This window comes from Amblyomma maculatum, chromosome 1 (assembly GCF_055883805.1).
Source record: "Amblyomma maculatum isolate TAMU_Amacu chromosome 1, ASM5588380v1, whole genome shotgun sequence".
NCBI classification, from domain to species: Eukaryota; Metazoa; Arthropoda; class Arachnida; order Ixodida; family Ixodidae; genus Amblyomma; species Amblyomma maculatum.
The window spans coordinates 271,888,715-272,032,893 of NC_139344.1; the positions used below are offsets into that span (position 1 = coordinate 271,888,715).

Consider the following 144,179-nt stretch of genomic DNA (forward strand, 5'->3'; position numbering starts at 1 on the left):
CCCACCCACCCCCCAGCTAGCCTGCGGCGGGTTAGCGAGCGTCCCCTTTGTTTGTAAACACGGAGTTGTTCTATACCAAACAAGCGGAAGACATCAAAATCCTTGGGTTTATAATTCGGCTTGACGCTTAGGTTTTAAGCGATATCTGATACAGTTCGTTCGGTCAAAAAGCCGCCGGTTTATTAGTGTCGTAGTCGGCACCCTATGTCGGAATTAATCCGGGGCTACGTAAAGAAATCGTATGATGGAAATTTTTCTTTCTGGTGATTGATGATTGATTGATGTGTAATAGGCGATGATGAGTTAAATAAACTATTGCAATCAGTTGATTTTTGATTAAATAATAAAATAAAAAATAAAATAAAGAGGCGTTCAAACATGCAAAACGCTAAGAATGAAGAGCCAATGCTTGATGATGCTAATCAAGGAAGTTTAGTGCGTATAATTGATCAATTAATTCAAATATTTCAAACAGAAAACATGGAAAAAAAAAGATGCGTTCAAAGGTGTCAAAATGCTCGCAATGAAAAGCTAATATCTGCTGATGCAAAATATGAGTGTATAAAAATAATGAAAATTTAATATGATAAAAGGTAAAAAGCAAAAACAAAACAGTATTCGTGTATGTGTGTGAAGCGCTCTCGCGTCATTCTCTTAACGGCGCAGATTATGTGTCTCCTTAATTTTTATGCAGCTAACAAGAAAACCTAACAACGGAATGCTTTTCGTTGCGGATGAATTCTGTGTGGCAATCACTGCAGACTTGCATTATAGCCTAATATATGGCACGCATGGCAAAAGTTAAGAACGAGGGTCACCAACTACTTTTCTACGAATCACATATATGTGATGAAATGGCAACCGCAACAGGCAACTAAAAGAACTAGCGCTCCAAAATTGCTTTCCAAAATTGCAAGAATTGCTTTTCCAAAAACGAAATGCAGATGCTCCCTATTTCCAATTAATTTGATGTGAACAAAGACGAATACTAAAGGCACGGCACAAGCATTCTAGGGTTCTAAATATTATTGCTACAGGTGAAAAGAAGGTTAAAAGTGTCTAGTAAAATTTTATTCCATTTTGCTACCACAAAGCAAAGTTCAAAACGGTACTGACAAAAGCAATAACTTTTTTTACGACAAGAGAGAGTTCCGCTGCAGTTACAGGGCAGACACTGACACATATATCGAACCTATAATAATCGAATTATCTTTATACTGAACGATGAGAGCAAAGCGGCGTGCAATATGTGATGATTAGTAAAGGAAACACAACACAAAGATTTCTAGTGTTCTATATCCTTGCGAAAAATTATTGGTTACTGTCTACTACCCCTCCCAATTATTGACTACTGGTATGTCAGGCTTAGTGAAGCAAAAATAAGCTTCCAGTAGGCAGCCATATTTCAGGTATTTCATATTCCTTGCTGTCATTTGCAGTTCTAATATATTCTCCAACAGGTTTAGTTTCTATTCTGTTAACTTACTCCGTTATGGGCATCCTGCGTGGGCACATGCTCTCACCTGATGCTATAATTTTGGCGCAATATTCTGCTTGCCTTCTGGCATTGATATATTTAAAATCTGTTTAATGCTTCCATCGTCTATGTATTGTAGGTAGGTTTCAATATGGTCAGTAGTGATATGAGAAGAGATAAAAACATTTATTGATTGGTCATGGTCCGGGTCGTCGCCTCGAGCCGATGAGTTGGGACGACAGAACATTGATTCGCTCTGTGCGTATAATTCTGCGTCAAAGTAATATGTTTGAAGCAGTATATTTGTATTTCACATTGACATTCATGATCTTCCTTTCAAACTGCCAAGCCGCAGGTTTTTCTTTTCCCGCGGAAGCACGGAAACAGGGCCTATGCATCATGCACGCGGAAGGCCCTATGCTGTTCTGCACACAAGGCTCCACACCACCGCAAGATAATTGACCGTAAGAACTCCATAAAAGTAGGCAAATACTCCATACAATTACTTCATTAACTACAAGTATGACTTAAATATTCCCCATGCTGCTCGTAAAACTTTCTAGAGTAATATGTAAAAGCTCTGAACACGCCTAAAAAACACCAATGGGAGATGCGACTAGATATTTTACTCATTTACCCTCAATTACCTCCCTTTAAATTGGGAGTAAATAAAATACTCTATTATATGAAATAAAAATAACCTCCTTTGGCTGATCACTAGAGGACAAGCAATTTAGACTATTTAGGGAGTTTTCTTGCCAGCACAGTTTAACTCACTGCGTTCGATCGTGAAAGGTTCGCACGTTGTCAGAGGGGCATCAATTGCGAAGGGTGTGCACTGATTACAAGATGACGCGGCAAAACAAAATCGATGAGTGCAGAGAGCGCGAGATAACATTCGGGGGCACCGCAAAACGTTTGATGAATAACTTGTGACGTCCACGAAATATACACGTCAACGAGACAGCGCTGTCAGCACACTGGCTTTCCGCATTTCAAACATATCACAAATCAAGCAGCAGCCGAGAATTAAAAGGCTAAAGAATTCTTTGAATAGAATATTTTTCATGGTAATTGCAGCACGCAGCAGCATTGCAGGGTGCATACGCCCAAATGTAAATGAAGGCAGCCATAGCTGCTAGCCATTGACACTTCTCATATCTATCTCTAGTTCTGTTCTGCAAATGGCCTATAAAACAGAGCTCTGCAAATAGCCTATAAAACGGAGCTCTCAATCACTACGTTTAGTCTCCTTTCTAAACAATGCGTCTGGCTTAACCTTTCACTACCATCTAAGCCGTGTGATTTCGTGCAGTACAATTTTTCTATATAACAGAAGGCCCCTACCGGACCGCTGCTAGCTTCGTTTCGATGGAGGCGAAACGGAGTGGCATCCGTGTTCTGTGCGATGTCAGAGCACGTTAAAGAACCCCTAGGTTCGAAATTCCCGGAAGCTTTCACTACGGTGCCTCTCGTTGCCTGAGTCGCTTTTGGACGTTAAACGCTACAAATCAAACCAGAACACCTCTACCGCCGCTACTCCGTCGCATATTGGCCGTGTCGATGACGGTCCAAAGTTAAGGTACGATGTCGAAAAGAAATATGAGCAACTCACCTTCAGCAGTATGGTCGTACCGCTGCTTCTTTCTTGTCACAGTGGCACGCAGCGCGTGCCCTGCATGGTCACTTCGTAGTCTTCGGTCGGCGGCACAATTGGCCGCCCAGCTAGTACTCGTGCGACACGGCGAAGACTTTAACACTAATTGTGCCGCCGAATGAAGTCTATATATCTAGGAACAGAGACTCCCGTATACTCTCTTCACACAAGCAAGAGAGCCGCGTAAGAAAAGCGGTGATATGCTGCTGTTGGTTATAATCATCGGATGTAATCTTATATCAAATGGCGTCCGTATGGAGGGTGTCGTGTTTGCCGCGATAGCGTTAGAGGCCCATTCTTCAAAAAATCTGGCACTGTCGACGTTAGCGTTGCCGTCGCATTGCGCGAAAAATCACATGGATCATTAGCTGCTGCTAGTGGGCAGGTGAGATGGTAGGCCACTGATTCAGATGGCTCCGTGCTCTAAATCAGGCACTCCCGACCGATTAGAGATCTGGCAATGGAATTGTCGAGGTTTCCGGAGGAAACAAGGCCTCCTAAAACCACTCATCCAAGTAACCCCCATTAGACCCGATATCATCTGCCTGCAAGAAATAGGAGCTGACACGGCCCCGACTCTTGCAGGATATTACACCATCCACATTACTACTACTCTGAAGGTTGCCACTTTCGTATCTGAAGACATTACGGTAGTGGAACACTGCCTGGAAAAAGTAAACATTGACTATAATTTCGTAGAAATCATTCCGAACAAGAGGGCCCAGAAAAGCACTTTCGTTTTAAACGTGTATCATCAGCCGCGCAAGTCTACAGCACTTTTTCAAGAATCTCCAAGACACAGACACTTTCGCCCATCCACACCAAATGGTCATCTTAGGAGATTTCAACGCTCCACACCGGGACTGGGGCTACATCAGAAGCTCGCCACGGGGAGCTTCAGTGGCTCATGCAAAATACACTTTAGGCTTAGAAATCATTACAGACCCGCTGTATCCAACAAGAGAGGGCCACAGTGTAAGTCGGGACTCCTGCCCACCATTAACAAGAACATTCACACTGCCACATGGACAAATCTCGGCGAAATTCTGGGCAGTGATCACTCAATACAGAGCACATCTATTTCAACCGCCAAAGTCAGACGCAAACTCGGAACAGCCCGTATCATGGACTGGCCCAAATACCGACAGAAAACCAAATCAGAAGCGCCCATTTACTCCATCAGTGACTGGTGTGACGCCGTACGGCAAGCCCACAAGACAGCCAAAGCGGTAGTACAATGCACCCCAGAGGTGCCAGCCTTGGACAGACACCTCCTCAAACTCTGGGAAACCAGGCGAATGTTAGTCCGCAGATGGAAAAGACAGCGCCTAAACCGCGTTTTGAGACTGCGCATCGCCGCAGCGTACGCCGACAAGCTATCCCAATAGAATTGGCAGGATTTCTGTGAATCCTTAAGGGGCACATTGGGGGGGGGGGGGGGGGGGGGGGGGACCTCCTGCATTTGGGCGATTCTCTGCAGCCTAGTTGATCCCACAACCTCCGAATCCGTCTCAAATCGAATACTCACAAAGATAGCACATTGTTTCCCCGGAGATGATGAAGCCCTGCAAGACGCCCTCAAAGCCAAATACATCGGCTCTTATGTCCCGCCGAACACGCTACAGCACACAGGCGCACCAAATGAAAAACTAGACGCACCCATCTACCACAGCCGAAGTCTACGCCTCTGCAATATCAGCACACGCAATACAGCAGCTGGAGCAGACAAAATCACCAATGGAATAATTCGCAACCTGAGAAAGGCCCAGATTCGAGCAGTCAGGGCATACATAAATGACACCCTGTGGGATAAGGGTGAAATACCAGCAGAGTGGAAACACTCTGAGATAATAACCATTCCCAAACCAGGCAAACCACCTAGCCTGGAGGCCTTGAGACCCATCTCTCTCACCTCCTGTCTGGAAAAACTGTGCGAACGCGTCATACAAACGCGCCTCCAAAATTTCATACAAGATAACGACATCTTCCCCCCCACAATGATAAGTTTCCGGAAGGGCCTCTCCACGCAAGACGCCTTTCTTCTCCTCAAAGAAGAAGTCTTCCAGAACATTCCACGAGGCGAGAAACACTGCGTCACGGCTCTGTATTTAAAAGGCGCCTTCGACAATGTCTCCCATGACGCCATCCTTAGGGAGCTAAGCGCTATGGATAAAGGCCTTTCTTACTGGCCGTACAGCAACAATTGGTATAAGCGAGGTGCGCTCTGGGACAGAACAGATGCCAAACAAAGGCACCCCCCAGGGCTCAATTATTTCCCCACTACTTTTCAACATCGCCATGATCGGTATGGCCAGAGTTCTCGAGGAAATCCCAAATATTGGATACACGATCTACGCAGACGATATCACCATTTGGACTACTCGAGGCTCCCTTGCCGCTAAAGAGGCAACCCTGCAAGCAGAGGCCACGTGCGTAGAATTTCAAGCTGCCAAATGCGGTCTCCGCTGCGCACCGGAGAAGTCACAAATAATACGCATACAGGGATATGCCTACAAGTCCCCGGGAACCATCGAGGTCCTACTCGAGGGCACCAAAATCAGTGAGGTTCCGCTTATACGTATATTAGGACTATTGATCCAAAGTGACAGGAAGGCAATCCAAACTCTGCAAAGCCTTCAAACCACATCTCATCAGGTTGATCACATGATCAGGCGGGTTACTCGAAGCCGCAAAGGCATGCGCGAGGAGGACACCACCCGCCTGGTACAGGCCCTGGTGATGAGCCGCCTCTCGTACGGACTACCATATCTCACCCTGCTCAAAGCAGATATGAGCAAAGCAAATGCAATCATCCGCATGGCTTATAAACACGCATTGAGCCTACCCAAATACACATCAAACGACAGCCTTGAAGACTTCGGGCTGACCAACACCTTTGCCGAAGTACAAGAAGCGGTTCTTACCTCACAGAAGGAAAGACTTTTTACCACCAGGGCCGGAAGGACTATCTTGGAAAGGTTTGGCACACCAATGGATCTCCAGAAAGTCCAGGACACACGAGACATCGATCCCACTCTTAGATCTCGCATTTATGTGTCCCCACTGCCAAAGAACACGCAGAAAGAAAAGCAGATGGCCCAAGTAAGGCTCGAGTCGACTACTTGCGCCGAACTCACGGACAGACAAGAAACTCAGTCTACGTTGACGCTGCCACATACCCAAACTCAGCTCACACCGTGGTGGTAGTGCTAGACACCAACTTCAAGGAAATCACCAGCGCCTCTATTCCAACAAGTAGCCCAACTGCAGCCGAAACAGCCGCAATAGCACTGGCCGTACAGCATGGAGACATCTCGGAACAAAACCTCAATATAGTAAGAGACTCAAAGTCGGCCTGTCGGCTCTTTCTCTCAGGTAGAATCCCGAAACCCATCGCACCTATACTCAACACTGAATATACCCAAAAATCCACCAGCAAGCATCAAATCACTTGGACTCCCGGTCACGAGGGGCTTGAGGGTAACGAGACTGCGGATGGCCTAGCTCGAGGATACACAAACCGAGCAGGCAACCTTCCCAACCTTATCCCCCTACCCCCTCCTATGGCGAAAGATTAATTTCTCATCCGAATACAGAGACAAGTCTTTCCCCCTCCGCACCGCCAACTCACCGCGGGAGAGGCTAGAGATTGGCGCAAACTATAAACAAACACTTTCCCAAACCTACATAATCTTAACATCATTTTTCCTAATCAATATAACAACGTCTGCCCTTGATGTGGCGAGACTCCAACCACACACCAGGTCACTTAGGGATGTTTCGGTGATAAGGATGTGCGCCTGAGTGGCGGGTTATCCGTTGTTGCAATTTGGACATGCAGGGTCGTATTCCCCGTTAGTAATTAGTGATAGCCTGGAGTGACTAAGAATTGAGTGTGTCTGTAATCAGCGGAGCAGGGTGGTTTGTGCTTGGCCGAGGTCGGGGTGGGGAGGCGGGAAAAGGCGTCGCGTCTCTTTGTGAAAATTGGTAATTTCGCCGAAAGTCTGGGGGGCTTCAGCGAGTGCGTCTGGATGCGTGAGACCGACCGCCCGGATTGTAAATCATCGGGCAGGTTGGTCGGCCTCATCGTTTACAGAGTTGCCCTCGTGGGCGGGCGGGTACCCAGATGAGGTTAATTTTGTGGTCGGGAGTGCAGCCGCGCAGGATGCGTGCGACAGGAAGGCAGATGCAGCCTGCTGAGAAATTTTGAATAGCTCTTTTAAAATCACGAGAACTGTATGCGTACGTGGGTCAGCGATGGCCAGTGCTATCTCTGTTTCTTCCGCTGCGGTGGGGGAGGAGGCGCTCACCGTGGCGGCGGAGATAAGGGTATATTGCGGCGTGGTAGCACAGGCCACATAGGTGGTCGCATCTTGCCTTGCCGCGTCCACGTATGCTGCTCGTTCGTCGGTACGGTAGATCATCATCGAGTGCTCGGGCTTTGTGCTCACGGCGCGCGTCGTGTCGGCCAGGGAGCATGTTTTTTGGTAGCGGTTTGAGAACGAGACGGCTGTGTACACCTGTCAAGAGGGTGGCTGTGGGATGGGGATCGCCTATTGGGTTGACGTTTAACCGGTCAAGGATATATGAGACGGCCGTGACTTGTCCTGGAGGGGCGATGAATTTGGACTGTCGGAAAGAGTGTTGTAAATTCCCAGTTGGAGGAACTTGAAGTTCCTCCAACTTGAAGCTCGCAAAAGAGAACCGCGCGCGTGAATGCAACAGCGAACGACGGGCATCCGCAGCTAATTTATACCTTAGGCTCAATTAAGTAGGGATGAATTTAATAATAACCGGCCCCATCTCCTATCCTTGCATACTCACAGGTTAATTAGAGTTTTGCTTAAATTTATCTCAATGTTCTTACCCAGTGAAGGCCTTTGTCTTTATCTAAAATCTACTAGGAGAGCCATTGACATCGTTTGTGTTCGAAATGGAAAGAAATTGGAAAGATGACATGATCAAAAGCTTCAAAATCCAATGGGCATACTGCTGATGACGTTACGCAGCGCTGCTGTGCGACTTGGCGACTTGAAGCACAGAAAAAAAGAAGAAATAAACACTTTCGCGGACATGGCGCAGTGCATGGCGGTGACCGAGGAAGAAAAGGAGGCCACGAAGCGCGCGCAGAGCCTCTCGTGCACCGTTCTCCGACGCACGGGGCCATGGCCGGACTTCCCTAACAAGGCTGCGCCGCGCCCAGGGACTCCGAGCAGCGAAAACGTCACTAGAAGGAGGGCATGTACTGCGAGTCGAGCGATACGGACGGCGGGGCCGCCCCAAGCCCTTGGGACGACAGTATGGCCGCCATGACGCCTAGCCCTACAGACACTCTTTGCGCCACCGCGGCGCGCCGACGTAACCTCAGCCGCAGCGGAGCCAAGGTGCGCAAACTCACACCTTCACCGAAGACACCTAGCCAGTACCGGCCGGTGCGCGTCATCGAACGCGAGATCATGGTCAGCGTGACCGAAGAGGACGAGGAAGAATCAGCCGAGCAGCCGACCCGGACGCGATGGTCACCGACTTCACGCCGGCGCCAGCAGCCTCGGTACTACCTCGAGAGCCCGTCCCCAACGGCGGCCTCGCGCAAGGTGCAGTACTGTCGTAGCCCCGAGGTGCACGAGTACACGAAGGAGAGCAGCGGCTCGTACCGGGCTCAGCGACGTGAGTGGCAGATAAAACCTGATGGCACAATCGTGGATTTGGGCGCAGACCAAGCTGCAGGCGTGATGACCTCCAGGGCCGGCGATCAGAGTCCCGAAACCACTTTACGGCTGCCAGAGTCTGTGGTGACGGCGGCCTTCAATACAGTCGTCTGCTCACCACCCCCTCGCGAGAGCAACGTCATTACCGTCATGGAACAACAGACCAAAGCAGGCCAACAGCAGCAGATCATCGAGGTAGTGGAAGACTGTAGCTGCTTTGACACAGAACCGAGGCCTCAGGAGCCGCTGCAAACAAAGATCCAAACCTCGCCCTGCAATGACTGCTTGGATGAAATGTATTTCTACGGGAAGGCTGAACCAGCTCGGCCAGTGAGCGGTGGTACAAAGTCACCACCAGCACAAGTACGAATTTTGCAAGAGGCAACTTATCAAGAAACCAACGATGACCGTTTGAAGTCACTGCAGCTGAAACAAGAGCATGTACATGACATTGTGCAGGAAGTCCGCTGCGAGTCGCCTCCAGCTCGCACAATGCCACGAAGCCATGAGTCGAATGTTGGAGCCGTTGCTGAGCCGGCGATACGCATCATACATGAAGAGCGTTTGATTGACCCTAACTCGCCAGTGGCAATGAAAGAACCACTGCTCGTTCATTCGCCGAAAGAAGTGACCTCAGCGACAGCTGCTGCATCGGCAGTGAAAGAAGAACTTAAGTCGGACTTTGTCATGGACCCTTCTATCATTCCCGTCAAGTCTCTCAGTGAAGTGCGTATCATTCAAGACTTTCCGAAGTTTGATGTTCCAGCTTCAGTGCGCATCATACCCAGTTCGGCGAACGAGGGAGGCGCGCAGCCTTCGCAAGTCGGTCAAGGGGGATCACCTGAGGCTATTCCAGTTCCTTATGAGCCCTTGCATATCCTGAAAGAAGAGCGGCGATTTGAAGCCGTAAATCTGATTCGGGACAGCCAACAAGGTGATTCGCAGCACCGACTTGCAAGAAAAGAGCGTAGTTTGGAATCGTCTCCGGAGGGACGTCGACGAAACGCCAGTCGCGAGCTCGGAAAAAAGCTGTCGCATACTCACGTGCATCACACGCTGTCCAATCACTCTCAAGAAAGTGATGACGAGCGGCGTTCGAAGCGCCTCGCCCTCGTACCGTATGAGCAAAAGGGCCTCGCAAGTCGCAGGAATTCAGACGAGGCTTACCGCGCTCGCAGTTATGAGCGACCCCGGGACGCGGCTTCACCCCCGAGCATCCACATCCAGTCACGCCGGCGCCCAGCTGGTCTGCACATCGCTCTGGAACGACCAGAGCCACCACGTTCGCCTTCTCCAGATAGGGCTCGACGTGACAAATCCCCACAGGACAAATCGAGAGATCCCAAGGTAGCCGATCGCCGAATGTTTGAACGCATTCTTTCACGGAGCCCTTCACCGTTTGATTCGCAACTAAGGCCACCGGAAGTACCACCGATAGATACCCGCTCGGCACCCATGGAAGAAGTGGCTCGTCATGCTTGGAAGCAATACTCTCTGGAATACCAGCGCTACCTGAGCAATCTTGCCGAGTGGAATCAACAGCAGGAGCTATTACGAAACCAGCTTGGAAACTTCGGAAGCGGCTCATCAGGAGGCGACAGCGATGGGGCTCGGTCTGTGGCCAGCCAGAGAGCCGACCAGGAGGACGGGCCTGTGCGCATCCGTATCGCTCTTTCCAAAAACAGCCTCCGCCGCGGCCGCTCAGGCACGCCTAGCCCGTCCGACATGTCGCCGCTGGGTTCGCCGAGACCAGGCAGCAAGCACACAGTGTGCACCGAGAGCATCAGCCTTATAGACACTGTCAAGGGACCGGAGACGCCACGCTGCAGCAGCCACATAGAGGCCAACCGCCAGCGCAGGGCACGCGCTGCAGAGGAAGCAGAACTCGAGGCCAGCTTCGAAGAAAGGCCAGACAGGCGCGTCCACATGACACCCCTATGCAGCGAGCACATGTCGTACCGTGCCTTTAGCAGCAACTCGCCACAAACAAGACCACCCCCGCGCTCCGCTACCAAGAAGGGCACGCCGCTGTCCCGCCTGCTGCCGGTGATGCCCGTCACTAAGCATTACATGGAACGCATCGACTTCCCCGACAGTCCGGAACGCCGACAGGTTCCGCCGCGCAAGAATCGCCGGCAGTTCGTCTATCCAGTGCTCCAGCAGATGGGGATACCGAAGGACTTTCTCGTCTACTTCCTAGTGTCCATGGCAACCCTGGCAAGTATTTTCGCAATCATTGGTGTCTTCAGCAAGCACGAGCGCAGTCTCAGCGAGCACGCTACCCAAAACGCGCCTGTTGCCGTGCCGTTGAGTAATGGAAGCAGCTCTCTCTTCGCTGGCTACAGGCGCCATGATAAGACACCAAAAAGGTTCAACATTTGCAAAAGTGCCGACTGCCAGCGAGAAGGGAGCTATCTGGCAAGTCATCTGAGCTGGGACATTGAACCGTGCGTCGACTTCCGCGCATTCGTCTGCAACAAGCCAGGCCCAGCACCTCTGATGGCACTTGAAACAAGTGTGGCCAAGGAAGTGCGACAAAAATCCCCCCGGCCAGAAATAATGCCGCTCAAACATCTTCATGACCGCTGCATGAAAGTTGAAAACCGCAAATGGAGCCAGCTACGCACTGCGTTCGCTCGCCTCTCATTGGCTGGTTGGCCTTTTCAAGAGTCACATAATCTCTCCCACGACCTGGTTTGGGAAGTTGCTGCGGCATTAGAGCGACGCCTCGGAGTGAGCAGTCTCTTGAGTGTGTCTGTTGAACCGCAGTCCAGGGTAGTAGTGATTGCTAAGATGAAAGCCTGGCCGCAATCTAGAGACAAGATCATGCAGTCTCTATTCGTAAAATATGCCGAGGCGCTTCGCCCATCGACCAAAGACTTGGAGAAACGCGCCGCCGATGTGCTGGTTTTCAGCAGGAAGCTAGACGCTCTACCGAACCAGCGCCCAAGCGATCGCTCCAGCTCCAGTCCTTACAGCCGCTTTGTCTCTCTTCTGGGGCTTGGAGCTGAAAGGGAGGTTCTCTTCTCAAAGGAAATGGCTTCGAAGTTGACTCGGCTAGTGAACGACACGGCGCCTAGCGTGGTGCTCAACTACCAGGGCCTATTAGCGGCCGAGAAAATATCGCTTCTCCTTCCCGGAGCGAAGGTCAGCGAGGAAGCATGCTGGCGACTGGTACGCGACGTGCTACCAGAATTGTACCTGTACGCCGCCTACCTAGAAAAGGGATCAGCCCTGAAGGACGCTGCCAACGTCACCGAAAGTATCAGGAACAACGTGATACTCTACGTGAACGCGGCATCATGGATGGAGGCCAGCGTGCGCAAGCAGGCCGTTGAGCGGCTCCGCGACCTGCGCGTGCTCGCTTTCGCGCCTGCCTGGTTCTCGGACGCCAAGCGGGTGCACGTCAAGTTCGGGAGCCTGCCGCACCCCAGCATGGACAACGGGCCGCTGGCGTATGTAGCGCTCAAGGAGCACACGCACGGCCGAAAGCTGCGGGGAGAAGCTTGGCCTATTCCACCGGACAGCTCAGAGTGCGCCTTCGACGGCTCCCTGCGAACCATGTACATGCCACTCCTTGCGACCAGTCTGACCAAGGTCCAGTCGTCACCGCTGGTGCTGGCCAGGCTGCCGACGCTGGGCGTGCATGTGGCCGCATGCATGATGCACGTGGTGACCGCGCAAGCTGACCACTGGTGGGGCGGACGCAGCTTGCGAACGCTCAAACCACTGCGCAAGTGCGTCGGCTCACGCGACGGCGACGCTCTCCTCAACCGGATGGCGGCGTTAGCTCCCGCTCACAGCATCTACTCAAGCCGCATGCGGGCGGCCAGTGCAAATGTTCACGAATACCGCCTTCAGCACGCCGAGAACGTCACGGCTGAGCAGATGTTCTTTATCCAGTTCGCCAGGGCGCTGTGCCACGGTCCGGCTCATCTGGTCAACGTCCCGCTGAAAAACTACGAGCCCTTCCGCAGAGCCTTCGGCTGCCACCCGGGGACCCGCATGAGCCCGGCCAAAACCTGCCATTTCTGGGCCAGCTGACAAGTCCGATGTGCTGTTCAGGTCTGGCGGCTCCAGCTCCAGTCTGATACCGCCAGCAAGCTGGAGCATTGCTGCTCGGCTATTACATCAGAAAAAAAAAAAAAAAGTGTTTTTTTTTTTCGTTATTTTTGTACCACTGTCACAAAGTATCGCTTTCTTTTGTTCTTTTTCATGAATGCAAAATAAACTGAGCAAGAAAAACTGGCCCGTATGGTATCTGACAGCCGTAAGCAAAGAAATTGTGTTCAAATTTTGACGGACAGAACAGGCGCTCACTATTTACTTTACGCGATAGCTAACGGTTCCTCCCATATCTCGGAAAAGCGGCGCTGTCGCCGTCGGCGCTGTTGGTCATGAATGAATAATCCTCAATAGTCGCCAGAAAAATTACGTCACAGATTCATTACCTCCTTGCACGGATTCTAATCCATGCCCTCGTAGTGCGAGCCAGACAAGCTACCGACGACGCCACGCAAGACACGCTTATACAGATTCATGTGTATGTCGTGTGGTACTTTAGGACTGTATGCTAACGAGTGCATGTGTAATTAACAGATAAAAATTATGACGAAGCTTAAGCTCCATTTAAAAGTAGAACACCTTTTTTCATTCCGCGGATTTTCGGCATTGAGAGACGGGCAAAGGCTGGCAAAAAAACTATAGTTAGCTCGATTTTTGAGAAAAGGAAGGCGAATTATCTGCTGCACTCTTACAATGAAAGGCATGCTTTTGGATGTATACATATATCGGCGGCAAGGATTCCTATCACAAAGTAACCTCTAACTTGACCAGCAAATGGATGCTAAGTGGGAAATGAAATGGTGTGACACCACTCTGAGCGCTGCACAACGAATAGTTGCGTCACAATTTCGATCAGAAATCACGTGCGTATATTTTTCGATGCATAATTATTAAGCGAAGCTCGATATACGAATGTAAAAATTAAGCGAGTAAACTGCATGCTGCCATCTCTAACCTGTCATTTCTAGAGGCATAGGGGCGCCGGAATCACATGATTCCATTCTCTCAATGGTAAGGTCCTCTCGGCAGAGATACCTGGCGTCAAATAGCAGAAATATTTTTTTTTTAAACGAAGAAGACTTCATGTCGGAGTCTGGCACCCTCAACCTCACCTAACTCACCCCCTTCCCCTCTAGGCCTCAGGTGATCCTCATGAATAAAGGTTTTTGAATGAATGAATGAATGAATGAATGAATGAATGAATGAATGAATGAATGAATGAATGAATGAATGAATGAATGAATGAATGAATGAATGAATGAATGAATGAATGAAGAGCGCAGTTAACGCCCGCTGTTCTTGTTGCTGCTGTTGGGAGAAAAACGAAGACTGCGTGCCAGCCCAAAGCTTGCCACTTGAACCCTTCCAAAAAAATGGAATTGATGTAATTCCCGTGGCGCTTGTCCCAATCGGTGATGGTATGATCAAAATGAAAACACCGAAAACAATTCAACAGGAACTAAGATCTCTCACGGCCCATTACTTGCAGATATCTGAAGTGCGGCCTTTCGGTCGTAGAGGCATTGTTTGCAAGTCGGTAGACATTGCTCGTGTCGCATACTTGCTTGAATGCAAAAAAATTCAGTTCAGTGCCGGTTAAAGCATTTATTCCTGAACAACTAGCATGTATCAAAAGTATTGAGCGTGGTGTCGACCCAGCATCTTCCCCACAGGAAATATCAAAATTTCAGAATGCGGGAGTTGGAGTACTCTCTATTTATCCATGCAGTCGAGAGGTGAACGGCTCGCGATTTCCAAAGGAGTCGGTAATAACTTTTCCGCGTTCCTACTGTCCCGATGAATTAAACATTTGGCCTATTGTATATCGTGTAAGACCCTCTGCATTCCCGCCATTTGCAATACACCAACTGCTGGCGGTTTGGCGTGGAAGTCTGCTACCCGCGTGTGTGTGCACAGAACCGTTCACTTGACAACTGCCCCTCAGATCAGCCTCATTGTTGCATATGCAATAGCAACCAAACAGCTGATGATGCAGACTGTCCAAAACGTAGTTAAGAACAAAACTTATTGGAGATAATCATAGAGAGGCGCTGCTCAAGAGCAGATGCATACGCATGTTTGGACAAAAAAAAAACAAAAAAAAAAAACAAGAGTCGTACGCCAGTCGTGTGCGCTGCTCTATTAGAGGCATTGAGTCCAGTTTGGCAACATCAATTGTATCTACTGTGGAAAAACCCCTCAATACTGCGGTTGAGCGCATGATGACCACGTTTTCTGAGGCGTTGGCTCAGATTGTAGCAGCACAGTCAGTGTCATCATCACCATTGGATCAGACATCAACATCTGCATCTCTGCCAGATTGTACAAACAGTGCTACCCGTTCAACGGCCCCTCCTGATCATTCTCAGGCGCAAGCATACATCAATGTTTCTAGTAATACCCATCGCACTGACATCTGCGCCACAGACGTTGACATGACGTGCCCGTCCCAGAAGAGCCGTGCTTCGTCACCATCAAAATCTAGTCTACCTCAGGTAAAAGCAAAAAAGTATCACTAAAGGTCCTCCCTCAGACTGACGCCCTCAAAGAGGCTATTACAGCCTCTTTAATGAATCAGTAATCATGCTGGTCTTAAAATTTTACAATGGACTTATTGCCGCTCCGTTCTGTCTTCCTTTCCTGATTTAGAATTACCTCTTAAACGCAACCCTGATATCGAACTTCTACAAGAAACGTGGCTATCTCCTAGTAAACCATTTTCTATGAAAATTTTCATAGCCTTCAGAGCCGACCGCAATATCGGCAGAGGAAGCGGATTGGCAATGATCTCAAACAATATATGTCATCTAATCTAATAAAGTTATACGTCCTTACTGTGAGCTTTTAGCGATCAGTATTTTGCTTCCGGATTGTGCCTTAATAAAAATAGTTAATGCCTACTTTCCTTTAGGGGTTTGGTTTGGTTTTGGGGTTTACGCCCCCAAGCGACTCAGGCCATAAGAGACGCCGTAGTGGAGGACTCAGGAAATTTCGACCACCTGGGGTTCTTTAACGTGCACTGACATCGCACAGCACACGGGCGCCTTGCTTTTCGCCTCCATCGAAAAGCGGCCGCCGAGGCCAGGATTCGACCCCGCGTCTTTGGGCACAGTAGTCGAGCGCCCTATTCCACTCCGCCACCCGGGCGGGGCACTTTCCTTTAGGCGTGCTCAGGGCAGACTGTTTGGATGGGTTATTGACCGGCGCATACTACAGAGGAGTGCGTAGTGTCGTACGCGGATAAACTCCGCAGTAGTAGCCATTGTTGTGGATGACACTCTGCAAGAGCATTTAATGGATGCAGCGGAGGTTTTGGATGCTGCAGGTGGCATGGTAGTAGTTAAGTCTACCGAATCAGCGACTAGCGGCCCAATGACACATGAGGAATTTACTGCTGTGCAGTGAGAGCCTACCGAGCCTTCACACCTTCACACTCGAATCAGCGGTTAGCTGATGTGTGCCAGAGCCTAGCGGACCAGAAGCCTGTAATTCGCTGCGTCACTGATGGCACTTTTGGTGTGCGTGCATGTGCTGTGCGCGAGCCAGAAGAAGACAAATGTGCTCTTGTGGCTGCGGTGCCGAGTGTCTGCGCTGCTGAAATTCTTAAGGCCACTGTCGGATTCACCCTCGAGAAAGCTAATTGCCAGCCTGGTAGTGACGGCAACTGCGGTTTGGATCTGTCATGTCCAAGTGTGGCCTCGAAGCGTGGCGTGTCAGTGAGTTCTGCCTCCTCTGAAGGAGACGCTGTTCCTGCAAAACACAAGTCCCGCCATCGGAAGTCGAAGGGCAAGAAATCTCGTCGCCGCTCCAAATCGAGGGGAAAGGGTGCCAGTTATCATGCACCTTCCAGATTAGCGCCAGACATCTCGGATGCTTGACCTAATTGCACTTTGGTCACCGTGGCCAGCGCCCAGCAGCTGATTGTTGCAACCCTCAACGTGTGTGGTCTCCGGTAGGCAGAAATATGTATTGCTGCGCGGCTGTTTTCGGGCAGCGACTAGACATCATCGCTGTTCAGGAGAAGATAGAAAGTGAACTGGACACGGAGATACCCCTGCGAGCCTTTTTATCAGATTAAAATGTCTGTGTGTCTCACTCAGTAGGCCTTTCGGCGGGTTGCTTCATGTTCTCTAAGAATAGAATCTGTTTCTAACTTTATGCACCAGGTTGACCAGGTATGTTGTGACTTTCGGCGGAATGTCGAATCGTTTGGAGGTTTATCAATGTGCATGCTTCAAATAATCGGGTGCAGCGAGCAGCTTTTTCCAGTAATATTGCACATCTCTAGAATACGATCGGTGTTTGATACTGATGGGTGACTTCAACTGCGTATGCGACTCACATGATCGTACGGGGCCTAGTCAAAATGCCGATGAAAGCCCTGGTATTTTATCATGTATCACTGAAAGCCCAGGTTTAACTGATACTGGACTATCATCCACATTCACATATATTAGAGGGGCTTCACATTCACGTCTTGATTACATTTACGTCTCCGCAGAATTTCTTAAACTTCGCATTTCATGCGATGTTAGGCCTATTTCTTTCTCTGACCATTGCGTGGTCAGGGCGGATTGGGGAAAGTTCCCGTCCAAATGTTCAGCCGCAGCGGGCCCTGTGAAAGCTTAATCCTTCGCTGTTAAACGAGGAAGAATTTGCACAGCGCGTGACGGCAGCTTCGGATTCTTGTTTCGCCTTGAGTCTACCATTATTTGCAGCTTGGGAGTTGTTTAAGCAACAAGTTCGGGACATTGCTATAGAGATTGGTTCAGTCAGGTCTTACTTCAAATACGGTGAAGAAAAGCGGCTGCTGCAGCACCTTCGTAATTTGCACGAGTTTGAATGTGAGGCTCCTGGCGATGCAGAGCGCTTTCGGGAGGGCCCATGTGCAGTCCCGTAGCAATCGGGCTTTGCAGTCTGAGGAGCCAACTAAAAAGACATTGCTTCATGAGCGTCGCCATGCGGCTGCCGAACGAGTCTCTGAATTTTATTGCAATGGTGCCTTGCTGACTAATTCCGATACAATAGTAGCCGAGTTTGCAAATCACTACACCTGTCTTTTTTCTGCCTCTACAAGTAATGCTGGTGACGTTCATGTAGATTAAGCCACTTTCTGAGGATGAATGTATAAGTTCTCCATTAAACTTAACTGAAGTGGAAGACGCAATTGACCGTTTGCACATTCAAATCTGCTCTCTCCACTGTCCTACTCCAAATTTTTTAGACTAGCATTGATGTCGGGTTTCTGCCGCAGTCTTTTAATAAAGGTCATATTGTGTTAATACCAAAAACTGATGATAAAGAAAAACTCCGATTTGTGAACGGCTACAGGCCTCGCATTCACATACCGATTATAAGATTTTCGCTAAAATCCTCTCAAATCGGCTACAGATTGCAATGTCTTCTTTGATTGGACCTCATCAAACATGTGGCTTGAGAGGCCGGTCAATACAGTCTAATCTACATGTGGCGCGTACGGTTTGCAATATTGCAGTGACGCTCAGGAACAGTTGGCGCTGCTGAAAATTGACCTGGCAAAGGCGTTTGGTCGTGTGTCATTCATTCCTTTTTTCTCTTAGATTGTGCAATCTTGGTTCAATTTTTTCTACTGGGATACGCCTTTGGTACGAAGAATGTTCCGCACGATTTATTGTAAATGGCTATCACAACCTGTCCCCATCGAGTCCTCTGTTAAACAAGGATGCATCCCACTGTCCCCGCTCTTGTCCGCTCTATACTTGGAGGCGCTTTTCATAAGTGTAATAAACAGCAGAGCAATTAGTGGGTTTTATATTATAGGTCACGAACTGAAGGTTTTAGCTTATTCAGATGACCTCGCAATTTTCTGCGCTGACAGACCAAGCACTGATGAGGTTCAATCGATCTAAGAGTTGCGGTCTCTAGTTTGGAATGTGGGGATCGATGCCTGCTGAATATGCTGGTGTGGCATGGACATCAAGGCCACCCAAGTACCTTGGAGTCCCTTTGAGTGCCTATGCGCCTTACTGGGAAGACTGTGTGCAGACTCTTCAGCGCTACGCTCAGACTTTTATCCCTCATGCATAGTCTCTCTATTTATGGCAGGGCGACCGCCTGTAATCTGTTTCTAGTCACTAAAATTTATTATATACTCCAAATAATTCACTGCGCAAGACTTTATATCCAGCGTTTCCACAGTGTTCGCTACTTTTGTGTGGGATTCATCTTTTGAAATAATGAGGCGTGATAACCTTTTCCGGCCTGCAAGTACTGTCGGCCTTGGTCTAGTCCACCTGTATGTCCGGCAGATAGTTTCGCGTTTGATGTTTTTCCGTGACGCTTCCCATGATAGCACGTGCATTTTTGCAAGTTAATCTAGTTCATGTTTTACCGAATCTTATCGTGTCCCCTAACGTTTCTCATCGTCCGTGGTTATGGGGTGTAATGCATGAGGTGTATTTATCTCTTCGATTCCTACATTTTTGCTTCTCCCCAGAGTTCCTGTTTTCTGAATCGCGGAAGCGTCTGTACAAAGATTTAATTTCTATGCTCTTTCCTCCACCCATGTATCGTTCTGTGTATTTCTGTTTACCGGGACATGATGTACTCAAAAGAGTACGGAAAATACCGCTCTCGCCATGTACGAAGACTTTCTCTTATAAGATGAACATTGAGACCCTGCCTGCTAAAACGTGGTTAGGGAAAAAGGGCATTTTGTTTCTACAGTAAATTGCCATCTTTGTGATTCTCCGAAAACCATTGAGCACTGTTTCATTGATTGTAAAGATGCAGTATTGTTCTGGGATATTTTGCAATGGACATTGAAAAAAAGACTTGATTTGACACCGCATTTTCTACAATATATCACTGCATTGCCATCTGTTGATAAGCCTTTAGACATGCTCTTTCTAATTGAGTTACACAGCCTCTGGAAAACGCGCATGATAGAAATTGAGAATATGTTGTTTCTACAAAATATCACTTCTGCGTTTGTTTGTTTGTTTGTTTGTTTGTTTGTTTGTTTGTTTGTTTGTTTGTTTGTTTGTTTTGTTTTTTTGTTTGTTTGTTTGTTTGTTTTAATAGAATTTAAGGGAATTGTATGCACAGGCTGGGGAGGGGGGGGGGGGGGGGGGACTGAACCGGAGTGGCACTCACTCTTAGTGATGTGCTATACATTGCCTCTTGTTTAGAGTTTTGTTGACTTGGTGTATCCTATTATGCATCGTGTTGATTTGATGCTTTTATCTTAATAATTTGTACATAGTCCATGTACACAGGACATTGTTTCAGTGTAATAAATACCATGCTGAAAAAAAAAGGGGGGCAAGCTTCTGTGGCGCAATGAATGAACGCCGCTTTTTAAACGCCGAAACAGCGTTTCTAATCCGCTTCAACATTCTTTTCTTTCTCTTTTCCTTTTTTTTAAATTGAAAGCAATAAAATGAATTACTAACCTATTCCATGGGGTGCATTCCTTTTAGGTTGCATTATGTAACATTTTTGGTTATTCGTAGCTGTAAAACCAGCTGTAAACCAGCTGAGAGGAGATATGAAATGCTTGAGTATGGCAACGCACGCAATATTTAATTACGTAAACATTTCCTTAATTATGTCCCGCCTTCAGTGGGTCTGTGTTACCTTTACGTTGCGTTCAGGGACATTTCTACACCAGAATCTCCGTTTACCTCGCTGACATACAGCCAGTGAGAAAAAACAAGTCGCGAGACCCTACCGTTGAAAGATGGGAATTACGCGTCGGCATCAGGCGGCGATCGGAATCATGCGCGATTTGGTGTACGCCACAGCCCAAACAGGTGGCGCGCGCGAGCAATATAAATTGACAGCACCACCTTGCCTCAGGCGCTGAGCTTCACCCCTCCCCTGCCCAGCGAGGATGCCCAAGTCGGTCTACCAGAACCAGGGGCCGTTACCACCACCAAAGACAGCTGACACAATGGGGGGCTTGGTGCGTGGCGGACGTCCCAGATTCAAAAGTATAGCGCCCCTGTCACCGACACATCTGAAACAGAAAGCGAGCGTGCCCCTCGATGCAGAACGTAGAGGGCACTAACTGTTCAAGTGTGTGTGCACTAGTGTGCTGGGTATTGTTGTTGTCCAAACCAAGGTCCAAACAACATATGAAACATACTCACAGAGGGGGATCGGCCAATAATTGGGTAGCAAAGAAAGCTTTTGAAGTATGCTTACATGTAAAAAAAAAAATGATTGCAGGCGTAGAGGAAAAGGAAAGAAAAGATGAAATATTTGAAATAAAAAATTAAAAGTCATAAACGCACACGGGAGGTTGACATTAAGATTTGTAGAACAAGTGATGTTGAAAAATTTAGCATGGCAAGCGATTTGATTCCAGTAAAATTGTTTTTTTGGCTGGGACTCCACCAAGGTATCCACCCGTTTCATCATCATCATCATCATCATCATCATCATCATCATCAATTGCGCCGCCTAATTTGCATTCTGAGCACAGTTCACAGGCCGCAAAGAAAAAGAAGAAACCCAAGGGAAGCGGACAGCGACATGTAAGGCTCTCTCGTACATGTGCGCTAAGGAACGCGCTTCCACGCTTCAGCAGCCTGACTCCCTCACAGTACGTGTACGTGAATAATTTGTGTTGTGGCTGGCTTCGACGGAGGATTAGCTTCGACGTGAGGCCGCGTGGCGAAGCTTGCAGTTCGACCATGACAACGCAAACAGGACAGGACACAAACAAAAACCCAGGACAACAAATCGTCGACATCCAGCGAAATGACGTGAGCGCAAATTCTGTCACTGTGGCGAGCACGTACTCAGACAAGCAGGTGATTGTGGCAGAGTGGAGCGAGAAGGGGGAGACCGGGGACAAGGAGGTCGAGTCTAGCAGAGGTTTTGCTCTGAGCCCAGGGCTCGAAGGCGTCACTCGGAATACTGTCAAGAATCTTTCCGAGCACATGCAGGTGCCTCTAACTTCTACCAAGTCGGGGACCATCCAGGACCTTACTCAACCAGCGCTGCCCCATGCCATGTGTCCCCCGCCAGCAAAACTCCCCACCACCAAGTCCAGCCACGCACTTTCCTCCATGGCCGACGAAGACTTGTACCTTTGCACAGTTGAGCCCCGGCAGCAGCCGCAGCTAATTATGTTGGCTCCCAGTGGCACTGCATCAGACTTGAGTGCCAGCCGGCGGTGCACAAGCGTTGTCGAGGAGGTGGACCGTATAAAGAAGCAGCGAGAAGAGAGACGTTCCCGACAGCTCAGGGAGCTTGAAGAGAAACGCGAGCGCATGAACGCGCATTACGGCAACCCCAATTGGGAGTTCATCGCCATGATTACGGAGTACAGGTCAAGCCTGTACGTTCAGCCCTTGTCAGTGAGCGGTCGATCAGTGATGCACCAGATTTGTGTGGCTGTTCGCAAAAGACCCATGAGTGCAAAAGAGGTGAATCGCAACGAGGTGGACGTCATCACGGTGCCCCACAGGGATCTTATTGTGGTCCACGAGCCAAAGTTCAAGGTAGATCAAACAAAGTTTTTGGAGAACTCAACGTTCCGTTTTGATTACGCTTTCGATGAGACGGCTGACAACGAGCTTATATACGAGTATACTGCTCGACCACTTGTACAGACAATATTTGATCAAGGAACGGCAACGTGTTTTGCTTACGGGCAATCGGGAAGTGGAAAGACGCATACTATGGGCGGCGAGTTCATTGGAAAACAGCAGGACTGCTCTAAGGGCATTTACGCGCTGGCAGCAAAGGATGTCTTCAGTTTTTTAAATTGTATACATAAAAATGAAGAACTGGTAGTTTATGTGAGCTTTATGGAAATATACAATGGAATTGTATTCGATCTACTGAATGGAAAGGCAAAGTTGCGAGTGCTGGAAGATTATAAGCAGCAGGTTCAGGTTGTTGGCCTTGTTGAGAAAGAGGTTGGCTCTCTAGAGGAAGTCCTCAAACTTATACATCAATGCAACGGGGTCAGGACATCGGGAAGGACAATGACCAACCAGAGCTCCTCCCGTTCCCATGCGGTATTCCAAATAATCTTGAGGACCAGGAACTCAGGGAATCTACATGGAAAGTTATCTCTCGTTGACCTGGCCGGAAACGAGAGGGGCGCCGACACATCAAGTACCAACTTGAAGACTCGAACGGAGGGCGCTGAGATCAACAAGAGCTTGCTAGCCCTCAAAGAATGCATTCGAGCACTGGGTCATCGTGGTGCCCACATCCCATTCAGGGCAAGCAAGCTGACCCAGGTCCTCAGGGATTCCTTTACTGGCGAAAACTCCAGGACCTGCATGATTGCAATGGTGTCTCCAGGCTTAAGCTCTTGTGACAACTCACTGAACACATTGCGATACGCAAACAGAGTGAAAGAGCTTGGGGTTAAGGAGAGCCCAAAGCTCAAGTCCACCTCCAGTGAAGGTCAGAAAGCTGACAACCTACCTCTGCTTCTGGTCTCTGATGTGGAAACGTCAAGTGACAAGTGCACAGTCCGGGAAGCAATCTCCCCCTCACAAACGATGAAAGAAGAAGTCCTAGAACTCCATAATACTGTTGCCGAGGTTAGCCAAGCATGGGTGCATCAAGATAAGAACTTACTGGCCATGACAAAAGAAGCGAACTACGACCTTGACCTGTACGTACAGAAACTCAAGGACTTAGTAGCCGAGAAGATAGAAGTTCTCTCCAAATTCAATGAAAAAGTAACTAAATTCCAGCAACATCTACGCAAGGAAAAAATGAGCATGAGCATCATGCGTCCCGCGAAGTGAAAAGAACCTCACACAATATCTGATCAATACCTGGTCCCTCCTCTTGTTTCTCATTGCAGCAACAGTCAGCTTGCCTTCGGACAGATTTCTTACAATTGGAGACCTGCGTTGTGTGCTCAACCTTATGCATATTTTTATCGCAGTGGACAGTATGTTTCGGTTCAGTAGCGTACTATTTGCCCGTCGTCATCGCCATCTCCGCATCATCGACCAAGCCACTCGTCTGGTCGTAGGCTAAAAACTCCGCGCCTGCAACTCCAACCAATCTCTCTGTTCCTCAATGAAATTTTGCTGCTCCTCGTTTTCGTGGCAGACAGCGTCAAAATCGCCAGGCGTAAGCCAGAATTGATTTCGATTTGAAAGGGCACAATATTGGAGGATTGCCAGTGCGCAGCAAGACTAAATTCACTAGAGTTCTGAAAGTGCCGCAGCTGTTTTTTCTTCGCCGCCGCGTCGCTTATTGGCCACTTACGATTACGTGTTCCGGTGCTGGCAAGGATGGTCCACTTGAGCTTGGGTAGATGACCCGGCGCGGGGCTTCTGCGGTGACTGTCTGGTGTGCTTCACGAATTTTATTAATGCGAAAGCAGTAGCAGACTATGCTGGCACCGGAAGTGTCCGAAAAAATGAGTCGCTGGAAGTTGGTCCCGTTGTGATGTCATCAGTCAGTGACCGGATGAGACTTGTTAGTCGTGGTTTAAGGAAGTGTTATATCATCACAGTCATTAGTCATGTGACATGAAGTGTCATGTAATTCATGAGTCATATGTCATGTGAGTCGTTGGTCATGAGACAAAGTGCTGATTCATGTCATTTGTCAAATGACGCAAGAGGTTGGTGGCGTCATAGCCACTGTGTCTACATAACTGTCTTTACGAAAGTGTAGTCTGTACACAGACAACCAATCAAAAGGCTACGTCACGTGGTATCTGGCTGATATGAAGGCGTCTTCCGATTTGGGGCCAGTCGTTCTCCAGCATTCGACGAGAGCGGAAGTCTGTCTCCGCGTTGCCGAACGTGTACAGTCACCGCCCTGTTGTGCGGCCGTTGTGGCGCGACTTGCGGAATGGACAGAGGCTCGGTGTCGTTAGACGGATCGTTGTCTGATGTCTCCAGTGCCGGTGAAATGACTTTGTAACGTTATAGAGGAATGATGCAGCGAGGCGTGAAAAGCGCAAGGCCCATGTAGAACTGGCCACCACTCCGGGATCTGCGCGATGTCTCTCTGTATTCTGAAATTATCGTTAGTAGATGTAGAAAGACGTCGAGGAGCCCCAAACGTCGCGCCAAATATATTCTGCTCCTGTGGATTGCTTCCTTTGAATTGATATGTCCTCATAGTATAAATCTAGGAAATGCATTTTAAATACCAGTGCATTTCAGCGTAATATATACTACATTCGTAGGAATTTTCTGCGCATGTGCAAACGCGCGACACATATTTGCAAACTTCTAAGGAAGTGTGGTGCAGCCCCTGGCAAAGTTCTTACACACAGGACCACTTCGCTACCGCCTATTTGGTCAAGTTATCACGCTAATCAAAAAGATGGCTGTAGCGGAATGTAGTCCCTGCAGCAATTCCTCTTACGCATCGCTTAAGAACGAGCGGAAGCCGTAATTTTCTGGCGGAGCCTTCACACACTTACATGCCGTTACTCCAGCTGCTGTACAGCGCACGTTCACCTCAGTAAGCCGATTATTGGTCGCTTTAAATAATTTTATGTAAACGACCGTGATCCGTGTGATAAGAACGCATGGAAATATCGAACGCATGGTATAGTATCGACGGCTTCCTAATAACAGGACATCAAAGCCCCTCGGTATCAGCTCTTCCTCGTGGGTATCTGCAGAGTTAACTACTAAGCACGGCAATGAACACAAATGAGCCGAAAACACCAATGTATTCCCTGGAAATTGCGTGGTTTGCGCGTTTCGCTGTCTCTGCTCCTTTTATTCCACATTAATTCCTCACGGCGTGGTTTGGCCATCCTTAAATGCTTCTTTGTTCACTTTTCGCTCTGAGGTCGAGGACGCGAGGTCAAACGCCGGCCACGTAAGCCACATTTCGATGGACCGAAAATTATGCCGTATTCAAATCCACAAAGACAACGCAGGCGAGACGGCCCTCGAAGGCAATGGTCCTTCCGGGGCAGCTTGCCGTTTAGGGGTTGCCATACGGCGGCGCTTTGGTGTACTCCTGGTCGGGAGTACGCGGTGGTGGCTTTCTCCCCGAAGAGCGGACTGCAGGTTACGTCTTTTTTTGGCTCCTTTTTAAGCCGTAGGGGCTAGCGGACACCAGCAGACGCTCACTTGCGCAGAGTCTGCGTAAAAAACAAAAAAAAAAAGCACTCACTAAAAGTCTACCACATAGTTCACACATAAACGCAGGAACACGTACTCACACCGCACTCCTATGTTACATAGACGCCACGCCACGTTGAGGTTGGAAAAGGCAAAACTTTAGCCAGCAAAGGAAACCCACACGCCACAACTGCGGTCGTCCTGAAAAATGTTAAAGAATTAAAAAAAATGTAAGAAAGAAGACTCGAGACCTCGGTGTTGGCCGCACGAGGATTGATTTTAGTAGGAAAAAAAGTTAGCAAAAGAGAAAACAAGCAGCACGCATATAGCTCCGCTCAAGCACTGGGAGGGGGTGAGCTGAGAATCTACCCGTGCAGAAACAACGTGCAAGTACTCGTGATATTTACAACACCGAACATGGATACAAAGCAGGCTTAGAGAAAAGAGAATGCACAGTTTTATATGAAGTGCGCGCCTTCAGCAGTTGTCTCGATGGGGAGACTGCGCACCGGCCACGAAGAAATGTCTCCCGATACCCGCGTTCATGCACATTGCCACCGAAGTGTTAAGACCTCTAAAATTGGTTCCCGACCACGGCGGCCACGTTTCGATGGAGGCGGTCGAATTTACTCGACGTTCTCTACGCCCTATAGCATCCCTCATAATTATCTTGAGTATTTATGAAGTTAAAACACCTAAAGCTCCAAAGTTTGCCGCTTGTCTATTTTGCTATTGCTTCTGGAATAGGAGGAACTCTCATCTCTCTCAAAAGAACTATACAGTGGTGCTTTAGTGGTGCACCTGTAATGTGCTCGTCTGCTTCCCGCCCTCACCTGAGCCTTCTATGAGTCTTTTTACCCTCAAATCTACGCAGAGTATTTACACTGCGAATAAGTCCTCAATGGGAACTCAACAAATTTCCTTCGTGCAAGCGTGCCTGCTCCGATTGCGCGCTCTGTTCCAAACTCTGAAATTAGCAGCTGCCCAGTATGTTGTCATGGGCATTAGGTTTTCACTGATATTGATTCTTTTAGCGCTTTCCAATTCTTGAGTGAAAAATTTAGTGTTATGTCCGGCGAGCTAGAAACGTCTTAGAATAATTTCAATCAAATCTATTACCTGTGCCCGCTTGCACGTGTTGCGTCATACAAATGCTGATTTTCTCGGCAAGCCGGCGCCGTAATATCCTTGACACTGCATCGTTTAAGTGCAAGCAATAACGGTATAATTCTGGGCCGTAAGTGGTAAGTAAAACGAAACTAAACAATTTGTGGGCAATTCTTGACATATATGACCGGTGAAGACCGCCATCATCAATTTATAACATGCGGGGGTACCGCCTCTTGCCAGCATATATTCTGTCAAGATTACTCCGACGAACATTAAGGTTGCGCGTTCTTCCCAAGAAATACCGGCCAAGACAGTTGCACCAGGTTGTGAAAGGGACTTTGCAGCACTCCGACGCTTTTGCCGCCACAGCTGTGGAAGGAGCATCAATTCCTAGTGTGACCGGTGAGGGATTTAAAGTATGGCTGTCAAATTGTCTGAGAGTGGAAGCTGTATGTCCGGGACATTGCCACTGATGCCGTCATGCTGCGGCGTGGGCAAGCATCGCCCAGTGTTCTCCGCAAAGGTACTGTAGTGAGATCACCCCTTGATCGTCCAGTAACTCCAGTAGGAAGGAAGTTTTTGCACAATTCAAAGCATAGTGCAAGAGACAAAGAGCAAGCATGGAAATTAAGCCGCGCATGATCCAAAAAGAAGATTCTGCGTGCGTAGCAAGAGTTTTTATTTGGGGGCAAATCCTGTCAAACAAACGTAAAGCTGCCAAAATATCTAAAGTCGTTTTTCTCAACAACTGGGGACGAAACAGCAGATATAGTAAGCCAAGAGGTTTTTATACTGATCAGCCATAATGTAATTTTAGGGTGCTTTTTTAACCTACATTTTGTAAGGAAGATTACGAAGTGCGTATAATGCTTACTTCACTTCTGTAGTGAATGACTCAAGTTTTATAATAAAGATGTGAGAGCAGAAACTGTGTTATATTAAGCAGCTTAACTTTAAACGAAACTGTGAATAAAAATAAATGGTCAACCACTTCGTAGAGAGTAGATGTAATGCTTTGCAGCACAGGCGCGGATAGTGGCAACCACACTGGAGCGTTTGGTTGTTGTTGCGAAGGAAAAGGAAATGCCGCATTAATTAGATGAACAGCGTTTGCCTTCTTTCGCCACGCCCAAAATGCTGGAATCTTCATCGGCCTCGATCGAGCGCCGATGTGCTGGTGCTATCTCCTGCTTTTCAGCACGTGTTCTTCCGTGCCTAGCAAAATAATTTAACGCTTGTACGTCCAACAGAATATGTCATCTGATTTCGCATAAAATTGTGACACAACATTTCTTTCTGCAGCGTTCGTATCATACAATTTCACTTCCTATTTAGCATCCCTGTGCTAGTCAAGTTTGAAGAAGCATGTCCCTCCATACATGCCGCTAATGTGAGTTTCCACTGATAAGTGAGATACGCATATACTACGCTTTCCCTTTCCCCAAAAAGCAAACCAACAAAAATGTTTAATACTTTGCCATACTCTGCGCCAGTCTTTCAATACTATAGGCCAAGCAGAACCATGTCAGACTATGATTTCGTGTGTCTTAATCGATCGCAGGGGTCAAGTGGATGCAGCTAGCACAGAACCGGGTTAATTGGAGAAATATGGGAGAGTCCTTCGCCCTGCAGTGGGTATAGTCAGGCTGCTGCTGATGATGATGATGATAATGAATCGATCTAAGTGTAGTTAAACCCCGGCTAATTTTAAGGCGAAAGCCTTAAATGTATGTTTCAAGGTCGCGTCATGAGGTACAAAAAACAGAGCCTGAGCTGTCCACCATGAAACAAAATAGATCTACGCCTCTCAAAATTTGTCTTACTCTCCGGGCAAGGTTTACGCAACTATGTACGCGAAGTATGTTAAAACGGTCTGCGATAAAACTAATTAAAAATGGTGGGTATTAAGCATGAGTACTGAGAGCTAAAGCTGTGTTAAGCATGGGTGTTGATGGTTTAGCAAAGTTGTACGTAGTTTGACGGTTTGAATTAGGGGAACGCTCAAGCTAGCTTCCCCTTGAGAGGAGACGTGATAGACCCTGTAACACTACCTTTTCATTTTGCGATTTTTTTTTTCATATTATAAGTTAGTTTTTCGGGGGAAAGAAAGCACAGTATATTCCTCGCCTTTGAGTCGACACTTACACTTATTAGGTCGGGGTCACACTACATTTTTTTCCTCAACCTTTGTTCATATGGCCAGATATTAAGTGGCGCACAAGTCTGCCAGGCGTCTTCGATTTACAGCCCAACGACTACGACCTGCAGTTCTTCCGTAGCTCCGCGAAGCACACCTCAGCATCGTCCGTAGGCAGGCGCACCTGCTGAGGGAACTCGTCATTCGGTTAGGAGCGTGCGTTCAAGGTCACCGGTGCGGAACGGTATGACCTTGAGCTTTGCGTGAGAGAAGTGGTTTGGTTTGATTTGCGGGGTTTTACGTCTCAAAGCGCCTAGGGCTATGAGAGACGCCATAGAGGAGAGCTCCGAAAATTTAGACCACCTGGGGTTTTTTAACATGCACTGACATGCGAGAAGTGGAGCTTCCACTCCAAAACAGGGGCTGCAAAGACTAATAAAAGATGTATGCGACGCGGAGCTCGATTCATGGCAAGTTTTCCTGCGTGATGTTTTACTCGGTATGAAACAACCAAATTAGCGCAGATTTCACATGCTTTAGTACACTTTCGACTGTTAGGCGAAATGACTCCTGCAGTAGTACAAATCATAACTGGCTTTGAATGCAATCTGCTGTACGCTCGAAATTATTCATAACAGTGCTTATCCTGGGTGAAACCAAATAGTTTTCGCTCTTGACATAGCGTCGCCGAGACGCTTGGCATCCATATAAAAAAAAAAAGAAAAATAAAGACGGAGGGTTCAGCTGAGCTGTTCTAAAAAGAAAGAAAAAAAAATGAGGAAGGAAAGAAGGGAGGGAGAGGGAGAGGCGAATGAAAGGAATGGAGAGAAAGATGGAAAGGAAGAGATCGAGGGAGAAAAGGAAGGAAGGAAGGAAGGAAGGAAGGAAGGAAGGAAGGAAGGAAGGAAGGAAGGAAGGAAGGAAGGAAGGAAGGAAGGAAGGAAGGAAGGAAGGAAGGAAGGAAGGAAGGAAGGAAGGAAGGAAGGAAGGAAGGAAGGAAGGAAGGAAGGAAGGAAGGAAGGAAGGAAGGAAGGAAGGAAGGAAGGAAGGCGGTTCAGCTACTATGTTGTCCGTTCATGTAGCGGTGTTTGTAATTCTCGAACATGCTTATGTTAAGCAAAGCGTGCCTCATTCCTGATCTCTTAGTTCATCGCTCGCAGATCTCGCCTCTCACCTGCTGAGATGTGGCACGCGGTAGCGTTTTCGGTGTCTCCATGAGTACCTACTAGTTTAGTTTCATGACGGTCGTACACTCGGGATGCAACTTCGGATTTCGTCTCGCTGTGTCTGAATGGCCTTGAACTGGATCCGCATGACCTTGAGTGAAGACAGGTACTGCGCCTTTCTTTCCCTAAAAACCAGTTTAAGCAAAAAATATTTTTTTTTTGAAATTGCACTATGAAAAGGCAATGTGACGACCTAATTAAGTGTAGGCGTTCACCGAAACGTGAGACAGACCCTGCGCCTTCCTTTCCCCAAAACCAACTTAAACAAAAAATATAAAAAGATCGCCGAATTAAACAGCGGTTTTAAAGGCGCTAGAGGATCGAAGCCTGAGCGTACCCCTAATTCAAACAGCGTACAGCCTCGTCAATCCATGCAAATCCATGCTTAGCAGAGCTTTCGCTTATCTTCAAGTCACGCTTAACCCCCGCCCCCTCCCCCTCCTCCCCCCCCCCCCCCCCCTTTTATTATACATTTTCCGCAAAACTCATACCTATAAAAACCCTAGACAACCTCATTTCTCAACGAAAACTTTTTATGAACGCAATTTTTCGCATACCATAAATTTTCCCTATAAAAATCGGTATGTCCGCAGATATTGCGTCTGGGCACTTCTATTTTGGTATAACGTTTCTACTTCTTCAAAAACGTTACCCCCTTGATTTTCTATGGCAGACTACTCAATCCGAGAGGACAAATATTAATGGAAAGCGTTTTGCTTCGCATCGAAATATTGGGCCATTTTGCCTTCATTGTTTCTATAACAGTATTTTACAATATTCGCAAGATTCTTCTCAAATTCTAGGATCCAAGAAAGTTAAACTTGTCAAGACGAGGTATAAGCACAGACAAATTATTAACTTAATCTACTTGAAAGAACGCACAAATTGTCAAGTGGGAAGTTTGGTTTGTGGTTTGGTTTGTGGGGTTCAACGTCCCAAAGCGACTCAGGCTATGAGAGACGCCGTAGTGCAGGACTCCGGAAATTTCGACCACCTGGGGTTCTTTAACGTGCACTGACATCACACAGCACACGGGCACCTTGATATTCGCCTCCATCGAAAGGCGGCCACCGAGGCCGGGATTCGATCCCGCGCCCTTGGGAACAGTAGTCGAGCGCCGTAACCACTGCGCCACCCCGGCGGGCCTCAAGTGGGGAGTGCCCCGGGAAAAACATCACTGCCTCCCCGTAATCGAGAGCAGATCTAAGCATGAAATGGGTTCTTTAACGGCGCTATTCAGTCGTCTGGCTCCGTCGTTCGGCTTAAGCAGCTCTGATGGCGACGTCATTCGTTACGCTCGGCGCTCAGCGGCTTCTTTGAACCACTCTCGCTGCAATGACACGTCTGCGCATGATAGCGGGGAGGGCATCTAGGCGGACGGCGATGAACGCGGGCTTATTCTCATGAACCGCTGTGTACCGATATCAGAAGACGCCGTTGGAGATGCGGTTTTCAGGCATAAAGCCCTGCTGGCTTGGTTGTGTATTCGTGCGTTGGCGACATTGCGAACAGCGTGCACGTTCGATTTTCCGTCCCTGATAGTGATGACTAGGTGTCCGGCGTTCGATTTTCCTCGGGCAGTCCAGGACCTCCGCCCACCAGTGCAGCTATAGTGCTCTAGTACAGCTTCTGGGCCACCGGCCATTTTGTGTTAGACTCCGAGTCCACCCTGGGTACTTTTCGTGTTCCATGCATACGACATCGCGCGCTAAACAATGGCACGAGCTAAGAAGCTGTAAGACGTTTGAACCTTGTGTCTTCGCTTTCTTGTCTTGAATTTCACTACACATGGAGGTGACCATGAGCCCCGAGAATGGGTTGTTTGTGCGTGCTGTCCAGAAGTTCTTCATCTGTCACACTATCTTTTCAGCCCGCAGATCTGAAAGCGTCGCAAGCGAACCGCTTTCTTTTGCCAACTGCTATCGAGCGCAGTGAGGTGGGAACTCGGAAGAAATTCGTGAGCAGCAACCGCAAGAAAACCCTGCAAAACTCAGTTCCGTAAGACGCTTCGCATTCAGGCATGCCACGCTCCGTTCGCGAAAAGCACCGATCGGTTCGCGCCTCTGTTATTTGCCCTTAGTATTACACGTAGTATTACACATGGAAAAGTCCTAACGGAGAGACTAAAAATGAAATCGACTTCATAATGTGTTCAACCCCCGCCATTGTGCAAGATGTAGAGGTAATCGGGAAAGTGCGATGCAGTGACCACAGGATGGTTGAGGTCCCGAATTAGCCTAAATCTGAAGAAGGAACGCAACAGATTAGTAAGAAAGAAACCCATCAACGAATTAGCGGTGAGGGGGAGGGCAGAAGAGTTCAGGATCTCGCTACAGAATAGGTTTTCAGCTCTAACTGAGGATGGCGACATTACCCTAGAGGCAAGGAACAATAATTTCAGAGATATCATTACTGAGTCCGCTGTAGAAGTAGGCGGTAGGATAGTTAGAGAGGATACCGGTAAGCTGTCTAAGGAGACGAAAGATTTGATTAAGAAACGCCAGAGTATGAAAGCTTCCAGTCCAACAGACCAGATCGAATTGGCCGAGATATCAAAGCTAATCAATAAGCGCAAAGTGGCCGATATAAGGAAGTATAACATGGAGAAAATTGAGCATGCTGTAAAGAACGGGGGAAGCCTTAAAGCGGTAAAGAAGAAATTGGGCATAGGTAAAAACCAGATGTATGCGATAAGGGACAAGGCGGGCAACGTCATCACTAATATGGACAAGATAGTCAAAGTAGCCGAGGAGTTCTATACAGATCTCTACAGTAGCCAAAGTAGTCAGGACCGTAATGATATTGGCGGTAAGGAAAAACAGTCAGACGTTCCACCAGTGACGAAGGACGAGGTCAAGAAAGCACTAGAAACTATGAAAAGGGGGAAATCAGCTGGAGACGATCAGATAACTACAGATTTGCTGAAGGACGGGGGGGATATCGTGCTAGAAAAACTGGCCACCCTGTATACGCAGTGCCTGGTGTCATCGACGGTACCGGAACCATGGAAGAATTCAAACATTATCCTCATTCACAAGAAAGGGGACTCTAAGGACCTTAAAAATTACAGACCAATCAGCTTACTGTCTGTTACGTATAAGGTATTTACTAAGGTAATCGCTAATAGAATCAGTACAACCTTAGACTGCAATCAAGCAAAAGATCAAGCAGGGTTTCGAAAACGGTACTCTACTATCGATCATATCCATACCATCAATCAGGTGATAGAAAAATGCTCGGAATATAACCAGCCCTTATACATAGCATTCATTGATTACGAAAAAGCATTTGACTCAGTTGAAACCTCGGCGGTGATGCAGGCATTGCGAAATCAGGGGGTAGACGAGCCGTACGTGAAAGTGCTGGAAGATATATATAGTGGCTGCACAGCAACCATAGTTCTGCATAAAGTAACAAAATTCCCATAAAGAAAGGTGTTAGGCAAGGAGACACGATCTCCCCAGTACTATTCACAGCTTGTTTAGAGGAAGTATTCAGAGACTTGGAATGGGAGCAGTTAGGGATAAGGGTAGATGGAGAATACCTCAGTAATCTGCGATTTGCTGATGACATTGCTTTGCTAAGCAACTCGGGGGATGAACTGCAAATAATGATTGATGACCTAGACCGAAAAAGTAGAAAGGTAGGCTTGAAAATCAATATGCAGAAGACTAAGGTAATGTTCAACAGCCTCGGGAAGGAACAGCAGTTTACATTAGGTAGCGAAATACTGGAAGTAGTAGGCGAATATGTCTACTTAGGACAGGTAGTAACCGCAGATCCGGACCATGAAAAGGAAATAACAAGAAGAATAAGATTGGGATGGAGCGCATTTGGCAAGCACTCGCAGATTATGACTAGCAGCTTACCGGTATCGCTCAAGAGGAAAGTATACAACAGTTGCGTCTTGCCTGTACTCACCTATGGGGCTGAAACGTGGAGGCTAACCAAGAGAGTTCTACTTAAGTTGAGGACAACCCAGAGGGCTATGGAACGAAAAATGGTAGGGGTAACATTAAGAGATAGGAAGCGTGCAGATTGGGTCAGAGAAATAACTCAAGTTACCGACATTCTAGTGGAAATTAAGAAGAAGAAATGGACATGGGCAGGACATGTAGTGCGAAGAGAGGATAACCGATGGTCGCTGAGGGTAACAAACTGGATTCCAATGGAAGGAAAGCGTAGCAGGGGGCGGCAGAAAGTTAGGTGGGCGGATGAGATTAAGAAGTTCGCAGGGGTCAAGTGGATGCAGCTAGCAACGAACCGGGTTAAGTGGAGAAATATGGGAGAGGCCTTCGCCCTGCAGTGGGTATAATCAGGCTGATGATGATGATGATGATGATGATTACACGTAGACAGACGTGCTAGCTGACTGATGGTTGGCATCGTCTGCTAAAAGCAAAGGATGGAGGAAGCTTGCTAGATCATGTAACCATCACGGAAGCTGAGACTTTCAGCAAAGCTTTCGTCCGGGACTGGAAAATCGAATGTACGTGCACCCTTTGTCAAAAGTTTAGAGGCCAGAGGGTCTACTTCTAAGCCATACTATGCGGCTCGTAATGCATTCATTCCCAAGTTTCCAAACTTGCTGAAGGCAAGAAGGTTTTTCGTCCTACCCCCTCCAATATCTAAGACTTCCACGATTGCTAAAGAAGTCATAATATATGGCTTAAAGGGCCCACTGTCCACCCTCCGGCCGGAAATATTTTCTTCCCCAGAACGCAAGGCCGCAAAATGTTTTTGAAAAGAGTAACTAATAACACAGTTACAGCCACCGCAATCACCCGATTCTGTCGTGTTTCTCTCCTCCCGTTCCCTCGGAAAGGTTTTTCACTCTCCTGCCCGGTCGTCTAGCCTCCACAAGACAAATTCCCCTTCCTCCTGCGCGTTTGGTGGGAGGTTTGGTGTGGCACTCTGCGTGCGCGAAAAAGAAAAAAAAGGAACGGGCGAGGGAGCGCGCGCCGCTGGATTCAGTCCGGCCGTGGTGAGGGAAAAGCGCGCACCGAGCGGTAGACACCCATCCTTCAACCTCAGACAGCGAGACGGACCAATGGACGTCGTTTTCGACTAAGACGTCATAGTTGCGGCTCGACGGGCCAGCGCAGGGAATGGGGAAGCTGGCTTCCCGAAGGAGAACATGAGAGAGCTTTGATTTTTATTTTCGTTGCTTTGCGGCGCGCGTGTCACTGTAGCATTTTGCACAGACTATCTCCGGTACCTAATCCAAACACTGGGCTCCTTTGCTTAAAAGGTCCTTCCCTGGACAGTGGCCCTTTAAAAGCAAACCCTCTGGGCTCTAAACTTTTGACAAAGGCTGTGGCGGAGGCGCCGTGCTGATGATGCGGTGAGCGCTACAGTGATAGCAGAGTTGTGTTAACCTAGAGCGACCGTGAAAAGTCATTCACTAGAACTGGAAGCGCGCACGGACGCTGAAGATATCAGCGAACAGAAATTAGGGGGACTTTCAAAATTCGCTTTAAAGGGCCACTGTCCAGGGAAGGCCCTTTTAAGCAAAGGAGCCCAGTGTTTCGATCAGGTACCGGATATAGTCTGTGCAAAATGCGACAGTGACACGCGCGCCGCAAAGCATCGAAAATACAATGCAAAGCTCTCTCATGCTCTCCTCCGGGAAGCCAGCTTCCCCGTTTCCTGCGCTGGCCCGACGGGCCACAGCAATGACGTACATACCGCGAACGATATCCATTGGTCCGTCTCGCTGACTGACGGGAGAAGGATGGGTGTCTACCACTCGCAGCGCGCTTTTCCCTCGCCACGGCCAGACTGAATCCAGCGGCGCGCGCTCCCTTGAGCGTATTTTTTTTTTCGCGCTCGCGGAGAGCCACGCCCCACCTCCCGCCAAACGCGGAGGAGGAAGGGGAATTTGTATTGCGGAGGCTAGACGACCTCGGGCAGGAGAGTGAAAAACCTTTGCGAGGGAACGGAAGGAGAGAAGCATGACAGAATCGGGCGATTGCGGTGGCTGTAACTGTGTTATTAGCTACTCTTTTCAAAAACATTTTGCGGCCTTGCGTTCTAGGGGCGAAGTCTCACAGTCACCGGGGAAGAAAATATTTTCGACCGGAGGGTGGACAGTGGGCCTTTAAGAGTAGCCGCGACACCACCTTTTCATTCCGCGAATACTTTTATATTTTAAGTTGGTTTTCGGACATCTGCACTTATCTAAGGTAACTATATATGTCGTCGGATCGAATCCAGATCGGAAATCAGGGGCCCTATTTTCGACACGCATGGCCGCTGTTCGGCGCCATATTGTTTTTCCGATGGTTCTCAGAATAGTCGTCGAAATGGCTTTTTGCGGCGACGTCAAAATAACGTGGTCCTGCAAACGGATTTTTAGCAGAGGTATTCATGCTGCCTGGATGGCAAACATAAGTAATTGGGGGGGGGGGGGGGGGGGAAGAAGGTATATACGGTAGGAAGGAAAGCACTTGTGCCTGTATTTCGAATGGAGTGAAATGTAAGGCTTTGCTGTCAAGGGGCGCTTCCTGAAACCTGATTGGCTGACGATGTGTAGCCGGAAAAACGTCATGCATATACATTATACGGTGATGTCAGAATGACGTTTCATGGTGTAAAGGATGTGCTGTCATTGCTGTAAATGAACAAAGTTGGGCGCCACATTTCGGACCATTTGAGGTGACCGCGTAAAAAAAAAACATGGCAAATTCGACGTGGAGCTTTTCACCGAAGTTTTGTAGACAATTTGGTGGGTGGCAAAGTAAGCTGAGACATCTTTATCTTTTTTGTATTTGCAGAAAGCACTGAAACGACGTCATAGGGGCACTTTTCAGCTGCGCTGTATGTATACCTTTTAGAGGCATAATAATGAAGACGCAGATTTATAGCCGCACGAGGGCCCTAGCTGCCCTCCTTTTGCATACGCTTTGCCCTCATAGAGAAACCATTGATCGGCGTGATTTTTGCCAAGCGCAGCAATGACAGTCCGCTAACTCAAGCGGTTAATATGCGCGACCCTATGTATTTCAGGTAGCACCACGATGCTTTCGAATAATCTGTCTGGACGGTTCGTGGGTGCACAGTCTGAGGAGGCATATGATCTGGTGGCTGTGCAAGGAATTTCGTGGCGACAGTCAGCAAGGGATCACCAAGGACTGCCTTAAACGTCGGCCCTAACCATTTCCTTTTTTGTCTAGCACTATGCATTAACTTCAATGATAATGAAATGATCCTTCCCACGATGGAAAAAAGCAAGCAAAATTACTGACAGCTTCTTTTTTTTTTCATAAAATAATGTATCATGCACATGTCGTATATGTGATGTGATTAATGCAAAGTTTTGCTCAGATATGCACGCAAGTTTACCATTTGCGAACAAAAATAAGCACTCCACAGCACGTTATGACGATAAGCTCTAATCATATTATGTATTAATTTACCTTTTGTGTTGATTGCTTTTTTAATAAAGGCAGACAATACTCACCCTTTTTACCGTTTCGACAGTAAGGGACATGCACACTCGGCATTGTCCTAGCTTCATGCCACGATTTCCTCAGTCATCTTTCGCTTTCTTTCTTTTTTCTCCGTTTATCCCCATCTGTATGTATACAGTAGCCTACTGGGTGTCGTCTAGTTATCCCCCCTGCTATTCCGTTCTTCTGCTTCTCTGCCTTTCTTTCTCAGACATCTTTCGCGTTTCGCATGAGCCTTTCGTGCACCAGCGCATAAAAATTTAAGGTTTGAAGGTTGGAAGATTTATTTCCACAACTGGTGTTGCGAGGACAGCCAGGGAAAAAGCTGTGTAGACAGCTTGAGTGGTCCTGCCTTCCTCTTACAGAGCAGCATTGACAGCGGCGGAGTACAACATCAAACAAAACGTGAGGAGAAAAAAAAAAACACGTATGTTCGGTACAGAGAAAGAGACGTGTATACGTTCAGCAGTACATTGTACTTGTACAGTACAAAACTACGCGAACATTTGGGACAATTCTTTCAGAGAAATGTTGGATACATCTATATTTTCGAAGCCGTACAACTGGTTCAGAAGTGTCGGTAAGGTAGGCTGCAACATTTGCTTGCCACAGTTTGTGCATCATTTCTTAACATGCCAAGGGTGAGCTGCGCGAGGCGTCCGCACCGCGGAAGGCACCGCAGCGGCTTGGCTCCAGAAGCATAGCCGCTTTTCATATTTGGCGCCAATATACAGTAGCAGACGACAGCGCTTCTTTTCTACCATTTTTTTTTTCTTTTCCTTCAGAATGCGTAACCCGATTGCGTGCTTACGTAACCTGGCGACCTGGCACTGTCATACTGCACACGACCCGCGTACGTCACAATTTGAGCAAAATTGCGAACTATCTAAAATAGGGCCCGGGATGCTACATGGGAAGTGAAATGGTACGACACCACTCTGAGCCCTGCACAAGGAACGGTTGCATCCCAGTTTTTGATAAGAAATCACGGGCCCATTTTCTCCGACACCGTTTTTTTTTTTTTTTCTTCTCAGTTTTTATTAGCAGTTTATTCATGGTTTTCATAGCACGCATTAAAGCAGCTGGTTACACTGCCAATTGCGCTCGTTAGGCTTACCACAGTGCAATATTTGTTAGGAAGGCGATTAGGTAATGGATAAAGTATTAATTTTCTACATCAGTCATTGCTCCCACTCATCAATGTTCTGCGGCCAACTGTAATAACTCCCCGGACGCGTTTCGAATGGCCTGATAATGTTGCGAGTCTAAATTCTTGATGCTGAATACTGGTTGTTCCTGATATTATCCAGTGTCCGCGAAGTTGAACAAGCATCTTAATTGTGAAATGTAATCGGTCTGAGATAATTCAACACATTCGGATGCTGACCTGAAGAATGCGGAATCGTATAACAAAAGGGCTGCATCTAGGCGAGAAAAAATACAAAAAAAAAATGCGATGTACGTAAATGGATGCAACGTCTAGGTTACCAGTGCCGGCCTTAGAGGTAGGCGGCCAGTGCTATGCCAGTGCTGTTGCACAGGGCGCCATCGAGAAGGGGGCGCCGATTAGGCCTACTGATGTCGCGTACTTCCACCGTTGTACACCTCCCACTCCTGCATTTCTCCATCTGCGATCCTGCACGCCAAAAAGGGTGAATAGGCGTTCCCAGAGTCATCTAGCACGTGGCAAGCTGGCGCTGCATATTTCATTTGCATTCCTTGTCCTTTTATTTCAGTGCAACAATATATAGCGACATTACATGACATTTCATTTTTTTTTTTCGAGTGATTGTGCAGTATTTTTCATTTATGTGCTTATATTCCCCCCCCCCCCCCCCCCTGTAATACCCTCACACAAGGGCCCTTAGGGGTATTGCAAATAAAAATACATATATCAGGTCTGTTGTGAATTGTTTTGCATATATAAAAAAAGTCACCGAATGCATTTAATTTGCCACCCTTTTCATCTCGCAGGCTTTTTATTGAGAGGTAAAAAGATGTGTATAAATGGTAGCTTGTATTAAACTTGTGAGAGTGATGATTTCCAACAGGAACTGGTATGCCTTGCATATTGCAAGTTTCTATTTCGGTATTGCTTTTTTGGAAACTTATTTATTTAATGTAACTATTAGGTATCGTTCATAACATAGAGTAATTTCATTTTTAGCTAATTTCATCACTGCATGACGCATAATCACGTCTTTTTATCGCTCTGTAAAAGACATATTCCAGAATTCCTCTCAGGACGGTACCTCATAGTTCGTTATTCTCTGCACCTTTTGCATTTCAAAGTGAAGGTTCATGGACTGTTCAGTTAAACAAATGACTGAAGTTGATACGTCTTTCTTGCCCCCAGTACATTCGTTCATTACGGGGAATTGGCAATACACCGGTGCGGGTCCGCGGGCACAAACTGAAATACGATGTGCAATCTAATACTGCTTATTTTCTTTTTTTCCTGGTGTCTACGTGTGCAACAGCTTTGGAATGATGCGGCATCAACAATCGACTCCGCAGCAAAAACAGTGTGCTCTCTCTTTGAGAGTTTTCTTAAATAAATGGAGTCTTTATTGATCCCTTCATTGCTCCAGGTACTGTTTCTTTAGGTTGCTTCCAGTGACCCCAGATTTTCTTCTGTGTTGCTTTGATGCCCATCCTGCCATGACCCTAGCAATTGTTGGTTTTCTTTATGTTTAAATCACATAGTTACTATTTGCCCTTCTCTCTTGCACAAGGGCTTGAAGAAAAAAATGAAACTGTATGGCAAACTGACCTTTCAGTAGCAAGCCTAATTGCTTTCTTTATAATATAAATGGTAATACCTGCCTACAAAAGCAGCGGTCCATTACCATTTTTTGATGCCTTGGTGGTGACTATTTGTTGGTACTATTAATTCACTGCATCCTTTCAGGCTTAAGCCGTATAAATTAGAGGTGTGATAATTAATGCAATTGGAAGACATGCAAAAAATATTTTTTTCGTTTTGTTCCTGACAGAAAAATATATTCTAAAAAGGAGGAAAAAAAATTTGTGCACAGCTATTCTACAACCGATCTATTACTTCTTTAATGCCAACATGAATATAATTCTTTTATATCTGCATCATTAGAGTTCCAGCAATGCTCCGGATTGAGAACCTATGCAATATTTTTTGACTGACGCGCATTTACATCAGTCTGCCTGATTCATTGGCCCAGGCCTCGGTGCTCAGCGGACAAAAGCAGATGCTCCTCTGTAAGCCCGTTGAGTACATTAGTGCCCACATTCCCAAACTCAGACCAATTGTGTTCACAGGCCGCAAAATACAGGGTGCCTGAGGTACGCGAAGGTGACTGAACTCAAAGGCTCAATGGAAAAAAATATATTTTATTTTTTTTGCCACACACGTAAAAATGTTTCCGGAAGTGAACCATAGACAAACTATAGCAAAAAATTGGACTAATTACTTTACAGTGAAGTACAAGCCAATAGTTGAACTGCAAGTTTCGATATACATCGAAACATAAAAAACACGGTGCACCATTCGAAAATTAAGATGTGCAGCCTTTCCCAGTTTAGTCAGAAGGTATATTGTAGCAATCAGACAGCGAAACCAAAGCTCGATCGCTGTCAAGAATGTCTCGCATTGCGAACTAAATAATTATGCCAGGAAAGATTCAATATTTTTTTTCATGTTATCTTGAATCTAAAGAACAAAACAAAACAAAAGCTTTCTCTTTTATTTTCAGTGTTTTTATTTGACCAATTACTTCTGTAACTCAATATATCAATTGTTCTCATGCAATGTCAAAGAAATTTGTTACACTGTTATGCTTCCTCCTGGAAAATGACAGCAAAAAATTCACTCGCACAAAATCAAAGGAGGAAAATGAAAGCAGGGACGGGGGGCTCGGCAGTGGTTCGCACAGGGCACTGATTGGGGTAAGGCCGGTTCTGTACACTCTACTGCAAGAATGCATGCATGCTGCTTTAGAAAGCAATTAAAGCTTTTCACCACAGCAAACACAACTAACTTCTACAGCGGACTGTAAGTGGCATCAGAACAAATGTTTAGAGAGAAAACTGCAAATGCATGAGCAACCCGTCGTCTGCCTCGTGTTTGGCCTGTGTTTTTACGCCCTTAAGTATTTAAGAAACCAGGCTTCGCCAAGCTGTCTTCAACTGAATGACTTTGAAACCAGACCAAGGTCAAACCAAGCACACACCTATGCAAATGTATTTTGGTTTAAAGGAAAGGGGCGGTGACTCTCATTTCTCCGCAGAGACCATGAACTATGCAGCAAGGGAAGGGAGGAAGGTGGGATTGACAGAGGTGTCGTAGTGGAGGGCTCCATAATAATTATGACAACGTGGGCACCTTTAGAGCGTACGGACAACACACAGCACACGAACGCCTTTGCGTGCAGGGGACACCTGAACATAGCGTAAGGGGAGGGAAGAAGGTGGGAGGAAAAGAAAAAGAGAGAAAGGGGTGCTGAAGTGGAGGGCTACAGAATAAATTCGGCAATCTCGTAATCTTTACGTACACTGGCGCACAGCACACGGACAAAGACAATGACAATGGCACTTCGTAGACCACTTCTTTCTAGCATTCCGTAAACTCCGGCCTTTTTATTGCTTGAATGTCCCCCGCTATTTTTCTACCTTTGACAGACTTTTGTATGCGTACCTCTGAAATCGAACAGGGCAGGAGAAGAGTTTGCTTATACCTCCGAAGAGGTATATCCAGCACAGGTATACATTAAACCATGGAAATAAAAGTGGAGTCAAGAAAACTGGTCGACTGTACGTTTCTTGCAATGCTATTTTTGAGATCAACTGCGACGGCTTTCGAATGATTGGCAGCCACATACTGAACACACAATTGGTCTGGGTTTCGGCTTCCGCAGCATGCACAGAGATTTGCCGCTGAGCTCTTCTTTAGGTGATGCGTTTCGCGTCAGCCACCGTACTGACAAATCAAGGACCATCACAACGCATGAGCAGCATGAGGGAAGAATCGCACCCCAGATGAGAAATTCTTTTATTTTTACTTGATTTTTGATACCAAAAATTTCAGCATGGCTGCATTCATCCCTCTTTACACGGCCGGCTTAACCACGGTTACGCTTAACCGAGGTTACCGAACTTAACCACGGTTATCCGTCAATCGCGGTTAGCTGTGCTTACACAGCCCACCGCCGTTCTCGGTTACGGCCGCCATTGCCCATAAAGTAAAGGCTGTGGCTAAAGGTACGTCCGACGGACCCGATCAATGGTCTTAAAGGTACGTCCGACGGACCCGGTGCGTTTTTCTTCGGGATACGACGGACGGATCCGGGAAATATTTTTCAGAGGTACGGCGGACGGACCCGATCGGTAGGGTTCTTCCGACGGACCCAACGCATTTTTCTCCGATATGGGCCTTGGGATCCGTCGGGAAAGCCGGACGGATCCGAGATCCCCAGATGTGGTTGTAGCAACAACACGGTAGCCATATGTAGCCAAGTTGGTATGAGGTGTACGTGCGAGGTGCAGGAAGTATGTACTACTGCATGCGAGAAATGTGAAATTACAAAGAATAGTGCCTAGAATGGGTGATATACTACTTGATGGCATGATGATAGGTTTACGTGAGTTGGACCGCGGCAGGGTCGCAAGCACGACCAGCGCAAGCGCATGTAATCGCAGTGTTGACAGCCAGCCCGCGGCCCGCACGTCCGCTCATTTGGTCCTCGTTATCATGTGGATTAACGTCTACGACGGTCGTTATGTAGTTTTGATTCTTCAAAGTTTCCTCACTTCTATCTGTGATGAGATGCGTCACGTATCGCATCGCTTTCTGCTCGCATTGAGGTTTGGTGCTGCAAGTTCTACGTAGTCGCTAAAAAAGCTGGGTGCCGCCGGCGTGTCTCTAGCCCAAGCATCGCGTCATTCGTGTTTGTTGGAGGTGTGGTTTGTGCTTACCGTGAGATGCTGTGATGTACGGATTACGTCCTACTAGAGTGCTGTGTGAGACTACGAAGAGTGCTGTGATGAGTGCGCCGATGTCCGGACGGACATCAGTGTGACCGTTTATGATCGGCGATGTTGCACGTGCATGTCAGTGTTTATTAGGTGCAGTGGTAATTTATTTACACGCGCTGTGCAACAATCAGACGAAAATAAGTCATCGACAATTTGTTAGCCTGTACTACAGAGCTCAAAACTCGGAAAATGGGAATGCACGATGCAGTTTTCGCATGTTGGAGTGGACCGAAAAATAAGTGCCCAGCCCACACCGCCGGGATGCGTATTACTACAGGTGAAATGGTTCAGGTTTCTGTAAAATAGCTGCCTGGCACAGCACCTTTCTAAATGTTCAGGCTTTGTACTATTGTTGAAGGCCACTTTATCATTAATAAAGGAACGAATATGCTTTATGTGTTAATGACTAATGCTTTTTCAACATATTATGTTCTTTTTTCTTTTTTTTCGTTTTTCCTTAGTTTCCTTTGTTTTTCATGCTAGAAAAACACAAATAGTACACTTTTGAACTTGTCAGTCCAAAGCTGAACATGAATATCTGCCATGCATGTGACAGCTTTAATGCTAGAAAGGTTGACGTGTATAGCATGTACGTAGACGCTGCGACATCTTAGTGGCACGTTCGGCTACTTGCCCCAAGGTCGTGATGTTTAATGCCAGTGATGGCAGTCGCACTTTGGTGCAGGCGAAATGCAAATGCTTCTGTTTTCTGCAAGATGTCAATGCAAAGTACAAAGCCCGGGCAGTCAAATTAGTCTGGAGCTCTCCACTACTGTATTTTTCATAGCTACATATGTCACTTTAGAATGTGAAACCCTACATGCCACAGGTAGGCTGCATTGTTTTTTAGATTTTGTAACCTCTCATCTATGTTTTGCAACATTTGGCTAATTTTAGTTCTCAAACAGTTGTTAAAGATGAAACCAAAGCAGTTCTTGGCATGGTTTCCTGCTTGGATTAATTTGCTAATTGCAGTTCTTTGAAACTTGCATCAATGCTGGACAGTTCAAATAGCAGGCAGTTGAATTACAGAAATGATGTGGATCGTGCATATCAGTTCGGACAAATGGAAAGTAATGGTCCCCTCCTTGCATGCATAGGTGCCCTTAGACAAATACTCGGGTGTGTGATTGTGACGCATATCAAGGGTCAACAGAAGGCCATGTGGAGCCAGTGTGATATTCTTCATGAAGGCTAAAGTAGAATTGTACAACAGCTGCTGTACCATGCAGAAAAGAATTGATCATTTAGTGTATGATTAACTGACCATGAAAAGCATCTTACTCAGAGTATGATGTGATATATATCTGGTTTAGCATCCCAAAATAACTACGGCTATGAGGAACACGATAGTTGAGGGCTCCGGTATAATTTCGACCACCTGGGGTTCATTTACATGCACTGACACCGCACGGTGCATGACGGCCTATTGTTTTGCCTCTATTGAAATACTCCTGCTCTGGCTGGAACCAAATCTGCATCTTTGGGTTCAGCAGCCAAGCACTAACTACTGAGCCAGCACAACGGGGCCAAGTATCAAAATGCATGCCATTACATTTCCTTCTAGCCTGTGGTTTTCTTCACAGAACTAATGTATACAAGGAAAAGTAAATAGCAAGAAAACACCAGTTTTATCGCACATTATATTCACATTTCAGCAAACATTCTCTAGGAAAAAAATTCTCATAATGTTTGCATGAAAACCATGAACATCTTACAAAAACAAAACAATGCACTTACTCCACTGCAATTATTAATGGGCAAGGTTGCATCTATGCTACTACACTGCACTTATCACAAAACCACAAGCCCCAGCTGCTTTGGCCAATCACTTGATGAAACTAACGGAGACAGATGTCGCACACCACAGACTGGTCGTCTCGCAACATATCTCTGCATATATTGCATTTCAATTTCATGCCTTTCCACTTAGCTTCAACTGTTGCCAGCATTACTAGTCACCCATCTTTTCTGACATTCCTTTTTACGCTGTTGGGATCAGCATCCTTGTTAACGATGGTCTCTGGAATTTTCGATGCTATCATTTTCACATCTTCCTCATCTGAAAGAATGAAGGAAAGACAAGCTTTGAGCAGAAAAAAAAATTAGGGAGACTCCTAATCTCCACCTGTAAGGGTATGGTGTGCCAGCGTTAATGGTTCTTGTCTGCAGATCCCACTGTGAATTCCTGTTAATTTACATGCCCTTTGCTACAAACATAATTACTAATTCCTTAATTCATGTCTCTGTTATCTCAGATATACTCATTAGCATACGGTCGTAGGCTGCCCTGTTAGGTGATAGACAACCTGGCATAGACCTCTGTAAGCCTCAACCTTTCTTAATTGGAGCTGAAACGTCCCAGAACATATTTCAAATACAACTTTGTAAGCTTGACTTAACAGCTCCTGCCATGTCGTGTGGCCTCGTGACATTTGGCTCGTGGCACTTTTGGCTTGTGCACAGGGGTCATCTGTTAAGTACTGGTTAACATGCATGAAAAATACATTTTCACAGAAACTGGTGGTAAATGGTCAAGTGGTGCACTGCAGATTCTGAAATGTATACCTATATGCATGCAAGGATTGCATCATCACATAACATGATCAAGAGTTCTATCAGTACCTGTAGTTACATAGCATTTCAATGCCCATTAAAGGACCACCTCAGACAATGGTTGTTACCACAAGACCTGTTCTAACAGCGTACTGACACCATTCCACTGAGCGATGGACATGTATATGCATACCCTAGATAGCTCATGATTGTGGATCTCATTTATTTCTATGACTTCCAAGGAGTTCCTGTCATCAGAAACCCTACACTTTACGAAATCGGGACAGTTGTCTTGAAAGAAATAACCAGGTTACCTTGACGCAATGCTAAATTACGGAGCGTGAATATGCTGCATGAAGATACCAAGAAGCTTGTACAAAGAAAGGTGAGAGTGAAATGGCAGGATTTTTGAAACATTGAAATAAACTACAAACTATACTTGTCAAACCTGTCATTAAGGAATGGAAATCATGCAGTAATCAAAAACACAACATGGAGGCCATTTTAGGTCATCTTCACAAAAGTCATACCCACACCTCACACACAGCTCAATACTTATGAAAGAGGACAAACCAATATGAAAAGAGTGTGGAGATGAACTAACAATAAACCATATTTTTCACGTGCGCCAGAGTCGAGAAAATAAGAGGAAACATTTTGTACAATTTTGCAACAGATCCCTTTACATCCCAGCATGATCCTAGGAAATAAGAGAATAAGTGTCCTGTTTAAGTTGTTGCGCATTTCTCTTATATACTATGCAGAACCAACTAGCCCGACAACACGCTCTTCTGAACTGTAATCCTAGGAGAGACGTGCAAATTTCCTGCATTTTTGGTTTCTGAAAATGTTCCTAAACAAGCTACATCCTAAAGAACAGTTTAGTCATTACACACAAATAAATACATTAAACCTTGTTCTTGGTGCATGGCAGCATTAGTCGCTTATGCACCATAAAAATCAATACAATGCTGTAAGGTATACCTTGGTTAGCTATGTTATATGAGACAAGCTTTCGGTCTGGTGTGGTCCTTATTCACGTGAAAGCGCTGTCATGAGGTTCTATGTCCCAGCGATCGGAAAGTGACCTATTCCAATAATTTTACAAACTGAAGGCGATTCTACAGATATCTAAAGACTGGAGTGCTCAACTGTTTTATCAACGTCCGCCTGCTTTGACAGCCTGGAGTGAAACTGTTGAAGAGAATACAGTTTTGAACATTTAACGCGTTTCTGAAGGCGTTGCTTTCAATTACGGGGCCCACAAAAAGCAGCTGAATGTCAAACGCCGCCTAGGTAGGCTTTCTAGCAGGACAGCGGTGTAGCGTGGAAAATCGCTCCGCCGGTCCATCGCTGGCGCCGCTGACTTGACAGGCGAACTGTTCAAACTTACAGCTACTGACCACACCTGAAACACTGAATTGCGCATGATCAAGGCAGAATTTCTCTAACACTGAGCACTGGTAGCTATCGATTTCGCGCCCAATATTGTGAAAATCTGTCCTCTCTTCGATCATTGATACAACCACGGTTGAACATTTATGCGCCTCGGGGTAGGCCAGCCGTTGGAACATGGATGCGTGGTTGTAGCAACGATCACTTGCGTGGCGCACTCTGCAAAATTCCAAGAGTCAGCTTCTGCAACGAAATGTGCAGCGCACATTTTTTAACGCGTACCCAAGTCCGCCGATGCATGCATATCGATCCCGATCGTTTCAAAGCTGCGCGGCCGTTCCGTCGGGTCATGCTAACCTCGAGCATGCGGGGGTTTACACTACATGTACGCAAAATTCAACGACAAGAAAAAGATGCAGGCTAAGCACTTTAGTCTAGTCTTCCCCTAAATACCAAAGAACATTGCTGTTCACAGGGAATTCGGATCATTCGCGCTTCCGGCTTTCCGGTTGTGCACTCTTGCGGTGCGGTGCAGTAGGTCTTCGCCTCGACGAGTCGATGTGCAGCTCGCCGCAGTAGCAGCGCAGGCCTCTAGTAAATTCGGCATGTCTTCTGCCACGGCTCTGAGGTAGAATTCAAACGAAGAATTTAGCTAGAAACATCCTGTTTCCTCGGTCTGCATGTGAGGAACGAGCATAATGCCATTTCACATACATACTTTGGACTGCCGATCGTTCTGCACGGCTAGGTGTGTGTGTGTTGTGCCGGCGCTAGATCTTCGGAGGTCGATGCAGGACCTAAGACAGCGTAAATGCTAGGAGTAGCTCGCTTACATTACGGGCAGATCGAGGTAATAGTTTAGTGCGAAGCGAAAGCTGCTCGTGAATGTGCGTATCTCGATGCCAGCTGGTGGAGCTGGTGCAGTACGTAGCATCGCCTGCAGCTATTCTTGCCGTACACAACCCTAAGTGAAGACCGTGATCTATGGTAGAACGGATGCACTCTTCGTAGCAATTCATCGAGAGTCGCGGCTAGCTGATATCATAGAGGATAAGATTCATTCACGCGTAGCAAGCGGAATGTGGCCGCGTTCGACGTGTATATAGCCATGAGCCTGTATATCGACGTCCGCCGTATCTTTACGAGAATCGAATGGATACGTCGGACGTACCTTTAGACACTTCGTAAAGTAAAACCGAAGCGACGCGGAACGAAGCAGCATTTACAGATATTTTATTTATAACGTAGTTTCCTGAGTGCCGTCCGGCAAGGCGTCAACAACGCGGTGAAGCCCCGCACGATGGCAGAACCTCATCGACCATCGTAAACACCGCCGCGTTGGCCCCTCCTCCCGCAGACCGTACGCGAACGACACGGCGGTTCGCTAGCGCCGACGCCAGAAACAAAGCGTGCTATATTTATTGGCATCTGGAATACTGAGCCGAATATCAGAATTGAATCACTCCTGATCACTGACCAGCGGCAAATTGCTGGCAAGACCGATAACCGCGATACTGTCAAGTTTCTGTTCAAGACAGCTGCCGCCGGTACATTGCGGCTCACCGTTCTGCTTGTACTAGCTCTGCGATTAATATATCGCCAAAGTTTATCATATCGTTATTTTACGGCGGCAGAATAGGATTCACAATAAGGATGTTTCATGAGTACACCATTTCGACAGCGCTGATCAGTTCCAAAGCGTCGATCGCCGCGGCTTCGAAGAGAAATAATTTAGGCTTATGGACGACTAGGGGGTTACGCACCCCGCCGTTGTTCGCCGCGCTCACTCGCTTCACCGCCGCGGTAAGTGTAACGTATACCTCAGCCTGCTCGCAGCATCCCGCACTGCAAGCGTTGCGAACTTGTGCACTTTCATTATAAAGCTAAGACCGCACATTTTTGACGTTCCGCGCTCAGCACCAAGCCGCACAAACGATACTGAAAACACAAGACGGGGCTTCAGTACGCAGACGCTTGGCTGTAGGCCGTAACCGAAGACGCCGGGCGGCACAGTAGACACCGGCTATTCAATACGGGCAAACGAGTACACTGCTGACGCAGACACGCTCGTACACTTCACGCACTCGAGTGCCGACGAGCAGCCTCCGTCAACAGACGCCGCCATAACCTCGGTTAACGACGCAAACCGAGGTCGCCAAACTCTGTTTGCGATAACCACGGTTAGGGGTGTAACTGTGGTTTGGTCTGCCGTGTAAATGGGCTAACCATGGTTTCGCATAACCGCAGTTACGCTAACCGTGGTAAACTCTGCCCGTGTAAAGAGGGTCGTGTGGTATCTGTTTGGCCAGTAGGGCTTGTCTCAAAGTGACGTCAGCAATGAGAAATAAGCTGTTTGCAGCACTGCGAAAAGCTGGGGCGACCTGGGCCAATCAGGATCATGCGCACTACAATAGGTAATTGTGGTCCTACGTACCTCTCGGATCCCGAATCGGTGGGGGCAACAGTAGGAGTGCGCAGGGGCGAGAGGCACTTAGAAGCACAATTACCGTGAGCGTGATCCTGAATGGACCACGATCTCCCTGCCTTTCGCAGTGCTGCAAACATGTTTGTGTGTGTGTGGCGAGGGGAGGAGGAGGAGGAGGAGGAGGAGGAGGAGAAGGAGGAGGAGGTGGAGGAGGAAAAAACTTTATTTAAACAAAAAATGTAAACACTCTCAGGAGGACCTCTTAGTCCAGGAGCCCTCTGGCTGTTCCTTCTAGCTTAGCCCGCTCGACCAGCCGTAACTGATCTGCAGGTTGCGTGGCTAGAAGGGCAGCCTCCCAGGAGGAGGGGGTGGGGTGTTTGACGGGAGAAACGCGGATTGGATGTGGGCATTCCCATAAGTAATGCTAGAGGGTGGGTGGGGTGGCATGTGGTGCAGTACGGTGGGAAGTTCGTGGGGTGAAATATGTGGGCAAATTGAGGAGATGGAAACGAATGTGTTTGGAGTTGTTGCCAGTATGTGCTGTCGATGTGAGAAAGCGTGGGATGTGGTGGCGGGTACGTGGCATGGCAGCGACGATAGTAGTGAACAATTGTAGTGTAGTCAAGAGGTTCGATGGCGGTGTATAATGAAGGTTTGGGGAGGACATCCACCGGCGCCCGGAAGCTTAGTTCTCGGGCAAACGCATGAGCGCGCTCATTTCCGAGGATGTCCTCATGCCCAGGAACCCATGTGATGGTGATGGTAGAACCCCGGGGGATTTCAACTACCTGGGGTTCTTAAGATGCAATGACATCGCACGCGCTTCGCCCCCACCGAGATACGGCTGGGATCAAACCCACGTCCTTGATATTAGCAGTCGAGCACTCTAACTGAACTACCATGGCGGGGCTCATGTGGTTTCGGTTTGACTCGTGTGCAGAGCTACAGTCGGGGGCGACGAAAATCAGATTTCCGGAACGCTAAAAGCAAATATTAGTAATATAATAGTGCACTTATATATAGTACGTGGAGGCCAAGTACTTATATAACAAGGTGGACAAATCCTGCTCTGGTCACCGAAATCAGGCAGCACCTCAGGCCTACTTATGCAAATTTATCGACGCACCGATTTTTTATCTGGTGATGAATTGCGTGACCACGGGAAACGAATCGCGGTCCCTTTGCACATAAGACGATGCTCTAGCTACACCTTCTCTTTCTTTTCTTTGTCCTGCAATGGGCGTAGTCGGGCTGGTGAATATAGAAAGCTAACAAGGCCATTTCTAACGGCGAACTACAAATGTCCAAACAAAAAGTTACGGTTTTAGTTTACCAACTCACTATAGAGTTAACTGCCATTTTCAGATGTCCACCACCAGTACTGAAGAAAGCACGCTTCCAAATAAACAAGCATCTTTAAATCTAAAAAATAAAGCCCCAGTGAAACTCCAACACACACCCATCTCCCTCGCTGCTTGAAGTTGCACAGTGCCCTTGTTTTGTCTCAATCGCGAACTTTATCGATAATTAGCGAGAACATAGATTTCTTTTTTACCTCTGCCCTTTCCCCCCACCTTAAAGGGCCACTGGCCAGGGTATGGCATTTTAAACAAACAAGCCCAAAGCTTCGTTCAAGTTTCGGAGATAGTTTCTGTGAAATACTAGTGGTGCACGTGCCGGAAAGCAGCAAAAATACAAAAGCTCTATCTGTGTGTGTGTGTGTGCGCACGCGCACATGTGTGTGTGAGAGAGGGAGAACATCAAGCTTGGTTTGCAAGCCTTTAAAGGGCCAATGTACAAGGTATAGCATTTTAAACAAGAGCCCAATGCTTCGATGAGGTGTAGGACAGGAGATAGTCTCTGCAAAATAATACAGTGATGCTCATGCCGGAAAGCAGCAGAAATACAAATCAAAGCTTTCTCATGCTCCTCTAAGGAAAGACAGGTTCCTTGCTCTCTGCTCTGGCCGCCAGTCCTGGATTGTGACGTCAATAGTCAAAACGGCATCCACTGGTCCGTCTCTGATTGACGGGACTTCTCTCTCACCCATTTCATTGTCGCGCACGCGGTGTGATTGCTCTGAGACCATTCTGTGTGCTGTGCCATTCCTAAAACCTTCTGACAAACACCACGCCTTCTGCCAAACACAGAGGAGGACGGAAGGAGAATTTGGCTTGCAAAGGCATTGCGGAGGCTAGACGGTCTGGCAGGAGAGGGAAAACCCTCTGCGAAGGAACAAAACAAAACACCGCAAAATCGGTTGATCGCAGTGGCTCTAACTGTGCTACTAATTACTCTTGTCAAAAAATGTTTGCTACTTTGCATTCTGGAAGTGAAGCCTCACAGTCATTGGGGAAGAAATATTTTTGACCAGAGGGTGGACCATGGCCCTTTTAATCATGCACTTGATTCATGGTAAGGTCCAGGTGTGAGGTGTGGGTTCATCCCACTGTATGGCTTCTTCCATGCCTGGCATCGACGAGAACCCTTGTGCTTCGTGCCAAGCAGCATGGCACAAACATTGCCTGTTAAATGTGTGGATGTGCCCCTGCCTCTTGCTCCCTCTCTACCCAAGAGGCATTCATAAGCCCCTGCAGCGGCGGCGTTCTACATGAGGTTTTGGGTCACGGATGTATGCATCACCATCGTGTAACCAGATACAGCTCTGGCTGCAAAAATTGCGCTTCCAAAAACATAACTAGAACAAACAATCAGTTCCAATGGCCACATGGAGATTTAATTTCCACTGGAGTTGGAAACATTACAGTTAAACTTTGCTTTCAGGATTTAATTAGTAGTGCATGTCTGCCGCTCAGCCTCATACACGAGTGCACACATCGCTCCCGAAATGGTCGCAGGATATTTACATTGCCTAAGATCCAAACACAAGGCTCCTGGGGACTATAAATATGAAACGAGGCAAGAGGAAGCCGACCAACAGCTCACGCCTATGCAGTCTGAGAACAATATTGGTTGTTTTGTTTCCTTGCCTCTTTCTCTACAGTTACATGTACAGCTTTAAATGAATACCCACTGCGTGTCCTAGAAAGAGCTCTAGCTATAGGCATTTATTTGCATTTCACCCACGATATTTGGTACGATCACTTATGCCAGCCTACATCGCTGAATCGTGTAATGTAGTTAAAATGCTCAGCCAACGTATACTTCTGGAAGCGCAGCTGCGGACATTGCAAACTTAGTGTAAAGGCGCTAAGTTGCAAGTAGTAAGGCACCTTGATCTGAACAGAACACATGAAATACAAGCCTGCGTAGCAGTGGCGCAGAGACGTATACTCTAGCCCTCTGCAACTCATAATTAATTTGTTCCTAAAGCTGCAAATGCCTCTATTACTGGTTAAAGTGGATATGAAAGCAAACTCCTCAGAATATTGATTTGGAATGACGCAGAAAAATTAGATTGACAATGACGGAGCAGAATTGATGGCCACCAAAAATAATGAATCAAAATAGTTACTCAGCTATGTAAATATGATTTAAAATGACTGAGCAGAACAAATGATCACTCAAATGAGCCAGGAAAATTAGTTTTAAAGTTGTTTAATGCAGTAAGCCTTCTTAGTTATTAAGCGCAGTCGGAAGGTGTATGCTTTCGCACTTCCACCAAATAAATTACACCTAAAGATTTATTTCACCCATACTGCGTTTTTACCGGTTTCGTATGCAAGGGCGATATACCGTAGACCGGCAGGATTCTCCGCTTCTAAAATCCGACAAAACGGAACAGCATAAAAGTTAAATGCTTCAAAATCACTAAGTGCGCTGTGGCCTGGTGTAAATTAAATGTAATGTCAGAGTAGCCAATTTATTTCTGTCTGCAGTGATTATACTCAACACCTGATACTCCACCGCGGTGGTGCAATGGTTAGGGCGCTCGACTTCTATGTCTAAAAATGCGGCATCTAATCCTGACCATGGCGGCCGCTTTTCAATAGAGGCGAAAAGCAAGGTGCTCGTGCACTGCGCAAATTCAGCGCATATTAAAGAATCCCAGGTGGTCAAATTTCCAGCGCCTTCCACTATGGCATCTCCCATAGCCAGAGTCGCTTTGAGACGTTAAACCCTATAACCGTTTACTCCTAATATTACTGCTTTTTCTTGGTGTGTGCAAGCCCATTTTGAGCACAGCTGCTTCAAAACCAACTGCAGAATAAATGAACCAAAGCTGCTTAAAAGAAAACATTGTGCCAACGATCTTTTCGTTCCGATGTAGGTTGCATTATATTTTTCAGCAGTGATTACCTCTGCAGTGCATTTCACTGATGTTGATTTCTTACAATACTGGCACTTGTGGACAGCGTGCGGTACATGTATGTACTACTTTATCCTAAATTACCGTACCGTTCATGGAGTAGCAAGCTTTCGATGCTTTTGACGGACTCCAGTAAGTTTATAAATATGCATTTTCCATTTACTGTGCAGCTTTGGTTCACCAGCAAAAGGCGCCGAAGGAAAGTACATATCTGTTCTACTATTTTCACCGAACGCAGTGGTGTCTCAAGGAGAACCAGGCGTTTATGTAGATTGTAATGTGCCTTAAGCGTCTCATCCAAATTTTTATAGTTTTACGGTGTGTCACAAAAATTTTTTGTCACTACACTATACTTTTTGTACATTTTTTAAGTGATTTCCACATATGCGGTTTGCTGTAATGGAGAAATAGATATCCAGTTAACACGATATGAACTTTTTCCTAACGTAAGCTCAAGAAGCAGGAATTGTTAGTTTCACTGGAGTTTTAGTGTCAACATCCATAGTCAAGGCATAGAGGCTAGAAGCTTCTAGCTTTTATAGTCAAGGTAACGCTCATGGGGCACACTGGGCAGAAAAGCTGTTGTCAAGGGGGCGCAGTCCGTTGAAGAAGGAAAGGAGGAGGCACTGCAAGAGCTTTGAGGAATAGGGGAAAGAAAAGGGGGAAAATAGGCACAGAACGGCGTAGCACGAAGCAACACATAAATTGAAAGCAGCGGCATGGCAGGCGCTGCGCTCAATTCAGTCACGCATGCTTTTGGAGAATGGCCTCCCAAGTGACGTTGACAACTCCCAGTAGAGAACACAGTGTTTTCCTCCGCTATGGTTGGCCTGAACAAATTGAAGTCTGGCTATGACTGGAATATTTTTAAAAAATTATGCAAGCTGAAGCTTCTGACTTGCATTATATAATAATAATAACAATAATTGGTTCACAGGAAAGGAAAGTCACAGTATCTGTCACACTTGTTCTGTGGATGCTTGAACCACGCTGTAAAATAAGGGAAGAAGTTGGGAGTGATGTAGCCATTTTCAAGAATTGTTTTCAGTTTAAAGCAGTGTGAGCAGCAGGCCTACTTTTTTGTAGACTGCTTCCTGCTCGCGTGCACGGTTAGTTGTTGGTTACACAACCGGTGTGGGACCGGGAATCTAGTTAACCACTGAATCGCAATAGTGACCTTTGATTCTATTGAAGGGAGGTTTGAATTATGCAACGCATGTTTTAAATAATAACTGATATACATTTATTTTGTACATGTATATTATGTTTCCCACAGAATTCGTGAAATTTATTTCCCGTCACAAATATTTAGGCACCTTACCCACGGTAGAGGTGCTTGCTTTTTGCTTCATGTATAGGCCCTCAAAAATGAGATGAGCTGGTCACAAAATTATTTGCACTCATTTAATCTCAAATTTTCACCTTTTCACAAGCAGGTTTATGATAAGTCTACAGTGAAAACAACTTACAATAAACTACAAGTTAGTGTCTTTTTCTCAATTTAAAAATGAAGATATATAATTACATAGACATTTTGACATCAGCAATATTATATCACAGATTTTTCAAACACATGAAAGAAGAAACAAAACAGGAAAACCTACATGCAAAGCTAGCAGTGTCTTCTTGTCATTTCTAAAAATCAGCTCTGGTCATGACACAAACAATATGCAAAAGTACGTATAAATTTCATGAAATAAACAGGTCAAAGAAGATACACCTGGAGATTGCAACGCAGTAGTAACAGGGACGAGACGAAAAGAATGTAAGCACAGAACGTAAATGTTTTAAGAAGACACACCTGTTTAAACAGCCGTCAAGTATGGCTTCAAATTAGTAAAGCACTTAATGAACAAAAAATCCCAACAGAGTCCTAGGCATGAGGAACACAATCAAGGAAAAAAAGAATGACATCCGGCTCAATGTCCACAGTGTGTACTATGCGTTTAAAATTATATCTGCTAGCACACCTTGGTAACCTGTTGCTTAAGAGAAAAAAAAAAGTCTATGCAGAAGTGCTGCTTGCATTGCTTGCAGTGCCTGGAGATGACTTTTCACCGGAACACACGAGAGCTACCCTAGCAAAAGAGTTCACTTCAGAGTAGTAACAGGGACGAGACGAAAAGAATGTAAGCACAGAACGTAAATGTTTTAAGAAGACACACCTGTTTAAACAGCCGTCAAGTATGGCTTCAAATTAGTAAGGCACTTAATGAACAAAAAATCCCAACAGAGTCCTAGGCATGAGTAACACAATCAAGGAAAAAAAGAATGACATCCGGCTCAATTTCCACAGTGTGTACTATGCGTTTAAAATTATATCTGCCAGCACACCTTGGTAACCTGTTGCTTAAGAGAAAAAGAAAAAAGTCTATGCAGAAGTGCTGCTTGCATTGCTTGCAGTGCCTGGAGATGACTTTTCACCGGAACACACGAGAGCTACCCTAGCAAAAGAGTTCACTTCAGAGTAGTAACAGGGACGAGACGAAAAGAATGTAAGCACAGAACGTAAATGTTTTAAGAAGACACACCTGTTTAAACAGCCGTCAAGTATGGCTTCAAATTAGTAAGGCACTTAATGAACAAAAAATCGCAACAGAGTCCTAGGCATGAGTAACACAATCAAGGAAAAAAAGAATGACATCCGGCTCAATGTCCACAGTGTGTACTATGCGTTTAAAATTATATCTGCCAGCACACCTTGGTAACCAGTTGCTTAAGAGAAAAAAAAAAAAGTCTATGCAGAAGTGCTGCTTGCATTGCTTGCAGTGCCTGGAGATGACTTTTCACCGGAACACACGAGAGCTACCCTAGCAAAAGAGTTCACTTCAGAGTAGTCGTGACGCTGGAAAGAAACACAATGTGCACCATGAGTGCGAGCAAGGTATCTAAAGCAAAGGCATACTAGAACTGCAACATGTACAACTCATCTTGTCACACAGCTCTCTTTTTCTGTCCAGTGGTTCCAACTAAAACATTTCTTTTCCACTCCATCTCACAAGTACCAAATGTCAGTTCAAGACATGTTGAGACACATTAGCAACACTGCACAGCTGACCGACATGCCCTCAAATGCATCAGAATATCTAATCTACACAATGCCTGCTCTATGCTCAGCATCATTCACATCTTCCAACTCAAGTTCCTTTTTATGCCTCAAGTTTTATATTCCCTTATTTTTGCTAAAACTGTTCTGTTCTGTTGGACATAGTGTTCATAAAACTGGCCAGATGCTGCCAATATTGTGTACGTTAAGATTTTAAACGCTGCTAAACACTGCTTTCAGCAAATTTTCTAAATTCCTTTTTCAATTCACACAAAACTTTTTGCACTCATTGAAAATAACATTATGACTAGAGTCTTATAAAGTTTCATAGTTATATCTCAACAACACTGGTTTCTACTATTACATATTTCTTCCTTGGTATATATAAGTGAAAATCCTGCAGCATGAACAAAATGCGGTAGATGGCTGGATCAACATTCATTGCATCTCTACTAGCATGCTACAGGTCAAGACATTCTTAGATATTTTTTTTCCTGCACAAATTTTCACAATTTTCAGTTCTGGATTTGTACAATGGATTTGTACAATGCAACTGCATAGACATGACTAGGCTGAGAATAAAATTCAATGCAAGAAACTGAAAACTATAGTAGCAAATGTGAAAAACAAAGAATGTCATGACCTGCAGTATGGCTCCAGAAGCACAACAAAACAAACGGGGTCAAAATGTAAAAAGCAGCCAATCAATAAATCTGCTTCACAAAACAATCATTTAATCAGAAAAGTGAAACAAAGAAAATGCCGATTGTTTGAGCATTTCCCTGATATGCAAAGCCAATGCTGGTCCCCAAAAAAATTGTTTCAGTACTTCACAGACGATTTCGGCAATTTACTTTGGAAGAGCTTAGCAAATGTATAATACAAGTGGATACAAATATATAAAAAAAATTGAATGTGTGGATAATAAATATTTTTTAAAATCGAATGTTTGGCAATTTTTTGCTTTCAAAGCTGCATCTCACCTTAAGAATCGAAGGTGTTCAATGCAGTGGTGCTCACTGCAGTGAGCTTGACCAGAGTTTAAAGAAACTGTGAACTGATGTAAAAGTGCAAACAGTAAAAATGACTTCTTCTGCACTTGTGCCTCCTTTTTCCTTACTGTAGAAAGTTAACAAGGAACTATAAGCATGCAGCGTAACAGGCACTCACTAAGATTAATAGCCAAGCCACATACTGCACTCTGTAACTATGCATTCATTGATCACCAGCATCCAAGCTTTCCATTGATGTTTCCTTATCAGAACAGATACTAGCTACCATCACTAGCGAGCTATTGCATGATGTCATGGAAGACTTGCTGTTGACAACATTCCCCATATAGAGACCCACATACCAGAGCCCTATAATAGAGACCCACTTGCTGGCATCAAATATATGAAATTACCTGCATCAAAAAATTTTAAAAACAATTTGTATAGGCAGAGTTAGGAGTGATAAATGATCCCTCAGAAACTCGAAGGCTTTCCTTCTCACGGAATTTCTACTGTGTTTGGAAGCTTCATGAGACAAACAATCGGACGGCGAGCAGCCAACTATAATTTAAGGGTACTGCTTGCTCAATGCACACAATGTTTCCTAAAACCACGATCCATTCAGCCTGAATGATTTCAAGTGTCATTTTATGAATTTAAACACAACAGCTGTTGTCTTGATTATGCCACATATTTCTTCACATCATGCACCAGTCAGCAGGTAAATTTGAGAACTCTAGAACACAAGTTAGGCCACCCCACAGATATGACAAGTGATAAAGGAGGTTTACAGTGACCAACAGCTAACTCAGAGGTTCTCAAATTTTCTATCTTCTAGAGACCCCAGTGGATTTTAAAAGGAGCTAATGAACCTTGGCTCTTTGTGCCTGACATGCATGATGCAAGTGTAGTCCACAAATGATGAAAAGTTATATGTTGAAACAGTCTGCTGTGGTAAATTACAGTATGACCACCTCAAAGCAAAAAGTGGCTGAGGGAAGGCAGCAGTTGAGGCATGCATGAGCAACCCAAAAAGCACTGCTTTAATGGAGTTATCCTTAGTGCCCCTTTAAAATGCAACTATGAGTTTAACAACACAGACTGCATACGACCTATCCCTATAGCGCCTTCAATGCAGGATACAACAGTCAGTATATATGAGCACTTACCTGTGCACATAACATGGGTAGAGTCTGCAACACTTCCGAGGCCAAAAGTAGCAAATTCTCGGCCAATGGAGCAATAACTTTATTGGTCTGCAATATATCACACATTGGTAAAAATGGTGGTCATACCATTAGAAAAATGAAATGAAAGAAAGAAGAAAGTTAACTCTTGACAAAAATCTTTGACTGGGAATGTCAAAGAAACAAAGAAACCAAAAAGAAAAGAACACTGGTGGCAGGAGACCCAAAAGCCAAGCCTTCTGAAGTTTAAACGTCTTCTACAACCCCTGGACAAGAAACCATAGACATTGACTCATATATTTTGCAGCTCCAGATTAGACAAAAAAAAAGAACTGTCGCATGCATGCTTTTCGCACATGCAGTTATGAGCAGCAAGCTATATATTGGGCACAGTTTCGTTGATTGTCTCACACATCTGCGCACGTGTTTTTACATGACAGTAAAAATCAATGTAAATTTATCATAATGTATTAAAGAACAGAGTCGTCAACAACTTTGTCCTACCACTCACCAAGCTTCCGTCTTTTGCAAGGTCTGAGAACAGCTGCATCTGACGAGCAATAAACTCGATTTCACCTCGTGATCTCTGCACAGCTGCAACCAACCTGGAAAATAAATATAGCCAGATTCACAACCCGGTGTGAATGCTGATAACTGAACATACTCCCTAAGCAAACATTTCAAGTCATCAAAGAGTGAGCTAAGCAAGCTCAAGGCTTTTGAACAAACAAAAGGAAAGTCTACTGGAACCTGAACAGGGCAAGTGCCCAAAACTGCAGTTGAGCATGCTGGTGTATAACAGCCTCAAAAGCCTTCAATGTGTGCCAAGGCCACACTGCAGAAGAGGTAGCAGAAACTCTATTTTGAAGGAGGTCTGCTCTGACATTACAAACAGTGTGCACACAATTAATGAAATGTACAAAGAATTGCAAAAAATCGTCGTTGCAGAACAGTTTTCCTCAAGAAGACGACGACCATTCCCCACTTTTTTAGCACTAAAATTTACTGCAACGCAAGATTTCTCCCAGTGTGGACTGAGATATTACAGAAGTTTTGAATTTAACCTTTAAGGTTGGTTCACGTGCAAGCAACTGAGCGAACTCAGCGAAGAGCAGCAGCGACAGATTGAAAAATTTCCAACCTGTTGGAACTGCGTCGCTCTTGCCGCTCGAGTCGCCGCAACAGCTGAAAACAGGATTTTGCATCGCCGCAGCAGAAATCACTGGTGTTTTCACTGGCATGTGAAACAGGCTTTACAGTTGAACCGCGCTACAATAAACGCTGCTCCAATGAAATTTTCACTTCACCGAAATACTTCCTATTACTCGTCAGTTCAGCTCACCACAGAAACAAATAGAACAAGTTTCTCGCCACAATGAACCATTTTTGGGCACGTTCCCACTTCAACGAAATTCTTGCTATGGGAAGCTGCATTTAAAAATGTATTTAACAATACAATTAACATATCGCAACCAATATATGCACTCCTCTAACAGAGGTGGAAGCAAGCTTGAGCATTTTGGAGCAGCTTAGGAAGCAGTAATAATGCCATTCTGGAGCAGCTTTGGAGCAGTAAAAGTAGAGTTTTGGAGTATTCTAACTGTGTTTTGGAAGCACGTTTCTAGAGTCAAATGCATTTGATAATTGCAGTAACATACAAAATCCCCAATCTGATTCCAATGCTTTTCCAACTACACAACCACCGCTGACAAGACAAGACAAATGGCCCAAACATGTAAAGTTGTTTAAAACAACATAGGCTGACCTAAGCGACAATTCGGAACACATTTCCAGCAAACAGAACGCTTGCCTATGCACTTCATAACCAAACACCAAGTTTCACTTGATGCCTTTGCCTATTTTGATTTGATAGATTTACACATGTATCTACCAATCTGATGCACTTAACCAGCACCACTAGACTGAAGTTCACATAAATGGACATGACATTTTCGCGATCTTGTGCATATCCTTTCTGATCCTATGCCTGTGCTTATAAATTCCCGTGCACAAGTCAGTAATGTCTTCAGAGAGGATAGAGGGCACTGAGGGGTAGGCTTTCATCCTTCAGCTTCTTTACTTCATTGCCTCCTGTCGACAGCTCGTCATGTTTTTGATTGAGCAATGCTTCAGTTTTAACGCTTTTTTTTTTTAAATTTACAAATACTGCTATCCCATGACACTGGGACATTGCAGGAGTGGGCACAGAAAATGTTCACTTAAAACAGAACAAAGAGCACATAATAGCAAATAACTGCAAGAGTGGGTAGAAGAATTTTGACATAAAATACGAGATAACATTAGAAAATCAAATGATCAGGCAGTTCTCGCACAAGCTGATCCCCAGGCAGTTAACGTAACAAACTATCTAAGTTATTCCACAGTTCAACTGTAAAGAGAAAGACAAAAACTCAAAGCAATCCAAAAACGGTATAAGCGGCGAGACGTTAAGGAGGTTTTTATGGTGAGTGACACGGGTGGAAGAAGCTGTAAAGGAAATAGGGGCGTCAACGTAAATTTGGTTGTTAATAATCTCGTGAAGGAGAATAATGCATTCACACATGCGTCTGTTTTGAAGTGTGTCAAGTGATAGAGTGCGAGAATAAGATGAGGGTGAGAAGTGCTTGTCAACCTCTGATATATAAATCTCATCGCTTGTTTTGGACATTTTCAAGCTTAGCGATATCTTTATCAAAGTCCGGCGACCATACTGCCAAAGCATATCCAAGCACAGGCCTTATTAAGCATTTGTAGGCTGCCAGCTTGCAGTTTTTGGTTGCACCCTTTAATGTACGTTTCAAGACCCCAAGTTTCTTGAGTGCTTTCGAGCATGTTATAGCTACATGTCTGGACCACTTCAGATTAGAACAAAATGTTACACTGAGATATTTACATTCTTTTAAGTGTTCTAATGAATATTTATTGTCTGCATGAAAAATGAAAAAGAGTTTTCTTATTAGTGAAAGTCATGGACACACTTTTGCTAGAATTTACCTTCATTTGCCAAGTATTACTCCAATCACAGAATGAAGAAAATGCTCTGTTAAGAGTTTGCTGGTCGTGTGCGCTATTGAAATTTCAATATAGTACAGTCATCTGCATACAAACGCAGTTTAACTGATGTGTTTTTAGTAATCTCAACAACGTTGTTAATATAGATGAGAAATAAACTGATCCCTGAGGGATGCCGCCAGATGTTACATGGACAGACAATGACTGGGAATGATTAAACGTGATAAACTGTGATCACGAGTGTAGGTAGTCCTTAATCCATCCTAATAACTGTACACCATGATTTCCCTTAAAATATGCACCCAGTTTATTGATGAGCTTGCTGTGAGAAACCATGTCAAAAGCTTTGGAGTAATCAATAAAAATGCAACATCTTGGCGATAAGCCTTGTATTGCTTTCAAACACCCTTCAGGGGGTTTCTAGTGATTGTTACTTCTGGCGCAACACCCCATAACGTTTCAAATATGCTTTCGTCTGACATAGGCCTGACAAGCTTCTCATTGATAAACAGGCGAGTACCTGCTTGTTTTATACAGCAAAACCATTTACGGCACGCCCCTCAAAGTATTAAACTTCTCGCCTACCAATCACTCATCCGGCCCAAACTAGAATATGCATCTGCTATCTGGTGTCCGCAACAAGCATATCTCATCAGTTCACTAGAATCTGTCCAAAATCGCGCCACGAGGTTCATTCATTCTGCCCATTCGTATGACATCAGTGTATCGTCACTTAAACGGCAATCAGGTTTATCAACTCTTGCCCATCGTCATCGCATTGCTTCTCTTAATCTGTTCCATAAGTTTTTTTACAGCTCCCTCAGCCAAGCACCCTACATCACACCACCAGCTTGCATATCTCATCACACCGGCCATCCACTAGTAGTTTCATGCCAGCACTCCCGCACCGTCAATTTTTTTGCATCATTCTTTCTTCGCGCTGCAAAAGACTGGAATGGCCTTCCATACGTTGTTGATGCCATCACCTGCCCATCAAGTTTTGTTAACAGTTTAAATATGCACTTCATAAATATCATGTAGGCAATCATATTCAATCAATGTTTGTACTCCCACCCCTTAAGTAATACCCCCAATGTGGGGTCTTTAAGGTAATAAAGTGAAGTGAAGTGAAGTGAAAAGAACCTGTGTAGTTTTTGCGGCCGGACAAGTTTTCTAATGGTTCGTGGTATGTGCTATTTGCTTCGCTTGCAGCTCTCGCATCTTCCTCCACAGGTGATTCAAAAGGCTGGGAGGATGTGGTATGTCAGATGCACTGTGCATTTTTTCCCAATTACATTGAATCACTTGTGGCTCATATTAAATTTATTTATGAAGAAATATTTATTATGTTATATGCTCCCTTAGCTTTTGAAACATTTGCTTGTATTAAGCTCAGTGCAAGATGCGTTATACCTCTGCCACCGGTGCACTGCCATCGTTCCCATGTTGAGCTAAATTTGATAGTAAAACACCGTGGCAGCAGGTGTGGAGCAGTTTCGGAGCGAAATTGCGTTTTGGAGCAGGATGGAGCAGGGAAAGTAGTTTGGACTAGAATGGAGAAAATGGAGCAGCACTTCCACCCCTGTTGTAAGTCCAGACTGGTTTCCTTCACTTAAAACTTTCGCTTGAAACCGTTTATACCACTACTGACCCACCCATTCACAGACACATAAAGATCGTCACTGTTCGGTGGCGATGACGATTGGGCTGGCTACCTTGGGACAAGGCGCAGGTGTAAGCTGCCGGTTTTCTCAGAGCCAGAGCCGCAATCAATCATATCTAGTAGCACCACTATCTGTGAGGGGAACATTTGGAATGGTTCGCAGTTTTATCGGTGCCCACGACGGTTGCTCAGTGCTCATTAAGTACAAAATTCGCACCATGGCACTCATAGCCAAAAACAGGCAGAAGGAGCCGAGCAACGCCTTTGAAAATTAAGGATATTTTTTAAGTGTGTAGGCTAATCTGGCAGTGATTTCTTTTCTTGGGGGAGGGAGATATCGCAACAATGAAATTTTCACTTGAACAAAATTTTTCACACGCACTGCCAGTTTGTAGCAAGGTTCAACTGTATCATATTTACTCGATTTTAAGTACCCCCTTCTTTTCACGACCGTGATGTCAAAAGTGAAGGGGGGGAGTGTGCTTAGATATCTCCTCCCCTGCACCGTTTTCGCGAAAATGTCTTGATGAGTTGGCTGAGAGAACTAACATTTAATATGGCAAACAAACTGGACGAATACCTTTGGCAAATGCGATCACAGTTCGCTTCAAATTCAAGCAGTGGCAGCCCTCTTCAAACTTATTCCAACTTCCATTACAGCTGCCCAACGGCTAACATCAACAAGCAATGCGAGCCTACGATGCCTGTGAAACCTGCCAAGCTCCACCGAATGGCCACCGATTCCAGGTACACGTGACAGAACACTGATAGTTATCTGGTTCGCTTTCTGCTGGCTTTTGGCATTCTGTGCTGCGAGTTGTGATACAGTGTCAAAATGCAGCAGCCACGGACGCTACGCCACCTTGAGACTTCGACAGCTCCGGCTCAACGAGTGAGTGAGCAAGCAAGCACGATGGCAGCCTTATCTACGTGCTCTTCCTTGCAAAAAGGGGTAGCTTAGATTTGCATGCAAACTTTTTTTCCAATTTTTTTTTTTTTTTTTTGCGCAAAGTTGGAGGGGGGGTGGTGCTCAGAATCGTGAAAATATGGTAATTCTGTTTTTCACACAGAACCGAATGATAAACTTCCAAATTTTTTATCCTTTTTGTCCTTTAACTTCCAGCTATGCCAAATGCCACCTTTGAGCCCAATGCTATTATCAAGTTTTAATCGACTCTAAAACTAACATCATCAGTGGGTGTCAACGGAATTATTGCAAAAGTATTAAAAACCCATAACATACTTCTAGCGCCGTTTTGTCTAATATTTTTCAGCAATCACTTTCATCAGGTATTGTACAATGCAATTGGAAAACAGGCAAGGTCATTCCGGTTCCACAAAAAGGGTTCTCTACCTTCTTGTCATTTATTATCGTTCCATATCCATCACATGCATCCTTTAGAAACGAATGGAGAATGTAATTTTTCCTCGAACTATAAAATTCCTAATGTCTGTCAACATTTTTCAACCTAACCAACATGGCTTTCTAAAAGCTTTGACTTTCAATACTGAGCTAGCTCTCTTAATTTAATTTGCAGCTTTCTCACAAATCAACAACAGTTCTTTCATGCTAACAAATCTTCATCTTATTCCGCTGTTATATCTGGGGTACCTCAGGGCCCTGTCCCGGGGCCCTTTTTTTTTCTGATATACATAAACGATCTGCATAAAAAAATAAGTTCTATAATTAGCATGTTCGCAGGTGACTGCATCATCTATCACCCAGTAAACGACGATGATCTTATGATTCTTTAGTCTGACATCCAGTGCATATTAATTTGGTGTAACACATGGTTAATGTCTTTAAATGTGAAGAAAACATATTTTTATCACTCCATCAACGTCATTCACAACCACCTTCCAGGTGTCTTATTGGCAATTCTGAAATCGTCTCAGTGGCAACTTACAAATATCTAGTCTAATAAGCAGTTGCATCATCATGATTAGGCATGCACTTGACATGTGATCCAAGTTGGTTACTAACAAGGCAAATCATGTTTTTGGTTACTTGCAATGAACCCTGTGAAATTCCTCATTTATTTAACACTTATTCATCCAATATTTGAACATGCATACACAGCATGTGACCTTTATCACAACACGATTCATCTCCTCGGTTTGTTTTTATAATGTTAGTGTCTTAAAGTGTAATGCTAACCTCACAACCCTAGCTAACCATTGGAAAACAGGCAGAGTGTGTTGTCTCAAAAGTTCTACTACCAACCTTTTCTTACGTCCAATATCAGCTGTGCCCACTGCATTTCCAACCAGACTAAATATGGGAATGCTGTCTACACTCCCCTGCCCAGACAGCTGCACATTTGTCACCCTTTTTCGTTCAAACAGCAAGAGATTGCAATCCCCTGCCAAATACCATTGCGGACCTAACCAACTCATCATCATTCAAATAATTCATCAAAAATTTTATCTTTGGAATGCTCCTCTCCTCATGAAATACCTCTTCAATAGGGCATTTTAAGTATCCATAATAAATAAATAAATAAATAAATAAATAAATAAATAAATAAATAAATAAATAAATAAATAAATAAATAAATAAATAAAATAATAAATAAATAAATAAAATGAACAAATAATCTGAGACATGTAGTTGAATAAGAAAGTCAGTGTCTTTCACCGATATTTTATGTTGTGTTGATGCTAATGGCTCACTTTGCATATAGAAAATGTTTCAAAACACTGTTTGTACATATAGATATCTACAAAACATACAACACTCAGTCTCAGATAATATAAAGGTGCAGTTCTGAAAAATTCACTTTTGATGAAATCAAGAGCAAAATCTCTAGCCTATTCAAGTTTTCATTCATGAGAGCCTACTATATTGTACTTGAATGCACACTTTTCTTACAAGTGCCGTCACTTGTTCTTGAGATTCCCTTCATGTAAACTCTACTACTGAGGCTTCCCTTAATTTAACCTGCACAAGATCATTATAAATGAACAAGCCACATTAGACACCTCATACTATAAAGTTACCGCTTTTTAAAGCATTTAAAAGTTGTCGTGACATACCTGCCTCTCAACTTGACACCAATCAAATGGGTGCAGACACTGGCCACTTCTTCTGCCAGCTTGTAGCCAATACCAGCCAAATGGCACACAGAATCAGGACAGCACAGCTGCATAAAGAGAAGAAAAAGAAGTACCAAAGATGTACGCATTGAAGGCCTGCCAAAGTGGTGTGATTTGTCCATTGCAAAACCTCCAGTGCTAAACATGATGCTGCACTCAAAAAAACAGAAAAGCCAATGGCAGGGAAAGCAGGCAACCAGCAAACATGCCAGCAACCTCATCTACCACAAATAAATTAACACGCAAAAACACCTAGCCTTTCTGTTCTGAGCCTTTATTAACAGCCAAGAACAAAAGAAAAACAAGCAAAGAAGCCATGCACAACCTATTCTGCCAAGAAAATTCTGATCACAGTAGGCCATCTCGCAACATTTCTATGAAAGCTGAACAAAAAGTGCGATTGTATTTTATCATGTGCACTAACCTCTTCCTGGGCATCTATGATGGCTTTGGCAAGTGACTGTACTTCACGGATAAGTGTGTAAATTGTACTGTTGTTTTCAAGCCAATTCCTGAAACTTGCTGTCCCAGCACAGATGCTTCTCTGAAATCAAGCAAGCAAAAACAGGAATATGAGAATACGCTTCTCACGTAACACAGGATACCGCACAAGGCATACCTCAGAGTGCCAAAGGGAGCGATTGAGTGTGTCACGCCAGCTAGCTTTGACAGAGGTATCAAGCCCAGTTTTCATGCGGGACAATGAGATGATGGGCTTTTGAGCATGCTGTTCCCTGAAAAGAAATGGGTCTTAAGGAACCAAAAACAGCCAGTTGAATCAACTAAGAAAACAGCTACAGCAAGAAATCTCATTACATGTTTCAAGATGCTCACAGGTGCTGCTTGCAAATTCAATTCTAAACTTCGAAAGAACTTTAGCAAAAGGTTTGCCAAAATCTGGCATTTAAATGTTTCAATAGTTGCTAAAGAAAAAATTTTCAGACTAAACAAAATGGGAAAGCAGAGGTCTGAACATTCATCAAAATTTCAAGAAAACCAACAACTGACCAAGACATAAAATGAGATTACGGTAAAATGATATGAAGTTGCCTCATATTGCTAGGACTGAACACTCAAATATACAAGAAACAAGGATTTATAGTTTCAGCTTGGCATTGAAAACTGGAAAAAACAAACTGAACTGCCATCTTGCGGTGGAATTAAACCTGCCATTATCAGCAAATCCTACCACGTGACCACACCTCGGTAGGATATTACCCTTTCTTTTTTATGAGAGCACGAACATTTTTCTTCTCTTTCAAGACCATTCATCATGTTTTATTATAGCTTCCTTCCTTTATACTGCAATCTGCCATTTGATAAAAACAATGCACCCTTCTCATTGCAGATGGCACCATAGCGTGTCACACTTCTTGGATGAAACTACAGTTCACTAAAACTTGTGTCGACCGGGCTTGACTGGCAGGTGAGTTTCATATCAGATTTCAGTACACTAGTTTCACTGATATGCAATCAACATCACACTCATTGATCATAGTTTGCAGTGTCAAGACGCATAACAACGGGAGCATGCAATAATAAAAAATTATTAGTAACAATACTCTACATCATTTCTAAGAAAACTGCTGTGGAATCGAACACCTTAAGACAGACAGCTTTTCTTTGTACCTAAATAAATTGGGTGCCTAAAAATCAGAGGTCAGTCTGTTTGAAAAATAAAGAAAAAAACAGCTTACAGTAACTTGCTGTCAACACATTCTTTCTCAATGCCACCACTGGCTTCCAAGGAACTGCAAGAAGAAAGAATTTTATTAAATTCAGTTAATCAGTTAACTGCCCATTCTGGTACAAACACATCATGGTATAAAGCCTAGAAGAGTGGCCTATGCATTGGTCACTCCTTTTTCAATAAAGATCACAATCTCCCACATGATTAATGTCAGTGGAGAGATCAATTATGTAAGAGAACCCGTGTGTGGTCCATCCTGTGGTTATCTAGACTACTGATGGAGCAGAGCTGCTTGGCTGAGGACCACAGCAAAAGAAGTAAAAGAGAGGCATATGTGAGAAAAAAAAAGATGCAATGTGTTTTTATCTCCTTAAGAAGTGTTGATAGCTAGAGCACATTGTGTTTGTCTTGTCTCGTTCATGTCATGCAATATGTACCATGCACAAACACACAGCAAGAAATACCAAGACTGCCGCTTATTGCAAATTGCAACAAAATGAGATTTCACAGCCATTTAAAACAGTCATAACACTAAAGCTTCTATGTTAGCCTGATGCACTATGCCCTCTCCTCATCTTTTTTTTTTTTTTTCTGTTCCTGCGTTCCCACGAGAGAAAATGGAAATTGACACACACGTGTTGACACAAGTAAGCCAACAAAACTGTTAGCAGCTTTCTCTGTTTTTCCCCACCCTATACAGAAAAGTAAATTGAGTTTCTTTAATAATTTATTTTTTATTTTTTCAAAATTCCATACCTAGCTTCTATGGTCGATGGCTTGACACTGCAGCATATTTTGCTTCCTTCTACTGAGCCCAACTCCATTGCATCCAGTAGCGCTGAAAATGAAGACAAGCCTTTGTTTAACTTTGAACAGCAGAAACCGGGTAAACAATTAAATAAAGCGCACAAAGTGTCGTTTAAAATGAGGCAGGACATTCTGATGGGCTAGCTGGTTCACAGTTGCCGAGCAACAAAACTGTACATGAAAACGGGACAAATTAATGCGCGTGCAAAAACACATACAATGGCCCAGATTTCAAACTGATTTCATTGTGTGAACACAGAAGACTTATAAAGTGCCATAACAGAAACAGGGATAGGCAGAATCACGAAGTTAAGCAGGTGACAGGCAGGTATGGTGTTGTTTTCTGGCGCCCCGCAAACTGAAAGAAAGTGCACCCTCTGCTCACAACAGCAATGGCACGTGTAAAAAGAACTATCAGACAAAGCTCACCAAATGCACTTCAGATATTATCTCTGAGGCATTTTTATGTTGCAGGTGGGTCGACATAAGCCAAACTGCTTGGTGCTTACACTAGCAGGCCCTAAACAACCAATCCTTTCGCACTAATACTAGTAATAATCTGTCTCCACACTACAGAAGCTGCAAAAGACTCAGTTGTTTTGGAGATTTAGCAATAACTAAAGATTAAGACCAAAAGAGAAGTTATCGAAACCTTCTATATCTCCAAAAGAGGTCACAACTGCATCAGCCCGCCCTCATTCACACTTCCATGCAAAGAGCTCGAATTTTTAGACATTCACAATTTAAAAAACTCTGAAGCACACACATCCTTGTATTTACATCGTTACATCAGACATGTCTGCTTTTTAATCCATCCTTGATTGTTTTGTTGCTGTTTTAATTTTTAAAGCAATGAATTCATTTGCAAGACTGTGCTATTGTGCATGTCTTTAAATGTACCCTGCTTTGTCCCATTTCCACTGCAGTTTTATTAATATGTGTCTACAATATCAATGCAGCATTAGTTTGATATGCGTGTAGAAAAATTATCCTCCAGTTTTCTCTAGATTGTCAATGAGAGGCACAGAGAAAAAAAATTTATTCAAAAAAAGGGGAAAAGCCAAGCAATATATTACTCAAAGTTGGCCGATTCCAATTATAACTGAAGCACTAAACAACAGATGAGCTCACAGAAGGTCATGAATTTGCACACATTACACTAAATTGCATTTTGAAAATTATCACTACTTCCAAAGAAGAAACTGGCATCTAGAACTAAAATGATCTGAGATTGCTTTACCAGTTATCTCTAGGTCCAATGATTTCTCTACTGTTGTCGGGTTTCCACTTGCTGCCGGTGTCGAAAGCCCTGTCAATAGACGACCTATACAGAACGAAATTGGGAATACTCAGGCTCAGCATGACGCCCCACAAAGACAAGTTTGTAGACATCACATACACTACTTCCTTACTTGGAAAGTGTGATGGCGTCTGAGACACGACATCCAAGTGCCTGTCAATTTCTTCATGGACAGCCTTGACGCAGCCACGAACAACCTTGGCCCCTTTCAGTCGATTTGGTGCTGCTGCTTTCTTCAATGACCGACGAGCTAAAGTGGGAAGACAGCACACTTGCTTCATGCCACTAACAAATACAGCTTCAAAACAGTGCTAGAAGACCAATAGTAATTGACATCAACCAGCCTTTCATAGCGTTCTCATTGCAAAAGCACGAGCCAAAGGACCCTGGCTTAAACCAGGCTGTGGCGCCTGTGTACTGTGCAATATCAGTGCACATTACAAAATTATTCAGAGCCCTGCATCATGCTATCCCTCAGAGCTTGAGTCACTTTAGAACGTTAACTCCATGAAGCAAACTAAACCTAACTACAAAAACAAAATGCCATTAATATCTCACCTACTACACACACGACAAACCTCCCTCAAATGACAGTCAACAGTTGAAAAATTAAGCGTCTTCCAGATAAGAACACCTAAGATACACAATTTTGATAAATGAATTGCTACCATTTATGTTATTTACGTAGCATTCCATCGTGCCATTATACTGGAGCTGAGTGGAAAAATACAGCTGCAGCTCCTAATCCTCAAAGCTTATCATAAACTGCACAATCCTGAACTGAATTTTAAACGATGTAAAATCAAGCCCCTGTCATAAGTATAAGGGCCTGCAATCCATATGTATCCGAACAATATATAAGAAGAAGACAGCACTTGCTGCTCCAGTAAGGACAGCTGGGAGGATATGTGAAGATAGTGTACTTTGATACATCCTCGGCCTTCACCCTTCTCTCCACTGCTTTTGCATTACGGGTATAAAAGAATGAAGAAAACAGGGCACTGACAGTCTCATCTGACAGCAGAAACGAGAAGCTTGTTCTGGCCTAACCCCTGACTCTTCTCGCTCCTACACTTGCATGGGGCTGCTAGTGCCCAGTTTTCTTTGTTATTTATACTCATACCACAAAATATGAGGGGAAGGAGTCCCCTCATATGAAACTCCTTGCAACTACTAGTCCCACCATCCTCTGCTGGGTGGAATAGGTCCTTTTTTTTTTTTTCCTTTTTTAATCTATACTTCAGATGAGTAGGAAGTTTAGAAATATCACTTTAAAACAGTGCCAAAATAACTACTTGTGAATCCTGCGCACTAATAACAAACAATGGGCAAGAGGTAAAGTCTGAAAATTTTTCAACTGCTTTCGTAGCTCGAGTGCACTTCTTTTTATATATCCCATTATCACAAGCAACATCGGGTAGTTGCAACCTTGCATGACTTATTATGCATGCTTTGTGAACAAAAGTAGCCAGTCCTTGAAAATGGCAATGTCAGACGCATTATGCATAGAGTGCACAACTCTGAAAGCTGCAAGCTCAGGGTGGTTGAAAAGAAGTTTTTAGAAGAACACAACATAAGAAGCTCATTTAAAAAGGCAACATAAGATGCCAGCTACAACACAGGATAACCTTAGTTAAAATACTGTCCTGCTCCTATGCATCTCCGACCGTTGCAGAGTTCGCACAGAATATGTGCTGAAATTCAAGGAGAATTCCAGGATTTCAAGGATATTAGGGGAAATAATCAAAGAGGGCAAGGAGACTTTTTTGGATTGCAGAGTGTAACATCCTCTTGCTGTGCTGTGATTTCTCTCTCCACAGCTAGCATCTCTGCCTCCTTTTCCCTAGCTCTTTTAGAAAAAAGTGTTAGCCTTGAAAAGTATAGTTAAATATTCTTAATCTAAACGTTCTCAAAGAGAGTAGCAGCTGACTCCTACCAAAATCTGAGCACTTTGCAAAGTTTATTTTTTTTTTAACGAAAAGTTCTAAGTTCCAGTTCCAGCGCCTTCATTTCAGGAGTACCTGCTGACTTTTTGCTGCATCTTCCCAATCACCTGTAGACATTCAGTGCAAGTATTGGCCAGTATGCATAAATTTCCAATAGCTTAGCAGCTTGTGGATGCCACTGAGCTGTAGATATTCTTTGAGCTTACCAGGTGACTTTCTAGTGACCTTTCACCCACTGTCTCCACATCAATCATCTTCTGCCCCAGCACACACTAGGCTTTAAAGGAATCGCTCCTTTCCTCTCTCGTGCACTCACCACAGCCCAAATGTTCAGGCCAGCAGGCTGAAACTTGCATTTCCCCTTTAGCATGATGCTATATTTTGCACTACCCATCTCAAAACACTAAGAAAATATGATGTGACGTCACCTGCACTCAGTGACTTTAGTGCCAGCAAAACTAGCATTTAAAGTTAGAAAGCACCCCTCAGAGGGAACGATGAAAGACAGGGAGAGAACTGGAAAAACAATCCTCCTGAAATATTTTCAAAGAAGTGGGCCACTCATGAACCTGCAGTCCTGCCGAGCGTCACACTGTCACTTTGTGTTTTGTCTATCCTCCCCTTGTCTTCAATTATTCACTCTGAGGGGCACTCCTAGTCATCATGTATCCTTGCTCCTTAGAGATAAACCAACTCAAGAAAATTTCTCAAGTAATTTAAGCAGTGAATACAAATTTAAGGAGTTCTGATCCTTGAAACAGTTTTTCAAAAATCAAGGAAATTCAAGTACTTCAAGGGCCTGTGCAAACCTCAGGCACCCGACAGCAATATAAATGTTCCAAATTACAACATTATTTCGTCTGGTATCACCTATATTCCGCACTAAGCTTTCAAAGCTGGAAGCTAACACAATGATCAAAATAAGAATGATAAATACAAGTGGCAGAAAATTATCCAAGTACAGATACGAAAATGCAGTAAACATCAGCAAATCCTTACCAATCGTTAGGTTCTTCAAGGCTGTTGCAACATTTTCTGGAACTGTGTTGCCTTCAAATGCTACCACTGTCAGTTCCTGCACAGCGCTTGTTCGTAAGCAGATCTCACTGACCACAACAGCTGATGTTCTGTCATCCATTGAACTGTCAGCCAAGGAAGATATGCTGCTTTTTAGCGAGGCATCTGGAGTATAACGGCAAGAAAAAGATAATTTAGTCACTCCTCAGACATATACAAGCACAATGCTAAGAACGCCCACTAGCTATTTCTTTGTCCCAACAACAACACAATTCTCCACATGCCAATACGCACAGCCATATTAATCAACATGACAGCCCAATATCCAGCAAACTGCAGAGATGTGCTGCCTAGCTTGCAAAGCTTGGGATCATTGGCACTTCCTAAACATGTAAGCTCACTAAAATTTGTGGTGGCTTCCCTTTCCTTTGTGATTCTTACGTCACTGCCAACTTGAGAAAAACACAATGTTGTTTCATAAAGCTTCACCTGAGGCCTGTACCAATTGCTGTGGGTGCCCTTTATATTGCTCAAGTGCTATTGACACAAAAGCATCAGAGCATTCGCCCTCAACAACATAGCACCTGGTAGGCAATCTTCAAAGCAGCACAGCAGAATTCAGTTTGCCAATTACAAGAGGGTTTAAAAAAACAAAGAATGACAGTCTTTTGTTCATAGGACCTGTGTATACAAAGAAGGTGCTTATGAGTTCCTGCTGATGCTACTCATTAGTGACTCAATACAGTTTGTACTGTGCAATGTCAGTACACATTAAAAAAACCCTAGGTGGTCAAAATTATCTCGGGCAACTGCATTTCATTGCCAATGTTACCTAAAGATAAAAAATGAATGCTTCTCGGCTGACAAAGTCGAAGTCAAACAGTCGGAGCATAACATTAATGAGCATTTCATCTACACTCACCAAGGCACACAAAGAAGGCAGTTGGCTCAGTGAGATGAAGCAGACTCTTGAAGAGACCTTGAACATGAAAATTCCAGGCATACTGGATCCTTTCCAGCACATCCAAGAGGCCCTTGTCGCCACTGCTGACTAGTGACATGACAGTTGCCACCAACTCTGGGTCAAGCCATTCCATGAGACGCAGATGCTCCCACAGTTTGCTGACAGCTAAAATACACAAAGTATTTATCATATTACTTTTAAAGGATTATGCACATGTTTAGAAAAGTGCACAGATAAGGCAATTGGCTATCATGACAGATGATCATCCATCCAATCCTTTCAATCAATTTTTGCATTTTTCTCCTAACTCCTCCTGCACCTTCATTAGTGCATTCTCCCAATCTGATGTAGCTAGCAAACCTAAAGCCACTACACACGTGTTCATGTTTCTAAGAATCACTTCCTTCACAATGCTTCAGAGCAGCAGCCACATAAACTGCTGGCCACACTAACAGGCACACAAACCACAAAATATGAGATTTTCTGTTTGCTAAGTAATGTTGCAGTGGTCTGTAGAAAAATATATTTGGACCACTACTGAGTAAGAATCTTCTGATGAGACCTAATGCATAAGTAATCACCTGCCTTCATTGGAAATCATGTGCCAAATATAAAAAACTAGAAAGTGTATAACTAATGCTACATCTGAAGTGAAAGCAATATACAGTGAAACCTTGTTAACCTGTTGATTAAAAAAGATAGGGAAGGGGCATATTTTTCGTGGAAGTGTATGATCCAAACAGCCTAGTTGTGAAAAATGCAGCTGTTGAATGCTGTACAAAGGCATTTACTTCTTCATTTCATAAAAAATGTACATGAATCATTAGCATTTCTTGCTAATAGTTTTCTTTAGTTCTCACATAATTCAGTCCACATCTGTGTTGTCCTTAGTGCAGAAGAGATTTAGCAATGTGTCTGGTAAGTTGAGGGCAATGGCAAGCTGGGATCGTTTCCTCATATTCGGGTGCTTCGCCATCACCATTGCATGAAGGAAAAGACATCACAATGGCTGACCATCGCTGCGTTCTTGCTCTTTATGCTCCTTGAGCCGACCCACTCATGTCAGCGTGTGGTTATAGTTCTCAAATGCTTTACCCTTATGCCTCCAGGGCACTGCAAAGCCGCTGCTGCATTTCTCAGCTTCATGTCATGTCTCCACGGAAATGACCCTCTTATGTTAGCTCATTCTTTTTCTCTGATGCTTCGCCCTTTACACATAGGCACTACAGAGAAGCCACCAAGGTAGGTCAGCACTGCTGCACTCCGTGTCGCATGCGGTCAGGTTCAGCCCACTCGTGAGTTAGCCCATGAGCAGCTGGTTGCTAAACATATTATAGGACCACAATTTGTCAAAATTTTGAATGAATAGTAGTCAGGAAATCAAGCTATCTGGGAATGTATTAACTGGAAGAAAAATAGTGTAACACTACGGAGAATTTTTACAACTGAGGTTTTTAGACGTACGAACTGGTAAACTGTATGAATCGAAAATGTATCAACGAGATTCTACTATACATGAATTCTGCCCCCCAGTTACATGTGACTAACAACAAATACAAGTGTCTAGGTGCATTTATTACACTTATTTCTCAGGTATGCACAGTACACACAGACTAAGTTCAAGCTTTGGATACATTAGTGAGATTTTGCACCTGGGGGCAATATCTTGTGCTTAACCACAGTGTGATGGATCAATCTAATGCATCTCACTGTTTAGGACTGGCTCATATGCCTGCACAACTTCTCGCTTTGCAGTCATACAGATGCAACTGCATCCTCTGGGTAGCACACAAAAATTCATCTGCTACCCAGAAAACTAGTTGAAAAGCGCATATGGGCAACATTGGTGCAATGCACTGCCACGAAGAGACAACAGCGCAGGTTCATGCTTGGTAGGAGCATACGTGACAGCTACCGCCATCTGTCACTTGTACCTGTCACCAGCATGAGCTGCACAAGAGCACTAGAGCTTCAACCGGTGCAGCCCAGGAGAAGAAGAGGGCAAGAGGTGTATGGAGTAACAATGTTAAAAAGAGTGACAAGAATCAAATTTGTCACCTTCTACTTGACATCAGAAGATCTGCTTGGCTGTACTTAAATTCACCACTTCAAAACTTTGCAACGTTTTGAAAAATCTCTCATACAGCTACATTTGAAGAAGTACAAAAATAATAACAGCTGTGATGTTTCATTTGTGGAATTTCCCTTTCTGTAGAGAATCTAAGAAGTAAAATTTCATGAAAAAGAATTTTTACAGTTTCACAAATTTGGACTAATGTGGTCTAAAGAACAGAATTTTCGATTATAACATGAAATGTCAACAAAGTAGACTCCCAAGGCACATACATCTGACATCTGTTGTACAGCCGGCTGCCAAATGTGCTATGCAGTAGGTATTGTCCACAGATGCACAGAAAGCTGCAGTTTCACTTTTATAGGTTGAGGATAGGTCAGGTGTGCTGTTGCTGCACTCTTTTTTCTGAAATAAAACCGGGAAAAATTTACCACCACATCCTTCAACAATCCCTTCCAAGAAAGCAACCCTATTTATCTAGGCCCGAAGAAAGGCATTTTATGAGGCATCAAGCAAGTGTGGATAAAGTGATACAGTTGGATGCAACATAAGAACGCAGTGCCAAATATTCCTCAAAGGAGGCCCCCGCACTCCCTGATTGTTATGACGTCACATTTCATGGGCAAATCTGCCCTTACCTGCAATTTCACGCCAAGGGATTAACTGCAATGTCACGAGAACTAGTTAAAGCCATTGGCTGGGGGGGAGCCTCCTTTGAATAATGTTTTTTTGCTGTATTCTTGAGTTGTATCCAGCTATAGTAATGCTATTTAGTTGGTTTGTAGGGTTTAATATCCCAAAGCAACTCAGGCTATGAGAGATGCCGTAGTGGAGGGCTCCAGAAATTTCGACCACCTGGGGTTCTTTAACGTGCACTGACATCGAAATGCACATGGGCGCCTTTCTTTTAGTAATGCTATTTATCTATCTATTTATCAATAACTGCTGCCAATGACACCTTCAATAATATCTACTTAATAACCACAAGTGAATTCACTGAATCAATAATAAACTGACACCTGTAAGATAAGCAAAACGCTTGCAGGCTAACTTATGCTATACCTGGAGGACCGCACTGCTTGCATAGAAACAGTGCAAAAGAAACAGGATAAAGCAAGAACACAAGGACAAGCGCTGACTAACAAACCGTTATGTTCTTGCCTCGTCCTGTTTGTTTCGCGGTGTTTCTATGCAACTTGATTATCAACTCGCCCAAGCTTCTATTTTAACCTCTCTGCATGAACAACAGTAAGATAATATCCTTCTAATAAGTAGTAGGTACCTTATCGCTGCACACCAGAGCCCTCTCCCATAGAACCATGTGCCTTGCAGCAGTTGTTAGAGCACTCAGCAAGTGAGCCAGATGAAACAGGCTCAATACTGGCCAAAATGAATGCATTTCAATGAGGGACATTTTGTGGGATGACAGTACACATTGAAGAATCCCAGGTAACTGGAGCCCTCCACTACAGCATCCATCATAGCCCGTGAGCTGGTTCGGGACATGCTGCCAACAAGCTCTAATGTAAAGCAGCCATCAAACCAAAATAAAGCTTACAAAGTAACACCTCTCATATCTTGAGCTAAAATAAAATAGTAGTATATTGCAGAAACACCTGTTATTATCCATATCACACAAAATAGTGGCAACTCTAAAACAGTGGATGTTCGCCACCTGCTATGGACTTGTGCAGGGACAAGGGAATCAAGGACAAAGATTCTGCGCGAAGTGGGTCTAACCACAGCAAGGGAAGATGACTTTTCTAAATGGCTCACCGACAACGCTAAGAGCGGGAGCCTGCTCCGGTTCCTCACGGAAAACCATTTACATGAGTTTATATAATATGCCTTATGGCAAGTTTGCGTACAAAAAAAAAAAAAAAAAAAAAAAAAAAAACTCTAAAACAGCACTTGCAAAAAAACAAAGAAGAGGGTGCCCACTAATGGATCTCGTTTGGCAGCATCTAGGAGCCTTGCAAAGGACGAACTTGGTGTCATGTAGTCCTGAACTATCACTTTCACAAGAGCGATATTCACAAACTCCTCGAAGTTCTCCAAAGCTCCCTTCAGCCTTTCACGTTCCAACTCTGCCCTGTTCCTGAAAGACAAAAAAATAAATGCTACAATAGAACAGCAATGACTGCAAGAGAATAAAATTTACCAATCACAAAATCATAAGCATACCATTCCTTGTCCCCTTCTGCATTCTCCAAGTCAGTCTTACACTGCACAATCTATATGAATGAAACAAGCAAAACTAAGAACCGCAGATGACTTTTGCTCATGTGACTAAAACTGTCACGACAATGCTTGAGACAGTTATCGAATATTTTAATGAACACAATGAAAAAAGAATGGCAGTATTCTGTCGCTTCTTGTGCTACCGTTCCAAATTGATTGTTGAGTGCTGGGTTTAATGGCGCATGAGGAACTAAGGCTATTATGCACAAAACACGAGGTTAAAAAGCATGTTTGTAGCATTTAATGGACCATATTGGTTTGCTCCATACATTTGCTTCCTTTAAAAACCATGTGACAAGTCAACAAGTGTATTTTCCCCTAACAGCAACATTGGGTGAAAAGCAAACAAATATAAGGAAATTATAGAGAAATATATTTGAGAACATAATTTAGAAATAAAATCAGGCTTTTAGGAGTAAGATAGGCTTAATAAATGTTCCGAGATGTACATACTTTATCACATATTTGACCTTATAATAGACTTGAATACACAATACATTTCAGATGAACTGGAAACCTAAACCATCACTAAACTTCGAGCTTTCATGTGTCAAATGCATATGCAGGAAGTGATAATCTCGCAATGTAAAGACTACAGGAATTAAAAAAAGCAGAGAATATGCCTTTAAATCACCTGTGCATAGGCATACATCAGCTTTTTCCTGTCATCCTCTGGCAAGAGCTGCCACAGTGTCAATCCATGGCTTGTAACAGCCATCACAGATGAGCTGTAATCAGCCCCACTTTTGTGGGCCAAATGATAAATGGCCTGAAAAGTAACCACAGCAAATTATTGCTTCAGTGCTAGAACAACCAAAACTTAGATGACAAAAATGTGCAGGAAACAGCTCTTTTTCTCATTCGGCCAGTCAATGACAAATTACAAATCCTGCATAACTCTCCAAAAGAATGAAGAGACAGCAGGCAATATACAGCACTGATCCTGACTGCAGTGCTCTAGAACTATATAGTAATGAAATCATGGGAGAAGCAACACTGTTTTTGTCTTTATAGGAACTTCGTTACTAAAAAAAGTGGACAATGAATTCTACTTTGGTATACAGTTAAACCCAGGTATGTCAAATCCAAAACTGACAGCAAAATAGTTGATCAATATACAGTTAAATCTCGTTGATATGCTCCCTCTCAATAGGTTTTTTGGCATAAATTTCTATTTCATTTCTGGATGATGCCCTATAGAGGTAACGCGTTTTCATATGGCTAATACGATGGTGCTTCCAAGTAGTTTGGACAACACAATCGTGAAAATGAAACACTCGCGCGATCTCGAATTTCGCTCCAAGAGGCAGCAAAAAAAAGTCCTAGTGGGAGGCGATAGTAGCCACAGTAACGCTAACGCTCATAGCCGATTATTATTGTTTGACGTGATCTTAAATACAGAAACAACTCACATAATGACCCCCACACCTTTGTTGATGAGAATTACGAATTTTGCTGTAGGCGATATGAGACAAAATGAGAGCCCGAAGCCTCATTTATGACCACTGAACATACTGAAAAACCCTGCGAGTTCACTACGAAGAAAGGAATTGTGCTTCAAAGTGTGCCACCATGCTGGAAATGCTAATTTAGTGCATGCAAGAGTCTAGCTTAAAAAATAGCCTACATTAAGGCTTGATTTTAAACAGCATTTAGTGCATTCTAAAGTCTGCTATCTGATATGCCTATATTCCTACTTTACACTGGAACTACACTCTGCAGCATCAAAATGTCACCTGTGCACTCATTGCAGCTTTGATAGTGCTGCAAGGAACTACTGAAGTAGAGCATAGTAACAGTTTGAAAGCAGAGGTTCAATTTAGCACAGCCAACTCACCTCCTAGAGAAACAAGTGATCAAAGGGCGCCATCCGTAGGACAATTGCAGGACATGAAGTTTTATATTTAGGACAAACAGCGAGATGTGGGTTTAATAACCTCGCAATTTTTGTGTACTTTTATACATGACTTTCAAGGGAATAATCTGTATGTGATTCAGGTAATAGTTCAAAACATCCAGGTTCAAATTATCCAGGCTCGACTGTGTGTATAACTTTTGCAGATGTGCTAGTGTAAAAAGCAAGGGTATGTGAAAACTGAAAATTTAGAATACGAATAAAATTTTAAAAAAATCCCTTTGATAATCGAATGAATATATGATCAGTGAAAAAAATAAACAGAAAATAACAAAGGTTTGTCTTGTTTATTTCAGAATTGCACATGGTATTCCCAATCAAAATTAAACTACTGGAAAATTCTGTACGGTTACTATACAGGATTCAGTATACCAGTTTATTGTAAAGGATAGAGCTGCATGAAACCAGGCAGAGCTGTCATGTTGCTACTGAATACAGTAAACTCTCATTAATTCCACCTTCGAGGTACAAGAAAAAGTTTTCAAAATTAACCAAACGTTCGAATTAACAAATGGGCCTGAAAAAACTGCCAAAAACTGATTTCATCACAGTAACTTTATTTGATGAACACCAACATGATGGTTGTCTGCATTTGAGATGAGTCCACATGGTGAAGCATTGCAGTGAAGCACTCAGTGCAGTGAAACTTTTCGGCGTATCAAGCAAGGCACATATGCGTAAGCGCTAAAACAGCGTGAAACAATCCTAAAATAAAAACACTAACGCGCCAAGCAGGGTAAAAAAATACCGGGACTTTCAAATACGCGCGCCCAGTTGCAGCTGCAGCGATACCGAAACTGTGTTGCCGAGCTTTATTTCGAAAATGGAAAACTTCCGACCGTCGCCATGCATGACGTGCGTAGGCCCCACTGTTCCATGCAATTCATGTTCAGATCGCAGAGTGCGCGGACCGTACCTCGACGTGATATCCCTTGCCAAATCAACCGGTGCGAGCATGTGCATATTTGAATTTGCAAATGTCCGACGCCATAGACTTATATGACCATCGGCCGAGACCATTCTCCTAGTTCGATTTTTCTGAATTAAGGGGGTTGAGTTAACGAGATTCTACCATGTCTGAATATTCCAGGATACTCAGCAGTGTATTCAGTAACTTTCGATATTCTGAAAACTCCGGGCATCAGTTTTGAACTGAATATGAATCAAATAACAGATTTCGAATATTTGCACATTCCTAGTAAAAAGTGAACCATTTTCAGTTTCCTTCTCCTGTTTGTGGAAACTTAAAAATTCTGTACTTTAGTTTGTAGAGTTTAACAAAGCCGTTGTGGAAGGCTTCAGAAAAGCACTCCACCTCTCTATTCAGATACTCAACATGAAGCTCTAAAGAGTGTAGGTCATATAGCTATCGCAGTAATAAGCATACTTCAGGGTACATTGGTCATCATTAGGCTCAGGAATTAAGTCGCAAACCTATACTTCAATAAATTTAGTCATTGCAATACTGCAAAAAGAAAATGTTTCCCTACTCATGGTGACTGCATGACACGCATAATCATATCACGACAGTATTTTTCTTTTGCAGCAAAAATGAAAGCATAAGCAGCATTTGGCAGCACTTCTTTCAACTGGCCGCAGTGTCTTTAACTAAATCCTAATGTAATTTACAAGGCTGTTTTTACCATTCCTAGTATATCCCCTTCTGTCTTCCGAATATTGCATTATTACAGCTAAGCAGACACCTGTCAGGTTTTACCCTACACAGAAGCGATACCAATTCCGAAAGGATGTACAGCAGGATTGTCTCTTGTGGCTTTATCTAGACTGCCCAATTGAACATATCCTTTAGTTTGGTTATTCTGTTTCACCTGCTACATTCATTTGAATTGGACAGTGCTAATCTGGACAAATTTGAATGAAGAACAGAAAAGCAAGAAGGACCAATGGTTTTGCCTTTGTACAAATTTGTACAAACCAGCCCTGTTCGGTTCATCGTGATGTACCGACAAGCCTTAACTGTTACTATTTTGTCACATCCCAGCTTTATCCGACTGAGGTAAACTGCTGTGAGATCCATAAATGGGTGTCACCAGAATATGGCTATTTCCAGCCCTCCAATTTTTAATTACCATCATGTGATAAGATAGTATAGTGCAGGAAACCTCACATATTGAAGCTGTGTTGCCTTTGCAGCAGTCTACAGTGTTGTAGTGAAAGAAGAGAAGGAAAGAATCACCATTTATATTTTATCTACGCCACCTTGAAGATCCTGCCAGTATGACCAATGTGCTATCCTGCTGCTAATGAACTTGGAACAAAACGGACTCAAATGCATGCACTTTCAAGAGAAACCCAAATCAGCTTGAAGTATATTGCACTAAACAGAGCAAATACCACAAAAAGAAACTTCATTATAATGCAGGCTTACTTTACAACAAACTTAAGTGGAATGATACGTCTTTCAAAAAGAATCCCAAATCATTCATAATTTAAAAGCCAGTAGACACTTGAAAAACTCATTCTTGGAATGCTTATCTGCAACCTAATATATGCTATATATTCTATGCAAAATATGTTCAATAAAAGAAATGCTTGCAGCAAATCAAGAATGTATAAGGGCTATAGCAATATTTTTCCATCCAGTTGCTGTCCAATAATAGGCAGCTTTTACACCAATTCATATAACCAGACTCGCACATTAGCGAGATTATTGCTAAAAAAAGTATCCTATTCCAAAGTTCTACGTAGCTATTTTGATAGCATTAAATGAATGCTTGCCTTGGACATAGCATCACCCACGATCAGTGCCAACTTTTGAACAATAGATATTTTTTCATGCAATTGGTACACTTTTCCCGTGTTACAATATAATACTGCACTTTTAGGCATTCAAAATAACATAAAACTTACCTCATCCATCTTGCCAACAAAAACACCCATCCATCCGTCTAAGAAATCACAAGAAGAAACACTACAAGCCAAGTCCCGTAGTTTGGACAACCACAGACACGTCTGTCGTATGGCAAAACCCCATAGAGTCTAGAAGAGATAAGCACACAAGGGTAAGGAATTGAGTTCGTTAGGATATAGGTACACATGAAAAAAGCCAGCAGTCACTGTAACCGAAAAAGTATAGGAGACATTTGGTTTTTTTTTTGACGAGTGGTGTTGATAGAATTATACTGCTATAATTTCCCGATTTGATCAACGCTACCAATTAGAAAATATTCCCTTATGCATTCCTTGGTTTTAGTGTCAGTTGGCTTATTTCATATGTAGAAGAGATATTTAGAAGAGATATAGCAATCCCTGTTACCACTGTCTGCCTTCATGTTCATCGTGCATTGTCATAGTTGTGTTTTTATATTTTTATTTTATTTTATCTTGTTCGAAGTTTGCTCAGATGGTATTTATCTTGGCTGTTGTAATCCTGCCCACTCTGCTTGGCCCTCGGGCTGCAGTATTTTGTAAATAAATAAATAAATGTGTGAACTAAATATGAATACTTTTACAACGCACCAACCCAGTCATAGCAGCAGTAGATTGATGTAATAATATGATCAAGGCAAAGAAACTATCTCGGGCAACTTTGTATATGTGGCCATGAGTTAATTAATTTAGAATCACACAGTGCCTTTAGTTACACAAAAACATGTATGGAGAATCACACAGTGCCTTTAGTTACACAAAAACATGTATGGATGTATCCCCAAAATAAGGGAGAACGAAATATGCATTGTTCCCGTTAAGTTCAATGGACCTAAAGTGATCACAGTGAAAGCCCTAATCTCTCAAAATAAATTTGGGAATGACAAAGCCACTATCTATGCTCTGTTTCTCTATACAATAGCTTCTGGAAACTTTGCATAATCACTGTCACCTTTTATCATTATGATTTACTAACCCTCAAAGGACCACTGGGGTTCTACACAAATAAAAAAAAAACATAGAAGAGTCTGTAGTAGTCATTTGGTAAGAAAAGAACAAACAAAACAGGTGGACAAAAGTTAATGAAACAGAAGTGCACCCCCCCTCCAAAAAAAAAAAAGTAAAAAGATACACTGAAATTATGCAAACCAAAGCAAATTAAAAAGAAATGGCAGTGCATGTCAACAAACACAAATGATTAAGATGATAAGCGAGTGACTGTTGAATTCTATTAGATCACGATTTTATTATTAGATCAGTTCATTAAATTCTATTAGATCATCTCATTTCTTTTTTTTTGTAGTAGCAGACAAGAAGGTGCAAAAAAAACTGGGCAATTTTTTCGTGCACAATGGTAAAGATAAGACTGTTACGTGAACAATACCTTCACATGACGGCTGCCTGAATGTTCAGTCAAAAGCACACTAACGGATGCCAAGAAGCGTAAATAAAACTTCTGAACTGCAGCTGCATCCACAAAACCTTCGAACATGCACCGCTGTGGTAAGGAAGCAACTCTCTGCTGGGCCTTTTTCAAAAATGGCAGCACATTCTTGAAGGCAGCCTGAAACAAGAAGGAAATGCAATCTGCAGTCCAACAAAAGTTAAACACCTTTTTATACAGATTTGCTGAGTATCATCAAACATCCTTATCTGTCATCAAATTCATCTTATTTAGCACAAAGGACTGGAAGAAGTAAAAGAACACAAAAGGAACATGAACACATTCTTGTTTGGCTGTGAATGTAACGTCTAGCTGTTGTTAGTCATTTGTTGCTTTTTCCGAAGACTTCCTTTTACTTTTATTTCTTTTGCACCCTTATAAACTACTACTTCAGAAGACTTCCTTTTGCACCCTTATAAACTACTATAAAAAATAAAAGATCATCAAAAATTTTCTCACATTTGGTTCCTTTTGCGATGACAACAATCGTAAAAGCCCTCAAATACTCTGAGCCCTATGTAAACTAGTAAAGTCTGACCAGCAGTCCTGATAGTCAATCTGGATCTCTCATGGCAGCGAAGCTGCATCAGTACAAAAGTCTATTCAAGTGTTATGAACCAAAACAGTGGCATATGTAGTCAGGCTGTAGTTTGTAGAATAACTGCTTGATTGCCCCTCTGCAATTTTCTCATGGAAGAAGACAGTAATTTTACTCCGAAAATGAGATGTCACAGAGAGCCTGGAGTACACACATTCCACTTTATACATATTAGCGTTGGTAAACTCCTCTATTTCTTTTCTGAGCCTGAGTAAAACGAGGGTAAGAAGGTGGCTACACAGTCAAAGCTTTGGCTTGGATTGTGAACCAAGGCTTCCCCTCAACCCTTGTTCTCTTTTTTCTTATGCCTAACGAAGATTAACTGGCCTGCTTAAATTGTGGTCAGAGGCGGCCACACATTTAGGGGTAAAAGGAAGGGCTGCTGATTTTGACAAGTAGATTTTAGGAGTTTAAAACAGAGTAGAATTTACATAGTGGGGGCTAGGTCTGCCGGGAGCCATGCATTATGTGCAGGGTTTCAACATTTCGATTTTTATTTTATGAAAATGCAGTGGACTTTTTCCAATGTTTATTTTAGAATACATCTTTCAGTTCTTTCTTTTTTTTTTCTTTGCTTCATAGTATTTTTGACCCGTAAATTATCACATTTTTGTGTGTTTGTGTTATAATGTGGTATCTCTCTGAATCCAAAAGTCGTTATAAGAGCTTATCTTGGTATTTTTTAGCACAAAGGGATAGCTTACTGGTAATTAACTCACAAATGATGACACTTCGAGCTGCATTTGTAGACAAAAATGTCATCACCATTTTAAAAAGTAACTGAAGTTATAAGCTAAATGATCAAATCATGACATAAAAGCAAAAGTGGAAGTTTACTTGAAAAAAACTGGGCAATCATGCTATCATTAGACTTCCTGCAGGGTTTTGCAAAAGGACCAAGCATCATGTGGCCTGCATGGAATGGCTGCTCAACCATCGTGATAGCTAGAATATCTAATCTTTTTTGCTTATGTATGGCTTCATGTCAGTGCAGCAGAGAAATTTGCCTGGTCAAGTGCCTGCCTTAAGCAGTAATAACAATCAACAAACAGTGCTACACTAGCAGATGTAAGCGAGGGGGTAGAATATTCCAGTTTTCAGAGCTATGTGAGGTAGCGAGATGATGCTCAAAATGCACCACCACGGCACTACTACATCAAACAGTACCCCCATATCACCATACCTCTGTACTTTGGTCATTTTCTCCTTCGATTTGGTTTATGGGGTTTAACGTCCCAAAGCGACTCAGGTTATGAAGGGGGCAATTTTTGTCCTTTGACTAAGTATAACTCGTAATCCCTAGACAGCTAGCTGTGCATGCCAAGCGTATACTGACCTTTTCCAGTTAAAACTAAATTTTAGCTCTTCGAGGTTTTAGCTCTTTTTTACTCGGTTTCAAACCAGAAGTCAAACACCTAATTATGTGGTACCTGAGTGTAGTGTACCGGGTTGTTCTAGGTGGGTGCTTAATGTATGATTACTACTCCCTTCCTTGATTAGTGTAGGTTGTAATTTGTCCTTGTGAATGTCATAAGAACTCATATAGAAGTTTACCTACCAACTACAACCACTTTCTCTAGCATCCTGCATCCCTTTCCTGTTTGTATTCGGTAAAGTCAAAATCTACAGAATAAAAGGTAACTTACAAGGATTCTTGAATGAACATCCACACCTTGACTTCCATACAATGACTCCAATTCCTTCACACTTTGAATTGCCAAATCATGAGCTTTCGCCAATGTTGCGAGCTCGAACTCCTCCAACGACGCCAGAAGCTGAAAGTAAAAAAAAAAAAAAAAAAAAAAAGGGAAGAAAGAAAGAAAGAAAGAAAGAAAAAAGTTAATATAATGCTAGTTCAGAAAACATGCAGGTCGATCAATTTCACGAAAAGTAAAGCAAATGAATGAAAAAAGACACCTCAAGGCCCAGCGGTACAGCTTGTTGTCCGATAAAAAGCAGCTGCTGCTTTTTTTCACATGACGTCCTCAGTTCAGCGATTCCAACCTTTAGCTTATGCTTTAATGGCTCCAGGCCAATCTGCAACTGAAATCAAGAGTGTTAACTGTAGTACACCTCCACAGAACTTCGAAGCGAACAACGCATGACACAGAACATGTCCAACCCAGTCACGTAAAAGAAAATCTAATGCTCACAGCTCTGTCTCCGTATCTGTCAGCTGTGTCTAAAATCGCAAGAACAGAGTCCACCACTTGCTCGCTGCAACGGTTCGCAGTGCCATCGATGCTTACCACCAGCTGGTTGACCTAAATTTAAATAAAAATGTATGTATTAATTAAACGCCATTAGGTTATGGGTAGTTGTTAACTGTCCAAATAGTTGGAAGATCAAGAGCAATCGGTCACGTAAAGACGACCGTTATGAAATGTAAACGAGACAACTCACCGATTCGGCCAAGTTCAAGATCAGCAACATAAACTCACGATTTCTGGAAATTATCTTTAGCTTATCTTCCATTATTGCTCAAATATTTGTTTTACGGCGAAAAGCTGACGGTGGAACCAGTAAAACGGTACATTCAGCAAGTAATATTTCAAATCTTCGCGCTGATCGACCCGGTATCCCGGCTATCATATCCCGGCTATAGTGCCTAGAATATACTGGCTAGTGTGCCGTGCGGAGGGCTCTCTCAATGGGAGGAGGTGTCCGCGCCGGCGATGCCTTCCAACTTTGGCCGCCAGGGGCGCTGCTCATCGTAAAGGTGCCGTCGACGCCGTCGGCCGCCGGCGCGCCCTTGATTTGCCGCAGCTGCGCTGGCCGAGCCATCAGTGGGTTCGAGCGCTTTGGACGCGTCTACGCTGTTCTTTTGTTTTAGTCGTTCTGTTTCTTGCATTCATATTAGATAATTAAATTTGCAACGACTAATGATGCTAAAAATAAAGCATCAGGGCAGGGAAAAGACATGTTTCGTGTCGCTCTGTCGGAATGGCTACCGCTCGAATCAGGACTAGGTTTCTATGTTCGGTGTGCCATCGGACCCTGCGCAGCTTGCGTAGTGGAAGCGGCTGATTAAAAGACAGGACCGCAAGTTGACTTCAACGTGTGTTGTCCGCGAAAAATATTTTGGGGAGAGCTACATCGAGAGAACGTTCAAAGTGACGGTGAACGGCATCGTCAACGAGCTCGCTAGAGATAGACCACGAATTAAACCCGCAACCGTACCAACGCTATTCGACCATTATCCGAACCATCTTCTGCCTAAGAAGACATCGAAAAGAAAGTTGAGGAACCTCTGTGACCAACCGGCCGCTAAACGACAAAAACGCAGTGCCGTAATGCCAGTGGTGCAGACGACAGCCATGCACGCACCATCAAGGATGTTTGACAATGCTTCCAAGGAGCTGGCAGCAGAAGAGCCGAGCGAGAACTCATGCCCGCAGCAGCAGACGTGCAGCTTTGAGCCTCGGGATCCGTTTGACTCAATTTACATACCTGCAACTTGGACCAAATTAACCGAAGCACCTGCTGGATCTGAAGCCTACGCGCGTTATCGAGCCTAAAAAGAAAAAAAAAACTTTGTCATTTTGTACATAGAAAAAGTGATAACTTTTGGAAGCCTGAACGCAGTTCTGTGGACACTACAGTGTATATTCTCGGAAAAGAAAAAAAAAAGCGCGTACAATACAACAATATCTAAAGCTGAAGATAGAGCTATATAGGTAGAGTGCTCTGGAGGGTCTTTGTTCCGAATGTGGCCTGCAACCAGCTGATTCAGGAAGCACATATCATTCATGGGAATATATTTTGCAGAAAAAGTGTCGCTTGACCGTCAACTCTGAAGGGGTTTGCTGTGCTTAATGCAAATACCAGCGGAGGCTTACACAAGATGCGCAGAAAGAAGGAAAAAGCATGCAACTAGCCAAATAAATGCTGCAACATTTCTCGCGCTCTGAGAAGAGCTAAGAGAAAACTGGCATGGAGCGCAGAACAAGTGGCTGTATTGAAAGCGCAAAATTAGGAGCTAATAAGTGAGTCTGTGGTTAAAGCTTTTTTTTTTTTTAATCCCGCGCGTGACCTAGACAATTGTGACCGTACAACAACCGCTCGGCTGCTGAAACCGCGAAGCCGAAACTGGTGAAGAAAGTAAAATTAATTATAAATTACTTAGCGGTGGTAAGCGAGAAACCACGTGGAGAATTATACAGGAATATCTAGCGCATCATTAGCAAGTGAAAAAAAAAATACCACCAAATTTAGTATCAGACTACTTTAAAATTATTGCGGTGTCATATGTGCGGCCTTTCTCCAAAACCTTTAGCGGTGCATTTCTATATTTTTACTTGTTTATTGTTGCTGCGCCTTTTTGCTCAAATTTTACTATATTGTAGACTTTGTAAAAAAAAAAAAAAAGAATCAGTGATACAATCACCACTTTTGTTTCTTGCCTTTCCTTCTGTTACAAAAGAAAGCACACCGCATAATAATCATTTATGTATGAAGCAACAATTAAGTGACTTCCTAATAAAACAAATGAATAAAGAGTAAGAACAAAAACTGAATTCAGATTCAGACTGCTTGTGTTTATTGTCGCATGCGATCTTTGAAAACATGCGCGCGTGCAATATATGTTACGAAAAAGCAAGATCGCCCTTCTTTTCTGTAGCATATATGTGACGCTATAAAACGTCACTAACCTGATATATATCACCTTAGCAATAAGCATGACTGAATTGCAGAAACGTTGACGTAACTTATCCGAAAGCATGAGGATACGTATTGACGTTCGTAGCACTTGACTGCGGCATCGCGATATACCATGGACCATAAGAAAAGACCGAAGAGTAAATAAAATTCAAAGTTAGATTAATGAACAGTGTAAAATATTAAGGGTATTTTCGGATACCTGTGTCACACGGACAATAACAGTCGTCGTCGACCCGTTCCGGGTTAGATCGCGATTGAGAATATAGTTCCCATAATTCGGGACAACCACCTGGGCTGACTGAGCGCTCACTCAGAAGGAAGATGCATACGATACCTTACATCCGCAATCGCGATGCGTGGATCGCAATCGAGTGGCTCTAGATCAAATAAAATCGTCATCGGAATATTTCATAGCAATATATTGAATCCGGCCCGGACTCGATCGTTTAATCAAAGATTAACAAACTATTGCAACCAACGTGTCAACTTTAGGTGGTTTTCTCAAATTTCTTCTCTCGCTGGATATCAGGAAGTCAATGTGTGTTCTGCTTAAGACCTTATCCGGTTCAGCTGAATAAATAAAACAGATATATAGCACACATGGACCAGACAGTATTTGTTAAACGCTTCCTCGAGCGCTATTTGAGCGTATGATTTTCTCCGCACAGTACTAGGACGGTATGAATGTCTTCCACCAAGACTGTTTTTAGACACAAAGTGCGCTTAAACCGTCAAGAGACAGGTTTCGCAGTGAAAAGCGCAGCACGCTATCCGGACCTACATGCCGCCTATGCTGCCGAGGCCGCGAACGCGGAGCGATAGCACCTTAGCTATTGGTAGCGCCGCCCCGCGGTGGCGGCGGGAAGGCATCACCGCGGCGGACACGCCAGCGCGCGCCCTCGGCACACTAGCCAGTATATTCTAGGCACTATATCCCGGCGGTCGGCCATATGCTCCATTCTCGCACCGGACGTCCGAAAGACCGAGTAGAGCATCCCCTTTCGATCCAAACAACGACTGTTGTTGTCCATTTCATAAGTCAAACTTTTGATATGTACTTTTTGAAACATTTCCAGATAAAGACATTCTTTACTGTGTTTTAATAATAACTTTTGCCGGTATTGTTTTGGTTAGCTGTTGGGCGCACCGCTGTCGAGAGTTCCCAAAATGCGCTTTCTGTTGGTGAGAGGCATGTTTCTGAACATGTGATGCGGTAACTGCGTTTATATTGCTGGTTAATACGGTCGCTTGATCTTTCTCCTCCGCACATAATTGATATTCTGCAGTGATGATCCTAAATCAACTAGTATCCGTGCTGAGAAGGCCATTGCGGCCCAACAACCACCCGCGATCAGAGATGATCACCGTCAAGTCCCTTGCCGCTAACTTTGCCACTCGTGAACTTTTTAAAGAAAGCAGTATCTGTGTCCGAGATTTCGCTACAGAAAAGTTTGACCGCAGAATGGTAAATGAGCTGTGGAAGCGGCTAGCCGCGGAAGTGAACGAACGGGTCCTGCTTCTAGGCGAAATCCTGGCGAAGCAATGTAACTTTTACGTTGCTCACCGTATGCGGCGAGCTAATCAAATATGGAACCTGTACAGCCGGCTCTACACGGAGAAAACACTTAAAACTCTAGTGTCGAGGTTTCTCGACAGGCTTCGAAGCAAGCCGCAGAAGCCCATTGCCTTCCTCCTAGGCGCAGCTCTGTTCAAGTGGGAACACGAGCGCATCACCGACAGCGAAGTGAAAGGGTAAGCTTCGGGGTCGCGCATGTTTAGTTAAAAGAAAAAAAAAAATGCCTGGCTTATTTTCTTCTTGGGCGCTACTGAGGGCATCAAAGTTGCGAAAGCTGATGCTGGCAGTTCTGTTTTACCTAACTAAGAGGACATTAAACGCGCCAAAAGTCGGGCGAGTAAAGGAACCATTTCATATCCAGGACGTTGCCTCTCGCGCTTCTCTGTTGCCATGTCAACGCAGCTTTTGAACGTGAGAATGTCTGTGTGCAGCGAAACAGGAATGTTCCAACATTTGCAGGTGCATAGAGGAGTTTGAAATTCTTTCTCAAAAATGTGGCAACACGAATGGCAACTGCAGTGAGCCAACACTGCAACCGGACGTATTCAAAGCACATCTGGCTGAAGAAGGCTGGGAACCTGTTGTTGAGAACAGCAAGATGTTCCTCTGGAGACGGTGGATGCCAGAGACATCCGGCTATGAGTACAAAGGTATTTTGTTGCTTGCATCTTTATCACTTGCTCAGCTGCAGCTGCCTATGCTTGCTTACCAGTATTTTCTTCTGCAGTCTTTGGAACCTTTTATGACATCCCGGCCAGAGCATTTTTCTCTGTTCAGGTATGTACACTTCGATTCCTTATTGTAGTTGCAGCAGTTTCGCTCAGTTCTTGGAAGGTTTGAGAGCACCTAGATAAGCCTCTATACAATTTTGTTTTGTACAATAATTAATATTCAGTCAGCGTAGCCTGATATCATAGAGTTTTTGTATGCTGCCTCTGGCACAGAAAGCTCCAATAGCAGTAGTCTTTTTGCCAAACAACAAATGGTTGCCTGTTGACGAGACCCCACTACTCTCATCAGTTTTTCATATCTGACAACTAAAAGGGTATGGACCTCCCAAATGACTAGTCTCTGCAGTCAACTCAAACTTGAGCTTTTGTGATACAATTTATTGGTGTCAAGGTCAGTAACATACACATTACATACTTTTGTGCGCAAAATGGCTCTATACACAAATGTAGTGTACTTATCAGGTTTGTTTTACAGGTCTTGTTAAGCAGTTTAGCAACATTCGTTTGAAATTGGGTATGTTGGGTTAAATTTAAGGCTGCAACCTCTGAATTAGGTGTTAAATAAGGTATCAATTAATGGTAATGCTTTGTAAGCAGCACAGAAAGCAGAAAGATAACCAAGAAATGTGTGCCGTAATCTCTGTACCACTACTGATTCTTCTTGATTTATGATGTAGTTAGTTAATGCAATGGAACTGGTTTGGTATTGATTTGGTTTGATATTAGGGGGTTTAATGCCCCAAAGCGACTCAGGCTATGAGAGACGCCGTTGTGGAGTGCTCTGAAAATTTCGACCACCTGAGGTTCTTAAGGGTGCACTGACATCGCACAGCACACATTCAGACGCCTTGCTTTTTTCCTCCATTGAAAAGCGGTCGCCGCGGCCGGGATTCGAACCCGTATCCTTGTGCACAGAAGCTGAGTGCCCTAACCCCTGCACCACCACGGCAGAGTGCAGTGGAACTGGTACATGAGGATTGTCTGTTACAACCTCGTTGGGAAGGCCACTGGTGTTAATGGCCACATGGATGTTTGTAGGAGCAAACGATGCATTTATTGCCGAAAAAATTAAAAACTTTTACAGCTACTCTATTGAAACATAGTGTCAAGGCTAGGAAGGACACTGTGATTACTGAATGGAACTGAATGGTGGTGTAGCCCAGCCTTAGGAATCCAGACTGTAAGATGGCTCTTTGCACCGTAGTTTACTTGCAAAGCCAGGACAGTGACAGCTGTATTTCATCTAATATTTTCTAACCTATAAGGCTTGTTTTTTCACTAAAAGTGGTGCCTCTCATTAGGGTAGGGCAATCTTCTAGTACAGGCCAACCTCTATGAGGACTACTCTATGAAGTTAACGCTATAATGTTAAAGTAAGTCATTGACGTGGCTCTAGCAGGTGGTAGTTAGCAGGTGGTATTGCCATGCAGTGACTGGTCGTCTGGTTGTGCGACATCGTGAAACAATGTGACATGGCTGAGTTAGCAGGCATTGCCAGCAGGCATTTTACTTGCAAGATAAGCCTCTGGTAGTGAAACTTGTATTTTGTTCTTTGTTATTTTCTTGCTTATAAAATCTCAATTTTCAGTAAGAGTGGTCCTCTTGTGATTGGAGTGTGGTACCCTCTCAGAACAGGCCGACTTCAGTTTGAACTCAGTGCCCCTTAAAGCTAAATGTAAAGTTGACTTGCTACAAATAATGCTATGTTTCTTGCGTGCTACACTTTTCTTCTTTTTTTTTTTCAGCATTGTGACTTTAGACATTTCAATGATCTCCTTTTGTTAAACTTATTACTATATGGGGATCCATACTTAAAATATAATAACAGTGGTTTTTGTTAGGTATGAGTACAACTGCTCTTTTCTGTTAGTGTTACTATTCTGAAATGGTGTAGTATTGAATGTTCTGCTAAAATGTGTACTCGTTTATTTCATCTTTTCAGTGCTTTAGAAAAACTAATTGGTTGTGCAGCATATAGGTTGGGAGGCTATTCTGCACACAGTAAGAAGTTTTGTACAATATACTGAAAAAATAAATATGCTTTTGTTATCTGAAAGTTTGGAAGTTGAGTTTGTACCTGTGCTGAGGTGCACATTGTAGTGAATGGGTCTGAATTAAGTCCAACCACATGGTTAACACATGCTTGCATTGCATAGCACGACTGTAGACGTGCAAGGATGGTTTCATGTTAACTCATTGGCATATTTTACTTTGAGAGCATAACATTGTTAGCTTTTAAGAGAGGTAATAATTTAATTCCTGTCTTGATTTCTCCAGACTGACACCGAGTACCGCAAGCGATGGGACAAGCTTGTGATCAAGCTTGACATCATTGACCGAGAAGCAAGAGGTGGATGTGAAGTAGTCCATTGGGTCATGCAATACCCTGTAAGCTCTAAGTTGTTGATGTGCTATTGATTTTAGACAAATACCGAAGTATGAACTTTGAGTGATGTGAAGAGCAGGCTGCTGTGGTGGTGGTCTGCATGGTTACAAACACATCCTAACTTACATGTTCACTTTAGTAGGTCACTAGGCAGTTATTGTAAAGGTTTTACATGCAGTTAAAATGGCACTGCTCTTATATCAACTTACTTTGACTTTTCTGGAAAATTTGTGTGGTAGTATGCAACCTGTGGGAGAATATTACAGTTTGTGAGACACAAAGTGAGAGTGTCGCTTTCTCTCGCTTTCATACACATGGCCTTATCTGCAAACCTGCAGTCTCGCACCATTTCTTTGCAACTTGATAACTTGCTCTTTTCTGGCCCTCTCATGGCAAAAGTTTAAAGCAAAGTTTTTGTTCTAGGAACACAGCATGTACCACCTTCATTTTCTCTTTCAGAAAGTGAGCCCTGCTTGTACTGGGTTCTTCATTAAATGTTTTAACTTATATAATGTAAGGCTTTGAGGGAAAAGGTGGTACAGGTGGTTTCCTGACATAGCCCATAAAGCCTCCACAGAGCATAACAGTTGTACAGCACATGAACATCACACACCTGTGACCCCATTGGAACTTTCTAAACAAGAACATTCACTTTCAAAGGGGAAAGAGGAAGTTATGCTGTTATTTGTGGTGCATATCTAGCACAAAGAATACATGCACCACAGTGAAGGCTAGTGGCCTGAAAAACCACCTCACATGCTTCAATCCCTTGTGCTATTAAGTACCCAGCAGTGATACGTTAGTTATGAGCTTCCCCTGGCGTGGGGCTCAGCTTATCTCGGATGATTTGGTTGGAAATGGGCGGGAACCAAACAGCACACAAGTACTGACTTACAGCTGTTTCCTTTTTTTTTTTTTTTTCTCATTTCTTTCCTTGTGTCTTTGTCCATTGTGTGCTGTCCATTTCTGTCACGCGATACCAACATGCCCAAATTGCCTCGTTGGAAGCAGGGTATATGACCCCTCTTAGAGCAAAAAAAAAAAATACCTTGTGCCATGGTGCTCCTTGGCCAAAGTTGCCCCTGTGCCATTAAAAGTTCATCATCAGCAGCAGCAGCAAATAAAGCACAATGAATAGGGTGTACTCATCATGTTTGATTTCAGTAAGAGCAGCTGGAAGTCTGTAGATTGCTGGCATTCTGACTTAGTTCGTTCAGAGTTTTGCCCAGAAAATTTTGAGAGGTGGACATTTGCGGACCAGGTGTAGGGGCAGGGAAGTGGATGTATAAGCCGAATAATGACAATGCAGGAGATGTCTTGAGGGAAAAGTTGGTAGCATATGGCTTTGCAGCTTTCCATTTCAGACCCATCTTGCAGCATATAGCACGACTTCAAATTGTCGTGGTTGTCCCCGCATCAGCATCCCGCTAGAGTGCACGAGGTTTACGTTGGTATTGTTTGAATGTGGGGAGTTCAGCTGGGGGGGGGGGGACCTCACCATGGTGAAAAACCGAGCTGCTGTATTAGTGGCAGTATGCACAAAAAGCTTTTCAGAAACATAAACGGTGATAAAAGCAAGTAAAAGTAAAATGCGGCGGCCACATTGCCAACACAGTACAGTCTCGTTACTTCAGCCTTCAAGAAAAATGTTCGATTTATCTGAAAGTTCGACTTATCAAATGGCCCTAAAATATTACCGAAAACGATTTGCATCACAGCATACTTGATGAGCGAAGGAAACACGTAGATGCAAGAGAGAAGAATAAGAGTAGTCATAAGTATTTCATAACACCAACCTGAAATATGTTAAAGGGTCACTGACGTGCGCTGCAGAGTCTGAAACTGAGTGCCTGGCCACACCATAGTCGCAGAAAATTGTCAGTGATGGGCTGGTAATTAAAGAGCTGGGCAGTCGGTCTGAAAAATGGGTGAAAAAACCACTGTTGTCCACTGTGGGGAGAACCCTGTGGGTTTTTTTGTTTTTCCTTCTTTCAAAAGACTGTTCTCTGCACTGAGTGATGGCGTTCCCTATGTTGTCACGGAAACCTTAACGGGCTAGTTCTGGGTGGTTTTGCCATACGAGTGCAAACAAGTGAGGGTTTTAACATTATAATAACTCAATTGCTGTAGCATTCTACCATTGAGCATTCAATGCCCACACGTGCTGGCCACATTGCAGTGTAGTCAGATGTAAATATGTTGTAGTATTATCAGTGTCGGATGAAATGCTATTGTAATAACTAACGCAAACAAGAGCACAAAAATATGGCCTGCTGGAGAAAAAATACAGATTGGATCTTTTTATGTTCCCCTGCATTCGTTTTTAGGCCAATGAAGTGAAAATCGACTGCACCAGTAGTCATTCAGTACCCTTCTCCCATCCCACTAAAATCTTCTTTTGCTTTTCTAACACAGCTGTCTTATTTGTGTTTCATTTGGCTCTCACAGTGCATGCCTTAATCTTGTGTGCGAGAACTTCACTTGCCTGAAATCCTCATAGCCAGAGTTGTCGCTTTGCAGTTTATGGAATTGGTTAATATTAATTGATGTTATGTTTACCCCTGTCAGGTTAAAGTGGAATGTTTGTTTTTCATTCTGACCTTTCTGTGCACTTGTTTTTGACTTTCCTAGTTTCCAATGTACAAGCGGGACTATGTGTACATACGAAGAGCATTCGTCGATGACCAGCGGAACGTGATGGTACTCATGTCACGGTCAACTGACCATCCAGCGTGCCCTCCTATCAGTGAGTGTGTCCGAGTGACCAAGTATACTTCGCACATGGTGATCAGGCCTCATAGGAACATAGATGAGGTGAGTACACTTGCTTTAGTAAAACGCGTAACATAGAGCTGCCTTAAATCTATGACCAGTAGATGTTTGCTTCGTCTTTTATGTCTTGCCATATGCTGTACTAACATAGGGGCTGGGCAAGTTTTTGGAGCAGCAGACAAGTGGTGGTCCCCCGAGTACATCTTGTTGCCAAGTTAGCAACAGAATGCCTGTGCTATTCGAAGGGCGACCTGAAAATGCCTTCAGAACCTTGATTTAACAGATGTGATTGACCATCTGCTTATGAGCACCAAAATGCGCCAGGCTTAGGGGACTCGGAAACCACTGAAAACCATGAATACTTTCTGCGTCTTCTCTCACTCTCTCCTTTTCTTTGCTCACAAGATATGTAGGCTAAAGTTTTCTTGTGTCGAGATCATGCTTTTGATTTGTATCTCTTCAGAAAAATAATTTCTTGATAAAGTTATTTATTTGACAGTCATTCTGCATTTGTATAGAATCAAAATGTAAAAGGCTGTACTGCGCCGCATGCAGCCTTTTATGCAGCAGCAGCCATCATGCTGCACTCCTTCTTATCTCACTGTTTCAGGCTGCGTAATCCCATGCCCATTCACCTTTTTTTATTTTTTCCTTCTCTACTCCTTATGGCTCTTTTATTGCCTTCTCTCCTTCCTTCTTTCTACGTTTGTAGCAACTCTTTGCCGCCCGTACATGCCACTTGCTTCACCTCGATAGCCCAAGGTCGTCGAGAAGTTGACTTTTTCTCGCAGCTCACAAGCCTGCTGGGTGAGCTTGTTGAAAGTATCTCAAGGAACAATGGAAAATTTTTCGCTATATTCACACCTTGGTTCAACGTATAACGCAAAGTGCTTCCTGAAGCAGATGATTTATGGTAAAACTAGTAAAACCTCCATGCAGATATGCTAATAATGGTTTCGACAAGCACCAGCATCATGTGTTGTCACAAACAAGTGTGCGACTGCATTGCTGCCAGAACTGCAGTGCCTAATGCAGTTGCTTGCTTGAGTGGATGGGGGTGCAAACATGTCCAGGCATTTGGAGGAATTCGTTTATTTGCAGATTCTGCCTTCAAAGATATTGCAGACAGCACAATTAATCATATTTCTATCATTTGTTCTTTCCCCCGCCATGGTGGCTAAGCAGTTAGGGCACTTGATCCCGAAGATAAGAGTTCAGTCCCACCAACAGCAGCCTCGTTTCAAAGGAGGCAAAACGCAAAGCACCTTCTATGATGTCAGTGCACATTGAGCTCCTGGGGGTCGAAATTACTCGACACTACCACTACAACATCCCTCATAGCCGATGTTGCTTGGGACGTTAAGCCCCACATGCCATACCATACCATTCTTTAGCTTCAATTGATGTCCACAAAGTGTCATAAAAAACAGGACCTGGCAACTGACACACAATTGCAGAAAGTGAGGGGCCTTAGTCATTAAGCACTTTTAAAGAAATTGCATGCTGTCCAGGTTTTGTACAGTCGCCTACCGTTTTTTCGACTCTGTGGGACCCGGGAAATAGTCCGAATAATCAAGCAGTCCGAAAAATCGGTGAACTTGAAAAAAAAATCACTTTCTGCAAAAAATCAGCTTTACAGATCGCAAACTTTGCCACTGCCCGTATTTCGTTTAGAAATCAATAACAGGGAGTTATTGCATAGCGCGATCCACTACTATAATCAGCCAGCGCGATAAGATACGGCGGGCCCGGCCGCCAATACGTCTACGCTGACTGGTCCCAATGTTGTAGATGTGAGCGCCGCCGGGAAGCATGTGCAGTGGTGCCCCCAGGCAGACTGCAAAGTGGAACTCGTGAAAAAAAAAATAAAAGAAAAAAAAATGAGCAGAACGAGAACGTGAATACGCTGCCCCCCCTCCTCCTCCTCCTCCATCCCCTTCCCGAGTCCAGAGGCTGAGGGAAACATTCTTGCAGTTGTAGATAGCACTTTTGTGTTTATTCCTTACTCTCCTTCTCCTGCCTGGTTTTAAACATTTCCCACAAGATAGCATTGAACTTTGGTGATGAGAAATTAATATTAGCTTTTGAAAGGGTAAACATATACACTTAAATCTCGTTATAGCGAAACGGTTTATAACGAAATAATGGATATAACGAAAGAATCGTAATTCCCCTTGAAAGTCCCCATAGAAACCAATGTGTTTAAAATTTCGTTTTAACGAAAAAAACTCGCCGATCAACGGATATAACGAAAAATTTTTATTCCAAAATGACAACTGACCGGCCACTTTGCACACAAAATAATATATTTGATAAACTGCACGGCGCGTTGTGGACCTCCGATTCGGCAGTTCGAATCTCCCGCGGCATCCCCTTACCATCTGGCAACGCTCCGAGCCAGGCCAGGCTGGCCAAGTAGCCAAGCCTCTCAGTCCGTTCCGTTCCGCACTTCCACACGCCATAACTCGCTTTGTTCCGTACACAGTACGCCTGTTCACGGTCTGTAGGGCTAGGTCAGCTAGGTTTAACCACCGCGTAGGGCAGTCGGTTCGCTTTCTTCGCCGAGTTGGCCAAGTCACCAGTTTCGTGACAGAAAAATGAATGGCGGTGCCGGCAGCAGCAACTTGAAGCGAAAACGAAAAGTCATCGACCTGGAGCAGAAGGCAGCAATAATTAAGGCTGTTGCGTCAGGCAAGAAGAAATCTCAAGTGGCCTGTGAGTTCGGCATCGCGCCGAACACCCTTTCTACCATCCTCAGCAAGAAAGAAGCCGTCGCTGGCGCTGTTGCACGTGGAGTGAAAGGTAGCCGCAAGAAGCTGCGGCCTCCCGCCTTTGAGGCCGTGGAAGAGGCGCTTTTCAAGTGGTTCTTAAACGCAAGGGCTTCTAATTTGCCCGTGAGTGGGGCATTGCTGCAAAGAAAAGCGAGAGACTTTGCTTGCATCATGGGTCATGACAGTTTTGTTGCAAGCGATGGCTGGCTGCAGCGTTTTAAGGAGCGCTGCGATATCGTTGGCAGGGTCATAACTGGCGAGTCCCAGGCCGTCGACACAGAATCTGCAACGGCGTGGGTGAAAGCCAACGTTGGTCCTCTCCTTGAGAAATATGAAGAGAAGGATGTGTTCAACGCTGACGAGACTGCTCTGTTTTATCAAATGTTGCCCCAGAAGACCCTGTCCTTAAAAGGTGAGCTTTGTCGCGGCGGGAAACATAGTAAGGTCTGCATCACTGTGCTTCTTTGTGCGAATATGGACGGTTCCGAGAAATTGCCACCTTTGGTAATAGGAAAAAGTGCGTCGCCACGATGCTTTAAAGGAAAGAGGCGACTTCAGCCGCAGTACCATTCAAACAGGAAGGCCTGGATGACCAGGGAAATTTTTGCTGGTTGGCTACGTGACTGGGACGCGAAGTTGGAGAAGGAGAATCGCAAGATATGCCTTTTCTTGGACAACTGCGCTGCTCACCACACAACTTTGGGGCTAAAAAACATTGAACTTCGGTTCTTGCCCCCGAACTGCACGGCAGTTGTACAGCCCCTTGACCAAGGTGTCATAATGTCATTTAAGGCTGGGTACCGGAAGCGGGTTATAGACCGACTTTTGATCAACATGAAGTTGAGCTGCGACACGAAGGTCGATTTGTATATGGCTATAGAGATGCTTCACGCAGCATGGATGGATGTGACAGCCAGCACCATCGCCAACTGCTTTCGACGAGCATCATTTGCTGCCAACGGAAGTAACCATGACAGCGACGACTCAGCAGACGAAATAGCCGCACCCATTGGTACTACGGCTGCTGCCACTGCTGCCGCCGCATCAGACGAAGCTGTAGCGTTATGGAAGGAGCTCAATGACACTGGCGTCGTGTGTGAAGGCGAAACCTTCTGCGACTACGTGGGCGTGGACGCCGACGTTGTGGCAACGGAGCAGCCGGCTGACGACGACTTTGTGCCTTCTGCCCTGGAGCCCGAAGGAAGCGACGATGAAGGTGTCGCTCGGGATAACGACACTCCGCCCTCTGCTTGTGATGTACCGACATCGTCCTAGGCGCTGGACGCGGTGGACCTGCTGCGCCGCTTCTTCGGCGGCCACGAAAACGGAGAAGATGGGCTCCAGATAGCTGCTGCTGCTGCCGAGAAGGCCGTGCTTCGGTTAAGAAAGACACAGCAGCGAAGCATCACGGATTTTTTTGCTCTGTCGACATGAAAGGTTGGCGCCATCGACATGAAAGGCAATAAAATCTGTACTTATGTGTTTGATTCTAGTTCTTGCTGTATGCGATACAGGCAAGAACGATAGCTCTTGCCGCGGACGCAGCCACTCAGCCGCAGCGGGAAGCTGATACCTCGGCTACGGCTTACTTGCAGTAAGTGCACCCTCGTATGCAATATTTAATTGCATAATTATTAGTTAGTGGCTATAACGAACTAATGCTTATAACGAAAAAAATTCGGCACCCTTTCGAATTCGTTATAACGAGATTTAAGTTAAATACTGCTCGTTTTTGCTAGCAACAGTAAAATTTCAATAGAAAATCTCACAAGGTCGTGAAAAAAATATTTATCATCCGAAACAAACAAGATCCCCTTGCAGAATCGTGGGAGATGAATTCATGTGCTTTTGTTTACAGCTGTCAAGATTTATTTACGGCTGGCCGCGAGGCCACAGCACTGTCAGCGTAGTAGTAGTAGTAGTAGTCGTCGGCACTGTGTCATAGTAATTTGTAGTTCTAGTGATGAATGATTGATTGGTGTGTGTTAGGTGGTGACGAGTTAATGAAATAGTTGTAAATAATGGATTCATTGATGAATTAAACAAATGAAAAAATTGGCAAAAAAGGAGTGTTCAGAGTTGTCAAAATGCTCAGAATGGAAATCCAATGCTTGATAAGAAAAATTCGAGTGTGTAAATAATCTATTAATTAATTGGAAATGTGTTCAGAAGTGTCAAACTGCTCAGAATAAAAGCCAATGTTTGCTGATGCTTAGTATCAGTGTATAAAAAAACGTTTTAAAAATAAAAGTAATTGAAAATTAAAGTGAAAAACATCGTCTGTGTGTGTGAAAAGCTGCCGCTTCATACCCTTAACGGCAGAGCTTAAGCCTCTCCTAATTTTTTATTCGTGCTTGCAATCAAGTCATTCTGACATACCAAGTGCCGCACATAACAATGAAACCGTATAACAGTTCAAAGATAAATGTGCCCAGTCAGATTAAAAAGACATCTAGAAATGTTACCTTTTTTTTAATTGTGAATTAAGAGCAGTGGTTCAGTAATGTGCAAATGTCACATTTTGCACCCGCTGCATCATGCACTCAGTAGGGAAGAAAACAGATTACAGAAAAAGTTGCAGATACACTCTTCCTTATCCTGAATTGCACCCACTTCATGGAGCGACTTCCTAACCAACTCACTGGCAAGCCTCTGAATCCCTATTCCATCCCCATTTACTCCTGCGTGTACCTTTTACTTTCTTACCTTACCTTTATGTACTTACCTTTTTCATTTGGGAAGTGCTGCCAGCTGCCAGGAATGTGAGGAGATGAAGGCATCATTTGGAATGCTAGATAAGGCTTAAACAAAGGATACTATGTACCTCTCCCCAAAGTGTAAATATGACTATTGCCCCACTGCGGTGGTGCTGTGGTTAAGATGCCCGACTACTGTGCCGGAGTGCCTGGGTTCGATCCCGACCACCGCCGGCTGCATTTGGATGGAGACGAAACAAAGAGGCGTCTGTGTGCTCTGCGATGACAGTGCATTTTAAAGTTCCCCAGGTGGTCCAAATTACTCTGTAGCCCTCCACTATGGCTCCTCTTTCTATCTTTCCACTTTCACTCCCACCTTCCTCCCTTCCCTTGCAGCATGATTCAGGTGTCCACAGAGCAAGTATGACAGATACTGTGCCTTTCCTTTCCTGTGAATTAATTATTATTATGATTATCAAGCAAGCATGTGGAGCCTGAGATAAAGAGCTAGAAAGAGGTTCTGTAGCGGGGACCACATTTCAGTTGAGGTGAAATGTAAAGACGCCCATGTACAGTGTTGTGTTGTCAGTGCACATTGAATACCCGCAGGTGCCCTTAAGTAGGGAGATGAAGAATTATATGTGTGGCTGCCGAAAATTGAGCTTATCGCAGTTCACATGGTCCCCACCCATCATGAATTTTGTGTGTTCCTGGCGGTAGAGCACCACCATCTGTCTCTATGAAAAGACGAGAGATCATAAGGTCGAAGCTTCCATTGGTTTGTAATGTGTAATGGTGCATTTCTCTGACTAAAACGAAATACGGATTATAAATAAAGTATCACTTTTTCTGATTGCTGTCATTCATTCCTTCAGCATTTTGTAATGACTAAGAGTAAAATGGAAAGTGTTGAAGTGTGTGTGTGTGTGTGTTTTTTTTTTTTTTTTTTTTTTTTTTTTTTTTTTTTTTTTTTTGCATTTGACTCCCGAGGCTCAGGGGTGCAAGAAAGCTCTTTTTTTCCATGTACACATGTAATATTTCTTGAAGCTATTTTTGTAAGAAATATCATTTTACAAATATGCATGCTGGAGTTTCACTTTTATTTCCATCAGTATTTGGTATCTGAAAATAGAATGGGCAATTTTTTTTTTTTTTCACAGAGTTATCCTGTTTTTGTTCTACCCTGATTTGCTTCCACATCCCCCCCGATGTAGTACCCTACTGAGCCTTTAGGGTATTTCAAATAATTAAATAAACAATACTTTGTGAGCATAATGACAAAAAATACTTATGCACCTTCTTAATCATCTCAGGTATGACCTTATGAGGGTGTTAATTGTGTAATTGGTCGAACTGTATCAGCTAGCTTAAGATATAATTTATTTCTGAAATTAGCATAAAAATTTACATGTGTGCTAAATTTTGTTAGATTTCATTTGGTATTTTCGATTTTACCATTTCAAACCAACATGGCCTGCGAGGGGTGCTGTAGTGAATGACTTTGGATTTTGACCATGTGGAATTTTTAACGTCCACTCACATTTCATTCATAAATAATGATAATAGCTTTAATTGCTGCATCAACCCTTAATCCAGAGGATCCCAGCAACGGCGGTCATTTTCCAATGGAGGCGAAAAGTAAAGGTGCATATGTGCTTTGTGATGCCAGTGCACGTTGTGGTCGAAATTTTCGGAGCGTCTTTCCTAGCCTGGGTCACTTTGAGACATTAAACCCTGTAAAGAAGCCAAACCTTAATAGTTCTCCACGTGATGTCTATTTTTCTGCATATTTTCACTCCCTCCTCCTTTTCTTCCCTTATGGGAAGAAATGGAAGAAAGGAGTGAAGCATCAACAGAGTGTATGACATTTGCTACACTATTCCTCCCTCAGTAATTTCTTTTCTTTTTTTGTGAACTGCAAATAAGCGTTAAACAGAAGCATTTATCCACGGAGTGTGTGATGTGATGCATTGAGTGCATTGAAGCAATATGCACCTGAATACAGTCGCCGACCGATAAATCGGACGCTCATAATTCGGACATGCTCGTTTATTCGGACAGGTCTGCGGCACCGCCACTGGCCCCATAAACATGATGTGTAAGGACGACCGATATTTCGGACAGCCTCCGGCTCTATATTCGATAATCCGGACTCTAAACAGGGTGCCTCGATGCGTGCGCTTCCCCCGCCGCCGTTCCTAGTTAAAAAAAAAAAGAAAGAAAGAAAGAAAGGAGACGAGCGCCTTCCTTTGGCGCCTACTCGCAATAAGCGACTGTGGCCTCCGTGATCGGCGAACGGTGCGCCGTCGGCATTGCTGGAGCTGATCACGGAGGCGGCGGTGCGACAGGACAGTTGCGACGGGAGAACAGCAGGCGGCGCTCCACTCCGCATGACTGGCCCTCGGGCATGTTTGGCCTCCCCGCGTCTTCGCCATCGGCCACCAGTTTGTGCTCGTTTGTTCAGTGCCTCGTGCGTGAGTAGCGTTAGGCTAGGTTCTTTCAAGTGACCATACGACAACGTTTCTCTTGAGTTTGACAACGACAGGCCACGGCAAATGGCGCCAACGGTGCCTTCGCGGTTCGTGCCGACGGCGGCGAAACGTGGGAAATACACGACGCTGACAATGGCGAAGAAAGCAGCCATAATACAGTAAGTGCTGAGCGGCCGTTCTCAAGTCGAAGTTGCCCGTGAGTTCAACATCTCCAAGCAAACGATATCGGACTATATGAAGAATAGGTCCAAGATTCTTGAGGCCACGGAGAAGACAACAACAGCTGAACAGAAAAGGCTGCGACAAGGCCTTTACCCGGAGTTGGAAGAAGCGTTGAACATCTGGCTTAACGCTACTGTCGCCCAGCGTGTTCCTGTTTCTGGCCACCTTTTGAAGCATAAGGCTGAGACACTCGCACTGCGGCTTGGCATCGAAGGATTTCAGTTCAGCGACGGTTGGCTCAGGAATTTTAAAAAGCGGTTCGATTTCGCCTTCAAAAAAATGTGCGGTGAAAGTGGTGCAGTGAGTAGCACACTGGTCGCAAACTACCGCAGTGAAAAACTTGAAGCGCTGCTTAGTCGCTACTCGCCAGACAACACTTTTAACGTCGATGAGACTGGTCTCTTCTACAAGCTGCTTCCAGGTTGCACGTAAGCGGAAGTGCGTGCAGCAACGCATCGACAAATTCTTCCCGAAACAGGCACCCTAAAATGTAAATAAACAGGTATTTTTTGCTTCATTCGTTTTTTCGGACATTCGATATTTCGGACTGGTTTCCATTCCCCGTGGAGTCCGAATTATCGGTCGTTGACTGTACTGTGTACATGTACACTAGGGGAATGCTACTGACCAATTCTCAAAAAGGCGAAAAGCATCATATGTTCTGCGATGTTCTGGCCGTGACATTACATGCTGTGTGCATAGAAAAGAACAGTCTACTCTTCTTAGTCATGTGCAAGATCCTCCATAGACACCACTATTCTTTTTTCACCTACTTTGTAAGCCATCATGTCGTCATGCTTATTGCAAATTTGGGTAACCAGCAAAAGTAGCACTAGCAGTTTGAACACACATGTAGCAACATGACTGAAGAAACACGCACAAATTTTTTTATTGAAACAGGTGCTAAATGTGCAAGTATTGCAAAAGAACTGTGAGTTGAGCTAGATGGTGCATCATTTTTTAAAGATACACAGCGCAACAAACATAGGACAAGCGAGTAGACGGGAACAGCGCTGCCCGTCTACTCGCTGTTCCCGTCTACTCGCTTGTCCTATGTTTGTTGCGCTGTGTATCTTTAAAAAATGGTGCAAGTATCTCTGACTGATCAGGCCTTTCCCAGCCTGTGCACCCCGCCGGGGTGGCGCAGTGGTTACGACGCTCGACTACTGTTCCCAAGGACGCGGGATCGAATCCCGGCCTCGGCGGCAGCTTTTCAATGGAGGCGAAAAGCAAGGCGCCCGTGTGCTGTGCGATGTCAGTGCACGTTAAAGAACCCCAGGTGATCGAAATTTCCGGAGTCCTCCACTACGGCGTCTCTCATAGCCTGAGTTGCTTTGGGACGTTAAACCCCACAAACCAACCAACCAACCAGCCTGTGCAACCAGAATACGTATTTCTGGTCAAATAGGCAAAACGTGCTGTGCCGAGGGGGCTCAAATCAGGAAAAGAAATGCTGCGACACACACTGAGGCTTTTCAAACAGGGAGGATAAATACGGTGATGGGAGCACTCGACACAAGCAAACCTGGTTCAGAAGTGAAAGTGGATGATTTTACCTATTGGGCCACATCCCTATGACATCGTGCTGTTTAACGCTAGGGAGTGTTCTATTGTCAGAAGTGAGCTAAAGCCAGGAATTTGACTTAAATGCAGAATATTGGAGTTTTTGCAATTACACTAGTGTTTACGACTGCGACGGCCACATTTTGATGGAGGTGAAATGCAAGGCACCTGTGTAGTTTGCGATGTCGGTGCATTTTAAAAGAACCTCGCATGGTCGAAGTTGTCAGGAGACCTCCATTATGGCATCCCTCATAGCCTGAATCACTTCGGGACAGTAAACCCTGTAAACCAAATCAAAACATTGCCATTGTGTATATTTTGGAATGTTGTCATCTATGCTTGACAGTGCTCTTGTACTCGAGCAATTGGAAATTTCTCTCATATGACATTTGAAAGTGGTTTAACTCAAAGGAGTGAGGGAGGCAAAATCATTGGATGTTGAGAGACTTTGATTATTCTTATATCCTAAAACAGCCCTGCCGAACGAAGTGGTTCTGTTAAGTATTTTCAGGGTCAGCAGGCACCAGCACTGACTCATCCGTCTCCTTTTCCTCCTTTCTTTTTATTTTCCTGGCAGAATGTAGTTACCATGCGCCCACTTTATTGCAGCAACTAACAAGGCCGCAGCCAGCTATAGCATACTTTCCTTCCTTTGGCCAGTCAAGATTAATTGAGCGTGGGTGTTTGTTGAGGATCCATTCATTTGTGCTCTTAAAAACATACGTATACAGTCAAACGCCTTTATACCGAAGTGCTTGGGACCTGTAAAATCTTTCATTATACAGGTCACTTCATCGTAAAGGTTGCGGACCATATCGCACGCAATAGAGCAAGTTAAGCACATTCAGAACGAGAAAAGCTTTGTTTAACATGAATTCAAGTGTTGCGTATTGAAAGAAGGAGTTAATTTTCGTCTGGACACTGCGTCCACTCGAATGTGCGACTGCAACTAAACGTATCGCCTTGAGATAACACAGCATGCTCCATAGCGCAACCCGGAAGCAACTCAAGGTACAACTACAGAGCGTTGAAAGCCGATATTGCCTCTCTGGTCGTTAAAATTCTTGATTCGCCTGAAGGCTCTTCATCACCGCTACCTTCTTCTTCCCGTCCCTGATGGCTTCAACAATATCGTCAGTTGTCACTTCCGAGCAGGTCATCACGTCGTCATCAGTCGTGACATATTTTTCTGCTGTCACTCCCACTGCTATGATTTATGAGTTCAGCAATTCCTGAAGTTCTGTTGTTGTTGTTGTGGCTGTAGGAAGAAGGAAAAGAAAATGCACGGGCCTGCTACTGGCTCTGTAGCTGAGCCACCTCCGCTGCCTCGTGCAGACAGAACAGAAAATAGAGAAGAAAGAATAGGAAGAGGGAGAGAAAAACGCGCGCCGCAACAACAGCCGCCGTTGTCCACCACCGCGGGTGCAATGACAGCCTACAACAGATAAAAATTCGGTGGCAGGCAAGCCCCCGCCGCAAGCGGCGGTGACCTACCTGCCCCGGCCCCATCAGGGGAGTCAATAATTTGTTCCTGAAGTTCTACAGCAGCACTGGAACAGTCACTGCATGCTCGTCAGGTGCGTCACTAGTGATGTCTTGAGATGCAACAAATCCAACCAATAATGGGAATTGTCATAGAAAATGTGTAATGGGGAAAAGTGGTAATTGTCAGGGAAATTTTATGCCCCGGCAAAAATCGGTGAAATGTCAGGGAAACCATCAAAAATTTTGCATAGTCGGGGAAAATGGGAGGATATATTCTGCAGTGCATTTTCATATCAAGCTGGTGCCCAGCAAGTATGTTGTTCGTGCGGGGGTTTTTTTGTCGTCTCTTTAGCGCGCAGCGGCCGCACCACAAGGCGAGGCACAATATATTACTTTGATGCCAGCGCATTACTGAGCTGCCGCAATAGAACCAATACGCAGGTGAGGTGGGCACGCAATAATATATGCGGAAGCGCTGCGTGAGAGTAGTACGCTACAAAGAGCAGGAATAACCGCGCCGGCAGCGGCTGTGCTGCTACCATAGTGCTGCCGAACGCGTGCGTAGCCATATTGGATTGGATTGGATCGGCTGTTTGCGGGGTGGGCGGTCGCATACTCTGAAGCTGGCATAAGTGCGCTTTCAATTTTCATTTAACTTGACATTCTTAATAGCTGTTAACACTAGTGACGGCCTTTTCACTATTGTAACCTGCAAAATATGATTAATATATAGCTTTTCGTTGTGAATTATTCGTCTATGTTAGGCTCATTAATATCAGCAGCTACATTTATTAGCATCTTCATTCATCAGGAAATTTTAACTTAAATAACCAGGGAAAATTTGGAAAAGTGGGGAATTTTGAAAATTGGGATTTGCTAGACGCCCTAACGGGTGCCAAAGGAAGGTGTAGTTTGGTGGCAAAAAAATTACCTTCATGTGCTCAAGCAACGGCAGCATGCTGTGTGCACCACAGTTTTCAATAACAAGGGCAATCTTGCAGTTGTCTGCCGCATCATTTTCTGCACCTGCAAATGCCAGGCTTAAAACAAATCCGCCATCATCCAGGCTTTTTTCTTGGCCACATGTTAGCCGGAAAGCTACGCATGCCTTCGAAGCACCGAGATTTTCCAGACCGTTCGACCACGAGTGGCTTCAACTTCTCTGCACCTGCAGCATTGCGACAAAACAGCACGGTCAAGCGCTGCTTATACTTCTTGCCGCCTTTGCAACAATTTTTTTCTCGCAGAATTTTTTCTGAAAATGCAGCTCATAAAGAAAGGGCAGTTTCGTCAGCATTAAATACAATTTGTGACACAAAAGATACATGATTGGTCCAATAAATTATTGTACTTACAGAATCAGTTCTGTGTGACATTATCACCTTCAAAGTAGTTGCCTTCAGCATTCACACACTTCTGCATTCAGTGCTGCCACTGCTGGTAACAGTTCTCGAACAAGATTTTTGGAAGGCTCTTCAGTTGATTCTCCGTTTTTGCCTGAACCTCTTAAACTGAGGTAAAATGGGTTTGCTTTAAGCAAGGTTTAACTTTAGGAAATTAAAAAAAAGACGCATGGAGCCAAATCAGGTGATTAAAGAGGATGCTCCATCACGGTAATATTTTTGCTGGTCAGAAACTGCTTGACAGATAGAGCCATGTGAGCGAGTGCATTGTCCTGCTTGCAACAGGCATCCATGACTCCCCGACTGTGACCTTTTTTTTTTCCTAATTTTTTGACGAACTCTTTTTAGTACTTCAATTCATTAACAGCCTGACCACTGAAAACCCACTCAATCATTACAATTCCACTCTTTTTTCAAGCTACACTCTTAGTCTTGTTTCTTTTGTGTCACCCCTTGTATATCTTCTGGTCTGGGCTCTTGCAGGATTTTGAGCATCTCTGACTTGCGCCAGCTGTCAGCAAGAGAGCACGGCGTGTCGGCTTCTTCTCCTGCTAAGGTTTTGAAAACGATGCCATGGCATTCTTTAAAACTCCTCAGCCATTTGCTGGTCGCCTTGAAGGTGTCTTCAACACCGAATGCACAAGCAAACTCTTTGGCTTTCTCACAGAGCAAAGGCCTGCTGACAGGAAGCCTTCTCACATATACGTTGGCGAACGTTTAGGCGGCATCAACATCATGGAAAGTGGCAGTGCGAATCCGCTTCCGTGATGGGTCTGTCTCGCCTTGTGTCACTTGGGCCTGTATCTTGTCCTTTTTTTTAAGGAACGTTGACAGCGTAGATTCACTGATCCTGTACTCTTCTGCTGCTACTCGCGACAGCACTGACAATTTGCAACATCCCTTCAAGGGAGAACTGTCTTTGTTTTGATGTTCCTGCACTGCTTACACTCATTGTGCTGGTCGGCACCAAACGCTGCTCTAAACATGCAGAAGAACAAAGAGGAAATGGCACTCGGTTAGCCGGCTCAAGAACGAACACAGGCACAACGCACAAGTCCGACTCAATGCAGGGGGAAGTGCCGGCAAGCTCTCGCTGAAGATTACGTCATTTGATAGGCGCCTAATTGTATCAGTGCAAAATCTGCTGCTGCAGCCGCCGGCTTCTTCGCTATGTTTGCAAATGTTTTCACAGAGCTTGCCACTGTTGGCTTCTATATCTACAGCTCACTGCAGCTTGCTACTTAGTGCCACATCCAAAAGGGAGTGCAGAGACCATTGCCCCTTTAGTTATGCTTTTTGCCTACAGCCTACTTTGGTGCCATGAGTCAAAAATTTCTGCGGTGCTGCTCTCGGGCTTCTTTTTTTTTCGTTGGTGTGCAGTTATCATGGCTACCGTGGAGTTTGGAATTCCCTGAACGGTCTTTGCAGTGATGTCTACTAGTGCTCCCTACGCGCTCCGTAACTCTGTGGGGGCTGTGGAGGGCAATGACAGCGCTGTTACATGTTCGGTTCAGTTTTATTTCTTAAAGGCCCCCTTTTCAGGGGGTGTTACATAAGGAGTGGGAATACACTTGAAAATACAACAAATAGTAATGATTGTTTAACATTGAAGATGATACGCACTTGGCAGGTTGTACCAGTCTTCATTGTAGAAGCATTCACAATACATATGAAAGATAGAAATGTGGCAGGGACCTACAAAATCCTTCGTTGTACAGGTCATTTCGTTGTAGAGGCGTTCGACGGTACATGAGTGCACGTAGCAGTAGACAGGCATTCAAAACACGCATTGGATCTGCATGGCAAACTATATACGTGAAGTCCACGTGCACCACATTGAAATGCCAGCTTCGGAATTTGAATGGGAAATGCTTTTCCTTCTTCTGCATGGATTCGTGTAAGATACTTTCCACTGTTAGGGCAGCAGTGTGTTGCCTTGCAAGCCAGGCAGTGCTATACTTTATGCTGTAAAATGTAAATGCAAATTAATTTGTATGAAAGGAAAGGTGCATCATTGGCCACACTTCTCAGTAGACACCTGAACCATGCCTTAAGGTACAGTTTCCAGGACATTAGCAATGCCAAGAGGGCCTCAGGGACAGCCCTATAAGCACAGTAAGCTTCAGAGCCTCTTTAAATTTGAATGTTGCACTGTTAGCCTAAGGGTTGGGGGAGCCTCGGTTCACAAGCTGAGCCAACATTTCGACAAGGGGATTTTCCTTTGTCTGGGCGAAGACAAGTTTCCTTGTCGAAACATTGGCTTGACTTGCGAACTGAGGCTCACCCTCAACCCTTGTTCAGTGCTCTTTCATACTGTGTAGCCATCTTTTTTCTCTCGTTCTTACACTGTTAGCTCAAGACACTTCTCTTCCATGCATGTTCAAGAAGAGGTCTTCTTATTACCGCTCTTACCAAATCAGTCCCCTTAGAAGTAGTTTAACAAGCTACCCACAAAGATGCCTTGGAGCCCAAAACTAAATAAGAAAGAAAAGGGAAATAACACAAACAGTACTGTACTTCTCTCTGATCTTGCTGTTAAACAAACTGGCAAACTATGAATACTTTGTTTAAAAAGAAGCAAAGGGACACTGTGTATCATGCACACATCTCACAAAAGACAGATGTTCAGAGCCTCTTTGCAAAGGCTCATGGCATACCTTGATAATGACAGTAAAATTATGCACATTCATATAATGCACTGACTGCCATGACCTGACCAAGGTTATTGCAAGTTGAAAGGCCTTTTGTATGAATTTCGTTGCGTTTGTCCCCACTTTAACTTTTGCTTTCAGGAGCTAGTGGAGTTTTAGAGCAGAGAAACAGGCTTTCACTGCCCTGGCATAAAGATTTGTGAAAAAAATATTGGGGCATATTACCAAAATCTTGAAGGATGGAAAAGAACACAAAGGCGTTCACATGCTGTGCAAATTCAGTGCATTTTGTTATGTTGTGCTCGGTTTAATGGGCATAAGCAGCTCAGGCTATCATGCGGCAATCATAAGGTGCAATTTCAGTGCACAATAGATATCTTCAGGTGGTTGAAATTATTCCGGAGCTCTCCAATACGGCATCTCGTTCTATCTTTTTACTCTCAAAATCACCTCCCTTAATGCAGCATGAGTGGCACATGCAGAATTATCACCTAGCCATGCATTAGGGATTTTTGTGTTTTTCATTACTTTCTTTGATGCCTCAATTATCAATATGCTCTTGTCTTATGCTGAGCATGCCAGACAGCAGTGGCATATTTTCATTAGCATAGAAAATGCTACCATGGTGCGAACGGTTGTATAAGATGGCCAGCAGTAAAAAGAAATGAGGTAATGGGCCGAGAGTTTTGCAGGCTGTTGTGCACTTGAGCTTTATGACATAGACAATGAGCACCAAGTGAATTTTAAATTCATTTGGCAGAATTTGGGAATGTTTCATCGGTCTGGATGTCTTAGTAGGCCTAAATGATGTTAATTGTTCCTTTTGTTTTTCAGGATGGCTTTGACTTTCTGCTGTCGTACTATGACGATCCTCGATCTTCGTTTCCGGGGCCCATCTACAGCTGGATGGCAGCATCTGGTGTGCCTGACTTCATTGAGAAGCTGCACTGCGCAGCCAGGAACTTGCATCTGAAGAGCTCAAAGGCATCACCACCAAACCTGAGTGGTCAGAACTCAACAGTTCAGTGTGCCTATGCCTGAGAAGACCACCACCCTGTCTGTCAAGGTCCAGCCTCGTATACAGTGTTGTGCACTGCCGAATGCGTGCTCAACACTGTTTAGCAATCTAAGAATACTGTGGTCTGATAGGGCATGATTACTTGAAGCACTTTTGCTTTCTTTTGGTCTAGTGAGTGCTTTAACTAAATTGAGCACTCTGTATACTTCACACGTCTGTGAAACAACACAGTGCTTCTGTTTGTAGCCAGCGACCCAGATTGGCAGACTGGTGCATTTTACAAAATCATGCACGAGGATCTCGCTTGTACTCCAACAAAAGTGCCGCGGTGGGATGTGATGAGAGTGAACCAGGTGCAAAGTGACTGGCTTTAGACTGCCATACGCAGATAATTTAATTGATAATTGTTTGGAATTGCTTCTTCAGCTACAGAGAACTGTTCTTATTAGGAAGCCATACACTCTGATGTTATGAACTTTTAACCAGTCTATTGTAGTATATGCCTATCAAGCTGTTGCTGATGGACTCCTGCAAGAACTGTAGTATAAGCTTACCAAGCTGTTGCTGACGGACTCCTGCAATTACCGACATTCTTCAGAAGATAACGGCGCACAATAATTTTGCTTTTAGAATTTTGTTCCACCGAAGGAATTCTACACCACTTTTTTTGGGGGAATATCCTTCACAGTAATCGAAACTGTTCATATTTGTTTAGCTTGTTTCTAAGCTTGTCGAGCTTTTTTTCATCACTTCAGAGATGTAAGATCAACTGCAGTGATTTAGCTCCACATATGTGTTGTCCTAAGAGTCATTTTGGCCAGAAATTTTACTTCGCTTTATATGTTAATGCATTTCATATGACCCATATGACTGTGTTTCTTGAAGACTAGAAGAACGGTTGTACAGGTGATATTTAAAAGTAGGTGCATCGAGGTTGGTGGCACAGCTGGTATTGAACATTCATCAGCAGTGTAACTGTTTAGTGACCTACAGTGCTTAAATGTGATTAGTGTAGATGTACTGGAAGGCTTACTCTCATAATATTCTTCTCTGAAGCTATAAGGCTTTTCTGTAAGGTAATAATTTACTGGGAACTGTTTCTTGCCAAAAAGAAAAATGGCAATGACTGCCGATTTTTGTCTCAAAATCTGCGCTGCTTGTTGTGCTCGCCCTTTTTCTGCAGCAAATGCCTTGTTGCAATAAGCTAGTGTAGTTGTAAATGGTGTAAATAGTTGTTTTTGCTGATGGTGCTCTCAAAATGCAATAGCATGTTAGTTATTCCTGGCAAACATTTCAAATATTAAACTTGGTATTTCAGTTTAGGCATCCACTAACATATCTGTATTGAACCAGTGCCAATGATCAGTTATAGTAAAGGCGCCCTGAAACACCTTCTTGTAGTGCACCTTGAGAGCAGTGTTGTCCTGATAGAACTTTTCACTAAAGGTACCATGTTTAGCTCTTGTCTTTTCCCCTTAGTTGACTTCTTCTTGGTGCATTAGCCCATAGTCTAAAACCTTGTTCAGTCACTGTGACTTGCGGTAACATTTGCTTCCATGTCATGTAAAGAAGCGGCACTGATGGTGGCAAAATGCTTAGAAATTTGTTGCAGGTGTTGGCTCAGTGGTGCCAACTCCTTTGTGGCAGCATAATGGCAGTGGTACAGTAGCTGTCAGAAAAGAAAACTGCCATAGAGGGCCCTTGCACTGTGTGGCCGCGTAGGGCCATGTGACGGTCTAGTTGTTCACTGTGGCATTGTCTACTTGTGGCATCTACCACACTCGCCATATGCAAAAGATGGTATGGGGCCCCTTCAGGTAGAAATTCTTTGAAGCCGTAAACAATAAACTCAACCTTTAACATGTCATTTTTTAGCGCAGTGGAATTGTTGTGACCCTCCCTGTTTGTTTGGCACTGAGAACTGCTGTTTAGCGCAGGAAGTAGAGGTTAATGAACCAAGTTTGTATTCCATGCAACAGCATTTGCATTTGTGACATCACGCTCAGTGTAACAGACTTGAGCGCTGTGGCTTGGTATTTGACATTACAGCAGTCTTTCTTTTTTTTTTCTTTTTTTTTTTTTTTTTCGTCCTTTCTTAGCTTTGAATTGTATTATCCTTTTATGATTCAGAAAAAAAGAAATGCTCTTAGGCACAGTTTATCTTTTGCCTCACTCAGAATGTTACTACCTCTTGGCAGCAATTTACATGGCTTATGGTGCGTGAAAGTGTGTGGGAAGATATGGTGCATGACGTTAGCACTACTTTCAGTCTTGAAGGTCCACTGACCAGGGTATGGCATTTTAAACAAACAACCCCAAAGCTTCGATCAGGTATTGGAGATAGTCTCTGCAAAATACTACGGCAATGCTTGTGCCGGAAAGCAGCAAAAACACAAATCAAAGCTCCCCTTGCCCCTCCGCGGTGGCGCAGTGGTTAAAATGGCTGACTGCTGTGCTGGAGTACCCAGGTTTGATCCAAACCGCCGCTGGCTGCGTTTCGATGGAGGCGAAACGGGGAGGTGTCCCTGCGCTGTGCGATGTCGCTGCACATTTAAGATCCCCAGGTGGTCGAAATTACTTTGTAGCTGTCTACTATGGCTCCTCTTTTTCTCTTTTCACTTTCACTCCCACCTTCCTCCTTTCTCTTATGGCGTGGTTCAGGTGTCCACAGAACAAGTGTGACAGATACCGCACCTTTCCTGTGAACCAATTATTATTATTATTATAAAGCTCCCTCATATCAGAAAGCCATCTTCCTGGTTTTCTTCGCTGGCCAGATGAGCCACGGAGATGTTGTACAGCCAGAGGCGGCATTCATTGGTCCATTCCCTCACCGATGGAAAAGGTGTAGACCACTCATTATGTTAGCCGCTTTCTACGCACTTTCCCGTCATGCCTTTTGTTTACGCACAAGCATACAGTCGCACAAAAGAAAGGCTTTTAGGTTTTTTTTTTTCTTTTTATATGTTCATGAACACTTCAGAGTGTTCTGTGCATTGTGCCAGTCATACACTCGCAGAACTGCAAACATAAAAAAGACTTAGATGCACAAGTCTACACAAACACACACAGACATGCATAAGTGCACCGGCTTGCATTCTTAAGAAATGCTGGAGAGTCTTGATAGAGACGATGGGACGGGTGTGGAGCTTTCTTCTAGACTTCTGAATAAAAAATCTCCTGGGGGACCCCCGGATGTTGGAGACATGGCCCAGCGTGCACGAGATAGCAGAAAGTAAGGAAAAAGCAATATCTAAAAAGGCGTGGTCATGGCATACCGATGTGACTACTCCGACAGACACCATGCCTTCCGGCAAACGTGGAGGAGGAAGAGGAATTTAGCTTGCGGAGATTGGATGGCCAGGCAGGGGAGATTTGGTGGAGAGGCTGGATGTATCTTTACCTATTGATAGTTTAGCTTTTAGTTGCAGCGTCATAATGATCTACTCTTTTGCCCAGAGCAAAAGCACATGGTGGTTGTCCTAAGTTCATTTGCTGGAATGATGTTACTCGCGGGGGAGATGTATACTTTGAAGTTGAAATGAGGACAGGGTGCCAGATTTTTTCTTGGCCTTTTGGGCTGCTTCTTAATTGGAAACATGGCAATGCGCATTAAAGTAAGGGCCACTTGCTACACGAGGAATCCACCTCCATTCACTTGCTATGCATTATGCTGACTAAAGCAACTGGTTCATCAAAATCCGAATATATGCTTTGCGTGTAAAATATATTTCAACTTGTATTTGTGACATATTCCCATGGCAGTTTTGTATTGGGCAAAATCTAGATTTAAATAACTTTGTTGCAGCACAAAATCTTTGTGGTGGACACAAAATGAGACTGCGTAAAAATCTTAGGGAAGGACAAGGGGGGGGGGGGGGGGGTGACACCACTCTCATTTTGTTAGTGCTACTCATATGTAAGCAAAGGCAAATTTGTCGTGGAGCAGGCAGTCTTACTGTAATGAGCAATGTGCTTACCATCAGGAAAATAAAAGAAAAGACAAAGCCTTGAGACAGATAGGGACATAGGGACAAACTGGATACTGCAAAAGTTCCGACAAACGGGCCTGGGATGTAAAGGTTCATCTCATGCTGTTGTGTGCAGGGCATATAGGCTTGGTGGTTTATTGTGCCTATAGTTTTATGAGGCAGTGTTTTATATGGAATGTTGGTTGGTCTTTCATGGAAACTAGTTTATTTGTGGTAGATAGGTGCTAGTCAAGTTGCTGGGTCTTGATTTTCTTTGTATAGCGTTGTTTAACAGGAAAGTTGAAATGCTTTGTGCTGTTTATGCTTCCTTTTTGTTTTTTTCTTTGTAGTCACCTGTTAAGTTGTTGTCTTCAGGGCTTGCTGTAGTTCTGAGTATGAAATTTCGCTCGGCACAACAGTTGAGCACAGCGGTTTTCTGGCCCATAAGTGGGCTGCTGGAATTTCTCTTGGTGAGGAGCAAGCAGTAAAGGTTTTTCATTAAAACTGCCTAAGCTGTTGCTGATTTGTAATCTGCAACTCAGCTTTTTATATATATATCTGTGTGTGTGTTCTTCAGACGAAGGTCAGTCCCCGGCCAAAACGATAAAAGAAGTATAGTGTTCTTCACCTCGTCTATATACTTTCAAGCATATATATATATATATATATATATATATATATATATATATATATATATATATATATATATATATATACCGGGTGTCCCAGCTAACTTGAACCAAGGGTTATAAAATAATATATTTGAGGTAGGTCAGTGAAACCAGTTGCATACAACTACCAGCCTGCTTGCGCACTACAGGCAATTTTTTGTTTTGCAATTAGTTAATTGGCTAATTATGTTAATTTTTCTAATTTTATAAATATTCACCTTAGACCAAAAATGTGAATTGGAAAGTTGTAGAGCACCTTCAGAAACCCCCATTCCATTAATTGCGATAAAGAAAGTCTCACGTGTATCTTTTTTTCCGGGCTCAAAAGAAAGCCCGCGAAATACAAATAATACCACGTGACTAGCGCATTTTAGCGCAGCGATCGTGGTGCTCTCAGTCGTGGTTTGAGCGAACGAAATCAGCTGCGGCCGTAACCCGGTGGTCCCGTTGCAGCGGCAGGCAGAAATGTTGGCGATGGTTGGAGCGAGCTCGAGCTCGCCCGTCGTCACCGCGATCTTGGCCAGGCCTGTGCACCGCAGCAGCCTACATCACGACGGGCGGATGACGATAAAGAACCGGCAAATGAAGGTTCAGCGCTAATTTTAGTCGAGCCATATGTCATCTCGCCCCTTTACCCAAACCAAGCCTGTATGCGCAGATTCAGTGGCTGATACCTTATCGCTCATCCGTTTGCCGTAATGTGCGCTGATTGGAGAGAAGGAGGGTTTGTTAGAATCCCGGTGCTGTCGGCTCGCCGCTCTCGCTGCTACTTGCACCATCACGTGGGCCGGCTGTAGGACGCGGGCGAAGAAGCCATCGCAGGCCTATCGGCCTGCCGCTTTAACGGGGCAAAGGAGACACGGCCGCAGCTAATTTCTTTCGCTCAAACCACGACTGAGAGCACCACAATCGCGGCGCACAAATGCACTAGTCACGTGGTATTATTTGTGTTTCGCGGGCTTTCTTTTGAGCCCAGAAAAAAAGATACACGTGAGACTTTCTTTATCGCAATTAATCGAATGGGGGTTTCTGAAGGTTCTCTACAAGTTTCCAATTCACATGTTTGGTCTAAAGTCGATATTTAATAAATTAGAAAAATTAACATAATTAGCTAATTAAGTAATTGCAAAACAAAAAATCGCCTGTAGTGCGCAAGGAGGCTGGCAGTTGAATGCAATTGGTTTCACTGACTTAACTCAAATGTATTATTTTGTATCCCTTGGTTCAAGTTAGTTGGGACACCCGGTATATATATATATGCGTGTGTGTGTGTGTGTATGTATGTATGTAGTAAAACCTTCTTGGTATGTCTTTTTCTTTTTTAAATTCAGGAAAAATACGTATTATCCGGAAGAACATATGATACGAACTGCCAAACAGATTTTCAAAAATTTAACTTCTGAATGAGGCATTTAGAATTGACTTTCACTGCAAAAAAGTGCAGATGAGCTTTTTTAGACATCTAGTATGCATAGCTCCTTTTTTTAGCTCTCGCAGAATTCAGTCCATATTTGCGTTGTCGTGAGCGAGGAAGAGATTTAGGGAAAAAATCCAATTTGTGGAAGGTAACGAAGAGCCAGGATCGCTTCCTTGGCTGTTTCCGGATGCTTTGCCTTCTACACTAGTGACGTGGGGAAGCCATCACGATAACTTACAATCACCGCATTTTTGTTTATACTGCATCCCCCAGACCCGTCGTGCTCAAATGGTTCCCTCCTATGACCCTAAACATCACAAAGAAACCACTGCGTTGTTTCTCATGAAGTCAGGTTTCCGCGAGAATAGGCACCTCGTACGTTGGCTCGTTGACTTTCTTTGATGCTTTGCACCTAAGCACTGGAGGAAAGCAACTTTGGCAGGTGAGCGCCGCTGGTCAGTTTTCATGTCGCGAGCGCTCGTCAATACACGTCCGGTTGATCGCAAAACGTATTATACGACCACATTAAGTAAAAAATTTAGCGTAAAAAAAAAAACACAAAGGACAAAGAAGAACACATAAGACGTTTGACGAGCGCTATGTGTTCTTCTTTGTCCTTTGTGTTCTTTTTTCGCGCTAAATTTTTTACTTAATGTATCACCAACTAGCCCGGCAACATGCTCTCCTCTATACGACTACAGTTTGTCGAAATTTCGAAAGCAGTAACCGGGAAATTGGTTATCAAGGAACATATTAACTGGAAGAAAAATAAAGTAACTCTAGGGGAGATGTTTTACTGCCCGCGATTTTGAGCGTATGAGACGGGAAATCGTATGAACCGAGAACATATCAACGAGGTTGTACTGTATACATTACCCTTCTTTTCACGTACTGCTCTTCCGTTGTAGGTTCAGTCTCATGGGCTCTTAGTATCAAAGAAGCCTGGCAAGGCATACCAAAAAACGGGAGTTATATTTGTTTACATAGGTTAATGCAAAGACTTGCAGTGTAATCCAAGCTCTGTCCTTATCATGTTGAGTGGCTACCATGATAGTAATAGGTTTTCCAAGCCAATTTTTTTCTTTAAGGACTTGAAGATAAGTAATGTTTTACCCATATCACACAGGCACTTCAAAAGCCTTTGAAGAGATTGTCACTTGACTTACTTTTCAGTTTAGTGCTCCTTTGCAGGTGGCTTTGGTTGTTCTGTAATATCCATTTGAGTTGACACAGTACCAGGAATAAATTCTCTCAATACTCTTGAAGGTCTGCAAGTTGTAGAAGCATGTACATTCAAGTGTGTTTACTTACAGAAAGTGTATTAGGATATGTTCATTGAAAAAGTTTTGCCTTTTTGAAACTGTTAACACTCATGGCCCACCTTGAGGCAGAACTTAACCTGTAGTGCTAGCTAGCCCCTTCTGCACCTACAGATATGCTTGTGCTGACATAGACCTACCTTTTTGTGTATTAATTTATCACTGTTGCATTTATTCCCAGAAACGAAATCACTCGAAAATCTCCCTGAGGTCTGTCTAGCAGGAAACAAGTACTATTGGGGACAAAAATCTCCAGGGAACCAGAGAAACAGTTTTAGCACCTAGGTACTATGTTTGCCAACAGTCAGCTCATTGATGGAATATTTTGGGGAATCCCCCAAGGTGGGGTAGATTTGTAATAAGGGAGTAATTACTCATTGACATCCACCCAAGTGCAGCCATACGGCTACAAAGGAAAGCTATACAGCCTTCTTGGAAACATTGTAGCTCAAGAAAACTTCGCCTTGGTCCGGGGTTTGAACCCGGAACCACCGCCTTTCCGGGGCAGTCGCTCTACCAACTAAGCTAACCAGGACGGTCAGCAGATCAGATGGTAGGGCGAGAGCGAATTGATAATGACTCGAAATGGGAACGCTGTTGATCGAATATTTAGGGGAATCCCCCAAGGTGGAGTAGATTTGTAATAAGAGAGTAATTACTCATTGACATCCACCCAAGTGCAGTCATACTGCTACAAAGGAAAGCTATACAGCTTTGTCAGAAACTTCGTAGTTAAAGAAAAATTCGTCCTGGTCTGGGGATCGAAATCGGGACAACTGCCTTTTCATTACACGACTATTCATTGCAGCATGTGATTCCAACCTTTACCTCAACAAGTGTAGTCTTGAACAACCAACTAATGAAGCTACAGGCTTCGATTATGGCCTATGCTCTCTGGGGGCTTTTGTCTTGTATAGCACACTGAAGGTAGAAGGTCCTAATATCACATCTAATATTTTGTCGCAAATACAGGACCCACTGCCCTTGTGAAGAACTTTTTGGCATGCAGAGAAACTGACTTCAGGGTTTTGCAAACATCTAATGACACATTATTCACGTTCATGCATGGAAAGGACACAGCAGGGGTGCAGGGAAAGAAGCGCCAAAAATTTGGTCTTCAGTGATGATATTGGCACACAAGTACTTTGGCCTTACTAAGCTATGGTAATATGGCACCTTTTAGTTTGATGAAGTTTGGGGATGTGGAAGATACTGGCTTTTGAGGGTGTGTGTGACATGGGTGTGACCTTGACGAGGCGGTGTTTTGTAATGTTCTCTTCATGCCACTTTATTGTCATACATGGAACGTTGTCATGACTGTGATTTGGAGGAGTAAATTATTTCCCCTCACACTTGACCCATGTGGGTCATGTTTTTGCTCATTTTGTGACAGCCTGGCATAGATAAGGTATCACTGTCTGTTACTTTATTGACCTTAACCGTGGGCAAAAGTGCTGTTGACGACAAAAGTCTCTGGAATGCATTTTAAACTAGATGCATAATGTGGACCAATAATTGCTCTATTTATCTAGAACATGACAGAACTCGAGTCCAACTCTCACATCTCAAATACTTTTGTCTGAAACTATTGGTTGATGGAAGCTATGTGCTTTTGGTTGCCATTCTCATGTTCCAGGGACTTTCATTCATGATGGTCCATTTCTTCCTTGAATTCCTATTTTCTGCTCACCCTGTACATTAGCATAATTTCTCTGAAAGCTCCGTCTTCAAAAAGTTTTGAGGAGTCAGTGCCGAGATTTATTGTCACAAAAGCTTGTACAGGGCATCATAATTCAAGGTACTAGGAGCTCAGTTGTCACTGGCTGTCACTTTTTTCACACAAATGTTCTTTTTTAGTTCACCACAGCACATATTTCTGCTCGGCATACTATATTGTTCTCTTTACATTTGTTGGTTTGTTTAGGTTTCATGTAGGCATTGCACTGCAGATGGTTATGTTGTGTGGACTTGTGAATCATCCTGCAGGTGGCATTAGTTGTTCTTTGAAGTGGCCACACACCTACACGACTCTGGCACATTGCATACTAGGGGATTGGTTGTAGGCAGCCACTTTCATCCCTCAGTAAATGTTCAATATGCTGCCTTTTGTCAAGAATTCGTTTACACTTTTTGTTTCTGTTATTGCTGTATTTGCTGCACATGTTCAGGAGAAAGTTGCAGCTAATGATGTGAATGAAATTGATTAAGTTTGGTGTTTTGCCATAACCTGGAGTTGTCGCCATGCCCTGATAGGATAAAATAAACACGTTTTATGCTGAATCAACTTTTTTGTATGCTGTGATTAGAGATCTTCAGCATGTGACTTGTGAATCCAGCTTGTATACCATTTATGCTGGTGAGAAAACTGGCGCTTATGCATTGCACTTGCCTAAGTAATAAAAGACTCCACATAAGAAGCACACTCATCCTAGGGAATGTGCTCTTGCATGAGCCAGTATTGATTGGAGCAGTTAGATGTAATGTGTGGTGAATGTGCAGATAACTCTGATATCTAGGGAGTTGGTAGGAATGCATAGCTAACATGAGTGCATAAACACTGGCACAGATAGAATACAGGGACACAACCAGTACTCGAACTTCTTAACTCCAGGAAGCAAATACACAAAGCAAAACAAAATATGTGGAAAACCTGAAAGATACTAATGCCACAAAAGACTACTAGACATTTTTTTGAAAATGCAAGCAAAAACTAATAAAAACAAGCAAAAAACAAAGCCCATGAATCTTCAGCAGTGAATATGCTGAAGTTTGCTACTTCATTGGGCTTGGGGGAACACTTGTAAGCAAAGGAGTCATTATAGCAACATGGTCATTCAGATTTTGCATATTGGAGAGGAGCTGTAAAAGTCAGCTGAAAGTGTCTTGCAGATTTCAAACTACACATTCAACATACGTAGGCAGCCAGTATAGATGAGCGATGAAATGCCATTCAAATAATTGTGGTCGAAGGTCGATGATACGATAGGGTGGTGGTCTTCATAACAGCCATTAGGATCGTCTACATTTCCTGGCTATGCATCCATGATTTAACTCAAAGGGGCACAGACTAGCTTACACTTATTAGTCTAAGCCTTCTCACCACTGGTGATGTCAGTAGAACCACGCTTGCTGATTGGTCCAAACACATCGGCCGTTATTCAGCCAAACATTCTGATATGACAGTGGCACTTACGTAAGTACTCTTGCTGTGTTGTATTACCCCGGCTCGCAAAGTGATCTGGGTCGCCAGCACATTCACTCGATAACTGCATCGCTAGCTCGAACTGCTGGCCGATTTTTTTTTTTTTTTTTTTTTTTTTTTTTTTTTTTTTTTTTTATGTTTTGATGGTGTTAATGGTGTCTACCTAGTTGGGCATCTCATTGGGACCGGCTTGGCCTCTGCACTTGTGTGCATACCCGGTCTTCTTTTTCGGTCCTCGGTTTGATTGCTTTCCCCACACTTTCGCTATCCTGCTCAGAATTATCGCAAACCGATTACTAAACATCGGCAGACCGACGGTCACGCACTACAGCACACAAACAAGGAAGTGGGATCGCGTCGGCTGCAGGTTCATCCTGCTGTTGTGCGACATCATTAAAAACACGTGACCGCGCGACTTTTGACTCAAGCTTCGACCATCTTCGACAGCCGATCTTCCTCTCCACTTCGTTCAGCAACAGTGCTAGCCTCCCTTTCCTCCGCTGGCATTTCGGCGCGCCTGCTACCGTGTGGGCACTGTGGTATGATCGCAAGTATAGTATTCTAGTTCACCATAATCGCAAGCTTGTGTGCTGCTCTTCGCGACGAGCTAAGTGCTTCCGGGAGGCCATTTGCCGCGGTTCATATGTGTCGCTCGTTCACGGCTGCGATTTACGCGAAGCGGAGGGCTTGTGCCGAAAAAGCCATCGCCGTACTCCAGTTCGAGAGGAAGCTTTCAAGCAGACATTTAAGTACGTTTCTAGATAATCTGTAATATAATTTCTTCCTGGTCTGGTAATTTAGTAATGTAATTACGTTGGGGCAGCAATTTCGCAACAAAATTATTTTCTTTCGAAATACTTTTACTAAAGTGTACCGCACCACTGCTCTCAGTACACAACACGGTGGAGTGGCGAAAGCAGGAGAGACGCGCGGAAAGCCTGCGCCAGCGTAACAGGTGGGGGGGGGGGGGGGGGCAGAATTGAATAATTTTGCATCTATAAGACATGTGGTGTGCTGTGTAGCCGCTTACTGCGGTTATTCTATGTGTAGTCACAACCACATCCCAAGCAGCAAGGTTTACGTATAAGGCGCCAAGGGCCACCGAAGGTACAGATGCTGCAAGACGGCCGGAGTACAAAACTAGCGCACGCATTGGAACTACATCCATTGCCACATGGAGGGGGTGGGATGGTGGAGGCGGAAAGGTCAATGGCGTGAACATTATACTGAGCGCAAGCTGTCGCGAGGTTCATTCCTGGGATCATGGAAGCATTAAATAACCGAGTTTCAGACCGTGGAAGACAACTCTGAGCCTGCAAGACACTGCGTTCACCGTTCGTTTCTGTTTTGACTGTAATTAAAGTGACGACTATTCTGATTTTTTTTTCTTTTTTTTCTTTCGTTGTCTTATCTTTGTAATGGCGTGTGCTGAAGAAAGAAGGAATAGTTTTCTGGCATGAGATTTGGCGGAAAGACGAAAGAATGCGTTCGTTGCGTCTGGAGAGAAAAGGTTTTGTTTACTAGGTTTACTTTTTTTTTTGCATGAACATGCAAACTACAAAGTAATTCAAAAGTAATTACTGAGCAGAAGTAATTGGAATGTCATTACTTTTCGGGAGGATTCATTAGTAATGTAATTACGTTTTTGCGATGTTTAGCCAAGTAATTAGTAGTGTATAGTTTAACTCCTTTTCAAAAGTAATTTTGCCATGTATACTTTCAAGGGTGAGTCAAAAATGTACCGCAAAAAAACGTGGCGCCGCGTGTGGCGGCAGCGAAACTCCGAGACCTGATACGCCTTTTCCAAGACAAATGGCGTCTCCGCGTTCTAGCGCACCAATTCTATGAGCTGACGCACCATTAAATAGAGAATAGCCACATAATCTTCGAGCTGCGCGCTATACTTCAAGAACGAGTCGAAGAACGTGCGGGAAGAATGATGAACTCCTTGTAGGGAGTGTGAAAGACATTGAACAGGGGTTGAGGTACAATATAGTTGAGGGCATTGTAGTTGAGGGAGAGCCTCAGGTTGAACAATGAAAAGCACGTTCTTTTATTTTGAACCTTGAGCTCCTTTTCATTTCTCCTAAACTGGTTTAAGCCCAGCAAAGCTTTGCTGATCCAAGCTCCGTCTCTAAAATTTCACTGTTTTTTTTTTTTTTTTTTCTAATTTTTGAGACGACAGATAATAGTGTGGCGATCTATTCAAATCTTTATTTTTTTTTTTTTTTTTCGACAGCTGCCGGCATGCGGCCTTATCACTCTGATTCTGGTACGCGGATCAGTTCTCTATTCTTTGTTCATGCTCGTTGTCGCGAAGCGCAGCTTTATCAGTTTCTTTGTCGCGCAAGATGCGCCGAGATATATCTCGGAGATTTCAGCCATTCGCGTGTGTTTCTACAATGTTCCAGGTTGTGCAAGTCACCGGTTGCAGTTTTATCGAGATCTTTCTACGCAGCTTTTAAATTGAGCTCTGACGATTGAAACGGCCGGGCAGATCGACGACCTCTGAGCATGATTGTTGCTATATCGCCGCCGACGATTGCTTAGTTGTTTTGCGGGCGCAAGTCAGCCCAATAAAGAGTTAATTTCAGTGCTTCTACGCCTGCGTGTTCATTTGTGATCACGGCATTGTCACCGCTACGTGACAATAGGATAAAGAAAAAGGAAGCACCTTCGTCCACACGAGGTAGGCGAAAAGTAGGCTGTGCACAGGCCTGCAGGGGTCGCCGCACGAAAGAAGTATCGAACATCTGGGGAAAACCGCAGATAGCTGTTGAGTGGTAGTAGCGGGGCAGGCAACGCTGAAAACCTCCGTTGCCGACTCTGCGTTAAGTCACGTTACGTGAACACACACGTGGTGCACGCCATGCTATCTTTTGGCATGCCACCGCCACTAGCGATGGCGGCCGAAGGGCAAGACTCGCTCAGTACCGGGAGAGCGACCAGAGACAACCGCCTTCCTCGGCGGCCACACGATACCCCGAAATTTTAGAGCACTGCACGGGCTCGGACCGGACCTGGGCCGGGTTGAAGTAGCGGACTCGGGCCCGTTTCAGGCCCGAGCCCGGGCCGATTTCAGGCTTTTGATTCATTATTGCAGAGTGAAGTACACTTGAGGCATTGCAGAAATTAGTGGCAGCGCAAAATTGAAGCAGGGACACAAGAAAAGGCACATATACGACAGCACAAGCGCTGCACTCCGACTTAAGTATCTTCGCTATCTTTCGGGCGTGGCACCATAATTTATGGTTCAACGAACCCGAACATAGCCGTGATTTCGCCGGCCACCTTTTGATGTAGTACGGCAGGGCCCTTGATTCGCAGGTCACCGACTAGTCCACATTAGTTGTTATTAATCAATTACTCTTGAGGTGTTACAGCAGTGACACGGATGAAATAAAACTGCGATGCGCCCCAAGAACGTGCTCCCGCTCCGCACGAGTGTCCCATGCAAAGTTTCTGAAGCAGCTGCTGCAGTTCTCAAGGCGGTAACGCCTAATGTTAAATCAACAATGAAAGGAGGTCGTTGCTCTGTGACCGTTCATATTGTGCACCGACAACTACAGGAAGGTGACCTACAATACAGCAAGTTTTCATTTCATCAACGGCAAATGGGAATTGAAGAACCTAGCGTTATTTCACCACCGATTTCCGACAGAGAAGAAAACGAGTTACAACAGAGAAATTGTATGCAGGTGTGCGAGATTTGGAATCGATGAAGGGATGCTAAGTTACGTGGCATTTGTTATATGTCAGTCGGCGAACGTTATTAATGTACTGCTGCGCTACGTGAGGCTAAATCACCGTGCCCGCGAACTAAATACTATCCTTAGGAGCACTTTTAATAGCGTTTTTCTGGCCCGGCCGCTTTCTGACTTGCATGAACATCTGGTGAAAGTAAAGACTAATTAGATTCCTTATCAAACGGGCTTGCTTTCCGATTGCTCTGTGGAGCGGGCCAGCAAAGAAACATCAGAAGCATCCCGGAACTCGAAGGCTGCGATGGTAAAGTTGGTTTCAGAACAACACGACGCCATTAAAAAGCTTTTAAACGAGAGGTGGCCTACTGCTGGCGGAGATCAAAGTCGACGAGTTTCTTGAGCCGTTCAAGGAGGCCAGCGAGACCTGGAGCAGGAAAAAGTAATGACTTTGCAGCTAGTAATCATGTACTTCAAGAAAATGAAATAATTAAAAAAAAAATCCTCGCGACTACTTCCACCGGCAGCGCAGCATTCGTTAAACTGAAAGCTAGTGCGCTGGAATTCCTTGAGATTCAAGTGGACGGAGTGAAATGTATCACCTTTATGTGGCGACCTTTTGCCAGCTGTGTATGCTCAATGAGGACGAGCGACAAACCAGTGATGGCACAGCCCTTAAAGTGTTTCTTGAGCTGCGTCCATTTTTTTTTTTTTTTTTTTTTTTGAGGCGGAAAAAAGTGATGTCAAACTTTCCAGTGAAAATTCAATCAAACGCAGTAGGCTCTTTCATGAATTCAGGAACTGGCGCGGTGCCAATGAACCACAAATAATATGCGTCGAACTAGAACAATATATTCACACCAGTAACTTTGTAATGTGAATACACTGAAGACTTGCTGACATGGTAAAAAAAAGTAAGCCTGAGACAGTTTCCTCGACATTCGGTTTTTGCACGAATAGTTCTGTGCGTTTCAGCCGCGGCTGCAAGAACCAAAATGAATTTCTGCACCATGGGCTTCATAACCCAGAAGTGAAGCCGGAAATCGTTGACAATCTTCTCTTTCTGTAGAAAAGCATGTTGATAATCTGCTTTGTTATCTATACTTCTATCTACGCAAGATATGATGCCTTTATTAAGCGTACATGTTTATTTTTTGTCGTCTCATTATCAAGTAAATGTTGCTACTGTCTAGCATTCGTTTATATTAAGTATTAATAGCAATCCAAAATTTTAAAGCACGGCTTCGGGGGCCATATGATCGTGAGCCGGGCCAGTATAATAGAATTTATGAATTTGTATTTTTTCGCTTAGAGCAGTTTTGCGATAACATATTATAGTACTGTTTTGTTTTGAAGGCTTTTGACCGGTGGATAAGGATTGTCATCACTATATCCTCAAAAGCGATTTGGCTTGAGTGTGCGTATATGCAAGCGTTCAATATCAATTGGTGGTTTAATAACCGTTTGATTGCCTGCCTAACACGACTACCTTCCATCCGTGTTCGTTTGAAACGGAGCTTCTTGTCACAGTGAGTCAGCACTGATGACGATCGTTAATGATGTCTTCATTACACATAGACTATTTCTTGCTAATACAAGCACAGCAACAAAACTGTCTTATATCCCTCCGCGATTGTTTAGCACAGTTCCGGTGACATTTATTTTGCCTTGTAATTTGTTACGTTGTTCCTGCGTTAACTCCTATTTTCCATTCAGAGCATAATTTAACCTCTCTGTTCTAGCTGTTGATTGATCATGTTCCCAAAACACATTTTTACGCTAATAAAATGCATTGCCAAGGAATACATTCACAAGCACGCACGGTTTAGGACAACTATTGGCCTTCAAACACACACCACAAAGTACGAAATACACTTTGCTTGTCGTTTCTATAGGCGGCCAGTTCCACCATAAATTCAACATATGTACTCCTGCGCATTGAAAAAAAAAAAAAAAAAGAGTAATTGTATTGACTCGTATCACCCTTTAATAGTTAGACATCGTGGGCCGTAAAATAAGACTGCATGATCAAAAACTTTGAAAAGACGCAATGTATTTTATTACAAGTGTATCCAACCCTTTTCATTAGGCTTTTGCAAATTCTGAGTTCTATCTAATCTCTGCTCATCTATGAGATGAACATTCAAAAAGCCGGCCGGGCGAACGCGCCTCATCACTTCTCTTTATGTTGAAAAAAATAATAATAATATTCGTTAATGCGATCTTAGTTTCTTTGTCGGCCAGTTCTTTATTTGTGCAATAAAGAGTCTACTTGTTCCCATTGAGAAATTTGCTCTATGCGTCACTGAGAAAACGGGCCCGGCTCGAGCTGGACTCCACTTCAAGCTTTGCGGGCCGGGCTCAGTAGAGCGATAATTTAGTGGGTTTGGGCTTGAAACCGCGAGCCTGGGCCGGGCTTGGGCTTGGGACCACTGGCTAGGGCCTCAAATTTAGGCCCATGCAGTGATCTACTCCGAATGCTCGAAAACAGATATTTATTGCTTAATTTCCGCCACTTCTGGAGGCATCTGGTAAAAAAGACGCGTGACGGGGGTACTGTGACAGATAATCATCCAGGAGACCATTTATCACATTAGCAGTAAGGTGCTTAGCACGAAAACTGCGGGAGTACTCGAAGATTACTAATGCATCGCACGGACCTAAGCTAAGCAACCATTTCAGGTAACAAGGAATATTTAAATAAAATAATACTTGCTTGTAATGCGGCTTAGTTCTCAAAAAGCAAAACTGGGCCTGTCAGAAAAATGGGAGAACCAGGCAAATGCCGAAGTGCCCATAAATACTGCGCACAGTGAGGAGCAGGAATTCAGAGTTGAAGTCTAGTACACGGGCTTGTAAATAGAAAACTACGCTCGCAATTAACTCACCTCGGCAAGCCGGGACATAGCCGTAGAATAAGCCACTCCAAAAGCAACCAAGATTAATCCAGGACTACCGGAGAACAGAACGCAATAAAAAAAAAAACTAAAAAAATCGGCCTTACGTATTTTAAACAGACAAAAAATATTGTGCTTGCGCGTAATAATTTTTTTCTTGTTGACGATTTTCAACACGCAACCTAGGGCAAGCTCACCTCTCCTAGAGGTAACTGCTTTTCTATGCGTGCAAATTTCTCCTCTTCCTCGTTAAGCTCACATGCACTGTCTATCTATCTGCATATGCGCCGCCATGCAAGCACTGTACTCTATTCGTAGCGGCTGAACTTCACGATTTAAACAGAACAGGGACAAAAGGACGAAGAATGCATTTCTTTAAATTCGGTTTTGACGGAGGTCAGTATTTCTGGCTTACATGTCACAGCAGGCTGGCTATTCAGTATCAGTTACAAAGGTCACAATAAAAAAAAATCAAGGAAGTGCGGGAATAAAGAACGAGGTGTGACCAAAGTGCTCTCAAATTTAGTGCCGGGGTTGGGAGTTTTAAGGCGTCGATCTGTATGCGAACTCAGGCAAAGCCTGTTGCAGATCGGGAGACAGTTATCAGTGCTGTTGGCTAGCGTCTAATGCCATCTGCTCATACATATCACAAACTTATGGCCGTAGCTTGACTCGATTGTTTCTTCCACTGCGTATAAGGAAACCAATGACATTTGGAATCGTAGGAAACAATTCTTCTCAACACAAGATTATGTCATTAACGGCACGAAAAGAGTTATGTTGTGGCTCACTCGACGTTTAAGTTTCACTTGCATCACTGTCGTCAGCGGGCGGACTATATGAAGCGCGGTTCATTTATTAAGTGCAGTTTAGAATTAAAATTCGACGAAAGATTTTGTCTCACGATCTGATAATTAAAATTTATCACTTTTCTCATGTCTTTATGACTTCCATCCAGGTGTATATTTAAAATGACCGCAATATCTGTCAGTTTGTTCTACATGAGCAATTCTTGCCTTTAAAAATGCCGACATAAACTGTTACTCTTGGACCTAACAGGCGCCTGATTTATTTCGCAAAAAAAAAAAAAAAAAAAAAAAAACGAAAATTATCACACAGAAAGTAATATTCGACGAAAGAAGAAAATGAACCTTGCGTTCCGAAACCAGCAAAAAAATTCTCTGCCGAGGTTTAAAAACACAAAAACCGAACGGACCAAGCACCTAACTATACCTGGTTATATATGCGGCCGAATAATCGCAAATGTAACCTCACGAGCTGCTTAAAAATTAGCCATAAGAAGCGTACGTGAGTACTATTTGTCCAGTAGAGTCCTGTCATGCACTCTCATTGTGTGTGGCCGCGAAATGGATGCATGAAATTCGACTTCTGGCAACCTAGCAAGCGATCTCTAAATTCAAGAACCACCGTGGACTGGTAGTTTGTTACATTTTACCGTGCTCTCAGATGAAGAACGTTGACGCTGAAAAATTCTCAAAACTATACCAACGAATGAGTTGAGATAGCGTCCCCATGCCATGTGCTTAATAGAATAGCCGAAATTTAGTTGCCACACATGCAAGCACTCTGATGACAAGAAAAGGATCAAATTAGAGCAGGTGAATGTAGTTTAATTGTATTCCACCATTTCCAAGTGCAAGTTTTCGCTTTTGGGCGAGAATATCCGACATGCCACAAAGCTTAGAGATTTTCTGCACTGGCTCGCTTATCCAGTTTCGGCCCATTAGCTGGGATCGATCTGTCTGATGCAGAGCGTTGTTTCTTATTTCCTAGTGCCCTTGCGCTTTCCCCGACTGCTTGCACGACACTTTGAACGTGGTCCTTTCTTCCTTCCCTTGTTCGGGACAGTGGTCTCCGAAGATGCGCTCGTGGGGCGATGATAGCGCCTTCCTCCATGCCTGCGCCTGGAGGTGCGCCTTGAAGATCCAGAGCGGGACCTGCGGTGCCTCTTGACAGCCCGCCTTTCTCTGGCAGTGCCACCGGAGAAGCTCGATCGTGACCGGCGATGGGCACGGGTGTGCACCTTCCTTCCTCCGCTGCTTCGCGATCGCTTGCGGTTTCTCGAGTGCGTTGTAGCACGTGCTGGTTCGCGGGATTTATTACGTGGCCGACGGCTGCTCCCACTTCGCCGTGCACTATTGTGGATAGAGGCCGATGAGGGATTTGCAGGGGAGCTTGGAGAATGCGCCTTCTGGCGCACATCGTTGGTCATCCCTTCACTGGCCGAATGTTCTGCCTGGATAGTGGTTGGTGACTCCGCGACCTTTTTCGCCAAACGGTTCTTGGCAACGGGAGATGCCATCTTAGAAGGCACCTTGCTTTCGGGCTCATCACTTACTTCCCTCGCGGCTATTTTTTTTTTTTTTTTGTTGACCAAGTTTACGCCCGTCACGAGATGATATTGGTGCACCAGTCGGCGATCTGTCCTGGACCGGAGGTGTCCTGGCCGTCTTGCTGGGTCGTCCTTTTTTTCTTTTTTGCTGATTGGTGACACATCCGTTGGGATTTCAGCAAGCTTCGTGTCTTTCCTTGAACTTCCGCACGCTTCGCAATCCATGATGTGTTCTGGTCAACCCCGGTGGGTAAGTACTGTTTCCGATGGTCGAAGCTTAGGACATCCAGGACTATAAGCCCATGAAATCTCCTTATCCGAGAGCGTATCAGAGGGGCCTCGCAACTGATCTTTGCGGGGAGTTCCAGGCTCCGCAGCCAGGCCACGCTGCTCTCTCGTTCCAGCATACCGGGGACTGGCGAACCCCTTGGCCAGCCGACGCAAGACGCCGAAGAAACGGGCGCGATCTGTGAAGGCTCAGCGTTCCTGCTCAGCAGGGCTCTGCTTCGCGTGGCACGCGAGCGCTGCTGTCTGCCTCGTGCAATTCGTCTTCTGTTTGTTGCTGTGGGGCGTGCTCATAAGGCAAGATGCCAGTCAAAATGCTGAAGTCACCACGTTTAATCAAGCGCTTTCCCCAGCTCGGAACAAAATAGTGCTGAATGAAGGAAATGTAGTTCCAACACCATCTTGCAAAAAAGCAAGTGTTTGAAAAACAAAGTTGCTTCGACCAGTTAGGCCATTAGAGGATGAAGACAACGACAAATGCTTACAAGATTTTTCTGTCGCTGTGATTAGGGATTTACGAAGGGCCAGTGCCTAAAGTCCAGAGGGCCTCGGGAGGTCTGCCACCCCCTTTTAATATTGACAAGGGGTCTGAGACCCTTCTCGCGAGGCTGTAGTGGCGCCATTAATCCGAAAGAGGCAATAATATTTTTTTTTTGTCAGTGATGCTCGAAAAATTGCTTCTCTATCGTTTCTAAGGGCCAGTGCTTAAAGTCAAGAGGGTCTCGAGGGGGTCTGCCACCCCCATCCAATATTGACAAGGGGTCTGAGACCCCTCTCGCGAGGATGTAGGGGCGCCATTAATCTGAAAGAGGCAATAATATTTTTTTTTTCTTGTCAGTGATGCTCGAAAAATTTCTTCTCTATCGTTTCGAAAAATTGAGTGTCATTTTCAGCAAGATTCATCGCATCATCACAGCTGTTGTTTTTTTTTTTTTCACTATCCGAGACGGAAGACAAACACTATATTTTTGTTGTCGGCATGTTTTGTAATTTTTTTCGCGTGGCGGCTATTTTTCAAACGCCTTTGAAGTTCAGGTGGCGGCGTGGAGTGCTTTCAACATGGCATCGACTTCAGAAATAGCGCTCGCACGCAAAAAAAAAAAAAAATGTTTGAGGTGAATTTGTCGCCTCTATAGCAAAGTTGTTGGATGCTATTAGCAGCAGCGGTTCAGAAGACGATCTTGCATCCTCGGATTTTGATTCCAGTATTAAACCTCGAGAACAACAGCCCAGAACTCTGGCGGCTGCGCGAGCGTGCGTTTCGGTTTCTTCTTCTCATTTGTTTCTTCTTCCCTGTAGGTCGTTCACTCGATGAAAATATGTCGTGATTGACATTTTTGTGCCTCGCCAACAAATGGGGACACGTCGTTCTGCCATCGCAAACAAGGGTTTTGTTTTGTCCAAGTGACTCTGTACATCGACCTTAGATTGACAATCTGTAGCAGGCCTTCTGTTTGTCAAAGCAGCCGACTTCTTCAAACTGTTTTTATCCGCGGTAGTTCTAAATGTCACAAGCCTGAACACCAACAAGTATGCATTTACAGTCACCGAACTACAATTTTGATTGCTCATTTTTCGGATATGCTCGATAAGACGGTCTTTTTCGCGGCACCATGATATGCTTCGTAGAGCTAAGGTATATGAGCAGCTGAAATATCGGACGCATTGTGACTGTTTGCTCGACTTTTCGGACTCTATTCGCCTCGCCGCTTTTTGAGGGTGCTTCTCCTCAGGGCTTGTGAGAACTATGCGGTAAAGCATCTGCAAAACGCGGCGGCAGTTGAGCGAACCCGCAGTGGCACGTTCGCCCCTTTCGCGTCTGTACGTCGTCGTAGTTAGCGCGTTCGTCCGCGACATGTCGGCGGCAGTACAGCCATTAAATGCGTTGTGAATAGGTTTTTGGTAAACGAAAAGCTCTGCGTATTTTATTTGATTTCATCGCGTTTTGTTTCTAATTTTCATATCAAACGCCCGGCGTTCTCAAAAACCGATATCAGTTGAAACGGGGAATGGTTTAAATTACTGTTACGAAACTTTATTTAAGTGAGAAATTGTGTCTTTATTTTTTTTTCTTGGTGAGCAAAATTTCTTTCAAGTCGAAGGTTGAAATTAGCCTGTTTAAGGTAGTTTGAAAAAAAGATTTTTACCTCAAAAATCATTTGTGCTCTAATTTTAAGATTTTGCTGGCAAGTTTTAAGAAAGATTTAAAATATTTTGCATGCTCTGGAATTTATTTTACTAACTTTCTTCAAGAGTTCTTATCTTTTGAATTCAATTTTGTTTATTTCCACTCAACTAATTTTATTTTCCCGAATATATTTCTTAATTTTCACACAGATGGCTTAGCTCTGCTATGCCTGTATATGCGTAGCGAAAAGCAGTGACTACCTCGGGATCAGAAGAAGTTAATTTCTCCAGTCTTCTGCGCCATTCGCCAGCAGCTAAACTCTCCTTGGCTTCCAAGTTGAGCGCGTCTAAGTTCACCGGCGTTCTGTAATAGACCGATTCCATCGACCGATTTGCGCATGCGCCGGTTTTCCGGAAGTTGCACCACCGCCATGTTTGTTGTAGTCGACTTTCGGCTGGTCAGCGCGCGCACATGCGACTACACTTTCCGCAATCTCCGCTCCGCAGGACCTCAACGCACACTTCCCATTCCTCACTGCCAAGAAAAATTTGTTGTCATTATTTCACAAATTTACAGTGACTCTTGATGCAAAGCAAGCGCTCTAGGTTCCTTAATTTTTTTTTTTTTAAACAGTAGCCTCGTTCAGTTGTGAAGAGCTTGTCGGAAATAATCGAAGGCAGCCTACAAAAAATCGTATCACGGTAATTTATGGTTCTGATAATTAATGGTTGATTGGTGTATGATAGGCGAGGCCTTTGTAAAGAAAACATTGTAATTGATGAATTACAGAAAATAAAGATGAATAAATTCGATAAAGAGGGGTAAATAGTGTTAAAATACTCAGAATTGGAAGCCGATGCATGATGCTAATAGAAATTTTAGATTATGTAATTAATCAATTATTTAGTGGACTAATTGAAAAAATGACAAATTGGAAAAAGGGGTTTCAAAGGTGCCAAATTTCTCAGAATGAAAAGCCAATGCTTGATGATCTAATAAAGAATTTTGAAAGTGTGTTTTTTTGATCAAATAATTGAAATAACAAAAACAAAAAATGGGGTTCAACTGTGCAAAATTTCATGAAACGAAACGTCAATGCTTGATATACTAATCAAGAAAATTTAGAGGGGAGAAACTGACCAATTATTTATTCGAAATAGAGGAAACACTGAAAAATTATGAAAATGGGTCAAATACACAAAATGAAAGGTAAATGCTTGATGACGATAATGAAAAAATTAAAGCATATATAAGTGACCAAATAAATGTCTCAATGATTGTATGAAAAGAAAAAGGGCATTTAACGATGGCAAACTTATTTTGACACCTTTGAACCACCTTTTTATAACATAAAATTTTCAATTATTTCAATTAATTTCTGATCACTTATACACCCTAAATTTTCTCATTTAGCGCCCTCTAGCATTGGCTTATCATCCCGGGCATTTTGACACCTTTGAACCCCCTTTTTTGGATTTTTAATTTCTCAATTATTTCAGTAAATAGCTAATTACACTTTAAATTTTCATAATTAGTATCATCAAGCTTTGGTTTTTTATTTCGGGAATCGGACATCTTTCAACTCTTTTTCTAATTCTTCATTTTTGAAATATTTCAATTACTTAATTGATCAATTACACACTAAGTTTTCCTAATGGCATGATCAAGCATTGGCTTTAATGTACAATTAATTTTGATGCCCCTTTTTTTATTTTCTGATTATTGTTCAATTTACACATTCTAAATTTTTATAAACAGAACCATCTTGCACTGGGTTTTCATTTAAATAATAGGACACACAAGTTTTCATTTTTCAATTATTTTAACTTATTAGGTGGCAAATTGCACTAAATTTTCTAAGCATCATCAAATTGTCTTTTCATCGGAACGTTTTGAGACTGTTGAACCATCCATTTTTCATTTTTTTATTTAATCAATTGATCACATTGATTCCATTAGCTCATCATCGCCTATCAAATACCAATCAGTCATCAATCAGTAGAAGGACAAATTACCAGCGTAAGTTATTTACGCAGCCCTCCTTATTTCCGACATGCGGTGCCGACAACTATAACTTCTACTACAACAACGCCGACAGCTTTTCGGCCGAACGAGCTGTATAAGCTATTGCCTAAATACATAAAACTATACTCCGTTTCATACATCAAGTGCAACACTGCCAAAGCTACAGCTCTTGTTCGCGCTTTCCGCATCCGCGATGAAAAATAGTGCCTGCTCTTGACGAGAGGAAATAATAGTTATTTTGTCTGCAAGCTTAATACATCTTACATTTGCCACCAACTTCATAAAGAGCACCTTTTTTAGGGAGAAAAGATCGGATTCGGTGAATTTGTATGTTTTTTATGTCGTTTTCATTCATGTCGCGTTTTCGCTGTCCCGCAAAGTTAGCAGCTGTGACACTAGATGGCGCTGGCTGTGCCCTCCGCGCTGCGCATCTCTTTTCGAGAAAATGGTTCTTCGGTGCGCATTTTTTCTATAAGATCCGCACCGCGAAGATGTCTAGGCATGCAAAGCAAGTTATTGCAAACGTGTATGCTCGAAATAGAGTCCCGTTTCCGCAGGAACCACTCGGCCACAAAACGAGCGCGTAGTGATATGCCTTCTTTTTTTTTTTTTCTCCTCGCGGACCACTTGCGTAGCTTTCGCTGCGTTGCACCTGATGTATGAAACGGAGTATAGAGTAATATATGTGCTATGTGCTGTTACAGCGCTCAGGAATGAGAGAGATGAATTTTTACTATTCACTCAGGCATACACACGAACTAAAAATCGTTAGGAAACACGGCGCGCAGGCTGTCCAGGCGGCTGGAGCAGCCGGTTGACTACATGTACCAGCATGCACCGCGACAGCGGTGGCGTCGTGAAACTAGCCGTTGGGATCGGTCTATTCGTTTACAGGAAAGGAGAGGCGCAGCATGTCACTCGCGGAAGGCAAGAAGCGCTGCCCGGCAGCGTTGGAGCGCATTCGTTCCCACTTGGTCCTCATAGCTGACGGCAGATGGGTGACGTCACATGCTCTGTGGTGCGGCGTTCGAGGAAGCGCCAAATGAAAGGCGCCGTACTGACACGGGGATGGAACGCCCGGCGGCGTGAATCTCCTGGTGACGTCACCTCCAGTCATGACCGGATGTGACGTCATTATCACTTTCCAGTTATTATATATGACCAGATGTGACTTCATGATGACGTCACATCCGGTCATGACGTCACGGCCGATGGCGTCACCATGTGACGGATATGTACGTCTCGAAACGTCTAATCATTACTATTGGCTAGTGATAGTTAACCATGACTTGCACTTTCTGAATACTAGTTAATGTCTGATTAGTGTTAGTTAAACGCTCCTTAACTAGTAAGTGATGATCAGTGATAGTTACGATGACCTGCAAATGCATGGGTTCCTATGGGCATCTGCAACGCCGGCAGAGCTTGGCGAGGGGGCTGTGCAGCTGGCCTTGGATGCGACGTCACTCGGTCGCGGCATATCGCATACGGCATACGACATATCGCATACGACATGCGGCATACGCGAAGCTCGACTCTGGCCCTCGTAGTGAAGCTTTTCGCTTCAAAAAAAAAAAATGTTTTTCGAATGTGAATTCCATTTCAATAATGGGTATATATTTTACCTATTTTTATTTCTCATAAAATTTGCAACAAAAAAGTTTGCCAGAAACCTATGAAGAACTGCCATTTTTTTCCCCTGATAACGAAAGAGTTAAGCTCTCCGAAGGGCGCAAGGTGATTACAATATATAACACGTCATTTTATCGCTGTCTCATCTTGCAGATGTTTTCTTCAACTGGTTCTCTGCAAGCTTTTTTTTTTTAATTCTGCTGGTTTGACCTAGCGGAAACTGAAAGCATCGTTCAGTGCGCGCCTGTGTTATCACTTCGATGGACGAAGTCGCAGTAAAGTTATGAGGCCAGTTTAAGATCATGTGAATTTTGAAAAACAAACAAAAAAAAACGTCATGCTTCAAATTTTCTTTCTTCAAGTTACACAAGCATTTCTGGATTACTGGCAAAAGTATGCTATGAACTGAAACTTTTCCAAAGATACAGGCAAATAAATGCCCGTGCATAGTCCTAAACCGAAACCAACAGTCTCGGTTTCCACACACTAAAAATATATTCCTGTTTCGGCGGTCTTGCTTTCCAGCTTTTGAATTTTTCAGTTTATGATAATAGTAATTGTTTCGAAGCATGTGTGCCTATTTTGTTTTCATTTAGCAACACAAACGCTCGAAACAGGAACGTATGACATTTCGCGACCACGTAGGTTGTGTACACAGGAGCGTTTCCGCTCGAATTGGAGAACCTGCTGACTACGTGTTGTTGTTACCGCTAGGAAACTAAGGGCAGCAACCTTTGGAGGTGAGATTGCTACACGGCGAACTAAAGGAGATCGATCCTCCGTCGCCGACAACGAGTAACGACGACGCAGCCATTACCTACGCATGACGACAGCATCCAAGACGACGCGACCAGACTCCAAGCTTACACCGCCGCCCACCAAAGTGACAACAGTGTGCCCCGGCAATGACCTCAGTACATGACGGAGCCGAAATCGGATACCAAGGCACACGTGCAATGCAGGGACACGAATAAGTGACCCTGAAGTGCATATCGACGGTCGCACGGTTACTGCCTTAGTGGACACCGGCGCTGATTATTCTATCAATGGGCCGTTCGCCGCCCAGCTCAAGAAAATGACGACCCCGTGGGATGGCCCGCTCATCCGCACCGCTGGTGGTAACCTTACTACGCCGTCGGGGTGATGCACTGCAAGGGTTGCAGTAAACGGACGTATGTACTTACCCTACCAGCTTCTTCGTACCACAGCAATGCTCGCGCCACGTAATCTTGGGCATAGATTTTCTGAATGAACATCGGGCGATCATCGACCTCCGATCTAAACTCATCAAGCTCTCGACGGGCAAAGCCCTACCTGTACGGCAACTTCGACGCATCACGTCTCTCTCAAAGTCCTCGTCAGAGAATCGACCGTACCGCCCAGAACAAGCATCATCGTCTCTGTGGGAACAAAAGAAATCGCAATCTCCGAAGGAAACGCTAAGTTATTACTGGATAGAGGACTATAGCAATCCCAAGAGGCATCGCCCATTTCCGAAATGGACAAGCTCAGGTGATGGTAACCAACTTCATCGAAGAATACTGGCATCAGTTAGCAGACATCAGAGACGTCTTCGCCCTCTTCGACGAGCCCGGTAAAGACCAAATTGGCCAAGGCCAGCATCCCACGTTCGATATCAATACAGAACTATACCCCGGAGGAGACAAGACGATATTCGCACTCTTCTTGAAAGCTACAGCGAGCGCTTTTCGTCAGCGTCGAAGGTGCGACAGACGCCGTTGGCTAAGCACCGCATTATCACAGACGAATACGTCCGGCCTCTTCATCAAAGCCCTTATCGTGTATCGCCGCGAGAACGCCAAGCCATCCGCGAGCAAGTCAATGAAATGCTTCATGACGACGTCATCCAGCCATCGAACAGCCCATGGGCGTCTCCCGTAATTATGGTTGAAGAAGAAAGACGGGACACTTCGTTGCATGCGTTCAGCTGCTTCAACAGCATAACAAAGAAGTATGTCTACTCGCTCCTCCGCATCAACGACACACTGGATCGGCTGTGCAACGCCAAGTAAGTACTTCTCGTCGGTGAATCTGAAGAGCGGGTACTGGCAAATTGAGGTCGACGAAAGAGACCGCGAGAAGACCGCGCGTTCATCACGCCAGACGGCCTTTTCGAGTTCGAGATAATGCCATTCCGCCTCTGTTCTGCACCATGCGATGTTCCAGCGAATAATGGATACCCATGTTGGCTGGCTTTGAAGTGGAATATTTGCCTGGCGTATTTAGACGACGTCGTTGTCTTCTCCTCAAGCTTTGAAGAACATCTGAAAGGGCTTCGGACAGTGCTGGAAGCAAGCAAATCATCAAGGCTAACGCCGGAACCGGAGAAATGCCAATTTATCTAGCGGAGCTGCTGTTCTTGGGCCATATTGTAAGCAAGGAAGGAGTTCGCCTAGACCCGCAGAAAACTTACAAAGGCTGCCATACTGTACAACTTTTAAGTGGGAAACGCCGCAAGCACAAGCCTTCAACGAACTTAAGTGCCGCTACAGTCGCCTCCTGTCCTATAGGCCACTTCGATGAAAATGCCGAGACTGAAATTCACATCGATGCAAGCATTGTCGGCCTAGGCGCCGTTCTCGTCCAGAAGAGTGATAGACAGGAGAAAGTTATCGCATACGGCAGCAGGTTCCTCTCAAAAGCCGAAGTCATAAATTACTCAACGACCAAGAAGAACTGCCTCACGATCACCTGGGCCACTTCTAAGTTCCGACCATACCTATACGGAGAGCATTCAAGGCGATAAGCGATCATCACGCGCTCTGCTGGCTGGCCAATTTTAAAGACCCCTCCGCACCATGGAGCGCACGTCTTCAGGAATTTGACATTTATGTAGTCTACAAGTCTGGCCGCAAGCATTCTGACGCAGACTGTTTATCCCGAGCCCCTGTCGACGTTCTCCCGAAAGAAGAAGACGACGCCTTCTTGGGACCGGTAAGCGCCAGAAGTTTCGCACAACAGCAGCGATCAGACCATGAGCTGAAAGAGAACTTCTTGTTGGGTTAGTTGGTAGCTTTGTTGGCTAGTTGGTTTGGCGCCTTTAAATTAAAAATGTTGAGCTGAAAGACCCAGCCGATTGCCTGGAAGGCAAGACCGTTTCCCCTCCTGCTGTGTTCAGGCGTCATTTGTCGTCTTTCGCGTTCAGCAACGTCCTCATGAAGAACTTCGCACCTAACATGGCCGCGCATCTTCATGCTGTGCCTAAAATCCTCCGGCAGGAAATTCTGCAGGCGCTGCACGATGAGCCGAAAGCAGGGCATCTCGGGTTTGCGCGCACGTTGCAGCGAATCCATAAGTACTGCTGGCCGTGGTTGTCTGCCGACGTTGCCCATTACGTGAAAACATGCCGTGAGTGTCAGCGATGCAAGACTCCCCCGATCAGACCTGCTGGTCTACTGAACCCTAATACCACTCCCGAATAGTCCATTTCAGTAAATTGGGATTGATCTCCTCGGCCTCCTTTTCAACTTCATCGCAGGTAACAAGTGGATCATCGTGGCCACTGACTATACCCGCTGCACCGAAGCGAAAGCCCTGCGCGGCACCGCCGCAGAAGTCGCAAAGTTGGTCGAACGCATTCTCCTGTGACATGGCGCCCCTGAAGTGCTCATCACGGACATTGGAACATCATTTACGGCGGAGCTCACGTAAACCATCTTGACCTAGTCATACGCCACCGACGTACAACAGCGTACCATCCCCAG

At 44.2% G+C, this 144,179-nt stretch overlaps 2 protein-coding genes and 1 pseudogene across 3 annotated transcripts; 2 read left to right on the forward strand and 1 right to left on the reverse strand.

Moving 5' to 3' along the window:
* The first annotated feature begins 21,585 nt into the window (after positions 1–21,585).
* LOC146206528 (kinesin-like protein KIF2A pseudogene) lies at positions 21,586–23,667 on the forward strand (annotated as a pseudogene).
* Positions 23,668–57,242: 33,575 nt separating this feature from the next.
* On the reverse strand, positions 57,243–89,005 carry LOC146206529 (uncharacterized). Its single transcript, XM_084591253.1, has 22 exons — positions 88,829–89,005; positions 88,579–88,689; positions 88,343–88,468; positions 88,072–88,200; positions 85,768–85,947; positions 84,366–84,494; positions 80,214–80,348; positions 79,523–79,572; positions 79,280–79,436; positions 77,611–77,743; positions 75,223–75,429; positions 74,283–74,465; positions 71,450–71,587; positions 71,278–71,361; positions 69,987–70,068; positions 69,238–69,291; positions 68,160–68,274; positions 67,965–68,084; positions 67,481–67,587; positions 60,281–60,374; positions 59,752–59,838; positions 57,243–57,389 (listed from the first exon to the last, which is right to left on the reverse strand). The coding sequence occupies exons 1-22, from the start codon at positions 88,898–88,900 to the stop codon at positions 57,282–57,284; spliced, it is 2,601 nt and encodes an 866-aa protein (XP_084447379.1). The 5' UTR covers positions 88,901–89,005; the 3' UTR covers positions 57,243–57,281.
* Positions 89,006–92,228: 3,223 nt separating this feature from the next.
* LOC146206530 (stAR-related lipid transfer protein 7, mitochondrial-like) lies at positions 92,229–119,505 on the forward strand. 2 transcript variants are annotated; one of them, XM_084591255.1, is made up of 6 exons: positions 92,229–92,839; positions 93,123–93,313; positions 93,391–93,440; positions 95,672–95,782; positions 98,412–98,594; positions 99,265–99,382. In XM_084591255.1, the coding sequence occupies exons 1-6, from the start codon at positions 92,376–92,378 to the stop codon at positions 99,328–99,330; spliced, it is 1,065 nt and encodes a 354-aa protein (XP_084447381.1). In that variant the 5' UTR covers positions 92,229–92,375; the 3' UTR covers positions 99,331–99,382. The 2 variants fall into 2 exon arrangements, with proteins under 2 accessions (XP_084447381.1, XP_084447380.1); XM_084591254.1 differs by lacking the exon at positions 99,265–99,382 and adding an exon at positions 114,670–119,505 and having other exon boundaries at positions 92,230–92,839.
* The last annotated feature ends 24,674 nt before the right edge of the window (positions 119,506–144,179 follow it).

What these genes read in the sequence shown, in the direction of transcription:
- LOC146206530 (XM_084591254.1), top strand. Translation starts at nt 92,376, where the DNA reads ATGATCCTAAATCAACTAGTATCCGTGCTGAGAAGGCCATTGCGGCCC. An exon ending in ACCGACAGCGAAGTGAAAGG is followed by an intron (nt 92,840 to 93,122) that starts GTAAGCTTCGGG and finishes CAACATTTGCAG; the next exon opens with GTGCATAGAGGAGTTTGAAA. An exon ending in ATCCGGCTATGAGTACAAAG is followed by an intron (nt 93,314 to 93,390) that starts GTATTTTGTTGC and finishes TTTCTTCTGCAG; the next exon opens with TCTTTGGAACCTTTTATGAC.
- LOC146206529 (XM_084591253.1), bottom strand. Translation starts at nt 88,900, where the DNA reads ATGGAAGATAAGCTAAAGATAATTTCCAGAAATCGTGAGTTTATGTTG. An exon ending in ATGTTCATTCAAGAATCCTT is followed by an intron (nt 85,948 to 88,071) that starts GTAAGTTACCTT and finishes TTCTTGTTTCAG; the next exon opens with GCTGCCTTCAAGAATGTGCT. An exon ending in TCATAGATGCCCAGGAAGAG is followed by an intron (nt 67,588 to 67,964) that starts GTTAGTGCACAT and finishes CTCTTTATGCAG; the next exon opens with CTGTGCTGTCCTGATTCTGT.